The 144,179-nt window shown below is 42.4% G+C and overlaps 4 protein-coding genes across 12 annotated transcripts; 2 read left to right on the top strand and 2 right to left on the bottom strand.

Moving 5' to 3' along the window:
* Positions 1 to 988: 988 nt before the first annotated feature.
* LOC133413893 (zinc finger and BTB domain-containing protein 7C) lies at positions 989 to 16,321 on the top strand. Its single transcript, XM_061698807.1, has 4 exons — positions 989 to 1,313; positions 10,188 to 10,847; positions 11,887 to 12,557; positions 14,597 to 16,321. Exons 2-4 carry the CDS (start codon positions 10,197 to 10,199, stop codon positions 15,096 to 15,098), a joined length of 1,824 nt encoding a protein of 607 aa, XP_061554791.1. The 5' UTR covers positions 989 to 1,313; positions 10,188 to 10,196; the 3' UTR covers positions 15,099 to 16,321.
* A 17,874-nt stretch (positions 16,322 to 34,195) lies between these two features.
* Positions 34,196 to 35,680, top strand: LOC133413912 (sphingosine 1-phosphate receptor 3). Its single transcript, XM_061698841.1, has 2 exons — positions 34,196 to 34,335; positions 34,488 to 35,680. Exons 1-2 carry the CDS (start codon positions 34,278 to 34,280, stop codon positions 35,678 to 35,680), a joined length of 1,251 nt encoding a protein of 416 aa, XP_061554825.1. The 5' UTR covers positions 34,196 to 34,277.
* Positions 35,681 to 41,417: 5,737 nt separating this feature from the next.
* On the bottom strand, positions 41,418 to 56,719 carry shc3 (SHC (Src homology 2 domain containing) transforming protein 3). Of its 2 annotated transcripts, none has more exons than XM_061699418.1 (12): positions 55,691 to 56,719; positions 52,828 to 52,898; positions 51,499 to 51,562; positions 49,805 to 49,924; positions 47,762 to 47,815; positions 47,643 to 47,694; positions 47,434 to 47,563; positions 47,175 to 47,331; positions 47,004 to 47,097; positions 43,563 to 43,748; positions 42,786 to 43,096; positions 41,418 to 42,546 (listed from the first exon to the last, which is right to left on the bottom strand). In XM_061699418.1, the coding sequence occupies exons 1-12, from the start codon at positions 56,234 to 56,236 to the stop codon at positions 42,418 to 42,420; spliced, it is 1,914 nt and encodes a 637-aa protein (XP_061555402.1). In that variant the 5' UTR covers positions 56,237 to 56,719; the 3' UTR covers positions 41,418 to 42,417. The 2 variants fall into 2 exon arrangements, with proteins under 2 accessions (XP_061555402.1, XP_061555404.1); XM_061699420.1 differs by having other exon boundaries at positions 42,786 to 43,093.
* A 5,597-nt stretch (positions 56,720 to 62,316) lies between these two features.
* sema4d (sema domain, immunoglobulin domain (Ig), transmembrane domain (TM) and short cytoplasmic domain, (semaphorin) 4D) lies at positions 62,317 to 136,567 on the bottom strand. Of its 8 annotated transcripts, XM_061698782.1 has the most exons (19): positions 136,449 to 136,567; positions 120,456 to 120,570; positions 85,888 to 86,021; positions 81,554 to 81,699; positions 80,907 to 80,969; positions 79,461 to 79,559; positions 75,229 to 75,322; positions 75,017 to 75,133; positions 74,187 to 74,338; positions 73,928 to 74,103; positions 72,684 to 72,840; positions 71,188 to 71,410; positions 70,921 to 71,033; positions 70,625 to 70,797; positions 70,466 to 70,512; positions 69,344 to 69,679; positions 64,342 to 64,554; positions 64,174 to 64,265; positions 62,317 to 62,634 (listed from the first exon to the last, which is right to left on the bottom strand). In XM_061698782.1, the coding sequence occupies exons 2-19, from the start codon at positions 120,491 to 120,493 to the stop codon at positions 62,614 to 62,616; spliced, it is 2,394 nt and encodes a 797-aa protein (XP_061554766.1). In that variant the 5' UTR covers positions 120,494 to 120,570; positions 136,449 to 136,567; the 3' UTR covers positions 62,317 to 62,613. The 8 variants fall into 8 exon arrangements, 7 of the variants coding, with proteins under 7 accessions (XP_061554766.1, XP_061554763.1, XP_061554764.1 ...); XM_061698779.1 differs by lacking the exons at positions 62,317 to 62,634; positions 64,174 to 64,265; positions 64,342 to 64,554 and adding exons at positions 108,558 to 108,780; positions 109,512 to 109,570 and having other exon boundaries at positions 65,779 to 69,679; XM_061698780.1 differs by lacking the exons at positions 62,317 to 62,634; positions 64,174 to 64,265; positions 64,342 to 64,554 and adding exons at positions 108,558 to 108,721; positions 109,512 to 109,570 and having other exon boundaries at positions 65,779 to 69,679.
* Between the last annotated feature and the right edge of the window lie 7,612 nt (positions 136,568 to 144,179).

The following is a 144,179-nucleotide window of genomic DNA, read 5'->3' as shown; positions in this document are numbered from 1 at the left end:
AAGTTATCAATGTCCTTTTATCATCGTCCCTGTCGTACTGTCTTGCGTGTTTTTGTTTGCACATTAAGGACAAAAGTCCTGTTTTTGTTTTCATTTTTCATTTCAAAAAAAGACTACTCAAGCAATAGGTTTTTTCTCGTTTTTGAGATTGTAGGGTGAAAGCTCCCGCTGGCTCTTAGAGTTATAGCTGGCTAGCAACAGACTAAAAAAAAAAAAAAAAAAAAAAAATGAACTCGTGAGGAAACGGTGACTTTAGTTCAAAATTTGGAATTATGAACTACGAACTGAACTGGTTCATTTTTTTGGGACAGTGAATTGAACCTTAAATTAGTTCGCGTAGAAAATGAACTTTCCCAACTTTGTTTTTGACCATCTGCTGAACTGCTGCTTGCTGTGAACTTCACAGCCAGCAAATAAAATTAAAAAAAATCATAAAATCACAGCAGCTCATATCGATATCATATCATATCTATCTATCAGCTCACCATGTCGGGTCACTCGTCAGTCAATGACCAAAATAAAGATAAAAAAATATGATGAAAACATTTTCACTGAACAAAAATGCCATCGATCTTGCACGTGTAACATCGTCATAAAACGTCGAACAAAGTAGTCTTAAATTACAATTGTGAGTCCCTCTCTGTGCTGTCTGACATCCCAGTAGAAAAGGCTAAATAGTTTTCCCGAATCAATCTCTCCTCCTTTTTTCCTGTTCCTCCCCCAGCCCCTCTCTCTTCGGCCGCCTCCCTCCGTTTCCCCAAACAACCCCTCGGAGTTCCTTTGCCCCCGGTCCCCTCGAACACGACTAAAAATTCATTTTTGTCTGACCTAAATCAGAGGGTGTCTGCGCCATGGGGCTTATTACACGGTGCACATACACTTGTGTTGTGGAGGAGGATGGGGTATTATTATCTTGCAGCTACCCACCCTGCTATAAAAACTAGCGGTGCGACATCTCCGCAGCGCAGTGCTGCTGCTCGGCCCTCCCCTCCCTTTCCTCTCCCCGACACTCCTTTCACACACTCTCAGAAACACACACACACACACACACACACACACACAACCTGAGTCTCCCGCTCGCCTTCACACACTCTTAACATACTCACTCACAGACCCGACAACCTGCACTACTCAGCTGCTTCGCATTGGATTCTTTTTTTGTTGTTGATGTTGTTTTTTCGACATTTTTATGAATGGGAATGATTGGTTGAAAGACTGATTGATTGACAGTCAAAAAGCGGGGAAATGCTGAGAGGTCACGCGAGGACCATCAGAGGTTCACAGTAGTCAGGACTGGACAAAAGACAACTGAGGTAGGTGATGGAGCGCAAAACTTTGTGTATGTGTGTTTTTTCCCCAGTGTGTTTGTGTGATAGTGTGAACAAGTGTGTTAAAGAACACACGTGCGGCATGTGCATTATGTTTTTAGTTACAGTAAGTCCATGCTGCCTCGACAGGAGGCAAAGATGTGCATGAGTTGGCTTTAATGTTGTTATTTTTATTTTCCTCAATCTTTGTTTACTTCGACACATCTATTATTACATCCATTTCAAAACTTGGTTCAAATTATTTGGGTATTGGTTATTGTTGTTGTTATCTTATGCTGTGAAAAGAATAGTTTTCTGTCACCAAACTACATTGGAAATGACATCATTTCAGCTCTATATTCTATCTGCACTATGCTTGATGATCATTTAAATCAAAGTTAAATATTGAAAAGGATTTCAAGTGGCACGCTAAGTGATTGTTGACGTTCTTACGTAGTGGACTTACAGCATCTAATGACTGGTGTTACTTTAATATCTGTTTATGGGCTGCTTCTGTTTGACACACAGTTATTATTAGCATTATTATTTAAGAAGAAAGAAAATGCCTGCCTGCATTGAAGTAACTTAATTATTATTATTTTTTACACCTGTCCCTAATTTCACCAGAATATTGTGACTTTGTCTCAAGCCAGAAAAGGCATTTTAGACCCCCCCCCCCCCAAAAAAAAAAACTAGTTTAATCCAATTTTGTGTTTTATCCTGGGTGATGTAGACAAATGTGCCAAAATACATACAAGTGAAGCTCCACTCCCATTAAACAGTAAACTAAGGCGTGAGCTTCCACTTTTAAGCGGAACCGGACTGTGACTGACAGCAATTTGTACATAATTGGAGTGTCATGTGTGCACAGATGACATCCACAGCAGCTCAAATGTTCTTTTAATAAGGTGGGGCGACGAACGGGGCGTCACGACCGTTTTGTTTGGCCTCTCGCCGTCAACGTTTTGCATCGTAATGAATGATTTCCTGCGCTGGCCTGAAAGCGTTTTCGTCATTTCGCTTGGGACGCGTGCGGATGATTTTGCGGGGCCCGGCTGCCCAGTGTTAGGACCTCGTGGTGGTGACGAGGAGGGAGTGAAAGAAGAAGAGGGGGAGGTGACACACAGGTGCATGTGAGGGGGTCGCTTTAATAAATTTGATAGACTGTCACCGAGCTCATTCCAGAGTCAAAAACTCTCAATAACAAAATTAGTTCAGATTTTGCTTGGCTTAATTAGCACAGCGTATGTATAATAACGTTTGACTACCTGTCGACTCTTCCAGTTCTTTATCTTCTATGTGTGGCAGGGGAGCCCACATTTGAGCCCTTTTAGGTAGCCATAGAAACGGCATAGTAAGTGTGACTGGGGTATAATAATCTATTAATGAATCATTCTTAAAATTAGGCAAATAATTAAAAAAAAAAACACATTTTAAAAAAAGGACATAGGGGCACTAAGAACAGTGCCCCATGAATTCTGCCTAGCAACATGTGGCCACGATAACCAATGGTACATCGCTATAGGGGGGGGAAGAATCAGAGCAATTCACTTAAATTACTACGTTCCATTATGTATTTTCGATTTAATACAGAGTTGGGATTACGTCATGAAGTTACAGTATGTGTACGCATTAAGCCAGTGATTTCCAACCTGTACGGAGCCAAGGCACATATTTTACAGTTGAAAAATCTCACGGCACACCAGCGAACAAATATGTCACAAAGTGGATGCATTCATCACTGTATGTACTTCCCGCCATCTAATAGAAGAGCATTTATTTGTTCTCTCTGTGACTACGCCCCACTGGCATAAATAGATGACCAAAGATACATTATTTCTTGTGAATACAATTTTTGGGAGCAATTAAGTAACATTTAATCATTTATGAAAAGCGCTCACGGCACACTGGTTGGGAATCACTGCGTTAAGCAACAAGAGGCCACACAAATAAATCTTTGTTACAATATTCATGTTACACTTAATCTGGAGAAGCGATTAAATGTGTCTAATATTGTAGGAACGTCCTTGAGTTTGTAACTTCCTGCTCGCCATCTGGCATTCAAACAGCCTGGCGTGTGTGACGGGTTCATAATTTTTGTGGGGGGCGTTGATGATTGAGCCCTTTGAATTCTGCCTAGCGACACGAGGCCGCACAAACACCTGTGGCATCACCGGGGGAAAAGAATCCGAGCAAATGTTGTTCACCTACGCTATAATATGCATTTTATATTGAATACACAGTAGCGATTAAAAAAATGTGAGTTGGGCAGTTAAGGTTTGGAACGGTCTGTAGATGCCACTGGATGGTGGCAAAGCACTTTTTTCTTCGGCAAGGCTACCACCTGACTAAACTAAGCACCTCCGCTCACTTCAACATACGTCCTTGGCCCCAAGATACCACATGGTCCCAAAGCAATACTTTAATATTAGACATGACAACAAAAACAGAGAATAGATGAGTTTTTCAGTGAATAAGAGAAACACGAAAAAGTCAGCGAACAGGGAGATTGGTAAATGTGTGTTGTTCACAGTATGTGTCATCATCCTTAAAGTAGCGTTTTGTGTAACTCTCTGTCTGCCGTCTGTCATTTGAGCAGCTTGGTGGGCGTGGCTTGCAGACTAGATTTTTTTTTTTTCCAGGGCAGTTATGATTGAGCCCTATGAATTCGGCCGAGCAACAAGCGGCTGCTCAGACGTCGCCAGGAAAGCGAATCGGAGCAAATTCTCTTCATCTATATACCAATAAGCCTTTTATATTTAATCCGGAGTGGCGACTAAATAAGGCGAGTCGCCGCCCTGGTGGCCGAAGGCATAACCAGGGCGTTTGGCTGAAGAAATGTCGTTGACGGTGGGGAAGCCACAGCCACCACGCCAACCCTCCCCACCCTATGTCTATGTGGCACATCCTCCTTAGATCCTCTCCACGTTGTAATTAGGGGCTGGCCACTGCGAGCCAGAGCAGACGTACAGTGGAAGCACGCGTCCCGTCATTCCACGACTGGGGCGTTGAGCGGGCGGGGGTACTTTGAGGATGGACTCAGAGCACACAAAATGACAGAGGGTTGCGCCTCCCAGTTGGGCTTTTTATTGTTTGCCTTGGCGGGGGCCTCGCAGGGAGGGGCCCCTCCTCTGCTGTTTGTGCAACCTGTTAGGGAACTTTTCACAGGACCTTTCACCCACGCTTTCACTATTAATGGGGGCAGACGCACGTGCTCTACTGTTGAACAAAGTCAACGGTTGTGTTGTCTCCTCTGGGGGGAGGGGGTGGGGGGCAATCATTTCATCTGCACTGAGCTGATGTACACGCCACCATAACATGCTTGTTATCAATACGTGAGGTTTGTTTTTGTGCTTACATCACAGCACAATTATTTGTTTTATTTATTTGCATTTTTATTCTATTTATGTCTTAGTAAATTAGTATATTTGTGTGATTCATTTGTCGGTAGTAGTAGATTTGATTTATTTATTACTCAGATTAGTTGTTTATATTTACTAAAAATGTTTACTTACTTTATGTGATAGTTTTATTTATTTATGTATTTGTTTTGTACTTATTTTTAAAACACTTATTTATTGAATTGAATTTATTTAGATTTTATTATTTTAGTTTTTCTTACTCAGTCTTTTATTTGTGGGCGGCACGGTGGGCGACTGGTTAGCACACCTGTCTCACATTTCTGAGGACCAGGGTTCAAATCCGGCCTCGCCTATGTTGAGTTTGCAAGTTCTCCCTGTTCCTGGGTGGGTTTTCTCCGGGCATTCCGGTTTCCTCCCACATTCCAAAAACATGCACGGAAGGTTAATTGAAGACTCTAAATTACCCGTAGGTTTGAATATGAGTGTGAATGGTTGTTTGTTTATATGTGCCCTGCAATTGGCTGGCGACCAGTTCAGGGTGTACCCCGCCTCTCGCCCAGAGTCACCTGGGATAGTCTCCAGCACGCCCACGACCCTAGTAAGGATAAGCGGAATGGAAAATGGATGGATGGATGGATTTTATTTGTGTTTTTTTTTTATTGTTTAATTCAATGATTTAGTGGTACACGGGCTCACTCTAGTGATATGTGAAAGAATCACTGAATTAAACACAAATTAAAAAAAAAAACATTTAAAACATGCGATACAGTCAAACATTAAAATTAACCCAGTTGTAGCTGTGCCTAGTCTGTTGGTTTTTTTTAATCCAATATAAGTACTTTTTTACTTGTCTTGTACAGTACATTTTTAACTTTATGTAAAATAACTTAAGTACAGTTCAGTTGTATTGAACTTTTTAGAACAGTAAATAAATCAGCATTTAATCTCGAAGCACTATTTATAAACATTTACTTTTTTCTTTATTTTTCTTTTGTGTGAAATACATTTTAATTGAATCATTAATAAAAAAAAATGTCCCGTGTTTAAGTGCAGTGTTACTGTTGTGTGCATAATGTTACACTGGCTTACAATAATTTTTCAAAATAAAACTACTGCCTTGTTTTTGATGAACACGTAGGCTTACTACTTTACCGTATTTTAATGCAGGTCATAATGGTGGTACTTGGATAGCTAAACATTTTTTAAGGTGGTGCTTGGTGTAAAAAGTTTGAGAATCACTGATTTCATTTTTTAACCTATTTCACAATCTATTTTAACAGATTATTTATTATTTGTATTATTATGTATGGAGTCTTTAATTTTATTTTTGGGAGCTATTTTTTATACTTTTTATTTCATTTTATGTATGTGTTTTAGTTTAATTTTATGTATTTCATTAAGAAGATTGTATTTATTTTAATATATAATTTTCCTTACTTTATTTGCATTTGGGACAATTAATGAATGAAATCCTTTTTACCCTTTAAAGGTAACTTTCTGGAAAAAGTATGATATTAAGTTGTTATATGAAGACTGATGATGATGCCTCATGAGCAGCACTATATCATTTTCCACTTTTCCATTATTATCGTCACCTTTCCGCACTGATTGGTTGAGGAAAAATCACATGGTTCTACTTCTAGCGCCTTGAGTTTTTGTCACCAAATGTGGTCCCTTGCTCCAAATCTCAAAGTGCATATAGTCAAGGTGTGTTACCTGAGTCAACAGTTGACGTAATAAATCGATCAAAGTGTCTCGTCACTGGACAGTTGCTCTTCAGTTGCACTTTTTCCCACGGGGTGTTTGCACAGGCCTGAGGGCTTGTATCCGGTTGAGCCACATCCTCTACGGACCTGTAAATCACTCGATCAATGGCGTCAACATAGCAACCGTTCCCTAGCGACAAGACAATAAACTAAGACTGAGGTGTGTGGTTGCAGGTGAACTAGGGGATTCTTTAATTACTTTGATTACACCTAATAGGAGATAATGGAAATAATCTGGTTCAGGGTCAAATTGTCACCACGTCCTAAAACCTTTTGAAGTGGACTTTTTAAAATTCTTAACTGTCATCCAAGTGTTGAGATGAGTTATCAACATCTCTGTTCTATGTTCTGATATATTTAATCGGGACTGATGTGAAGTCCAGAGCAACATAACATGGTTATTTAATAATAATAATTATTATTATTATTATTATTATTTGAAGAGAGGGCTGTTATCTTGGGCTAAAGTGATGCAATGCTCCGTAATCCACTGATAGCAGGTCAGGAAACGCTCCGACTTCGCTGTTATCTTAATCCACGAGTCACAAAAATCAGAAACGGGGAAACCCACACCTCGTTGACCTGGTAGCAGAATCCCCAACAACCACGGAGAAAGGAACAGGAAAACGTGATAAGGCAGACCTCTCACTGTGTCGTGTTGTAGCGTCTCACGTGCATGATTGTCGGACACTGACACAAATTGCATCATTAACACGGCCTTAAATAGGGAGGTGTAGCTGACTGGCGTCTAATAGAAGGTGATTGGCTGACACATTGGTTGTCTAGTAGAATGTGATTGACTGACATGGCAGACTGACAGAAGAAATAGCAGACTGCGACAGTTTTATTTATTTATTCATTTGTTTGCTTGTTTTACTTAAACATCTTACTTTATAGTTTTATTATTGTGGTACTTTGTATTTACTCAGATATTAAAATTTTTATGTTATACTTTTATCCATCCATCCATCTTCTACACCGCTTATCCTCACAAGGGTCGCGGGCGTGCTGGAGCCTATCCCATATATCTTCGGGCGAGAGGTGGGGCACCCCCTGAACTGGTCGCCAGCCAATCACGGGGGACATAAGCAACCATTCGCACTCACATTCACACCTATGGACAATTTAGAGTTGTTTTATCTTTATTTAAAAATGGATAATATATATTTTTTACTTAGTCGATATTTATTAGATTATTTTCCAATACAAATAATCTGTTATGCGCTGCAACTGTCGCCTCCTAAAACCTTTATGACTATGCAGGCAATTTGAGTTTTATTCGAACTGTCAGTGCACATGTAAAAATGTTATAATCCATCCATCCATCCATTTTCCAAACCGCTTATCCTCACTAGGGTCGCGGGCGTGCTGGAGCCTATCCCAGCTATCTTCGGGCGAGAGGTGCGATACACCCGGAAACGGTTTCCAGCCAATTGCAGCGCGCAAATTATATCATTTTTATTCATATTAAGACTTTGACTTTAATGATGAAGGCGAAACGGGAAGGTAATTTGTGACTCCTGTCATAAAAGTGTTAAAAGTCTTTAACTACTATAAAAAAAAAAAAAAACATTTTAAAACATGACAAGAAGTGATGCTGGAGTCTAACTGCTTTAAACTGCTTTAGTCTACTCTTAGCTTAACACCACGTGGTAAGTTAAAGTTAAAGAAAACCAAAACAATCGATCCCTTGATGCTCACGAGGCATGCTAACATCTTTGTGAAGTCTTGGGTGGCATTTTACCGGATTTTTCTGCATAAACTCTAACTCCACTGCCAATCAACAAGCTGGGAGCGGGACTTGGAAACACCTTACGAGTTGCAGAAAAAGTGCCGAGCGAGCGGTTCGAGACAGGATGTTAATATCTTGACAACAATCTGACCTCTTCTGTGGCTCTCCTGTTGCCGCATGCTAATTAAATGGGTCATCTTACTCTTTCAAGTCATGAAAACAATCAATGATTATGCTAATGGTTATGATTTGTCCTTTTTTTATATAATTATTTCCCCATGCAAATCAGTGAAGAAAGTAATGACGATATAATGAGGGAAAAAAATATTGATTGTACCATTAACTACATTTTAGAATACAATTATAATTGTTTACTTTTTTATTTATGGGTTGTATTGTCTAGTGTAATTTAACAATGTTACAATGCTTATTAAAATAACAACAGAGAAATGTACACGTAAGGTCCACCCACACAAATTCTAATAAGACCCATTACAGCATTATTAATGTTTATTATTAGTGGTTGTTTATGATGATGTTTAATTATTAACATGTTATGTTTATTATTAGAGGTTGTGTCATATATATTAAGAGCTATTCCTAATTTGACTCTCTCTACAGTTCTACAGTGTGTGTAATGATGTGCCACGGATAAACATGTTTGTATACTCTGACAGTGTCAGTCAAACGCAAACTCTTATGTGAAAGGCAGAATGGGATTGCGCAGGAGTCAATAAGAGAATGTTCATAAGTAGTAGTATAAGTTCAGAAGTATTTCGACGGAAACGTGAGAGCGTGTTGAGTCTTTAGCGCACTAACCGCTGCGTCTTTCATTTAGCGTGTTCTCAAATATGCGCTGTCAAATACTGTAATCAAAAAGCCTCAAGTGTATTTTTACAAAATAGCGGTTGTTGAATGACCATGTTTGTTGTTGTTCTTGTAAAATGACCATATAGTTGTTCTTCTCTCATTTTTATACGTTCTTTCATCTCAGTTGAACTCCTAAATGGACATTTACAAAAAAAAAAGAATGAACTCTTTTTGGGAAAGGAACCATATTCTATCATACAGTATGTATAATACAAAGATGTGTTGTGTGAAAAGTCATAATAAAACATATAATGATGATAATTAAACACCATGACATAGCTCACCAAAGAAATGGTACAATTGTATAATAATCAAAACTAAATGCAATTTCTGCAGAAATGGGAAAATCTCACTTTGTATTCAGGTGCTATTTCTAATGACAAGAGACAAAAAGCTAACACGCTATCAGTTGGTGTACAGCAAGACAACAACCTGAATAGAGAAAGCACTAAGGTCGATTGAAAAGAGTGTTATATCTGTCTTTGCTTTCAGGTACTATTTCTAAGGAGAAAATATAAAATGTTAACATACTAGCAATTATTATACAACATATAGCAAGAAAACACACAGTTTTATATCTTGCTTTGTAGTCCAGGACACTGCTAAATTTCTGAGAAATGCTAAAATGCTAACACGTACGCAGTTGGTATGTCAAACTATGGTAAGAAAGTATTGCTGTCGATTGCATTACATTCAGGTACAATTTCTAATTTCTAATGAAGAATGCTAAAATGGTAACATTGCGAGAAAGTACAGAGGGGGGTTCAAATGAGTTTTTCATCTTTCCCTGCAGTTACGCACTATTGTATTTCTAATGAGAAATACTAAAATGCCAACATGCTAGCAGTAATATATATCAAGAATGTAATGTGCATAAGCTTTTCATCTGGCCTTGTATTCAGGTACTTTTTCTAATGGCAAATGCTAACAAGCCAGGAATTATGTTAAGTTTTAATAGTAATAGTAGCTGAACTATTTCTATTGGGAAATGATCAAATGCCCACATGCTGGTGTTTTGTATGCTGAGTAGAGAAATGGGTCTACGCCTTTCCTTCATTCAGATACATTTTTGAATAAGAATGGATCAAATGTTGACATCGATCGACATGGATAATAAGCTAACGTTGCTTTCTATTGGTCCCTACCCAAGGAGCGGAGGATGGTCCACCACAGAGAGGAAGACCGCATCGGGATCCCGTTCCCCAATCACAGCAGCGATGTCCTGTGCAGCCTTAACGAGCAGCGTCGCAACGGCCTCCTCTGCGACGTGGTCCTCGTTGTACGAGATCAGGAATACCGCAGCCACCGCTCGGTGTTGGCCGCCTGCAGCCACTACTTCAAGAAGCTCTTTACCGTGGCCAACGGCGAGGATGGAGGCCACCACCACGCTGCTGCCCCCACGCCCTCCGCAGCCATCTACGAAATTGACTTTGTGGCCCCGGAATCGCTCACAGCCATCCTGGAGTTTGCTTACACCTCCACACTGACAGTGACGCCGTCCAATGTCAGTGAGATCCTGAACGCGGCGCAGATGCTGGAGATACCCTGCATCATCAAAGTGTGCCTGGAGATCATGGACAGCGGTGAGGGAGGAGGGGGAGGGTCTGAAGGGAGGGAGGAAGAGGAAGTAGAGGAAGATGAGGAAGAAGAAGAAGAGGAAGATGAAGAAGGGTCGAGGAACGATGATCAGGAGGAGGACGACGACAGGTCGTCGGAGAGCAGGGGGGAGCCTCTGGGGATGGACGAGTCACCGCCGCCCAGCACCTCAACCTACCAGGAGCGGTCGCCTGACATCATGCGTGGAAAGCAGGTAGACCACAACCAGGGCTCCGATTGACAATTCCCCCTGTGTCTAAAGCTAAGCTTACAGTTTGTTAATAATAAAAAACTGAGCAGAGAACGCACTAAGGCCATTACATCTTGCCTTGTATTCTGGGACTATTTTATTTCTAATGAGAAATGATAAAAACATGCATTAATTGGAGACTCTAAAATGCCCGTAGGTGTGACTGCGTGCGAAAGATTGTTTGTTTGTGTGAGCCCTGCGATTGGCTGGCAACCAGTTCAGGGTGTACCCCGCCTCCTGCCCGATGATAGCTGGGATAGGCTCCAGCACACCGCGACCCTAGTGAGGAGAAGTAGATTCAGAAAATGGATGGATGGATGGATGGAAGATGCTAACATGCTAGCAGCCGGCATGCTAACATATAATAAGATAGAAACATGGGTAGACAAAGCACTAAAATTTGAAAAAGGTACTATCTCAACTGATAAATTATAAAATGCTAACATCCTAGAAGTTGGTAAGATAACATATTGCAGGATTGCAGCCTAAGGTCAACTGATAAGTTTTACATCTTGCGCTGTCGTCAGGTCCTAATTCTAATGAGACTTGATCAAATGCTAACATGCTAACAGTTTGGTATGCTAACAAAAAGCAAGATAGCAAGATGACAAGAGAATGTGATGAGGCTGATCAATAGGAATTGATAAAATGCTAACATACTAGCAGTTTGTACATTAAACCATAGCAACATTGCGACCTAAGAAGACAAAATGCTTAGGACGATTCATATGTTTTACATCTTGCGCTGCAGTTAGATCCTCTTTCCAAAGAAAATTGATCAAATGCTGAAGGACCAACAGTTCGGTACGCTAACATTTCATAGCATGACAAGAGAAAGCACTAAGGCCAATTGATACAGTTAGATTTACATCTCGCTTTAAATTAGCGCACTATTTCAATGAGGTTTGAATGAAATGCTCACATGCTGACATATTGCTATCATATTGCTTGAATTACATTCCCTCTGTGTTGAATGCTAAGATAGCGGTTTGTTTTGTTGCAGGAGAGTCTGGAGAACCGCGCCCTGAAGGACTTCTCCATCGAGTCTCTTCTCCAGGACGGCTTGTACCCCCGCATGTCTGCTCTGGACAGGAAGGCAAGCTTCTCCCCCCTGCTGCCGAGCTTCTACCCCTCCATGTGGGCTGCCGACTTCCCGGCATTTCCCCAACGCTTCCTGGAACCCGGCCTACATCAGCACCCTCGCACAGGCGCCGGCTCCCCACGGGTCCCCACCACCTACCCGACGCCGGACGCCCCCCCGCCCGGACCCCTCGATCTGGTAGTGAAGCGGGAGATCATCAAAGAGGAAATGAAAGAGGAAGTCCTGCCTGGTTTGCTCCACGGCAACTTCCTGAAGGAGTTCGTCAACTCTGGGCTCTGCAGTGCCATGGGCTCCACCGGGCCCGTGCCACCCTCAGGCCACGCCCTGGGTGCGGTCAAAGACGAGGCCGACTTCCGCTCATACCTGAGCTTCCTGAACTCTACGTCTCACCTAGGGGCTCTCTTCCCTCCCTGGCAGCTGGAGGAGGAGAGGAAGATGAAGCCCAAGTCTTCGCAGCAGTGCCCCATCTGTAACAAGATCATCCAGGGAGCTGGGAAACTACCGCGACACATGAGGACCCACACGGGGGAGAAACCCTACATGTGCACCATCTGTGAGGTGCGCTTCACCAGGTGAGTGGAGCACTACTCCTTCCACATTTTAGGCTTTGTAGGGCAGTGTGTGATACAGGCTGGCCCCATTACAGGTGGGTATCTTTCACACAAAACGAGATACGAGAAAAAGCCAAGCTTTTTTGTGCCAGCTTTGATGGACAGCGTGAAAGAGGCTTCTGATACTACCTTGGATGCCGGGAAATTGCCTGGTCGTTTCCCTTTCCCTGTTGGTACCTTTCAAACAGAATCAGAATTATCTTTATTTGCCAAGTATGTCCAAAAAAAACCACACACAAGGAATCTGTCTCCGGTAGTTGGGAAAAAGCTATTCTTTGTCAGCCAGCTCTGACGAAGAGTGTGATAGGGGCTACACTACCTCAGATACTGGGAAATTGCTGGGTTTACCGATTACCAGCACCGGCTCAGTGAAAAACGTGTCCTTTGCTTTGCCACGGATGGATGGAAAGCCTCATCTGGTGCCACTACACTACCAGGGAGTCCCTCCTTGAACATTAACTGGACAATTCGCAGTCGCCCAATCAATGGAAAGTACCATATCCATGGTACCATGGGTTAGGCTGGGTGCCTGACAACAGGGTGCCCAAAAAATGTTGGTACCCTTTTCAACGATTCACAATAAATTGTGTACCATATCAAACACAATCGAAGCCCACTGCTTTGTTTTGTCAAAGGGCAGGAAGGGTTAATGGAAAATGAAGCACTCACTTTTCATCTAACCCACCCTTCTAAGGATCAAGAAGAAAAGTGCGGAAAACCCCTTCTGTTAATTTATCTGCGGTGATGTGGCACCCACTCACAGCTTAGGCACACTTTCCACCAGCAAAACCCAATTTGACATTCTACACTCTCATCATTATTGTACATTGCATATCTACGTTAAAAGTACTGCTTCTCCACCCTTGACTCGAAAATTAGCACGGATGGTATCAAAATAATCGTAAGAATCTTCATCATACAATTTTTTTTGGGGGGGGGGGGTACCAAAAATAGCAGTCTAAAGACAACAGAGAATAGTAAATTCCGTGTGACAACTCAGGTCAATCCCATTATTTATTGGAACATTCACACATAACAATGACACAGGGAAAGTGCCATGTTTTTTTCACACCAGCTTTGAAGGCAGTGTGAAAGGAGATTCTGAGACTACCTCCAAAGCTTGGTCACACCATTCCGTGTTGGTATCTTTCATATCTTCCATAAGAACAACACAGGAAAAAATGTCTTTTTTGCGCCACTTTTGACAGCCCATGTGAAAGGGGTTTACTGAGACACCTGCTGGGTCACCCCTAATCGGCGTTGGTAGCTTTTGTCTTAGATGACAGTGTTCTGATACTGCCCGAGATGATGGGCATTTGCTGGGATGCCTGCATTTAACTTTGACACACACACACACAAAAAGTGAGACAGGGAAAAAATGGCTCACAATTTCTGGGTTGCCTTCATAGCCCCCATTCCATGGAGATACATTCTTCTTTGCTTTTTCCAGTCAGTTTTGATGGACAGTGTGAAGGGAGCATCTGACATTACCTCTTGAAACTACTTAGATTACCTACGAAAAAATTGCTGGGTGAAATGTTGACGCCATTCACACAGAATGATATGGAAAAAAGCCATGCTTCTTTTTTTTTTTTTTTTTTAGCCAGCTTTGACGGGCAGTGTGAAAGGGGCTTCTTAAGACTACCTCCACACGGAACAAAGAATGGGGGAAAACACCAGCTTAGACTTTGGCTTTCTGATACATCAGATGCCGGGAAAATGCAGGGTTGGGACCTTTTGTACTGAATAGCATGGGGGGGAAACATACTTTTTGACGAGTAGTGTAAAAGAGACTTCTGATACTACCTCAGATGCCAGGAAATTTCCAGGTTGCCCTTTGTGCTCTCATTCCATGTTGCTACCTTTCACACAGAATGAGTTTACCCTTCCAAAGCATACTAAACTATATCTGTGTCTCAAGCATACTGCCATTTCTTAGGCTGATCTTTTTTAAAAAAAAAACAACAACAACAAAAAAAACACTGTGTGTTTCCTTGAAGACAGGACAAGCTGAAGATCCACATGAGGAAGCACACAGGCGAGCGGCCGTACATCTGCCTGCACTGCAATTCCAAGTTTGTGCACAACTATGACCTGAAGAACCACCTGCGCATCCACACGGGCGTGCGGCCCTACCAGTGCGAGCACTGCTACAAGAGTTTCACACGCTCCGACCACCTGCACCGCCACCTCAAGAGGCAGAGCTGCCGGGTCTCCCGCCCACGTCGGGGCCGCAAGCCGGCCGCCTGGCGGTCTGTGCCCACCCCCAGCTACATGTGCCCGCCAAACACCGTCTCCGCCGCAGGGGTTTTGGAGGGGAACGGGTTCAAGTCATACCAGGACGGGGAGGAGAAGGATGGGGCGGAGCGGCAGCGAGGGGTGTTCGCCTTCTCCTTGGCGGGGGACGACGTGCTGGCCCGCTCGCCCTTTTACTCGGCCGCCTCAGACCCCTGGACCGTCAGACTGGAGCGGGCCCCGCCCATCCCGGAGACGGCCACATGAACATCAAGTGCACCTAGAGACACAAAAAGAAATCAGTGAACTTCCTAACATTTTTTGTTCTATTTTTATGGCAAAATATCAATAAATCCACATCATATCCATTCATGTCACATTTGAGAAGCATTGTGAATGTGTACACGCACTTAGGAAGAAGTTGTCATTGGAAATGATGAAAATATGTTGAGTGTATGCGCACAGTGTATGCGCGGTTAGCATGTCTGCCTTGGGTTCGGGATTTGAAACTTGGCTTCAGCCTTCCTGTGTGGAGTCTGCATGTTCTTCCCATGATTGCTGTGTTTTTTCCCACCAGTACTGCAGATTCCTCGTACAATCTAAAAACATGCATGTTAGGTTATTGAAGACTCTAAATTGCGCTTAGGTGTGAATGTGAATGTGCGTGTAGATGGTGGTTTGGCTACGTCTCTAGGTGTCCGGCGATTGGCTGGCGACCAGTCTTGGGTGTACCCCACCCCTCGCCCAAAGTCAGTTGGGATGGGCTCCAGTGCACCCGCGACCCTAATAAGGATCGGCTGTATTGAAAACAGAAAGATGGATGTTTTAAAACTAACGGACAGTTTCTTAGCATAAGACGCCCTTAAAGGGCAGCGCCGTGTTCATGTTCAGGAAAGAAAAAGTTATTTGTGACAAAGATGAATGTAACATAATTTATTACTTTGTACAAATCAGGACTAACGGCAAAATGACACACACAATAAACAATTGAAGTTGACTAAATGAGCACAACCCTCCTTCCGCTGCACTATTGTATATAGCACATTCTAACAGGCTAGGAAAGGTTCCAAAGACTTTGATGCTCAATAAATGAGACATACTGTAAGTCAATGCTTTGTAAATAAAACGTCATGTGTCTCCAGAAGGACTCTTCTCAATCACCTTTATTTGACTTGAAATGGGCGCTGGAAAAAAAAAAAAAAGAAAGAAAAAAAATACCTTTGTTGTGCTATTTATGTGTATTTAAATGAATGAGCCTTGGCTATATTTTGCAAAATGTTTTATAAAGACATGACATGTTGAACCTGGTGTGAGGGCTTTATTTCAAGAAATTTCACACAATGAATATTATACATACAATGCCAAATTTTATTCCCTACTTTTTTAAATGGAGGACTTAAATACTGATTATGATCCACATTGTTCATATATTATATGAGCTACGTAGAACTAGAATGGGCTAACTCAATTTTGGTCATTTTGAAGTGCAGAACTGAATGGAGAGAAGGCCCATCTCTCACGTCGGTACAGTCCATTATTGCAGTCAGCATTTCTTTAACTTGGCTTCAAATTAGTAGAATTAAAACATCATCATTAAATAATGTTTTGTGAAATATTGATAGATTTGACAGATGTTTGGACTATTAATATCTACCACTATTGTGCAATTTTTTTCTGGCATCCATGAAACTCAAATTACGCTCCTGCGTAATTACAAAAACAGATTTAACCATTTGCGTTACAAAGCATTCAAATAATACATCATTCTTTTACTGGTATATTTCTACACTACTACTATTAATAATAATATTAATAATAATAATAATAATAATAACAACAATAGTACTCAGACTAACAATAACACAACATTAATAATAAACCTGGAACATTTTAAATTATAAAAATAATATGATTATTATTCAGTTTTACCTACGAACTAATTTAATTATTAGATCCAAGTTTCACTGATACATTACTGATCTATTAGTTGACTTATATCATGTATTTGGTCTTATCACACATGATTGTGTTTGACAAATTCTCGACTCCCGCTCATGTGTGCTCGTTCTCCCATCTAGCGGAAGAAATGTGAAACTGCAACGAAGCCAGCCATAAAACATCCATCCATCCATCCATCCATCCATTTTCTGAGCCGCTTCTCCTCATTAGGGTCGCAGACGTGCTGGGGCCTATCCCAGCTATCATCGGGCAGGAGGCGGGGTACACCCTGAACTGGTTGCCAGCCAATCGCAGGGCACATACAAACAAACAAACAACCATTCCTACTCACATTCACATTCACATTCACATTCACATTCACATTGTCAATCAACCTAGCATGCATGTTTTTGGGATGTGGGAGGAAACCGGAGAAAACCCACGCAGGCCCGAGGAGAACATGCAAACTCCACACAGGCGGGGCCGGGGATTGAACCCGGGTCCTCAGAACTGTGAGGCAGACGCCAGCCATAAAACAAATAAAATAATTTGAAAATGAATCGATAAATCTCATCATAGACGTGTTTTCATATTGTTTATGTATTATGGGGCACGGTGAACGACTGGTTAGCACATCTGCCTCACAGTTCAAAGGTCGTGGGTTCAAATCCGACCATAGGACGCGGTACAGAAATGGATGGATGGATGGATGGATGGAACCCTTTTGCACACACGTCCCATTTAAGGAGTACTTTGGCCTTTGGGTGGTGCTAGAGAGTTTCAATGGCCCCTTTGCTGACTTTATGCTCGAGTGTTTGATTCTGTTCGAAACTTGCTGTTGTACTGTTGTTACTGTTTTTCTAGGGAGGCCTTTTGTTTCGAATCTGTTTCCGCTGGGCTGGAGACCCTTGGAGTGTGTCAAACTTGAAGCACATTGTTCTCTTCCACTTCCTACAAGGATGTGCCATTGTGCATCAACATAACAGGCAACACAATTTCATGGACGCATTCATTTCCAATACAGTACAGCAAAGATGTCACCGATGGAGTTTTTGGTGCCAAAATGAAATATAAAGCCCATAATTAATTTCATCATGAAATACAATCGTTAATAGAGTGATAAATAACAGTAGTGAAGTAATTGATTGATTAAGTTCAATTTAATTATGAAATATTGCATTCCACAATGCAATGAAAGGATGGGCATTAAAACGAATTATTTTAGTGACTTCCTTTATATTTTAATGACCCATTTAGTGCTACCATACATGGCCATGTGCACACTAAATACTGTATTTGTAAACATACTTTGTATGATATATATGTCTAGCTACAAAAGGAGGCCATTATTAAGTTCCTTACACTAATGGCCCACATAGGCCTCATTTTTGGGCTCAATTATTGTTAATAAAGTAACAACCAGAATACTATGGAGTCCTTTCTTCCTGAAAGTGTACTTTTTCTTTCATAAACACAAACACCGGCATGAACCATAATCGCTCCCAGTAAAACTAAAGCACATTGTTAAAAATAGTGCACAATAAAAATGTAGACTGCTCAATTAATGTGTTATCCTCTGGCATTGTGTCGCTTAGCAACTACCCAAGACAAACTCCACACACCCTTTCAGGCCAGGAAATGAAATCACTGATGAAGAAATGTTATGTATATACTACGTAATGTGGATAGGATTCAAATGACATTTCGTAGAATTGTTTTCTTTATGTTACATTGGGTCGCGACGATACATAGATGAGTTTTCTACCTTAGGAAGAGGGAAAAGAGGTTTTATTAAAAATAAAATACCTATAAAATGGCATTAAATAAATGAAAGGCTATTAAATGAAGACAAACTTCTTTAAATACTAATTCCATCAACGGAATTAAAAAAAGTTGTTCAATGTCATTAAATAAATGCAAATTCCGCTAAATAAGAATCGTCATTAGTAAATACAAAATGTCATTAAATCAAAATAAAGTTTGACTAAATAAATACAAATTCCAGAAAATAATAAGAAAATCATTACATACAAAATCATACATTATAAAAATGCAGTTGTTCATATCATGTATAAGCGTTTTGCCCCTTTAAGTGACGCCTGTTACGCTCTGCAGTTGAGTAAATAATCAGTGCTACAGGAAGGTTCAGTATCCAGCGTATTTATAAACACTATATAATTGCATATACAGCTGTAGCTTTATTTACAAGTGACACGAGTTTACGAGTTTTTTGTTGAGATACTTTTGCTTTGACTTGCGAGCAAACATTTGAGATACAAGTGCTCGATCATGGCAGCGAACTCAACTCAAGTCCCTTCAAAACAAGCTGCGTTTGGCAGTTGTCAACAATCCGTCAAAAAAGAGGCTGAAAGCTGTTTATTGCCTCCTTCAGTTGGTTTACAATCAATCTAAAAATCAAACAAAAATCATACGTGTATTTAAAACAACGTCATACAGCAACCGCCTCGGATAGTCACCTAGCTTAATGCTAACACACAATGCAAAACGCCAAAGACGGGCTAACGGACAGCATTGATGTGGCGGACCAGTTGTTTCATAATGCTTTAAGCAACAAATACTTGAATGCAAACTGTACAGCAACAGATGTCGAGGGACAATATAACGGGGGTGCACATAGTAATAAATAGTTATAATAATAAAAGGGCACCAGATTCAAGTGTATTGCCGTATTTGTATACCAAACATTATGCTTTTTTGGGGGGGAGGAGCAGAGTCGTAGGCAGGACTCGAGTAGTGTTGTCGTTCACAAACAAACCTTTTGAGTGAACCTACTGAATGGAATCACTTCATGCACTGATTCGTTTCTTAGTTCGGTTGAGCTCAGCCGTGAGCGGCAGCACTCCAGTAACGGCGGGTCACGGGGGCTGGCTGTCAGTAGTGGACATTCAACGAGCTACGCACTTGATCGCACAACCTAAATAGCTATCACACAGCTGTTTTCTGGGTTATTTTCCTGAGCGTTATACAGCAATGCTGCTGGCATAAAACTACAAATGCCTCTTAACTGTGCCCGATATCCCTACCCAAGTATTTTAACAGTTTGGAGTGTTTGTTCATTCGCAGCTCTTAATTAGTTTTTTTTCTCTATTCATGTTTTGAGTGCCAAATTTTCGAATTTAACTTTGGAATTCATTCAAAATATTTAACATCATTTTAATATGTTGTCAGTTTCTCTTTCGGAAGTTTTGCAATTGTGCCAAACCTTTGAAAATAGGATAAAGCTTAAGAAAGTTTGAAACTCAGATTCCACAAAATGGTCACACCTAAACTCTTAACCCCTTTTGACTTAGTAATAAGAAGTTAGCCAGAAATTGATGCATTTTCACTGGTTTTAAATATTCATAACTTTCTCAATATTTATCACGGGAAAAAGTATCACTTGAAACTACATTAAAATAATCTGTCTGATAATGCTAGTCTCGTGTGAATCATCCATCCATCCATCCATCCATTTTCCATACCGCTTACCCTCAAGCGCGTTGCGTCCGTGCTGGAGTCTATCCCAGCTATCTTCGAGCGAGAGGTGGTCTACACCCTGAACTGGTCGCCAACCAGTCGCAGGGCACACATAGACAAACAACCATTCGCGCACACACCGTGCCACCTCATGTGAATCAATTAATCTTGGGAAAAAAATTAAAAAATTACACACATACCTACTTGAGGAGGAAAGTTTGTTTTTTTTGGTCTTTTATGAACCTTGTATTCATCATATGTTGTAATGTAAAATATGTGTATTATTTAAATATGTAACTATATCGCATTTTACAGTTTGCTGTATATGTATTTATTAGTTTTTATTGTATTTATTTGTATATGTTTGTATTTTGCTTTGTAGGTCGGCTTTGCAATTGAGAACCCGACGGCCACTCAATAGGCTTAATGTCAGACCCTGGTCAAATTTTGTTGTCAGAATTAACACTGCTGTATATGAGTTATAGAGAGACCAATAACGTTAAATAAGACGATGTAACACGTGCAATCAAGCTGGTTGACGTCGTTCGGTGGCACCAGACAATCACTGAGCTATATGTCTGTCTATCGTTTGTGTGCGTGCATGCTTGCGTGTGTGTGCATACAGTCACAGTCATGAAGTATGTATGTATAGTGTTTGGGAGAAGGGCATGTACACTTCTTGGCTGCTAAAGGTTAAAAAGTCATGCTTTTTTAATTTTTTTTAGGGGGGGACAAAATATGAGGAACAGCCGTCATAAACCTTTTATGCGCGATCATTTCCAGCTCATCATCGTCCTCCTCCTTGTGTTTTAATCATGTTACAATGGTTTCCAGCTCACTTAAAACTGCATCTGAGTAATTTCCTGGCTAACTGACGAGCACCTTTATTGATTACAAAGCAAACGGGAAGAGAACGGATTGTGTTTCAGTCAGTCAGCTCTGAGCCATGACAACACTAAAAAAATACATTGAATAGAATTTAATTTTAGTTTTTTTTTTTTAATCAACTCGCTCGCTAAAGTGCACAGATACGCCCTCAAATTTAAAGGGAGCCCATTGAAATCGTCATTTGTAATAACATGAGATTAAAGCACCATCAAGGAATAGTTTTTGTTGTTGTTGTTGTTGTTTTTATTTAATTTTTTTAAATTTATTATAGCTGCCAAGTTCCACCTCTGTTGAGAAGTGCAATTAATGACACTGCTGTGTTAAATAGTAATGGCCAGTTGTAGACGTGCAATTTTTTTTTTCGAACAACAGAAGCCAACTTAAGCTATGAACACGAACGGAATTCCCCTGCATTATAACATATGTTTGAAGTAAACAATCTCTGATCCTTTTAGTTTGGCTGTACAAGCACAGCGCACAACTTTGAATAGCGACATTAGCATTGAACCTTGCACTAACACAAGAGTTGAAACACTAAATAATATACGAATTGACCATTATGTGGACACCACTGCGTTAACCTAGTAATGGAGTGGTATACATGCATTTTCTAAGCATTAAAGACAATGTCAGAAGCTAAAGATACTAAGCTAATGAGCGATCATGCTAAGGGCCAACAGGACTTATTCAACCCATAAAATGATTTATTTTAAGTAAACATCAGTGCACACAATTCTGAATAGTGACATCAGCGTCAATGCTAGCACTGCTAACACGCCACTAGAGTTGCTGAGCATTTTAAACTAACTCTTCGCTACTGTGTTACAAATTAACCGGCTGTGGTAAACAGGAATTCTTAGCACTAGCTACATGGTCAGAAACAAAATATGAAGCCACACGCTAGAATGTGCTAGTTTTAACACTAGCATCAATACTAGCACTGCTAACACAACACGATAGTGGTTCACAGTTGAAAACTAATTGAGTTTAAACCTCTACGTTGAAAACAGTCGTACAGTGGACAGTAGTAAACGTGCAGTTTATTAGCATTAAAAACATGGTCAAAAGCTCAAGAAGCTAAGCTGAGCGTTCATGCTAAATACTAAAAGAACTTGTTTGTGTCTTGTCTTTGAAACAAACATTGTCTGATCATTTTAGAGTATAAAAGAGAAGTGCACAACCCAAGTAATTAACTCGGACGCCGCAATGTTAAATACAAATTGATCGTAGTCGATTTCATTCAATTTGGATTTTCTAAGCATTAAAGACAGATAAGCTATTGAGGCTCAGCTTAGCGACATGCTCAATACTAATAGAACATATTCGTCCTCCAACATCTTTTCTTTTAAATAAACATAATGGACTTTACTATGGTAAAAATAAATATACGCGGAATGGTGGTAAAACATGGTCAGATGCCGAAGGTTCTAAGCTAATAAATGCTCATCCCAAACGCTAACAGAAATGATTTGTTGTGTCTATGAAACAAACATTGTCTGATTATTTTAGCTCTGAATAGCATTGAAGCTAGGGCTGCTTATTATCATATTGTGTGGTTGTAGTAGAATAAATAAACCGTTCAAGTGGAAGTTAAGGAGCCGCCATCGTTTCAACGAGCTGTGCGTAACCTTTGACCTGCCCTTGGGCCTGCGTCTGCCACCGTGTTAAAGACGAGTGGCGGCGACGACTTTACGTCAATACGACCAGCACTAATGGGTATAAAGGAGAAATGCATGGAGGCATGGAAATAAGTGCGCTCACACACACGCGCGCGCGGGGCATCTGCAGTTGCACTCAAGCAAAAGAAAAGCAAACTACTCTGAGCTAATGCGATTGATCAGCTCAAGACTTCCCGTGACCTCACTTTGTTGTAGTGCAATTATATACATACTGTACACAAACATACAGTACTGTATATACAGTCTGTATATGCAGTGTTGTATGTGAAGGACTCGTTCATATTTTGGGCGATCGCGAACTGAGCTTAGTTCATTTCTGCCTGATGAACGTTTTTGAGAACGTGTTCATTCTGGCGTAAATAAAACAAAACGGTTTTTTTTGCATGAAAATAAGTGTAGGGTTTTGCTCGGGACTTACAGGACAGAACCTGTCTGAACACACTATATACGAGCCTTCATATGTTGTGGATGAACGCCATATTTGGCAACCGCCATTCATGTTTACATTCAGCAGCAGCATTTACATCACGGCAGCCTGTGTGCGCGAGGTGCGTTCAGGGACGCTGCATACATGGGAGCACATGCGTTCTTTGGTTGTTTTGCAATGTCATTGTAAAAACTGATAACTAGGAAAATTATTATTTGTATCAGAATGCTTTAGTCACAACACTGAGATCACACGGTCATAATATGGAATTTATTTTATTTTTTAATATAAGAATAGATGAGATAAAACATTTTGTCAATGTCAGAGCCGCAAGGAATGCAGAGTTATCAATGTCTTTTCACCATTGTTCCTGTCATACTGTGTTTTTGTTTGCACATTAAGGGCAAAAGTCCTGTTTTTGTTTTAATTCCTCATTAAAAAAAAAAAAAAAAAGAATATATTTTTTTAAAAAAGACTTCAAGCTACAGGTTTTTTCTCATTTATTTGAGATTGTAGGGTTAAAGCTGCAGCTGGCTACTCGTGTGGACTGAATGGGTGGAAACAGTGAGGAAATGAAATGCCAATATTTTGAGGATAATAACCATCACCAACATTCATTCATTTTCTGAGCCGCTTCTCCTCACTAGGGTCGCGGGCGTGCTGGAGCCTATCCCAGCTGTCATCGGGCAGGAGGCGGGGTACACCCTGAACTGGTTGCCAGCCAATCGCAGGGCACATAGGAACAAACAACCATTCGCACTCACAGTCATGCCTACGGGCAATTTAGAGTCTCCAATTAATGCATGTTTTTGGGATGTGGGAGGAAACCGGAGTGCCCGGAGAAAACCCACGCAGGCACGGGGAGAACATGCAAACTCCACACAGGCGGGGCCGGGGATTGAACCCGGGTCCTCAGAACTGTGAGGCTGACGCTCTAACCAGTCGGCCGCCGTGCCGCCCCATCACCAACATATTGGAAAAAAAGAAGAACTATCAAATAGTTCATTTTTGGAAAGATGAACTCAGTTCACAATTTTGAAGTATGAACGATGAACTGAACGACTTCATTTGTGGAACGGTGAACTGAACTTTGAACTAGTTTGCATAGAAAAAGAATTTTCCCAACACTTTGTATACGAATACAAAATTCAACTGTTTATACTGATGACTATTTCATTGTTTTCCAAGTGTGCATTATCAGGCATTGAATCTGAATATTTCATCTGAATGACAAATTGCCTTTTCAAAGGACTGTTTTGTTAGAAAACTTTCACCAAAACACAAATGCCGTGAATCATTTGAAAGACGCCATAACCGCAGTAAACATTCAAAAAAAAAAAAAAACATACACGCCAGCTGCATCGAGTCAAGACTCTTGTGTAATTACATTAATCTTCTGATGAAAAACTTTCCTCTCCACTGGTTTCATCTTACTTTCATACTAAGTCCTCTGCAAGTTTTTTGACACACTAAGTAGCAAAAGAGAATGAAGGGTTTTCAGGCAGTGTGAAAGGGGTTTTACACGCAAGCACCCTCCTGCCTCTGTTATGACTTCGATACTATACCTCAGAAGCCGGAAAATGTCGGGTCGACTTCGCCCTTTTCATCTATGTGCCGTTGACGCAGTACAGTTGGATGGAGAAAAAGCAAAAAAAAATAATAATAATAATAATAAAAACCCACCTTTTACAGGCAGTGTGAAAGAGGCTTTACGCATAGGCTGTATCCTGCCTCTGTCAAGGCTCTGATACTACCTCAGATACCAGAAAGTGTTGGGTTGACGCCCCTTATTCTGTATGGGTGCTGTACATATAAAACAGCGACACTGGAAAAATCCCAGCTTTTGCAAACGATGTGAAAGGGGTTTTACACATAAGCAACATCCTGCGTCTATCACGGCTTTGATACTACCTTAGAAGCCGGAACGTAACAGGCCAACTTCCCCCCGTTCCATGTATTGTTTATATATGACAGTGACAATGAAAAAGACGGGGGGAAAAATACCAGCTTTTACTGCACGTGTGCAATGTAAAAAACAGACACTACCAAAAAAATTGGTGAGTCGCCTTTGTTCTCCCATTTCACACCGATACTGCTTATAAGGAACAATAACATGGAACGGAGGAAGAAATTGCCAGCCAGCTTTTACAGGCAGTGTGAAAGGGGCTTTACACACACACTGAGCGCACTAACATGAACTAGCAGCTGAAGAACTCGTACGCCTTCCCCGCATACGAGGGGCCGCCGCTGCCATAGCCCAAAATACAATAACCGCAAAGCCAAAGAGCAAAGGAGGGGACTGCCCGCCTCACTCACTCATTGGGGGACCGCCGCACAAAAAAATGTCGAGGGTGAAATTAAAGGCACGCTCTCGGGGAGTAATTGCACATGAAGGTGCCCACTGCCCCCTTAGATGTCACGCTTTCACTCTAATGACGGGTTAAACCAGGCCGACCTCCCCTAACTTACCCTCTTAAACTACTTCTGGACAAACGCAATATACGAAGCGCTTACTGCACTAAAGACGCAGGACCTTAGCTCCTTCTTGCCCGGTCATGGTCACGTTGCACTGTTGCATTAGAATCAATTATGGATGTCTTCATAATACTTATTACTCATCTCTCTCTCTCTCTCTCTCTCTCTCTCTCTATATATATATATATATATATATATATATATATATATATATATATATATATATATATATATATATATATATATATATATATATACACACACACACACACACACACACACATAGTATATACTGTATGTGGGCATGTGCTTTTATATGGCATTTTAATAATTCATATCCAAGTGTATGTTCATGCCTGTGAGGTGAGCGCCAAGAATTTTTCATGCCCGCTGCCTCGTCCCGTCCGTTGCAAGTAAATATTGATTGAATTTCAATGTGAAAATATTAGCTCATTTTCGCACAGCCACGTGAAGAGGAAGCTATAAAGTGCAAACAATCTAGTTCAGCCCCCATTTGTTCCAATATTCTATTTCCTCATCAGAAAAAAATTATAAATATACAATATAAAAATCGCCCACCCTCTACCAGGGGCCTGGGAGCATAACAGTTCTGTGCAGGTTCTTAGCTGTTGCCAGAATTGCGCTCTTCAGGACGGAGATGTCGGATGTTGTTCCTGGTATCCCCTGGAGCCATCCCCCAACCCGGGGGTTACTGCCCCCAGTGCCCCGATCGCTACAGGTACCACTATTGCCTTCGCCATCCTCATTTTCTCTAGTTCTTTCTTAAGTCCTTGGTATTGCTCCAGTTTTTCTTGTTCCTTTTTCCAGATGTTGCTATAACTCGGGATTGCTACATCTATCACGACCGCTGTTTCTGATGTTTACCCATTACCATTATTTCAGGCTGGTTGGCCATCACCGGTTTGCCAGTCTGGATCTGGAAGTCCCACAAGATCTTGGCCTGGTTGTTCTCAACCACGTTTGGTGATGTCTGCCTCTTGATTCTGGGCCCTCCATGTATGCCTTGCCTGCGAGCATCTTCCACCCTGCTGTGATGTGCTGCACTGGGTCTAGGGCTTCTTTGCACAGCCTGCACCTGGGGTCGTGACTGATGTGGTAGACCCCGGCCAGTATTTTTAGGGACGGTTCTTGTGCTGCCTTTTAGTACAGCCTTTCCCAGCCACCGGTATGCTTTGTCGATGTTGCTGGTGGTACGTGCCAGGATTGTCTTTCCATGACAGTTCACCTGGCTCCTGCTTCTTAGCTCAGTGGGTAACGCCAATGTTTTTGGACACATGGTACTCCAGTTCAAATCCCTGTCAGGGCAAACATCCAAGTGGGTTCTTAGGTAAGAGCCTTCACGATGGATGAACACAAAACCCATTCAATGCCTACTGTTTAGAACTGCCTCAACAGCTCCTGTGGAAGGTCATGCTTCCTTATAAGCCCCAGGAAGTACCTCTTCTGCTAGATCTTTTTGAGGATGGAGTTGATGTTGGTCTCCCACTTCAGGTCGTGAAGGTCTGCCGATACGCAGACTCATCACTGTCTTTAATGAGGCCGATGACTGTGGTGCAAACTTCAGAGTTTGACAGCTGGGAGTGTTGAGGTGCAGTCATTCGTGTAGAGAGAGAAGAGAAGCAGAGAGGACTCACCCTTGGGGGGGGGGTCCCGGAGCTGATGGTGCGTGTGAATGAGGTGGTGTACCCCAGCCTCACCTGCTGTGTCCTGCCTGTCAGGAAGCTGTAAATCCATTGGCAGTTGCCTACGACACGCTGAGCTGGAGAAGCTTGGAGGAGAGGAGTTCGGTGATGATGGTGCTGAACGCAGAGCTGAAGTCCACGAACAGGATCCTCACGTAGGTCCCCACGCCCTCCAGGTGTTCCAGAATGAAGTGCAGTCACATGTTGACTGCGTTATTCACAGACCGCTTTGCTCGATAGACAAACTGCAGGGGGTCCAGCGGGGGACTTGTGACGTTCTTGAGGTGGTCCAGCACGAGGTGTTCAAAGGACTTCATGACCACACTTGTCAGGGCGACAGGCCAGCAGTCATTCAGACCCGAGATTGCAGGTTTTTTGAGGGACTGGGATGATGGTGGAGCGTTTGAGGCAAGATGGGACTTCACACAGTTCCAAAAGATCTATTGGAAATCTGTGTGAAAACTGGAGCAAACTGGTCTGTGCAGACTTACAAGCAAGACGGGGACACCCTGTCTGGGCCTGTCACACACATGTGGTATCTCCTTCAAGCTCAAGTCTTCTACCAGAGGCCTGGGGGCTGTTCCTAGTATTGTGCTCTTCTGGACGGAGATGTCAGATGTTGTTCGTGGTATCTGCTGGAGCTTACTTACACTGTAAGTTCAGGAACTTCAGCAGCTTTTGCTGTTGCCTTACCGTGTCATGAACACACACCCATGACAGACCAAGAATTTGTAAGTCTTGCAGTATCTCGGTAAGGAAACAGCAAAGGTTACAATGATTTGCTGTAAAGGTTTTTGCAGTTAGGTGTTTAAGTGAAATTTATGATTTGTTGGATTTGTTCTTTGAAGACAGTGATTTTGTGTGCAACTGATCCATAAGACAGACAGCTGCGCATAAACACACAGACAGTCATGTCTGCAGGTTGCAGCATACAACAATTCTATATCTTTTTGATGCTGAAATAAAATTGTACTATATTTAACTTTGAATGCACACTGATAATTATCCCAATCTAATAACGTAATCCAATCAATATTATTATTTTGTCTGAACGTTGAGTTGCACAATTCTACGATTTTGAGCAGCCTCCTTTTCTTCTTTTTTTTCCCCAATGGAATCTATTTTGTTATCAGTAGCTTTTCCCGTTCAGGTCTCTAGGCCTCATTCTCACTACTTCATAAAAACAAAACAAAACTCTTGCTCTACAATAATCACAGCGTTACACTAGTTGAGTTTTCCACCACTTATTTTCCCCTGCAGCAACAGCTCACAACGCATTGCTTAAGTAGTAACACGCACACAGATACATACAGTAGCCACAACGGACAACAGATCTTCCTGTAATCAGTCAAACAACTCACTTTCACCGAACACTTTGCCAAGATTCCATCATTTGTCTCTCAAACGTCCCACACGGACATAAACATACACGCACCAACGCATCAGTAATCGGCAGACCGCACAGTCACTCACACCAACTCCTTATTGTGCACGAGTTGAACACATCTTGGCAGTCAAATAGTCTTACGTCTTCAGTCTCAAATACCTCAAATTGTGTCATCATTTTAATTGCTGTAAATCACTTGGTGTTATATTTTAAAATGATTAAAGGTGCTATATAAATACCTTTTCTTCGATCATTTGACAGTATTTCAAACAAACATCGTTTCAAACAAAACTCACTCCCGGGGTCCCCTGGATCGGCGATCAATCCTAGGATCCCTCTTCTGACACCAACTGTTTTGGCAAATCTTTTTCTGACAGAATAAGTGAGGAAGCCATCTTGTCTTTGTGGGGTTTTATTACAAAAAAAGAAAGAAAAGCCTTTGCAAAGAGAGGAAAAGGTACAAGTCTTACGAGTTGTCACCCCTTACTGAAGTCCAGACAAAAATCCCCTTTCTTATATCGAAGTGAGAGCGACAGAGAAAGAAAACAAAACAAAACAATTATCTTTGTCCAGCCGCAACAAGTATTACGCACACAGAGCTAGTACTCATAACATAACATAACAATAAAGCACGTGAAGGTTGTCTAAAACGAACAGAAGTCATATTTGAGATAATAAACAGATTTTCCAACACATATGTCCCTTTTTATTTTTTAAAATCTACTTTGACCTTTTTCTTTTATTTGCTTACTTTTACTGTTTTTTCTTGTACTGTCGTTGCTGTGATGCTGTTGGAACAGAACATTCATTTCCCAAGGGATTCATCAATGAATCTCACTTTCTCTCTCTCTCTCTTTATCTATGCTTTGAATTTGGAAAAAAAAAGTCACATTTTATTTTTCCGGTTACAAAGGGTTTGGTGAGTGCATGCACTGCATGAAACTTGCAGGGTTCAGTACCTCCGACAAGGTTAAGAACCACTGCTATAGTAAGATGACCATTTTTAAAGCAGTTACTTGAGGATCATTAAAGTGATACGGTGACAATTCAAACCTTGACACAGAGCAGAAAGTGGAGGACATCGTTTTTTTTGCTTCTAAAACAGAATTAACTTTTATTCCCATTTATTATTTATGATTAAAAGTTTCTCAGGCTAATACAGAGATGCTGATGCATGCTTTTATCTCCTGTCGTTTCGACTATTGCAATGCCCTGCTCACTCATCTCTAATCTACAGCTCCTGCAGAACTCAGCTGCTCGTGTCCAGATGAAGACCAGAAAGAAAGGACATATTACACCGGTTTTAAGATCACTACATCGGCTCCCTGTGTGTTTTAGGATCAATTTGAAGGTTCTTTTACTACTTTTTAAATGTCTTAACGGTCTTGGGCCATCGTATCTATCCAATATGCTTTTATCATATCACCTTGTAATTATGCCAATGGCTACAACGAAAACTTCCGGCGAGGCTGCATTCAGCCACTATGACCCGTGCCTTTGGAACAGCCTGCCATAGGACATCAGGACCGCAGAGTCCGTTGGTGTTTTTACAAGGAGGCTCAAGACTCACCTCTTTGGTTTAGCTTTTAACTGATTTCTTAATTATTTCTTAGGTTTATTTATTACTTATCATCAATATGCGCTGTGTGCGTGTGTACGTGCGGGTTTGCGTGTTCTTCTGGGTGTGTTTTGCGTGGGGGTGTCAGGGGTGAGTATACTTTTTGTATGATGTACTTCTTCTGTCGGTTTTAATTTCTGTAAAGCACTTTGTGTTGCATTTTAATGTATGAAAAGTGCTATATGAATTGATTTCATTTGATTTTGAAATGTTCTGAGTATTTTAGTCGTAAATAGTTTATTTGTGTCTTTGCAAATATGGAAAAGCTCAATATAAGAGTAATTTATGAGTAGTAGTGGTAGTTGTAGTAAATGTCACCCACACTTTTCACAATAGCGTTGCGGGCCGTGACAAAGGTTATTTTTTGTATTTCCTGCAGGCTGCTAAAAATGAACGACGGGCCACAAATGGCCCTTGGATGGTAGTTTGGACATCCGTGTTTTAGATCAAGACAACAAACCTTGTGAGATTTGCTTATAGTTTGACGTGAAAGATTTTTTTTTTTTTTTACCGAAGTTGAATTGTACAACTTCAGGAGCATCAGAAAAACAATTGAGTTGCCTCTTGCATGTTGTTAAGCACCGTTTTGCAGAGCAGTTCCTTAAACAGCGTCGGCTGTGCAGTGTGGTCGTGCAACTCAAATAAACTCCAACACACACAATATCAAGTTCTGGCTGCAGCTGAGCAGTGGAAAAGTCCGGGAATGGTTTTCCCAGCTGTGAGGTCGCGGCAAACCGAGGCCGAGCCAGGCCGCGCTCCTCTCATAATGAGGGGGTTGCGGCTCGAAGGGCGACATCAAATGGCGTTAGCGTTAGCTGGGAATTAAACGTGCGAGACAGACAGCGACAGTCCAAGCTGCGACGGTCTAATTGCTGACGACGATGACAAGGCCAATCGCAAGATGCCAGCACTTTCGTGAGGGTGGTCCCATCGGGAGGGGGGGGGGGGGGGGGGGGGGGGGGTATAAAAAGAGCCCTCCACCCGTCTTCTTTTTCTGCGGTAGTCTATGAATACACACAACCACATATTATGGCTTCCTTCTGGATGATGGTTTCATTCTTGGACCGTCGCTGATGTAAATGCAGATGCACGCGCTACATGGCTTGTTTCTTTTTTTTCTGAAAAGGACTAGATTTTTTTCCCCAATCGTGTCTGTTAATTTCGCTCCATGATGGCTCCCAGATTTGCTCTCCGAAAGCCGCTTGCTTGCTCATTCCCAGTGACTCCGCAACAATTCTAATGCAGCACACAAACATTCCTCTGGGTTCATAACCACATTCAAGTATTTCATGATTGGCTCCCACATGAGGAAAAACTGGGCTTTGTTTTGGTAAACTTTCACACTGCTGGAACATGACGCTGAACGAGAAAAGTCAGCAGACCTCCACCAAGGCCAAACGTCAAAATGGAGGTTTGCTAATGTTTTTGTTAAGTAGCAGCTTTACAGATGCCACGTCTGCTCTGCAGTCCATGTGACACATGGTGGTGTGGGTCACACTGTATTGGAATTTATTTGAGGGATGGCGTAAATATAATGCTAATATGACGAAGACATTTTTTTTTTTTAAGTTACTAAGATTAGCAAAATACTTTTCAGCATTTTCCTGCATTCATATATCATTACTGTACAGTATGCTTTTTTTGTTTGTTTGTTTCTGGACTTGGTTGGTTAAACATTTCAAAATGTTACTTAGGCAAAGTATTTTTTTAAATAATGCATTCATGTATTTTTTTTTTAATTTCCTGCAATTATTTGGAAATTTGCTAAAGCAAATAAATATTTTTTCCTTTTATATATTTATACATTTAGGTTTTTGTGTACGCTGGGATTTGGCTGATTAAAAATTTAGCAAAAGGGACCAAATCTATTGTTTTAAAAATATATATTTGTCTATATTGTTATGTATGTATAATTATAATTATTTATTTCCTGTAGGGTTGTTTTAAAAACTGTTTGTGAGTGTGTGTGTGTGTGTGTGTGTGTGTGTGTGTGTGTGTGTGTGTGTGTGTGTGTGTGTGTGTGTGCGTGTGTGCGTGCGTGTGCGTGTGTGCGCGTGCGGGTGTCCATTTTGTATTTTTTTTTAAGTCCTTTAGATGGTTGTTTTAAATTTCTGGATTTGATTTAAAATGAATGACTATTTTCAATTGTTGCTTCTCTCTACATCACATAATCCTAATCATATTTATCATCATCAACTGTGGTCCTTCCCATCCTTCCTGGACATGAGGTCAGAACAGGAGGACCGGAAACAAAGGACGAGCTCATCCCTACACTCCCTTTTCTCAAAATGTCTCCCCTTGTAGGACGCTATGATGGCAGTAGGCGTGTGACTAGGAGGTCATCTTTGTTACAGATCATCCCAAGCAAAAAATAAACAAAAATAACATTGTGGAGCACAGAGAAAAAGTAAAAAAATCAATATGTTGGTACCTCTTCTTGTTGGCCAGAGGACCGTCCATCCAATCGTGAAGAAACAACTGCGGCGACAGAACAAAAAGAAAGTGTCACGCAATCTTAAAATACAGTTAAACAACCATCATTGGAGTATTGTTACACACATTAAGGCTCATGGGTGGACAGCTTCGATTTAACCTTCCGTTGCTAATTTATGTTTGATGGTCACTCATCTTACTTCAACTCGTGTATGAGCTCCTTGTGTTTGTTTGTCCCGACTGCCTCTTGACCCTCCGCAGGATGGACGGATTGAAAAAGATGGATGGACGACTGTGTAGTTCAATGATGATAGATGGACGGATGGGTGGATAGGTGGCTGGTAGGATTTATGATAAATAGTAGGTAATGATGGACGATAAATGATAAGTCATGAATGGGTGATGGACGGATGGCTTGGGGTATGATGAATGTTTGATGGCGAAGAAACAACTGGTAATTGAGTGGAACAATAGATGATGATTAAGTGGTAATGATGGGTGATTACAAAATGATGAGTAAACAGATGAGTAAAAATGATTAATGAATGGATGATGACAAATCAGCAATAATTTGAGATAACAAATTAGTAAGGATGGATGGATTGTGGGTAGGCAATGATGGATGGATGGATGGAGCTGTGGTTAGATGATGAATAGGTAATGATTGAATGATGAAAAACTGGCAATGGATGGATGATACATGCATAGGTAAAAAAAATAGGTCACGACGAATTGATTATGAAGCGGTAATGATGCACGTATGGTGGAATTTAGACTTGATGGACAGAGAGATCTGCAGTTGGATGATAATATGTAATGGATGGATGATCGAAAATGATGGATGGATGCACAGAGATGTGATTGGAAGATACGTAGTAGTTAATGGATGGATGCTAACTAAAAATACTGACGGAGCAGCGAATGGATTAAGTTGGTGGATGGATAACGACTAATGGGCACTTGGGGTACATGTGGATGAATGAATGGATGAATAATGAATGAGGGATGAGCGATGGATATGTGACACCTGAATAGATGGATGGGCAGATGCGTCGATTCCGTAGTTGGATGGACGATCCATGCATTAACAGAAAATGTTATATATTGCATAAAAGAACATGCAATAGATGGTAGCTAGTGTGAGAATAAATTGTATATACAAGATGAATGAAAACAAACCTGAATATATATGCACTGCTGGCTTAAAAGGAGGAGGGAGGAGAGAAGTGGGGGGATGAGGAAGGGAGGGCCGAGGGAAGAAGGGCTGTGACTTCCAGCCCGCCGACGTCAACGCTCGAGTTTGGAGGAGGAAAAAAAAACAAGGCTGATGATGGTGTGCGCCGCGCGGAGCGAGAAGGGCTCAGGGAAGTTTGTCTACGAGGACTTTTGACTTGCAGGAATCCAAGCGGAACTAAAACTCAATGACATGTTTGCACTTCATAGCTGGATCGACTGAAGCCTCAAAAGTCCTTCTGGTAAGTCCACTCGACTACTTCTGTGTTTTTCATTGACACTCCTCTGCGGCCATATGCCAAACCTTCAAAGCTTTCTGTACGCATTGAGCAAACAGGAAGTGGACAAATGCATTTGAGTGGAAGCATCACTTCTCCTGGCGTGTCCTCCCCACAGAGGAACCAGCAGCAGACCGCGGAACTCCTCTGACTCCAAAATGATCGATCCTCACATCTACCTGCACTATAACTACACGGGCAAGCTGGACCACCGGCCCAGCGTGGGCGCCGGTGCCGGAACGGGCACCCCAGACACTAAGACCCTCGTGTTCCTGGTGGTGTGCGGCTTCATCGTGCTGGAGAACCTGACGGTGCTAGTGGCCATCTGGCGGAACCACCGCTTCCACAACCGCATGTACTTCTTCATCGGCAACCTGGCGGTGTGCGACATGCTGGCCGGCGTGGCCTACCTGGTCAACCTGCTCCTATCCGGCGACAGGACCCTGCACCTGTCGCCCGCTCTTTGGTTCATGCGCGAAGGCAGCATGTTTGTTGCACTGGGCGCTTCCATCTTCAGCCTCCTGGCCATCGCCATCGAGCGCCACCTGACCATGATCAAAATGAGGCCATACGACGCCAACAAGAACTACAGGGTCTTCCTCCTCATCGGCATGTGCTGGTTAGTCGCCATCTCCTTCGGGGCACTTCCCATCCTGGGATGGAACTGCCTGGGCGACCTCTCCGACTGCTCCACCGTGCTGCCGTTGTACTCCAAGAAGTACGTGGCCTTCTGCATCACAGTCTTCATGGCGCTGCTCCTGGCCATGTCGGTGCTGTACGCCCGCATCTACGTCCTGGTCAAGTCCAGCAGCCGCAAGGTGAGCAAGAACAGCAACTCGGAGCACGCCTTGTCCCTGCTGCGCACCGTCATCATCGTGGTGGGCATCTTCATCGCCTGCTGGACGCCCATCTTCGTGCTGCTCCTGGTGGACGTGGCGTGCGAGCAGCGCCGCTGCTGCCCCGTCCTTTACAAGGCCGACTGGTTCATCGGGTTGGCCGTGCTCAACTCGGCCATGAACCCTGTCATATACACGCTGGCCAGCCGCGAGATGAGACGGGCCTTCCTGGGCTTGGCGTGCTGTCTTTGCTACCGGGGCAAAGCGTCGGCAGCGGGCAGCGGGAACAGGCGGTGTCTGGAGGCCAGTCGCAGCCGGAGCAAGTCTTGGAGCAGCCAGAACAACCACAACCAGCAGGGCAGCAGGCAGGCGGGGCCCGATGTCGAGGCCGACTCCGGACTCGGGAAGGTGTCAGTGGTTGCGGGGCGGAGCGGTGCCGATGCTGAGAACTTCCTGCAGAGCGACGGGACCGAATGAGAGGCAAGACCAGGGCGGTCCTCACAGCGCCGGACCCAGATTTGACTCACATCGAGCGACTACAACATACAATTCCTTGAAAGACGACACGACTGTGAGTCACAGCCTGTCCAAATTGAGATAAGAACTGGGACCATTGGGAACTGGCCCTTTTCTAAGTCCAGAACTGGTTCTGGCGCATTCAGATTGAGTTCCAGAAAAGTGGCTGCTGTGTAAATGGACTGATATAGATCTAACCTGACTGATATAACCTAACTTGTCATTGCAAGTCATCAAAACGTAGGGGGGGGATGCATGCAATCAGATCAGACAGAACATCGGATAACATAGGATCCAAATCGGGCCTTAGTCTTTGTGGATAAAACCAGGTATGAAACGTCAATATGACTGCAGCGGAAAGGGGATTGATCAGATATATCCGGTCATTGCGAGTCTTGGAAAAGTAAGGGGAAAAGCGCACGTAAAGCATTTGGAACCCAATCACCGTGAAACCGTTCCGAATCATACGAATCAGGGGGCGGAAGATAGAAATCAGTTCTGAATTGAAAGTGACTGCAGTGTAAACATATCAGATATAGCCTATTATTGCAAGTCATCAAAGAGTGGAAAGAAAAAGAAAAACAAACAATCAGATAACCTCGGATAAGAAGCAGGTCTGGATCACCCAGACATGAATCTGGTGTGACTTAAGTGTCAAAACATCGACTGTACTTTGTCATTGCAAATCATTAAAACGTGGGAAGAATAAAACCCATAGAATCTGATGACGGTCAGATCCAAACCAGGCCCGGAACATACAGTATAATGTTAATATAAAAAATCAGACACGAGTCGGGAGTGACTGTAGCGTAAACGTACACATCGGATGCAGACTTTGATTGGGAATCAACTACAGAGCAGGAGGAGAAAGAACAAACATGAAATCCCCCGGCACACAATCAAGTTCATACCTGATATTGGACATTGGATAAAGCGTATCATTGCAAAAATTGGATAACTGAGGATCAGAATCAGGCCTCAGATCTGAACGATTTCAAACGAAAGATATGAGTGTCATTTATTATAAGCGACTGAAGTGCAAAGGCAAAGACGAAATGCACCCTGTCGTGTTGAGTCAACGAATCGAGTCAACGGGGATCATGCACGGAATCAGATATTCTCGCATCCCAATCACGCTTTAACTGAATGTGGATTGAATTTGGCTACGAAGGAAAAACTGCAGTGTACACCGGCAGATGAAGTTGTTGCCGGATGATGTCGTTTTTGGTTCTGTCTCGACATTTCCGTTTCACAGGTTGGTTCGGGACTGCGGTGAAGAGTAGTGTCCCGTGGATGGGTCATTTAAAAGTAGAAGAGGACAAAAAACGGACCCCGGTACTAAATGGGAACCGAGCATTAAGCAGTACAGTGTAGATGCTGTCTTGCATCGATAAGAACTTAAAGAACCGAACCGCTGTCAGTATGGTTCCCTAATCGTAGTCCTGATGTAGCGTTATTGTCCTGACTGTTTGAGGCAATCACAGTTTATTTATTATACTCGTTATGCACTAATTAAGATTTTGCATATCTCAACAGGCTCATGCTTGAATGCACTATGGGAAACCATGACTATTGGTGCGAGGGTCCCACCTGCTGGTTGTTAAAGTAACTAAATAGTCTTCAATACTGCACATTTCTGTAGATAACTTTAAAAAAAATTAAAAAAGGAAAAAAATATATATTTTTAAATTAAAATTGAAAATAAAAAACATTTTGAGTAACAACTCTAAAAGCATAAAGCTACACTTTGTTAGGGGCATGTGATTGTTTTGTTTTTTTACGTGCACGTGAAGCGTAAACAGTGGCCATTACCTCATGTGGCCAGCAGAGGCCACAAATGGTCCCTGTGATGAGGGCCCGCCCAAATCTTCTCTGAGGAACATGCTCTTCAAAATCAACTTCACTTCACTTACAATGTGCTCATGCAGACTTTTTCTGTCAAAAAAAAAAAAATCATAATTCCCGATTTAGAGTTTTAATGCACTTAGCAAAACAAAAACAAAAAACAGACACAATGAAAATAAAATATTACAACTTTAAGAAAGTACAATGCAATATTTACGCATTAATAAACGCGCAACGACATTAAAATGGGACAATAAAATCAATAAAACAATTAGTGTATAACAAAACAATGTTTCAAATAAAACGGAATCACCAAATTCAAAATAATTCATTTAAATAGGATAAATAAAAGAAAAAATCTAAATGAAATGGAATGGATGAAAATCCAAATGTGAGGATAATTCAAAAAAGAAAGTATGTGAAAATCTAAAATTTAAAGTAAATGAAAATACAGGAGAGGTTGCACTTATTGTATACGAAAACTGTGAATAGCATAATTTAAAATATAATAAAAGGGTAAATTAAATGGCACAGGGATTGTTAAAAAAATAAAAATAGAAACAAAAATCTGTTAACAAAAAAAGAATTAATGAAAAGGAAATACATATTTTCAAACCGAACACAATCTGGATGGCTAGCTTGAGTATTCGTTTTCTTTTTTATATATACTGTAGTAGAAAGCAGAGGTACTACACATTCACGGTTTTATTGCCAACAGTCATACAGAATAATGTCAAACCAGTACAACCAAAAGATTAAATCTGTAAACATCTAGACTTTTTGTTTTTATGACCTTGTTTCTCTCACTTTCTCCATTTACTGTACCAAAAATAGCGACCACTTGTGTGATTCAAGTCGTATAGTGTGGGGTAAAATAAATAGAATTGACACTACTTGTATATAATAATGACAATAATAATAATAATAATAATAATAATAATAACAAGAGAGGGAGCGAGGGTGGCGTCGAGCAGCAACACACAGCAGGGCCAAAACACAAACTCCGCACGTGGAGAACAGGCATGCTCCATATTGAACATCACCTATTGCACTTTGAAGGGGGAGGAGGGAAAGGAGACATCCAGTACGTTGTACAAAGAAAAGGCACATTTTCATCAACAGAAGCCCCACTAAAGAAACATGCATTCTCCCATTGTTTACCTTTAGTTTTTTTTTTTTTTACTTATTTCTTTCTCATATCATCGCTGTCCATTTCAAGAAAACTTTTGTTTTTGTTTGTTTGTTTGTTTTTTAGAACCTGATTAAGTCATTTCTTATATATAAAAAAAAAAATCGTCTAACGTAGAACTTAACATGGATACTTAAAAATAATAAATAAATACATTTTTTCTATCCTTTTCCTTGTCTTTCAAACAGAACTGAACTGAAAGCTCAGGAAAAAAGGGGGGGGGGTTAATATATATATATATATATATATATATATATATATATATATACACACACACACACACAATAGATTAAAAAAAAAAAAGTCGACACACCCCTGTTCAAATGACAGTTTTTTTTTTTGTTTTTTTTAAAGAGACCATGAAGTATTTCCAAACTTTTTCCACTCTTCATGTGGCCTATAACGTGTCTTTTTTCAGAGGGAAAGGGCAAATAATTCATGTGGTTGCACACCCTCTTATAACTCCAACATGGCCGGCCGGGTTCACAATGAACCACATTCAAACTCATGTTAAAATGGACTCGGCACATACCTGCCACCATTTCAAGTGCCTCCGATTAAGCCCAAAGAAATTTCTGCTGTTCTAGTAGGCTTTTCACGACATTGCGCTAACACTGACTGGTATTTGGAACTGTAAATCATTCCCCCCACCTTGACGAAGGCCGCGGGTTCATCTTTAAAAAATAAAACAATAAAAACTCCCCTAAGCATGGTGCTTCCTCCAACGTGCTTCACTGCAGCTACGGTGTTCCTTTGGTGATCAGCAGGTTTGTGTTTGTGCCAAATATACGTTTTAAAATTGTGGTAAAAATATTCAACCCTGGTTTTTACTGGACCATAACATATTTTCCCACGTTTGGGAGAATTTCTGAACACAGCCGCATCCCAGTTATAAGAGGGTGTGCACACTTCTGACGCCACATTACACCAGTTGTTTATTTATATTTACTGCATTTGTGTATTTTTACCTCCTCTCACAAAAATATATTTTGTACAGGGTATAGGTCACGTTAATGGTGGAAGTTTTTAAATTATCTTGGTCTCGTTTTTTATATCACAAAAACCTAGCGTTTGAACAGGGGTATGTAAACATTTTATATCGAGTGTATATTGTTATTACTGACCATATACTAATTTATGGAGATCCACCTGTATGTTTGTCTTTTCTTTTTCAATTAAAACAACTTGTTTAACATACTACTGACAAATAAAAATTTAAAATTACAACATATTAAAAAAAATATGAAAAAAGCAAAGTGCCCAACTTTAACTATACCCCAACCCAAAATTCCGACGCTGCAGATTGTATGCTGCAGATTGTATCCAGAAGGTTTTCCAACATGAGTCAATTCTGTTGAATGGATGTGTTATGTGGCAAACCCGTACTGGACATTCCCCCTTGCAGCAAAACTACAGGCATTACATTGCATTAGTCTCATCAAAACCCATTGAAAGGCATGCTGATTTTGGTTCAACTGCACTCGAACGCACCCCCATCCATGTGCTATCAACAACGGAGTAAGAAATAATCATGTTTTTGCTACTATCGTGAGGAAATGAGGCTAAATTCTAGTAGAAAGTCTGTGCTGACTCCTAGAGGAGGGCCTGCTTCTTCTTCTTCTGTCTCTTTGGTGAGAAAGCAAATGACGTCTCATTCATCGCTGTGATTGTGCTATTCACACGTGGTAGTCGGAATAACTAAATTGGGTTCAAAACAATGTGATCAAAGCCCCCCCGAAACAATCACTGACACCTACTAAAGAACTCAAATCGTGCAAATCAAAGTGGGATTATTTTACAGTGTTAGCACACACAAGACTCGCCGCTGGATTAAGGGCATCGACGTATTGATTTCTGAAGTCTGAGAATAAAGTGGAAATATTGTGACAAAGTCCCAAAAAAAATGTCCTTTTGTTAGCCTTAAGGAGAAATTTTACAAGAAAAATATCTAATTCCCTCACTAAAAAGTTGTCCATATTATTAGAATAAAGTTGTAATTTCACGAGACTAAAGGCATAATATTATGAGGGGAAAAATAAGTGAGAATGTTTCAAGAATAGTCATCATACTGCGTGTGTCGGGAGCATATGTATATTCTAAGATTTTTAACTTTTATGTTACATCATATTGCGGGAACAATAAATCAATTTTACAAGAAACAACATAACTTGATGTCATGACTGCAACTGTAAAGTAACATGACTATATTGGTTTAACATTAAAGAAATAAAGTCTTACTCGAAAATCATTTGTAAAAGAAACTAAATGTGTAAACTTTTGTTACCGATAATTACCTCACAAAAAAAAATGGTTGGCAAGAGAATAAATGTGCAGTCTGTAAAAAACAATACACGCTTTTCAAGAATAGTCATAAGATTGAGAAGATCATGTAATTTTGCCCCCCACCCCACACACACAAATAATCATTCTAAGTCATAATATTGCAAGAATAAAGTCATAATATTATGACTACATTCTCATAAATTTAAAGAAGTCTTAAGAATAAATACGTAAAGCTAATAGTTGCTGGGCTCATTTTTGTAACAGTAGGACTTCTCTTTATAGTCATAACATTTCGATTTTTTTTTTCTGGCCGTATTAAGCCTTCATTTTTCTAACATTTCAACTTCCACCCCCCCCCCCCCCCCCCCCTTTAAACCTCACTGAAAAGAAAAAAACAATATTCTGAGTCAAAAGTCATAGAGCTAGGATACAGTGGAAATAAGAAAAATAAATCAATAAATAAGGTCCGAATTTTAGGAGAATTTTTTTTAGCTTCAAACAAAATTGTAATATTACCTAAATAAAATACAGTTCCTTACAAAAAAAATTGTCATTTAATAATAATAATAAAAAAAAAAAAATTAATTATATTATAGCGAGAATAGGATTTTTATGAGGAAAGGGGTGAATATTTTTAAATACATAATGTTGCATTAATAAAGTCATACCATTGACTTTGTAATATTCAAGAAAAAGAATAAAAGAATAAAAGAATAAGCGTTTAGTTTGTAATGTAACTTTTTTATAGTCAAAACACAGACTTATTTTTCTGAAAATGGAATGATTTTACAAAGGCTGGTAATATTACAACTGTTTTCTCTTTTTAAAAACATATGTTTGTCTTTTCAACGTGGCCATTCCTCCTTTGTCGCAAGGTAACAATTTGAAAATAACAATCTTTAAGCCACGGAGAGCACGATAAAGGATGCGCGCGAGCATTCCGACTACGACAAAGCGACATTTTCCCTCCTTTATAAACAACTTTTGTGTTTGGGGCTCTGGCATTTTTTTGTATAGCAGTAGAAATGTAGAAATTGTGCTTGACAGACAAAAAGGAATATTTGTAGCTTTCATACTCTAAAATACTCTGGTCCACACCTCGTCGAGGCTTGATTTGTCGAAACTACAAGAACGTATTATCGTTTTGAAACATCAAATCAAGATATCATGTGTGTCCTACAAGTCTTCACAAAAATATAGCATTTCAGTCATCACGATAAAATAACAGTTCTATTATAAATGTTACTTTTTTCCCCAGGCGGTATCGACTTGGTTTTTTTTCAGCAGCTTCCCTCACGCTTCAAGTTTGTGAGATGGCAGGTAGGAAAGTTCGGAGCTTCCAGTTTCCTTGTGGGGCGCGGCGGGCGCGGCGGGCGGCGCGTCACTGCTTCCATACGACCGGCTGCAGCAGACACAGTTCACTCCCGGCTGAAACGATCGGCAGGTTGTTGTCGCGGTGGTGGCCGATCATGTGGCTAATGCTGTCGAACACGTGATCTTTCGTCCGAACCTTGGGGGGGAAATAAGAGAGAGTTTAGTTTTTGGGGGAAGGCTGCACGGCAGCGAGTGGTTCGCATGTCTGCCCTGTGATTGGCTGGTGACCAGTCCAGGGTGTACCCAACACCTCTTGCCCAAAGTCAGCCGGTATAGGCACCAGCTTACCTACAAACCTAATGAAGACGAGCGCTATCGAAAATGGACGGATGGGTCTTTTTGTTGTTGTTGTTGTTGTTGTTGTGGGAGCCTTACCGTGCCCTCGGGGTCCACCAACAACAGGTGCTTGGCCATCCCGTTGTGCATGCCGGTCAGCACGTACGAGCCCGGGTTGGTGGCGCTCTTGCGCACCAGGAAGTCACCGTCGTCGTTCAGCAGCTTTTCCGCATCGCGCCGGCTCATCTTGCCGCGGTACCACGCCTGGCCTTCCAGCTCCTCCTGTGCCCGGAAGGCGATGGAGCGGGCCAGAAGCGGACTGGAGTTGTCCACTGACGTGGCCTTGTGCAGGGCTGATATTTGTGAAGGCGCTTGTGGCTGCGACTGGATGGCGTCCTCGAAGGGTTCTGCTCCATATTCATTAAAGGACACTTATTCATACATTTTTCCAACAATTAAAACAATGTTCAGGTGTCTTAAAGCGTGTATATGATGGAAAATCTACTTGCAATAATAGTAACACAGTGGTACCTTGACTTACGAGTGCCGCAAATAATGATTTTTTTTTGGGTTTGTTTTGTTACAAGCCGTCGCTTCGTCCATTTCGTTTTGCTTTGTGTTGCCAAAATTTGAGGTATGAGCAAGTTTCACATACGTCGGCGTTCGAGTGACTCGAACATGAACAAAATGGCGGATCTTCGCCCAGCCCGGCTGCCAGTGGCATGCTTCCAGACAATGACATAAGCACCTCACAAAAACAGATTTGGTTGTGTAATTTTACACTTGATGGCTGATGGACACCCAAATGTGTAAACAAAGCAATACAAGAGTCCCTTTCCCATAACGCGAGCCTTTCAAGCACCATGAAGGACTTACTCATGTCAAACAGATCTGTCTGAGGGTTTTCCCCGGCCGCGGCCGCCATGCCCTTAGCCATTTGCTCCGCCTCAGCCTGCAGCGCCGCCAGCACCTGCTCGTCGATCTGCTGGGTGTTCATGTACGTGGGCATCTCGCCTGCTTTTGTCGCCGGACCTTTGCTCTCACGGCTTATATCCAAGGACCCTGGAGAGAAACAGGCATAGCAACAGTAAGTGTACAAAGGCATGGCTGAGATGACCACAAAGTGGCCCACTGGGCATCTTCCAATTGGAACCTCCTACTTGAAGTTGGTGTTTTGTTTTTTGATGTTGCCAGCGGCCACCAGTGTTGAGAAAAAGTTCATTTTCGAGGCGAACTAGTTCACCGTTCCAAAAATGAACTACTTCAGATTATAGTTCATAATTCAAAAATGAACTAGTGCATAATTATTTTTTTGTTTTTTCCCCCCTCAATCTGTAGCTGACGGGCTTTTACCCTCAAAATACTGGCAACTCGTTTTCCCTTTGCTGCCACCCATTCAGTCCACACTCGTAGCCAGCTGCAGCTTTCACCCTACAATCTCAAAAACAAGGAAAAACCTGTTGCTTGAATGGTCTTTTTGAAAATGAGGAATTAAAACAAAAACGGGGCTTTTGTCCTTAATGTGTAGAACAAAAACACGCAACGCAGTGTGACAGAAACGATGGTGAAAGGACATTACCTTTGCATTACTTGCAGCTCTGGCTGACTATATAACGAAATATTTGATCTATTCTCATATTACAAAACAAAGTCCATATTATCACAGCGTGATCGTACAGAGTTTTAACTAAAGCATTCTGACACAAATAATAATTTCCCTAGTAATACATTTGTACAATTATGTACTGTATTATACTGAGCCCCAGACATACAAAAAAAAGAAAATACTAATTTGTGCGTACGAACTACTTCTACGAAGTAATTGTTCGTGCGCGTGAAGTAGTTACTGCGTGCGCAGGAAGAAGCCGTGACTTTGTACTGGACTGGACGGTAACCGAATCGAGCGCACTTTTACGGACTTGTTACAAACGACGCACCCGAAACTGCGAGACACATGCGATGACTTCAGGGTACGTTTATTTTCAGAATCAGAATCACAATCATCTATATTTGCCAAGTATGTCCAAAAAAAAACACACAAGGAATTTGTCTCCGATCTAGTCAATATCTTACTATTCTACAGTTAGGCAGTTATTTGATTGGGCCTACGTTTGCTACTTTGTTCCAGCGAGTAGTAGACTACTCTTTATGTGTTTGTCGGAACTGCGACCCTGCCTCGACTTTCAACTTCGAAATATGGTGCGCTCGTTTTCAATACCCTCCTGTCCAGTATGGACTTTGTGCACACCCTGTAACTATTTCGTGAGCACAAACAACTACTTCGTACGTATAGAATAACTGTTTCGTGCGCACAAAGTGGCAGTTCGTGCGCAAAAAGTAGTACTCCGTGCGCACGAAATAGTGTGCCCCCCGCCCCCCCTCCTCATGTCATGTCTGGGGCTCCGTAGTATTACAAAAGAACCACCAAAGAACACATTCACTCCAATTTACGCAGTGTCCCTGAACGCATCTCGCGTTCTCACGCAGCTGTGACGTGCCTGCCGTAAAAGGCGGCCGTGGCCGCACTGAATCGGTTTGACATAGGAAGGCTCGTATATAGTGTGGTCAGACGTGATTTGTCCCGGAAGTCCCCACCAAAACCTGGGACTTTGAATGAAGATGAACTTTCGTTCGAAAAACATTCACAGAGACCAGAATGAGCGCCTTCTCAATCATGTTCCTTCAGCAGAAACGAACTAAGTTCAATTCACGTTCGCCCAAAATGTGATTGAACTTGTTGATTGAACGCATTCAGGTACAACACGGGTTGCCACCACAGAAAAATGGGTGCAAAAAAATATATACATACAAATTAAAAATACAACCATAACCATGGAACCGTAAATTAAACTTACAGAGTCTGTGTCTACAATATGAGCAAGGAATAAAATATGAATACACATACTTACACAAATTAATTTTACCAAGCAGATGCTAATGTGAAGGCACTTATTATACATACACACACTTTCAGCTCTACCTATAAAATGATAGATGAGTATCACTCTGTAAACATGTTCTTGTTCCAATCCTGAAAGTGATTTGTTTTACTGTAAAGTATACCGTATTTCTCCTTTAAATAATATGAAACTGGAAATCTTTCAGTCTTTTTTCCATTTCTTCATTAAATCCCTATTTTGTATAGAACACATTAAACTGAATAAAAGATGAATCAAACATAAAATGTGGTCAAAGAAATACCATTCAAAATATATGGTTGTACAGCAACTTGTCAAGGAATGCAGTAAAGTGCAAAGAATTAAAATAAATACAACACCGTGCTGCAAGTAACATTCATGTTGTCACCTACCATTTTAACTGAGTTTTGGGAACACAAGTGAGGCATCTCAGAATCAGAATCAGAATCATCTTGTTCTAAAGGCCCCGGTTAACCCGCACCTTATGTGTCTGAACACTAAGGGGCACCACGTAAAAGCAGTACATTGAAAAGAGACGGGGAAGAAATAAGAGATGAAGAAGAATGGAGAGGCATGTGGAATGGATACTGCACAGATAGAAACAATAGATAGCTAAGACACGCCCCTTTGAGCTACGCTAGGCGCAAAGTGTCAGCGCATTTCATGTTTGTGGATGGCATGAAACCAAAATAATACAAATGCCTGCACATTGTGCCGCGTACGGTTGCACACAACGCCATACAATCCCAACAAGGGAATTTGATATAACCTTTCATAGGTAAGAATATTTTTGGGCCCTTTTCTGTATAGTGCATACTTTGATGTTTAAAATATTTTTGTCAACATCAAAGTATGTTCTATTTATAGATAACAGGTGAAATTAGTAAGTTATGATTGATCTAAAATGTACATGCATTGCCTCTGATGCGAGCGTTGCCCCCACCAATGTGGCTGCCACGTACGCACATCACTTAGCCGGGCTGCTTCAGTGCGCTGGCGTATCGACTATTCCGTTCATATCCGTGGAATACTGCATACAAGTAGATAAAAGGATGCCATGTTCACTCTGTGTGCTGAGCTGTAAATAAAGTGAATACAAAAATAAATACAAGACTGACTCTTGAGAACACCACGCTGACTGAACCCGACTGTCCGAAAGCAGGTAGCCCAGACAGCAACCGCCGCCCGACCCGAACAAACCGTGACAACGCGAGTGGGTCACCCAGCTTACGTGTATACTGAATGTTCTGTATTAAACGCCAACATTTCAGAATGAAAAAGGGACGAAGATACAAGCACACTCATCCTGAACAAGCTGCACATTTAGTTCTTTTGAGTTAGAACGCGTTGGGTAAAAATTAGCAGAAAAATAAAACGTGGCAAAATAAGATTTTCTTACCTTGTTGTATGAAAATGGACTTTCTCTCCTCTGTCCAGTTTTCTCCACAATGTCGCCCTTGGTAATAGTTCTGATCCGCAGAGTTTGAGCTCCCCTAAAGACAGACCATCTGCATTTTAGTATGCATGCAACTGTTGGCCCATAACTGCGGTATCGCGGTACACAATGCACCTGGCTTCCATCTGAGGGCGCATTCTGATTGGACAGCCGCGTGTCGATGAAGCCTCCAGGTGGCGGCACCTTCCCGGGGATGTTGTTGTAGTACGGATGCTCCGTGGACTCTTCCTCCTCCTCCTCCGTCCACGGCAACTCCTCCACGTTGAACACCCTGCACGCAAGTGCACACTAGTATCAATCCGTATTGTGCTCAATTAAATTATCTCTTAGTTAAAGCGTGGTACACACACGAACACACAATTAAAGCACTCACCTGTCGTGCGTGGAGGAAGGCTTGCTGGAAGGACACTGCAGGTACTGCTGGAAGCGAAGGTCGAAGGCCTGGCCAATGGTGCTGATGACGTCCTGGGCCATCGCGTCCGAGCACTCCAGGATGTGGCAGGCTGACGAGAGACATACAAACAAAAATGTTATGAATTTCGCATTGTCAGCAAGTGTTAAAAGCCTCAAAAGTCAAAATACCTCTTCTGTTAACAGGATCCTTTGCCACATAGGCCACAAAGTCAGTGGTGTCCTGAAACACGCAATAATTGTGAGGTCTATTCTAAGAATCAATGCATATTAATGTATGAAATACTTACAGGGTCTCCACCGGATGCGAAGGAGATGGACTGCATGTGATGGTTGGCTATGATCTGCATAGTAAAACAAGGCAGTTGATATAGACCCTTTTGATAATGTTTGTAAACAAAAGGCACCAGGGTACTTCTGGGGGGGGGGGGCAGAACACGAGGGACTACAGCAGACCTGAACTGAAAACGATGACAAAAACGTGTTTGGGGTTGCGCCAACGGATATTCCACAAAAGGATTGGATGAATTTTGATTTGGTTTTTTTCCGCCTTTAAAAAAACAGGAAAAAAGAATCCAGCAGAACCTGTGGGGGAGGAGGTAAATCGGGTGAATATCATAAATAGCTCTACAGAGAAGCTCGCAAGACTGAAGATGTTGCGGTCACTTCTAAAAGGGACAGACTGGGACCTAAACCTCCATCATCAGGTTTTTTTAGAAGGCATTTTCTCAAAAGGTACTCTTATGTTTAAAATGTCTTTGAGTCATTTAGCACATCAAAAATGGATAGCCTGCGAGTAGACGACGTGCACTTTCAATTTTACCAGCAAGAGGGCATTCTGTACCATTAATCCAAGCAACAGAAAAGTGAACTAGCCAGTCCCTTAATGATCACGTTGTCTATGTCTATACTTGTTGAAATGTAAATTACGGCCGGCGTTAAGTCTCTTTTCGAAGGAACTCACCTCGCATAACATCAACCGTCACTTCATACCATACAAACTACAACAATAAAAAAAAAAAAAGAAGGCTAAAATCATCATTTCAGCCATTTAAAATGTTTTTCCCACTTTGCCTTGGCCAAGACAATACTTGAGCTTTTGCCCCCCGGAGGCACGTGTTACGTCACACTTAAAAGGTCTATGAAGTCACATGTATACAAGGCAGCCGGCCATATTGGTAAGGGTAAGGCCGTCAAAAAACCAGCCAGGTTTCTTGGTTTTTTTTTTTCCTTCTTCACTTTGGCACCATCTGTTGGCAGTAAGAGAGTATAATTTTCAAAAGGAGGAACGTCCAGAGACGATGTCGTGCCGTATCGAAAGTTGGGTGGTCGCCGGGACGCTTTTACTACCTCTGCAATGCACAAAAGCATGCTGTTGCTTTGTTCATTTTTAAAAACAGTTTTCTATGAAACATTGGGAGAAGAACCCAATGTTTTTTTTCCTGTCCACTATTTACTGTTGCAGTTTATCACTTGTATTGGGGAACGTGGTGCCAGCAGATCCAGCAGATGGCACTGTGTTGAAAAAAGCTCACGGTGTGGCAGTTGCTCACCCACTTTTCAAGGTGCATTACTGCCACCTACGGGACCGCAGTGGAACCATGTCGTTCGGCATGTCATCAATTTCCAATCAGATGAGTCACGAGGTCGTTGTTAAGCCCGTTAGGACTTGGCAGAGGTCTCCACACCACAAGACTGCACCATTTTAGCATCTTAACTAAAAAGCCCAATACCCTTTCAGTTTTCTCAGTTTTTTCCTGTTCAAACAAGCAAATTGGGTGATGGTGGAAGCAACTGCGAAAGACCAGCTGCATTGAACACCTCGCAGGAACAAGTAACGCCCATATTTACATCGCCACGATAAGATGATTCACACTATCAAAAGAATGCAGGCAGCAAGAAAACGGGGCGCTGCAGAAAAGTGGAAACTCTGGAGTATAATACTGCTGTGCACAGAGCTAACAGGCTAAGGGAAATTTTGGCATGCATTTCATTTTTGTAATTTCACTAAATAAAGTCATTTTATTCATTAACTAATTTGATTGGGTTTTTTTTTGGGTGTAATCTCTATAGTGTGCTGTTTTACTCTGCATTGCCATAACCCTTTAATTCATTTAAAAAAATAATAAAATCTTATTTTGAGTACATTATACTCAAATCTGGTTGACCAAGGAGAGGCCAGCAATGGTTGACATCAGTCATGTGGCTCAGTGCGCTCAGAACCCCAATTGACAAGGTACTACAAGTAGAAATAGTACCTGCTTTTGTCAATGGAAAAGCGATTTAAGAGGCATAATCATGTCATCCAATGCAGTTGTTGTTTGCCACCTTACCTGTTTGCAGTCCGGCGTCATAAGGTTGAGGCTACTGGTGGAGATGTTTAGGTTGATGGACATGCCGGCAAACTGCAGATTGCTCTTCCCCAGGATGTTGGACAGAGCTTTGGATGGTGGCTGACATACAATAAGGATTCAATTAGAACACATTCATAGTGTGTTAAATCCCATTAGAGCAGTGTTCCCCAACCTTTATTGCGCCAATGCACAAATTATACATGAGAAAAAACTAAATCAAATCTCACTTGTTCTGTCAGACGGAAATTTTCAATAAATATCCATCAGAATACAAAGAACCACAGTGGCAGCTTAAAAACTCCACCGTGGCACAGTAAAACTGTTCCGACATAAGAGGGGTACAGATCCTCCTTGCCGCTTGACCTAACAGCCGACCAGAAAACACAAAAAAAAGGAAAAGAAAAAAAAAAAATCTCACGGCGCACCACCAAACAAAAATATCAGAAAACCTGAATACACGGCTTAATTATGTACTGTCTGTCATCAAGTGGAATAGCATTTAATTGTTCTGTCTCAACACACTGCTGGCATAGACCGTTGAACAAAGAGACATTATTAGTAGTATTGAAATCTATTTCAAACTAATTAAGTGCAATCGCATAATTTGCCACGGAACAACGATGATCTCTCAACACAATTGTGCCAAAGCACACTGATTAGGGAATCAGTGCAACCATTAGAGCACTCGTACAAAAAACACTTCCAAAGGCAGACACACACGCTGCGGCTAAAAATGGACAACTATGAAGTGTTGTTTATTTATATGGATGAATAGACGGCAGGATAAAATTAGCCAAAAGCAATCCAGACAATTCTGATAGCAGATGACCTCATTTGTTTTTCTTCTCGTCCACAACCCAAATAATATGAACTAATGATAAATAACATGAGAGAGAGCAACCAGTGTGCATTTTGTGTACACGCTGACATTTGAATGATCACTACAGAGTGCAGGCTGATGCTTCGCATCACAGCCGGCGCAGATAGTGTGTGCTGTATGAGTCACTGAGCAGCCGTGTGCAATGAATGCAGCGTGGGATGAAGCGTGCCATGCCCCCACACTCACACGCACGCACAGGCACACACACACACACACACACGCGCGCACACACACACACGCACACACACACACAGACACGCTGCTGTGTGTCGCTCATCATTTCTCTGATCTCGTTATCAGGAAGTGTTATCCGTCGTTCTCCAGCCAGGAAGGATGAGAGGAAGATGGTGAGTGGGGGCCATGATGCTATAAATAGACTCTAAATGAATATCTTATGATGGTATTTTTTTGCCAACATTTATATGCACGGAGGACTACCTCCCATTCTCACGGCCTCCGGTCTCACCTTCCACGGGGTCTTACTTTTTGCCTTTCTTACTGCCTTCTGTTCTTTTCACTTCTTTCCTTCCCCGCTCCTCTTCCTCACTGCCTTCCACAAATCTCCCATTTTGCCTGTCTCGCTTTCTGCCTTCCACACTCACTTCATGCCTCTCTCCCCATGTCGTTCCTGCCTTCTGCCTCTTCTTCACTGCCTCCCTTTTTGCCTTCCACACTGTCACGTCTTGCCTTCCGCTGTCTACAGTGTTCTTCATCGCTCTCCTCATCCCCCCCCCCCAAGGCCTCCTCCTCACCGCTGAGCCCGCCCTTGCTGTCCTTCCGCCCGCCTACGTACCTTTCGCTTCCGCAGAGCTGCTTTGGTCCCCGGAACAGCCTCACAAACAAAGCTGATGGCCTCCCTGGAGAAATGGACAGACAACAGAAGACAATGGTATCAATATGTGAACGCTAATAATACTATTAATAATAATCATAATGATAATCAAAATGTAGACTCTGGAAAACAATGGCAACAATGTTGTTAAAAGCCACTAAGTGGTTATAGGGACAGAGAGTATAATTTAAATGTTTGCAAGCAGTTGATACAACATTCTAGAAACAAGAGAGACGACAAGTGTGCAGCCTTGCCGGCTGACAACGCAAGTGAAGCAGAACAGTGAACACGACGCAAAGCGAGTTGCTGTCAGCTCGTCGTTCAATAGTTTTCATAGATAAATTGAGCCTCGCGCAACACCATATGCATGGAAACCAAAGTGCGGACTCGTCGGACCGCAGAACACTTTTCCACTTTGCACCAGTCCATCTTAGATGAGCTCGGGCCCCGAGAAGCCGCCGGCGTTTCTGGGTGTTGTTGATAAATGGCTCTTGCTTTGCATAGTAGAGTATCAAGTTGCACTGACAGATGTAGCGCCAAAGTGTATTTACTGACATTGGTTTTCTGAAGTGTTCCTGAGCCCATGTGGTGATATCCTTTACACATTGGTGTCGGTTTTTGATGCAGCGCATTCAACGTTGGTTTTCGACAGTGATTGTGATTTCTCCAGATTCTCTGTACCTTTTGATACTGTTATGGACCGTAGATGATGAAATCCCTAAATTCCTTGCAATTGTACGTTGAGGAACATTGTCGTAAAACTGTTCAACTATTTTCTCACACACTTGTTCACAAAGAGGTGAACCGCGCCCAATCTTTGCTTGTGAATAACTGAGCAATTCAGGGAAGCTCCTATTATACCCAATCATGGCACCCACCTGTTCCCAATTAGCCTGTTCACCTGTGGGATGTTCCAAACAGGTGTTTGATGAGCATTCCTCAACTTTCGCAGTCTTTTTTGCCACCTGTCCCAGCTTTCAGTTCATGATTATTTGCTAAAAACAATCAAGTTTATCACTTTGAACATTAAATATCTTGTCTTTGTAATGTATTCAATTCAATATCGGTTGAACATGATTTGCAAATCATTGTATTCTGTTTTTATTTATGTTTTACACAACGCCCCGACTTCATTGGAATCGGGGTTGTAATTGCGACCGGATTGGAGTAGACATGCTGAGATTGGGGGCTGGTTCGTGGTTCTGTCGTTGTTGAGGCCTCATAAATGTACAGCCAGGTGTACTTAACAGCAGGTTAAGGCGAAGTTAGAAAATGAAAACATGGACTTACCTTGTTATTTGTGATCGTGTAGTGAAATCTAAAGATCTCATTGATCGCAGCACTTCAATGCAACCCAGATACTGAAAGAATGAAGAAGAAAAAAAAAAATTGTAAAACTTCAACATCAACAAATTCGGCAAGGCTAGTGAGTTAGTTGCATTGCTTTTTCTTTGGCTATTTGGCAAGTATGATCATTATCACCTCCATCCTTAAATCCCTGCACTGGCTCCCTGACAATGTAATCACATAAATGATTGATTACATTGTCTCCCTCCTCACCTACCTATGCATTTACAGACATGCCCCTCTGTACTTAAAGGAAATCCTCCCCCCCCCCCCCCCCCCCCTAGATTCCCTCAGACACCCTCCGTTTTGCAGCCACAAATGCCCACCAAGCCCCCAGAAACCAGCTCCGAAGGATGCGTGATCAGGCAGTCCTCTACAGCTCCGAGGCTGTAGAACGCCCTCCCGGACTACAAATGCTTTTAAAAGTGGTTTCAAAACACATATTTTTAACAAAGCATTTTGTTATGTGTGTTTTTAGTTTCTCCTTTAATTACTCATCATTTCTGATCATTTTAGAATTGTACTTAATTTTCTTTATCCGTTTGCTGTTTTGAATTTGTTGTCGTAGCCCTTTGAGATCTACATAATGTATGTAAAATGCAATACAAATATTCTATTATTATCAATATTAGTACTACTTATTTGTTTGAAATTTCTGATTTTCATACAAATGTTTGCTGTAATTATGACTTGACTACTGCGTCAGTGATTACGCTACCGCCGGAGGAACAAAACTGAGGAAACCCCGGATTCCAGAAATTGGAGCAGCCTCAAAAAGCGACAAGATTTTAGAGGTTCCACTGTATTTTGTAGTGAACACAACCAACGATCGAGAGACAAAGTTGGAAAACACAATCTTCGGTAGATTGAATTCTGCGGTGTTACTACGCCTCATGAGATCCCCCTGTAATCCTCTTCATTAGCAGCCACCTACTCATACAGAGCACAGGCAGGAAACACTTTGTGCTGATGATGGGCGTCGTATTCATCGTCAGGGCTGTAAACGAAACATTTCCTCCGCCCATCACAGCTTAAGTTGGCCGTTATCGTCGCTAAAAGCTCAGGATACAAGACCATTTGGAAACTGGCAGCCAGAGGATGGGTACTCTGTGCGCTTTTCAGCAATTGTCCATTTTGTCAAAAAATACCCCCCCAAATCAAATATTTGTTTTTACAAATGCATTTATATAAAATTCATGTCTTTTTTGTCAATGCTACGGCTATGCATGTGGTATTTTCCTAAGTTTGGGTCTGAATTGGGGTCCTGAGCTGTGAAAGGCTGCCATTAAGGGACTCATTGATGTGCACGTTGTAGATGAGATCAATGTCCATTGGGAGTAATGGCACATGATGGGTGAGGGGGCGACCATGTGCCGCTAATTTGAAGCGACATTGGACTCACAGGGCCTAAAGCCCAAAACGGTAGATGTGTTCATTGACGCTGACTGGCCTTAATGTGGATAATGTGAAACAGCACACAGACACTTTGTGTGACAACTTGTCACTGTTCTGTTATGCTGCCAGACGAGCATTAAATACTTCAATTAAAATACTACAGGAGATACTTCAATTAAAAAAAATAATAAGAATAAAATAAAATATTTCCATTTTCCTTTCACTTCACACACCGGCATAATCAGTCCCAACGGTGACTCATTGCCGGCATCATGACATTCACAGCCCGGCGCCAACGTGTGCTCCTTTCAAATGATGTATGCTTGGCTTTGACATTTTTGTATTTATTTTTTTATTTTGAAACCCCTGCTGCTTAGCTAATACTGCCACGGCCAACGGGGTAATAAAGAGGTCGGTTGCAAAAGCACAAGTAAGGCAAGCGCAAACGTGGTGAAGATATCACCCGCAGATGAACCTCCACAGGAGGGTTTCCTGAAATGTTGTCTGATGGTGTTAGCCAATCAGGTGTACTGGTAATATAGTAGTGCACGTAGCTTTCCCACTCCAGGGCCACAATTCACAAATTGAGCCGGGACAAAACATCAGGATCATGATGTCTTTCGTGCAATACCGTATAATCGACATATCCGAAAAACACACGTATAGTGACGTTAGCCTCACCTCCCAGAATATCAATTATCACGTGTAATCCTATCGTTACTGTATGAATCAATATCTTCTCATGGGTTACTCCGCTCTTCCCATCCCTAGTAGAAACAAGCCTAGGGTCTTTACAGCTGGGATAGGCTCCAACCCTGCGCAAACCTGAAGAGTCATCTGTTGCGATAAAACCCGACAAAATATCAGCTTTGTCATTGAACAATAATTTGGCTTTTTGTTGTAAATCACATAAAAGCCCCCCAAAAATTTTAATTGGACAATATTTTTCCTCTCAGTTTCAGTATCATGTCCGACCCCCCAACATTGCTGTATCGTGATACCGGTATTATCAGAATAAATATCGTATCATGTGTTATTGTGCCATTCCCGCCCCTACCGATAATCAGTTCAGGGTCTCGGGTCAACTGGCATAGCCTCCGGCACCATGCAAACTAGAGCGGGACTGGCAGTACAGAGAATGGATGGATGAACGCTTGTCTGTCTCAATGTGCGAGACGACTGGCGACCACTCCAGGTCGTAGTTGGCCTTTCGCCTCAAAGTCAGCAGCTAAACAGGCTTGTGGGTGTAGAAAATGGTTGGATGGGACTAGTGTGACTGGTTGTCTGTCGCTACGTGTGCCCTAAAATTGCATGGTGACCACTTATGGGTGTAGATGCCCAAAGAAAGCTCCTGAACATAACCGTGGATGTAGAAAAATGGATGGATGGGTGACCAACATTCACCACCTACCTTAACGATGTATGTCACTCCTGGGCCAGAGATCTTCTCACTGGAGTGCAGCCACCCTCTGAAGGGTTTGCCCACCGGTCCGCCACAGCCGGGGTTCCAGTCCTCCCCGCCGGGTGGAAGCTCATCCAGCCTGCTCTTCTTGTTCACGTATGCAACAGGCTCCAGCGTCGAGAGGCAGGCCGCCGCCGCCCCTGCGGTCGCCGCTCCGGGGCTCAACCCCGAACCCCCGCCGCCCTGCAGCCTGGCCACTGCTAGGTCCTTGACTGCAGATGGCAGACCTTTAATGCCAAGCAGGCTGCCTGAATTGCTGAACTTCAGGTTGGACACCTTGTTGATAAGGGTGCACAGGGGCGTACCACCATCGTCGGCAGCGGCGGAAGCGCCGGCGGCATTGGAGGCGGCCGAGGGCTGGACGTCGGCCGGGGGAGCGTAAGGCGTCTCGGGGCTGGCTGACACCTTGGGGTTCATGGACAGGCCGTGGACGATGTCATCGACAGACGTCACCGACTCATTCCTGAAGCGGTTGTATTTAGTGCGGTGCAGCATACCCTTCGCCTCTGCTCTCTCGCGGCGCCTCAAGCGACACGCACCACCCGGCTCCTTGCCGCGATGATTACCCTCTCCTGTAACATGGCAGCAGCAGGCGTGGCGGCGGTGGCAGCAAACGCCTCGTAGCAATCACAATCCACCTCTCTCAATTCCTGAACGGTAAAATATGGCGCTTCAATCCAGCCAGGAGAGAAAAACACACTGGAAATCCATGGAAATGAAGCAGAGGAGGATGGAGAGGTCGCTGTTGTGGTTTCCAGTGGTGATGCTTCAGCTGCTGCTGCTGCTTACAACGACAACGATGATGATGATGATTTCTAGCCAGGCAAAAACAAGCAAAAATCTACAAATGGCGTTGAAGGTGATGGCAACAGAATGGAACTGGCTGCTGCCTTCCTTCCTAGCTGCTGCCGGCTCAGAGCTGGAGCATGACTCACTGGTGTGAGAAAACCTTCTCAACAAAAGGCTTGCTGAACACTGCAAATCACTTCCTGTTGGAGGGAGGGAGGGAGGGAGGGAGGGAGGGAAAAAATAATTCCCACGAAAAGTAAGTAAAATCCCACAGCTGTTTAAAGTGTTTGATTTTATATTACATAAATGTAGTGGTAGTCGATTGAATAATTTGTTTTACTTGAAAAAATATATATTTTTAATGGCATAAAGAGAGGTAGCTTGATCATCGATCGGTAATTGTTTGACTTTATTCCCAAACGATTTGTTTGATATATTATGAAATTTTGTATTTTAAAAAAAAAATATATTCTTATGAGGTGATAGGTGAAGTTAATCTGCGTTGTAGCTATTTAAAATACTCGCTTCAGATCATGCAAAATACAGTTCAAAGAACATCATTCAACTAAACTGTATTTGTCAGCCATTTTAAAACAAAAAAACAGTAAATATAAAGCACTAAAATCAAATGTGAAATTAAGCACTAGGATCTTAAACGAGGCCACTCCAGCGATGAGGACGATACAACCCAAATAAACCCGCCATGGACGTCATCTTCCTCAGGCGAGGATGAGTCAATGAAGAAGAAAAAAGCGCAAAGGTCTTCTTAAGAGCGGCGCCGCTGATGATGAAGCATCTGCGGTCGCCGTGGCAGCAGGTAAGAAAGCGCAGCCCCCCCCCCCCCTCCAAACACACGCACACACCATTCATGTAAAAATGTCCTCTAGCTTTCTAGAACAGGAGCGAGCGACACTCATTCATGAGCAGCTTCCTCTCTCCCTCACTCTGCTGCATTTCGCACTGCAGTCTAGAAGGGGGGGGGGGGATAATCTGCCTTCTCACCTCAGAAACAAAGCAAAAACAAATTTGATCAAAAACAAATTTGATCGCACAAAAGGAGAGGTCTGGGAGAGACAAAAGTCAATGTTTATAGTCCTGGCTGTGGATGACATAGCAGTCTGGCATACCAACGTTTCTGTGAATGGAAGCAAGGCCACTCCGCTGTGCCGCCGCCGCCGCCGCTATTGCAAGGCAATCCCTCGGGATGGCGTGCTCCCGTCCAATGAGCGGCCGGCTGGATGACTCATTCAGGGAAGGCTTGCAGGATAGTGGAAGAGACCATTCCCTGGCAGTGCAGGTAAGAACCTTCTCTTTATTCACTATAAAAATAAATAAACAAGTATTAACAAAAACAAGGGGGGGAAAAAATCTGATTACATTTAATCATTTTAAAAGATTTGTAAAAATAGAGAAAAACATCCAAGTGTAAGCATTCCCTTCTCCCTTCCACAATGCTCCTGCCTATAACCATTATTATTAGCTCACTGTTTTCAATTCCATATTCAAGAGAACATTTAATTAAAACATCTACATTGCGTGCGGGAACATGTGCTGTTGTGGATTGTTATAATCTAAAAAATTATAATTGGTCCGCATATCCGGCAGTAAGTCGGACTCGTTTCTGGTGAGGGTTGGACTCCGCCAAGGCTGCCCTTTGTCACCGATTCTGTTCATAACTTTTATGGACAGAATTTCTAGGCACAGCCGACGCGTAGAGGGGGTCCGGTTTGGTGGCCTCAGTATTGCATCTCTGCTTTTTGCAGATGATGTGGTTCTGTTGGCTTCATCAAGCCGTGACCTCCAACTCTCACTGGAGCGGTTCGCAGCCGAGTATGAAGCGGCCGGGATGAGAATCAGCACCTCCAAATCTGAGACCACGGTCCTCAGTCGGAAAAGGGTGGCGTGCCCTCTCCGGGTCGGGGATGAGATCCTGCCCCAAGTGGAGGAGTTCAAGTATCTTGGGGTCTTGTTCACGAGTGAGGGAAGAATGGAACGGGAGATCGACAGACGGATCGGTGCAGCGTCTGCAGTGATGCGGACTTTGTATCGGTCCGTTGTGGTAAAGAATGAGCTAAGCCGAAAGGCGAAGCTCTCGATTTACGGGTCGATCTACGTTCCTACCCTCACCCATGGTCACGAGCTGTGGGTCGTGACCGAAAGAACAAGATCCCGGATACAAGCGGCCGAAATGAGTTTCCTCCGCAGGGTGTCCTGGCTCTCCCTTAGAGATAGCGTGAGAGCCTCGGTCATCCGCGAGGGGCTCAGAGTAGAGCCGCTGCTCCTCCACATCGAGAGGAGCCAGATGAGGTGACTCGGGCATCTGGTTCGGATGCCTCCCGGACGCCTCCCTTGTGAGGTGTTCCGGGCACGTCCCGCCGGGAGGAGACCCCGGGGACGACCCAGGACACGCTGGAGAGACTACGTCTTTCGGCTGGCCTGGGAACGCCTCGGGTTCCCCCCGGAAGAGCTGGATGAAGTGGCTGGGGAGAGGGAAGTCTGGGCTTCCCTGCTAAAGCTACTGCCCCCGTGACCCGACCTCGGATAAGCTGTAGAAAATGGATGGATGGATGTTTGAAAAATAAAACATTCTAGACTTTTCATTTTGACGTCGTAGGGCCGAATCGTTGGTCGTGGATTATGTCACACTAAACACAATAAGTTTTGTTGTTCCCGACAAAATATGTCAAGCCCGATCTGGGAAATAGCAAATCGGGCCAATATCGTGGCTAAAAGCCTTTAATCTGATCTCGTCATAGCATGTTTGACTTTTTGGATATCTTCCGTGTCGTGCGACATATCAACGACAACTCTCCGACAGCGCACCTTGACGTTGACCAATAGGATTGCGTATAGTGACCGGCGCGTCGCCTCCCTTGCCTGCGGTTGTCAACATTTATTCACACTCACAAATCAATGCTTACCGACGCTTTAGAGCACGACTTGACAGAAAGTCGCATGTTTACATACAAACGTTAGTGCTATCACGAGCTTGCTAGGCTACATTCCATTTTGTTGCCTGCTTGCGAGCAACATCACATTAAAAGTAAGTGAACATACCTCAAGCAACCCTTGAATGGACAGCTCAAAACATGCTTCTTCAAAAACCTTTTTTCAACCGCTTTTTGTTCTTTTTCCCTCCCAACATTCCCACGGCAATCCATTGTTTTGACAGTCTTCCCGATGACGTGAGAAAAGGTTCTACTCTGACAATGTTTAAATCCAGGCTGAAAAGGCTTCTGTTCAGCTATGCACATTAAAAGTGAAAGTGTTCCATCTAATCTGCACTCTTCTCTTTAACTTTATTATAATTGGTGATTATGTTTTATTTATTGTTCTAATTGGAATTGCCTTGTCATTTTTCATGTGAATGGTTAAATGAGTGGCTTCACGCAAGTGCCATTCATTTGCACTCTGGTCGTGGAGGGGTGAACGGCTCCTGTACTGAAGGGAGTCTCAGACAAAGCATGGGCTGGTGTCAGATTCCGACAGTACAAAACCGTGGGTAAATAAACAGAGGTTTCACAGTATAACACTATTGTAATTACAGCTCGAAATTTTATTTTTAAATGTTGAGAGAAATGAAAATGTTCACATTGAACGCACGCCATAGGTACCTTAGTAAAGGTTATAAAAAAAATAATAATAATAATAAAAAAAATAAAAAAAACATTTGTAATTTTCAAACTAAAACAACATTTTAGAACAGCAGTCAAAGTCTTTCTCTGTTCTTCTCCGCTTTGTGAAGTAACATGAGAGTGGAAACAAATTGATGTTAGCCATGCTAGTTAGCCGCCTCGGGAGCAAGTCTATCGTATTTATTTCACCAATGCTACGTTAACTCTCGTAGCTAGTTGCAAACGTTTAATTCAAGGCATCGTTATAGTAATATATACAATCCATATATTACTATACAAAGTTATAGTAATATATACAATCCACATTGTTATAAAATAAATGTGAAGAAATAATAAAAAACCCTTATCGCTAAATAACATCTAAGACTGCAGTTTTTTGGGTTTTTTTTTTTTTAAAGCCAATGGCTCCATTCAAAGATAAATTGCAGGAATTTAATGGCGATAGAGACTTTAAAAAGAAGAACTTTTAACAACCTCTAGCGGAATGTTAATGAACAAACCAAAAGCAGGAGAAAAATTACATGTACAAGAGCACAAATAATTAGCTTGGTCGTCTGATCAATAATACATGTACTGTAAAACCAGAAATATACCTACTTACTAATTGAATAAATTATACACAGTGCCAATAAATATATTTATTTACTGGCATATACTAAAGTCTGTGTCCAAATCGGAGAACAGTATTAAATATGATTAAATGTGCTAACATGTATGTATGAATGGATAAAATATTCCACTCCAAGGGCACATTATGTAAATGTAGCTTTTACAAGAATATAAAATAGATGCATTTTACGTTATAAAAGAATATTGATTGAATATGTAATTATTATGACAGCACTGTTATTTTAAAAAGTTATGCCACCATTTTAACACAAACTGGTTAACATGGTTTACTCTGGAAAAAGTAGTAGAATAGAGTAGAATTATTTGGCATTTATCAAATGATCCCCCTTGTGTCGTGCCCGGTCCTCACCTGTTTTCTCATGACACGAAGCAGCCATGGGTCAATTCCGGACATGTTACATCAATTATCCAATCATAACACTAAACCAAAAGTAATTTCAAAAGTCTGAATAAATAGCCTACATTTTAATGGATACTATATTTAAATTCAATTTTGAAAAAGCAGAGTAGCTTTAAATTAGTTTGAAAGGCTCAACTGAAGTCGCGTGACCTTTGAATAGGAATTTAAAAGTGGAACGGTCACTAAAATACATGTACAATATCGTAGGAAGGAAAGCAAAAAGTAGTTTGAAGCAAAGAAATCAAGGCAGCACTGTGCTCCAGTGGTTAGCACATCTATATCACAGTTCTAAGGTTGGAGGTTCGAATCTGGTCTCTGGCCTTCCTGTGTGGCATTTGGTTTTGTGGGCTTTCTTTAGGCAAAAACATGTATGTTGGCTTCACTGAGGACTAAATCATCCTTAAGTGTGAATGCGAGCATGCATAGTAGTTTGTCTATATGTGCCCTGCGTTTTGGCTGGCGAGTCGCAATCAGTCCAGCATGTGCCCCGCCTCTTGGCCGAAGGCAGTTGTGGTAGGCTCCATCTCACCTGCGACTCTAGTGAGGATAAGCAGTGTAGAAGATGGATGGAAGGATGGATGGATGGATGGAAGGCAGCAAGCATGCAAAAATAAAAAGCAGGTCTGGGGTGGAAGGAAGGAAATTAGAAAGGGAGGCAGAAATGCAGGTTTAAGTGACAGAAAGATGGAAGGATGCAGGGATGTTAAAAAAGATGGTGTGACAGAAGGAATGATGGAAGGCAGAAAAGTGTAAGGATGCAAGAATAAAAAAGCAATTCTGTGGGAAGGAAGTAGGTCAGGAAGGAAAAGATGCCAGGAAAAAGAAAACTGAAAATGTAATAAAATTAAAATGTATAAGTCTCCCTACTGTTTCCCCAATCTGTAGATTCTATTTAATAAAAAATAAACTAGTATTTCGTAGGTGTTGTTCTATACCTGGAAACAAGAGGGCGCCAGAGCAGCGTTATACAGAAATCCTCGTAGCAGAGGGGGGAAAAAAAAAAAAAAAAAAAAAAAAAAAAGGTACCAAGTATCACAAATGCAAATTGTCTTTATTCCCGCATCCAATTCACATGAATATGTTGCAGAAATGAGACCAATAAAAGGGAAAAGGAATCGGGTAACAATTTTGGATTAAATTGCCACGTTTGAATGCTGCTGTAAAACTGTAAACTAGCGTCTTGTCAATGCAGTATTTGCATACAGAAATCACCACGCAAGCTCCCAAGAGCTTCATATCCTCCATGTTTGTAGTCCTGGTGCGTCCCGCAAAAAGACTCCTGTGATTGGGATGTCCTGGCTTTCTCCCCCCACCAACCCCTCCCCGCCCTCCTAAAAAAAGAAAAAAAACAAGAAAAAGAGGTACAGGTTCCTCCACCTCCAATTGTGAAGTGACACTTTGTGGCGTTTTGGCAGCGCTCAGTGGCCATCACAGCTTTCCTGTGGCGTGGATAAAGAAGAGGTAAATGAGCGGGCTCAAAACAAGAAATGCATGGCAATAGATCATCACAATGCATCCCTCCAGGGCTCCTCCAAATCCTTTTTGCATGCTGAGCATTGCAGCTTTTCCGCTAAACTGTATCAGATAGACTTGCGGGAAAATGCTAAAATCATGCTGCATTGAATGAATCACATTAGTGAGACACGCTAACAAACAACAGAAGAGAACAAAGGGCTACTGTATTGACATTTCAGCATTCGGTGACAGATTGTATCCAAGAGGAGACTAAGGGCTCCTGAAGGAACGTGGCAACTGGAGCATAATTTGGCAGCATCCAGACCGAATGTCCCCTGTATTTATATTTCGGCAGAAGGTCTCAGAGTTAATCCAAGTAGAAACTAAGGCCCACTGGAGCAAAATGGATATTTAGTGTAGCATAATACTGCAGCATCCGGAGCTAAGGTAATATTAGAATACGTGCTGATTTTTGTCATTTTGAGACAAGCATCTTCAAATGTTATGATGATGCGGGTCTCCTGTACTTACTTCTCGGCATAAGGAACCAGATTTTATTAATGGGGAGACTAAGGGCTGCTGCAACAAAGTGAGGACTGTGTAACATAATACTGCAGCTTTCAGAGCTAAGGGCTCCCGTATTTACTTCTTGGCATAAGAAAGTAGATCTATTCCAACGGGAGACAAAGGCTGCAGGAAAGTTGAGCATGAGATATAATAATGTAGCATCCAGAGCTCTTGTGTATTTGCTTTTCAGCATAAAGAGATTTTTTTCCCCCAAGAGGGCTGCTGCAGCAATGTGCGTATGAACTTAACACAGCAGCATCCAGAGCTAAAGCACAGTTGTCTTTTTTAGACGTCTCCTCAAAAATGATAAAGATAGTAGGTCTTCTGTATTTACTTCTCATGATAAAGAGCCAGATTTTATTCTAGAGGGCTATTGCAGCTACATGGAGATTATGGAGTAGATAAGATATTGCTGGCATGTGCCTTCATTTTTGTCATGTCTAGACAGTCAGAAGTTGCGAAGACTTGGTTCGCCTGTATTTACTTGGCGGGATAAGGAGTCCGAATTTATTCAAGGAGGAGACTTAGGGCTGCTGCAGCAAAGTACAAACTGTTTATTTTTGTCATTTCTGGACATGCATCCTTAGACATTGCGAGGATGCTGTGTATAAGGAGACAGATTTTATCCGAGAGGGCTGCTGCAGCAACATGGAGACTGTGGAGCATAATAATGCATCATCCGGAGCAAAGGTGCAGTTATCGTTTGAAAACGTGTATCCTAAAAAGTTACGAGGATGCGGTTCTCCTGTATTTAGTTTTTGGCAAAAGGAGCAAGATTTTACCCAAGAGGAGATGCTGGAGCAAAGTGGAGGCTGTGGGGCATAATACTGCAGTTCCTCCTCAAGCTAATTAGTCCAGTAAGGTTAGTACTATAGATGCTTAGAAAACGTAGTAATGACTGATGCAGTTAAAGGGGCCGGTTAAGTGGCAGGTTAGAAAAAGACACTTGCACCTACCCAGGACTTCTCCCATCTTTTTAGCAGCTGCTCATGCTGCGTGAGCGCACTCCTCCATTGGTTCAAATCCCTGGACGGAGTGCTCTCCTCATCTGTTGAACAATCAACAATCTCATCACAGCAGCCGTGACACAAAAGGATCGGAAGCTCCCCTCAGGCTAAAGGTACCTCCGACTGTGAGGCGGAGGTCCACCTGTGACACGTCTCTCCCCGCACCAGCCTGGGCCACGCAGCTGTAACGGGCGTCCCGGAGCAATGGCCCCGCCCGCAGCCGGCTGCTAACTAGTACCGTGTTCCCGGCCAGCGGGAGGCGGTACTCTGTTATGGGCATGTCCACGCTGTGCCCGTTTTTGAGCCAGTCAATGTGGATGTCGCTAGGACCTGAGGGACACAAGGGGGCTTTTCATGTGGACTCCAAAACTACCTTGCTTTTTTAATACATCATTTCCCGCATATTTGTGACGAGTGGTGACCTGGATAATCTTAAAGATGATTTAATATTCTTGCAATAAGGACCAAAAACTATGCAGCAAAAGTAGCACAGAGGTCTTTTTTCAAAAATACTTCTCTGAGCTTCTCATTTTAAAATGTTTTAGTGGGATAAGTGTGGTTAGGGGAGGCAGGGCGAAGAGTTAAAAAACAAAAAACAAACTAACGATTACATACAATTATTTTATTTTATTCTCTAGTCTGTGCTTTAAATACATTTTCTTAGTGAATCCAATAATGTTTCAAAGTTTAATGATTTCATCATCAAAATTGCTGACTGCATATATTTACTGTTCAAATATGGTTGAGACAGGAAGTGGGGTAGCAAGCAGCCAGTCTCACCTCAGATTGTGCAATCCCTCACAAACAAGCAGAGATGGCACAAAGCAACAGCACCACCTATTGGTTTAATTACTGTACAACAACAGAGGAGGCTATTGGCAAGTGTCTCTACATCTCCAACATGTTTTCAGACACTTGTAATATACATTCTGATTTTTCAGTCAGTCATCCAATACTATTAGTCATACCATATTATCTTTACAAAACAAATATGGACTATGCTCTCTCTGACGACCATTGTCTTCTGCCATCCCAGAAAGGTGTGCCCATCTGTATTCGTCAGCCTCTTATTTGATCAAACAGGAACAACCACAAACCTACTCAACAGTCTAATCAGTCATTAGTCAATATTTAGCAAGTCTGCAAATGTGAGACATACAGTTACATAAGGATGTAGAGAAATTAATTTATGATTGTAGGGGTTGCAACGATATACCCAAGTTAAGATTCGATTTCTGACCCACAGTTTGATCCTGCATGCCTTAATTTGTTTTATGAATAAATAACTACTATTTTTATTTCTATGTACAGTATTAATATAGTTTCGAAAATAATTTACATTATAATTAGAATATCTATCCATGCATCCATCCATTTTCCGTACCGGTTATACTCACTCCGGTACTGACGTAATAGCAAATGGTAGCTTGTACGTATAGAACAACACTGGGCTGTGTAGTGTTCTCTGTGGCACACCAAAAGCTTGTCACCTAATCTGTTGTTATACTCACCAGCCAAGAAACAAAAAGCAAACAAGCCAGCATAAGACACATTTGACACCTTTTATTTCACCTCCTTACCTATCTACTGAACAACTTTTTCATTACAAGCCATTTATTTACGTTTCTTTCCCCATATATACAAATATCTTTACAGGCACAAAAACGGCCCAGTTGGCATAGTTGGGATGCAACACAGTGAGTCTACCATAGGAAAAAAAACAAGTGCACCACTTCATTGACATTCAAAGTCGGAATGTCAGCTTCTTCTCCTAGTGCCGCCACATTCAAAAGTTAGAGCTCAGAGAAAAGGCCACAATGTTAGTCAGGCCATGCAAAGGGAATCCAGCTAAGAATGACGAGCAGGGTTAAAAGTGTTTTTTTTTGGGCAGGTGGGATCACTCACCCAGGGCCAGACAGAAGAGCAGGAAGCCCTCGTGGGTCTGAAGCCCCCACGCCTGATCCTTCAGCAAAGGGGGCAACAGCCTCACCTCCGCCTGGCCAGCCTCCACACAAGGCTTCGTGGAGGAAGAGGAGGAAGTGAAAGTAGAGGAAGGGAAGACAGATGAAGAGGCTGCGAAGAAGGAAGGTGGTGATGGGAAAAGGGCGGAAAAGGAAAATTGAGGAACACAGAAAACAAAAGAGACGTGCGCAAGAGACCAAATGGATGCTGGTAAAATAGCAATAAAGGGGAAAAACACGAACAAATTCACCTTAAATATCTCAGTCCTGCAAATAGTGGCCGCTTTTTTGTTACATTAAATATATGTCAAATGACAGCGGAGTTTAATTTACATCTCAAGGGATCCGTGGATCATAAACACCATGAAAAACTCCATATACTGTAACTTATCAGTAGATCATTTTAAATACTGCGCAGGGAACACATTTACATTTTGAAGTAAGACTCCACAAGTAACAGTTGGTTAGCAACAGACTGCAAAGCTTGGCAATCAGTGAACTTTTAGAAAGTCTTCTCTATAAAATATAATTATTACAGGCAAACTCCCCCAAAAAACATATACATAACTTATAGGATATAGTTTATGTCAGACTCAGTATGTGCTGCTTTTTTGGTTACCAACATAGATCAGTTCCTGCGTCTAAAATAGCGTCTATGAACTGAGAATCAGACTGACTTACCTTTATTTTAGTTTTTGTTCTATTTTAAACAGAGCGATTTTCAGTAATTGAGGGAAGTGTTTGTCTCATAGGGGAAGGGCCACTATTTGAGGAAATTTGAGGCTTAATTATAAAAAAAGTTTCAGATTGTGGATAGAGAGTGGATGGATGATTCAGAACAAGTGATATCAGTGAAGGAACAACAATATGGCAGAAAAATTAATATGTTCCTTTCAAAACACAGAGTGGTTTGATTTGACCAACACATTTCCATTCAATTAACCTTCAGATCCCCCCCCATCCCACACATTATGTACTCCACAGAATAAACCCGAGCTACAAAATGCTAGGCAAAACCTTCCCTGAGAATTGTTGTCCAACTCCATTGGCCCAGAATGCAGACTAAAAAACAAAAAAAATGATGACTTACTCAGCCTGTACAGAGAAAAGTGAGCCCAATTTGGAAGACATCCACTTAACTTACCAATTTGGTAAACAACGTTTCCAATTTGGAATTTAGGAATGAGCTTTTCTTGCTGGACTTAAGATAAAGCGGGGTACACACAAACCGATAATTGGCACAAATTTGAGCCTTTTTACCTCTCTTACAATCAGTCAGCAAAGGCCTGATAATCAAATGTCTCTGAAAGATTATCCTGAGTGATTACCCTGTAGTGGGGCGTGTGTTAAGAGTGATCTTTCCTCCCGATCGCTTGGAACAGCTCACGACAACCGACAATGGGAAATGTTAAACCGGTTAAATATTTAAAAATCACAAATCATTAAGCCACTGGCACTGCTTGTGACATCAAATGGAACGATAGCCAATTATAGCTGTTGGCGGACACAAACCGAGGAGGAATTTGTTGTGCTTAGTGTTTGTATAAGGTGTTTTACGAGGCATTCATCAGAATAAAAATGAAAAAGAGAAGAATTTGCAATCGCAAAGTAGTTACCAAATGAGAACATTTAACTCAGCTTTTTCAATGTTTTTCCTTCTACTACCGTGGAAGGCACATCTGACTCTCACAGGTCAGTCTTGGTACTATGACAGACGTCTGGTTAGAGGAGACTGGCGATGTTGTTGTATGTGGTGTGCTGGGGTCATCTGGAGTTCACAACACGCAAGAGCACCAAGTACACGCATGGTACATTTTTTCATGTCATGTCGGGCTCTGTCACATTGAAATTGAGTTAAGCTGTACAAAAAAAAAAAAAAAAATCGGTGTGTGTTTACTCGGGGCGCAAAATTCCTGGAATTTTTAAATGTGTTTACTTTCCATGGGAATTAATGGGAATAAACCATGAATGTACAAAAGTGAAGGTTGGCTCTTAATAGGTAACTTGAATAGTTTATATATAGAAACAGAAAATATATTTAGCATAATTGTGACTAAAATGACCAGTGTACCTTGACTTGAGGTTTCCATTTATGAAACATTGCTTGGTCTTTTTTTTTTTTTTTTTTTCCACTTTGTGTTGTGAGCCAAATTCTGAGTTATGAGGCAATTTCAGATATGCCACTCTGTGAGTGAGATGAAAAAATTGAGCAGCTAAAGTACTGTAATGCAATCGCATGTGGGCAAGGAGAGCTACAGTATGTATTTTGCTTGGATGGACTGCTTATGGCATATATTGTTTTATTAATGCTTGTATGTTACCTTATCCATTAAATAACCCTCAATTCCTAGTTAATTTCCATCCATTTCAGTGGAAAGTTTGCATTTTGGAATATTTCCCAAATTCCCCATCTTAAATTCCGATGGGAACTCCTAGAAATGTTCCACCCCTTCGCAACCCTCATGTATACCCCGCTTAAGAGGGCACAGCAGCCTCCTGAACATAAAAAGCGAAAAGACAACTTGTGCAGAAAGAGTGCCGCCTTCCATTTTGTCTCTAGCAATAAGGCTCGTCGGCATCAGCGAACTGGATGGACTGGGAGTCGCAGTCTACGTCGAAGGGCTTCTGTGGACACGGGCTTTCGTCAGCAAAGACATGCGAGGGCACGCGCCCGTTGCCGCACTCGGGTTCTGTCTCGTAGCCGGTATCGCGCAAGGCGCGCAGGTTCTGACTGCTGTTCTGCACAGGCTGCACCGTTGCGGCAACTTTGTCCGACACGACCGACGCCTCAATGAGGCCCGCTTCGCAGGCGCTGTACTCGGGCCGGGCGGCGTCGCTCTTCTTGTGTGTGCCCAACAGGGCCGCCCGCAGACGCAGGCACGGGGCCGGGAGATACTGCATGTAGCAGTTGTACGCCACGGCGGCCAGGAAGAGCAGGAAGAAGAGCAGGAAGAAGAAGAGGAGGGCTGTGCCGTTGCTGCGCTGCAAGTACTCCGCCTCTGGGGTGGCGCTCTCTGGGGGCATAGGGTGCTCGGGCGGCTGCTCGGTGCTGCCGCTTGGGGTTAGTGACGAACGTGGCGAGGATGTGAGCTGCACGGCGGCGGTGAAATTGGGCGGGGCGAGGGCTGATGTTAGCGCTCCGTCTGCCTCAACTTTACCTTCCATGCTGTGCGTGATCTCCCGGCTCTGGAGGGTAGTGGCGGCATCCGGGACGTCCAGAGTCAAGACGAATCCCGCCAGGAGGCGAGTGAAGTTCTTCCCGCTGGCGAACTCCACGGACCAGCACTCGTAGTGGGCCTGGTCCTCGGCGGCCACACTGTAGATGAGCAGGCCGTTCTCTCGGATGAAGTGAAAGTGCGAGGCCTCGGTGAGGAGCGAGCCATTGGATCTCCACATCACCTGCGCCGTGTTGGAGCGTACCAGGCACGGGAGCTCGGCGGAGCTCCCAGGCTTCACCGAAACACGCTTGTAGTCCTTCAGGGGCACAATGGGGGCTACATGGCCAAAGAGAAAGCGATAGTACTTCACCACACCATAGTCACCATACTGCTCGGAGGGGAATTTAACCCCTCTTTTCATGTTCATTTTAGGTTTGTTTCTTTTAGTCAATAAGGGCCACTCCATTTTGACTCGAACACATGATAAATCAATTCCACAGAAAACAATTGTTCAACAGCTATTTAGTTAATTCTAAATATGACTTTTTTCCCTTAAAAATTCTGAGAATATTTTTTAATGTTTTAATAAAAAGATTACAACTATTGTATGACTTCTTGTAACTGACCTTTTAATCAAACCAAATATCACTATTATTCTAAATTTACTGCTAATTAAAAACTAAAAACATATGACTTTATTTTTGTAACTTTAGGACTTTTTAGTACAAAAGTACTAAGTAGTACTTTTAATCTAAAATTGTTCACTATTATGTAAAAACGACCACTTTTGCAATTTTAAGCTTTTTCTGCAAATATTCGGACTTTTAAGACTATGACTATTATATATGTAGAATCCCCCCCAATTTTAGTACCCTACACAAAATGTTTTGTTTTATATGACTACACGCTTTTATTAAAAAGCTTTATTCTCATACTATATTATTTCCTGAATAAACCAACTTTATTCTCATCACTCTTCTAGACAGCCCCCATAATTTTACATTGTTTTTCCTTCTCCAGACCACAAACTAGTACCCAATGGCTTCAAGACATTATTAATCAACAACCCACATAATTCTTCACAATCCAGCAATGGACTTTTTGTCTTTTATGGTACCTTACCTGTAGGACATTTGTCTGCATCACCACTTAGGCTCTGAATTAGCTTCCTGGAGGACAAACAAATGTTATTGTTATTAAAACAATCAGCGCAAATGTTGAAATGACAGAGTACAGCACAGTTGAGAGCTATCGTCAAAGTGGATGTCATCGTTGAATCACCAGAGCTGCTGACTGGGCGTGTCGGAGATCTTGACGCAGCGAGCACTGTGAGGGTCCCAGGCACAGTATGGGTCTCGGGCAAGTATGCAGTCATCACACGACTGGTAGCTGCCACAGAAGGCCGTGGGCGACTGAACCACACCCGAGTCCGAACCGGCGTACAGGGATCGCGTCTATGGGGGAGGAGAGGAGGATTTATATACTCAGATGCATAGAGAACCCATTTTTTTCCCTTGACGTGAAAAGGTGGCATCTATATTCGGGGGAAGGTGTTTAATCTACGACACAATACTGACCTTGGAGGACAGCACCAAGTTCTTAATGGGCTCGGAGTTCTTCAGGAGCTGGATTTCCTCAACCATGTGGACCTCTCCTGTCAGGACCACCGATTTATGCAGGACCCCCTTATCTAAAGTGGTGGTATAGTGGTTAGCATGTCTGCCTCACAATCTGGGTTTGAATCTCCTGTGTAGAGTTTGGATGTTCTCCCCGTGCTAGCGTAGATGAATGATGACAGCTAGAAATGCATTACCTATGAACTGTAACTGTTTCGTGTTTCGTACCCGTTCCAGTGAAAATTACATCGTGGATGCTCCCGTCAAGGGCGCGGACCCGCTCCACGACCACCTGTGTGTAGTTGATATCCTTGGTGATGAGGCGGGGCCTGTTCCCGATGGGCAGGACGGGGTCCTCCAACAGGGGGTGGTCCTTGACGAACTGCAGCGTCTTGTCGGGGAGGTGCAGCGAGCTGCTGATGTTCTGTTGCCGCATGCGGCTGTTGATACACTGGCAGAGCACAGAGATGTTTTAAAATCAGGGAGAATTATTATGGAAAATTGACTTATTTATTGTATATTAATAGTTGCGTATGTATAGACTTGATTTAGGAAGATGGTACCAACACAAAGTTACAAACTTGTTGGTGCATTGTGAGGAAAATAAAGTGACGTTAGAAGGAGAAGGTGAGGGGAAAACTACTAAGAGTTTCAATCTTTCTCACAATGACACCAAATGCGTTTATATGTAGGGATGAGGAGTGGGTTTTTGCATATTCCTTGATATTTTAGTTTTTATCCCTGTAATACAGTTTGTGCTGCATTTTTAATGTATGAAAAGTGCTATGTAAATACATTTTATTTGATTTGAATGTGCATAACCAACATCAGCAAAAGCCAGATGCTCTTGCCAGTTGTGTGAGCACTGCTGTCAGTGTAAGCTAAGAAGGATGCATTAAAGATGAAGTGGAGAGTGACATCTTCATCATGAAGACGGGAGTGTTAAAGTGGTTGCAATAACCTTTTAAAAACTACTAAACGATTAATGTTCTTATCAATTACAAAGTGTTGAGATGGCGGAGATGATAATCAAGTAGGATTTTAAGGACTACCTCAGAAAATGGGAAAATATTCTCAAAGTCAAACTTTATAGTTGATGAAAAACATATTCAAATCCTTTATAGTGCACGGGTGAAAGAAGAAGCTACAAGGCTTAGGGTTCCACCCTCAGTCATCATGGTAACGAAAGTGGGACTCGCCACTGGCCAAGCAGGAGATGGAGCGGGGTTTAGAGTCACTCACTTGCATAAGACTGGGCCTGCCTCTAGAAGTGGGGCTAATTTCAGTGAGACAAGTAACAGAGTGTACTATTCTTGAACATTGGGGTATTTCGACAAAAGCATGTCACAGACATGTTATTAAAGGTGCTTACCAACATTTTATAGTTTTTAAGATGTGATATTGGCTCTATGGTGCCTCAGTAAATATGTGAATTATGTGTTTGTCTATATGTGCTCTGCAATTAGATGGTGACCAGTTCAGGGTGTACCCCTGCCTTTCGCCCAGAGTCCGCTGAGATAGGCGCCAGCACGCCCGCGACCCTAGTGACAATAAGCGGTACAGAAAATGGATGGATGAATTAAAATCGATGGATGGATACTAAGTGCATGTTAGAGATTCACTCTATGGAGGTCTAAACAGGCAAAATATGGGACCTTTAAGACAACTGGGAACCGTTTTAAATTGTGTTTGTAAAAACAGAAATAGCTGATGTGTGAACTTACTGCTCCAGGACGTGGCGAGGGACTAACACCATTGTAGCGGACCCACTTAGTGTGGGACTGCTCCACGGTGGCCTTCTGCATGTACTTGCCCTTGGAGAAGACCTCATCCACAGCAGACATGTTGTAAGCACACACTGCCGACAGACCAACGTTTCCCCTTTGGAGACAAGATGGAGGCTAAAATTGTACCACAACATCACGCAATATACACTGCAAAAACATTTTTAAAAGGAATGTTATAAGGAATATATTATTTGATTCATGCAAAATCATCTGCTCATAGAACACAAATTTTACTTGGCAAGGTTTCTAAAAACAAATAAATGAAGCTAGCCTAAAAAACGCTGATGTCTAAAAACTAGTACTAAATACCATCTAAACCTACAGAATTATGGTACATATTTAGAGCTACATTTTCTCATAACTAGTAATAAAATCTAAATATCAGATTTTTAATGGAAATAAAATGCTTGAACCAGGTGAAACGCTCTAACACAAAAAGTGCCTGGTGAGAAGAACTATCTTGCCAGACAAAAAACAAACATATTTTGCCATGATTTGAGATATTTAATGTTGGTTGGAGTCCAGATTTTACATTATACAGTGGAAGCTCCAAAAGTGGTGAAATCAACTGCAAACACACAGTTTGCTAAGCAGACGCTAACGTATATAGCATATAGCTGAACATATGATACCTAAGGACTAGCATGGAAGCTTTTCCTGTTTTGCCTCCGCTATGTAATCATATGCCAAGTGGTTCTACGTACTTTATTTCTGTTTGATTTATTGTTTTCCACACTTAATTTTGACTGAATGTTAAAATGCTTATTAGACCATTGCCTGTATAGTCATTCAGTTTTATGACCAATTAATTCACTTTACATGATTTTCTGAACTAGTGGTAAGGTTCCCTGCCTCACAATCGAGTTATTTTTTGTTGAAATCTCACGTGTCGTTTGAATGTTCTCACCATGCTCGTGTGGTTTTTCTCTGCATACTCCTGCTTCCTCCCACGTACCAAAAACATGGATAATAAATTGTCCATATGTGTGCGTGTGCATGTGAATGTTTGTTTGTCTATGTGCTCTGCGATTGACTGGAGACCAGTCCAGGGTGTACCCTGCCTCTCGCTCAGAGTCTGGTGGTATAGACCTCAGCTGGCCCACGACCATATTGTGGATAAGTGCTATAGAAAATGGATGGATGGATGATTTGCAATGGCAATAACAACAAGCATAACTGACCACTGGGAGGTGAAGGCCCCGTAGATGACCGTGTCCTTCAAGCGCGTGCCCTTCAGGATGAAGACGTCGTGCACCACGTTGAAGACAAAGTTGAGTTCGGGCATGGAGCACACCAGCTTGGCTTTCAGGAAGGACGTCCACTTCTTCTGCAGCGTCCTCTGTCCTCCCTGGTCGCCCTGTGACGAGGAAGAACGGCGGAGATAAGATCGTTAGATTAAGGGGATGGCGACAACAAGGCTGTGAAGAATGATGTGCCCACCTTACAAACACGTGCCACCCTTGGAATGAGTAGATTGCCGAAGAACTCGTACTCCACGGATACCTCTGTGAAGAAGTAGTAGATTTTGTCGTCCTCACCATCTACAGGGTTCTCCCCTTCCCTGATCACGTCGGCGAAAACAAAACTGGGCTCTGTGGAGGACAGGACGTGAAGTGTGCTTATAGAAACAGTACTGTTACATGGACTGTCCCAGACACCTGAAATACATAAACTTGCCAACCCTGCTCCCCGAATATATCAAAATGTGTGCCTCACTAAACAAACATCACATGAGTACAACACCTCAGCTCAACAAGAGTCAAAGGATCAACTCTGGGAATGGGATTTATTTTGTCTTCTATTTGGTCCAAATATATGGAGCGGCCTCAACACTGTTAAAAGAGTATACTCCTATTTTCTTTTTTATGTTTTTAATCAAGATAAATGGTATTATATGAAAACAATAAAATGTAACGAAATAAACTGGTTTTATATAAAGTGTAATTAAGTCAAAACACACACCCCCACACTCACACAGAGCAGTATTTGTGTGTTAACGTGTGCTTTTATAAGGGAAGGAAACCCACAATTATTGGGGGGGAAGAAAACGTATGTGCAACCAAAACTATCAAAACTATTCCTGTTAATAATAATGGAATAATGTGTCAATCATCAATAATTCATCAGTCGTCAGGGTACGGACATACATACATATACATACATATAATATGTACATACATACATATATATGTACATATGTATGTATATACATATATAAATAAATCGTGACAGTTCATCATTTGAGGTTCCACTGTTTTCCGGTGACTCACCATTGAGCCATGATGTGGAATACTCTGTCCTCAGCAGGTACGAAGATGGAGAGTATCTAGAAATAATGGGCTCACTACCCAAGAAGTTATAAGCAGTCCCAGAGTACAGCTCTCCATCTGATGAAAAAAAAATATTAAAAGGCATCTCAATTCCTGTGGGATGATTATAACTTATGAAAAGTTATTTTAATGTAGAAATGGCTGTAACTCACCAACCATGACAGTGGTGAAGCTTTGCGAGGGATCGAAGGAGCACTTCCCTCTGCCGTCTTCTGCTCGACCCTCTAACGAAAAGTCAGCCAAAGTCTGTAAAAAACAATTTCAAGATGCGTCAAAAGCCTAATTTTTGGGGTTCATGCCTACAACCTCTACCAACTACTTTTAACGAGGATGACCAAAACATTTTGTTAATGAGTATGGGAACACCCAACATGTATTTGGCCTACAAAGAATAAGACCGAATAGAATAAAGAAACACTATTTATGAAAAAATAGAAACAAAATAAATAAATACAAAATACGTAAAACAATCCAATCATAACTTTAAAAAAACAGTAATGATAATAAAGACAAAATTAAAGCCACAAGCTGTGATGAACAGACTCTCCCACCTCCTTTTTCATTGCAAAGCCGCTGAAGGATCAAACTTTGACTCCATGCGACGTCCTCATTAGAGTGTGTATGTGCAAAAGGTTGGCAATGTAGATTCGCCAATTGTTTTGTTTCCTTGCCTCCAACTGAGGCTAATTTGGGCAAATTCCCTATTTGGAGTTTCATGCGTCCTGTTATGATAGACACGTCCACACAATTTTGTGTCAATTGGTATAACTCGCGTTTTTTTTTTTTTTTTCTGTGTGACAATTGAGGGGTGGTGTTGGGGAACCCTCAAATACATACATTTTCATTAGGACATATGCGCTAGCAAAAATTGGTGTGCTTTCAGGCATATTGCAGCCCCCCCAAAAGAATCAGACTCAGAATCATCTTTATTTTGCCAAGTATGTCCAAAAAACACGAGGAATTTGTCTCTGGCAGTTGGAACCGCTCTAGTACGACAACAAACAGTCAATTGACAGAGAACATTTTTGAGACATAAAGACATTGAGAAAAACTGAGAAATAAAAGGATGCTAGTAATCTGGTAAAAATCCTTTTTTTTTAAACAATTGTGCAAAACGATGCAGAGTCCTCTAGCAATTAGAGCAGTTTGAATGACTAACATAGCAATAGTCCGGTGCAATGACCATTGTGCAAAGGGCGCCGAGACTTCAAGGAATGTATGCAGTTTAAAGTGAATAGTAGTGCGATAATCTGGGACAATGTCGATTGTGCAAATGTTGCAGATACTCACTCCTCAGTCAGTGTGCAAATGGGGCAGGTGCTACTCTGGCATGAGTGGACAGTATTTGTCAACAACAGATATGCAAATAGTGCAGCATGGCGAGACTACTACAGTGAGTGCACGGGTAATGTATAATTGGCCCGACAGAAATGTGACAACAAACTCAAGACAAAAAAATTGGCAGCATGTTGCAATTAGCTGTTTAAGAAGTTGATGGCAAGAGGGAAGAAGCTGTTGGAATGTCTCCTAGTTTTAGTTTGCATTGTTAGGTAGCGCCTACCTGAGGGAAGGAGCTGGAAGAGCTGGTGACCATGATGTGGAGGGTCCAAAAGGATTTTGCACGCTCTTGTCGTAGTTCTGGGAGTGTGCAAGTTCTCAAGGGTGGGTAGGGGGGTACCGTCAGTCTTTTCATCAGTTTTGATTGTCCGTTGCAGTCGGAGTTTGTCCTTTTTTGTAGCAACACCAAACCAGACTGTGATGGAAGAAGACAGGACTGATTCGATGACCGCTGTGTAGAACTGCCTCAACAGCTCCTGTGGCAGGCCGTGCTTCCTCAGAAGCCGCAGGAAGTACATCCTCTGCTGGGCCTTTTTGAGGATGGAGTTGATGTTGATCGCCCACTTCAGGTCCTGCGAGACTGTAATTCCCAGGAACTTGAAGGTCTCGACGGTTGACACAAATCAGCTGGAAAGCGTGAGGGGCAGCTGTGGCGAAGGATGCCTCCTCAAGTCCACCATCATCTCTACAGTCAGGGTGTTCAGCTCCAGGTTGTGTCGGGCGCACCACAGCGCCACCCGCTCCACTTCCTGTTGATATGCAGACTCGTCACAGTCTTTGATGAGGCCGATGACTGTGGTGTCATCTCCAAACTTCAGGAGTTTGAAAGCCGGGTGCGTTGAGGTGCAGTCGTTCGTGTAGAGAGAGAAGAGCAGCGGAGAGAGGACACAACCTTGGGGAGCCCCAGTGCTGACGATGCGTGTGGATGAGGTGGCCTCCCCCAGCCTCACCTGCTGTGTCCTGCCTGTCAGAAAGCTGTAAATCCACTGGCAGATGGCAGGTGAGACGCTGAGCTGGAGAAGCTTGGAGGAAAGGAGTTCGGGGATGATGGTGTTGAACGCAGAGCTTAAGTTCACAAACGGGATCCTCGCGTAGGTCCCCGCGCTGTCGAGGTGTTCTTGGATGAAGTGCACGCTCTTGAGGTGGTCCAGCACGAGGCGTTCAAAGGACTTCATGACCACAGATGTCAAGGCGACAGGCCTGTAGTCATTCAGACCCGAGATTGCAGGTTTCCTGGGGATTGGGATGATGGTGGAGCATTTGAAACAGGATGGTACTTCGCACAGTTCCAGAGATCTATTGAAGATCTGTGTGAAGACTGGAGCGAGCTGATCCGTGCAGACTTTGAGGCAGGATGGGGACACAAAGTCTGGGCCTGCCACTTTGTTAATCTTTTGTTGTTTGAAGATGCGTCTCACATCCTGTTTGGGGAATGTTCAACGCAGAAGTCAGAGGTGTGATGGTGGTCGGTGGTGCGGCTGGGTGGGTGTGGGGTGTGAAAGTGTCATTTTCAAATCTGCAGTAGAAGCTGTTTAAGTCGTTGGCTAGTCTACTATTGTTCTCAGCTTGGGGGGGGGGGGATCGTCGCTTGTAATTGGTTAGCGATTGTAATGCATGCCAGACTGATTTAGAGTCGTTAGCGCTAAACTGTTTTTCCAACTTTGCTGCATAGTTTCTCTTTGCAATGTTAATTTCTTTAGTCAGCTGGTTTCTAATGCGATTATACAGGGCCATGTCCCCACTTCGATATTCGTCCTCCTTAGCCTGGCGAAGTTGCTCAAGTTTGGCAGTGAACCACGGCTTGTTGTTATTGAATGTGCGAAATGACTGTTGGTACACATCTTCACAGAAACTGATATAGGATGTGACAGTGTCCATATATTCATCCAGGCTTCCATCTGAATTTTCAAAGACACTCCGGTCTGTGCAGTCTTTGAAGTTCTGTCTTTGCTTAATTTGTACACTTTTTCACTGTGTTCACTGTAGGCTTCGCGCATTTAAGTTCTTGCCTGTATGTTGGTATTAAGTGAATTAAGCAGTGATCAGATGAGCCCAGTGCTGCACGAGGTATGTCACGGTATGCGTTATTTAGCGTAGTGTAGCAGTGGTCTAAAATGTTATTTTCCCTGGTAGGACAGTCAATGTGCTGTTTGTATTTACGGAGTTTGTGGTTGAGTTTAGCTTTGTTAAAGTCCCCGAGAATCATGAGGGATGAGTCCGGGTGTTTTTTTTTCAATTTCGTTTACTTGTTCAGCGAGGGTTAGCAGTGCAGCGTTCGTGTTAGCTTGAGGCGGAATGTAGACACCGGCGAGAATGAAAGATGCAAACTCGAGGTGAGAAAATGGCTTACAGTTCAAAAACAGCGATTCTAAATGCGGGCTGCAGTGTGCGCTGAGCTCCGTGACGTCCGTACACCATTTTTCGTTGCTACAGAAGCATAACCCGCCGCCTTTTGTTTTCCCCATTAACTCGATGACGCGGTCTGCCCGGTGAAGATTGAAGCCGGGAAGTATGGCGGCGCCATCGGGGACAGCCTCACAGAGCCAAGTCTCCGTAAAGCACAGGGCGGCGGAACATCCAAAGTCTTTATTGGCCTTGATCAGAAGATGAAGCTTGTCCATTTTGTTGGGTAGGGTGCGTAGATTCGTGAGGTGGATCGACGGAAATGCCTATCTGTATCCTCTCTCTCGCTTCACTTGGATGCCGGCTCGCTTCCCTCTGTGGCGTCGTCTTTGCATCCATGCCCCAAAAACCGCAGTCACTGCTCCGGTGACCAACTCGGGGAAAAAAACTGAGCAGATTTTCGAAAGTTGGTGAAAGAAAGTCCGGGGTATACTCCTTGATGTTTAGCAAGTCTCCCCTTGTGTAAGTGAGTCGTGTAATGTCTCCAAAGACGAACGAAAAACACAAAAACATAAACAATACCAGAGAGCGCGTAACCGAGGCTTCCACGAGTAGGCGCCATCGTGATTAATCTAATTATCATCTAAGGTGAGTAATTCATCAGAAGAATATAGCTATAGTAAAAATGTAGTAACCAACTCACCAAATAATCACACTGCGGTTGAAAGGCATGTGTCCCACAGACGTAGAGCCGCTGGTCGTCGACCACCTGCAGCACTCGAATGTAGTTCAGACAGTCGCTCTGTACACCAACAGAGACCAGTCGATTGAAATACTTTGCATATTGTTGTCGGTACAGTGGTATTTTAACTTTCAAGTTTATTTCGATCCCTATTCAAGCTCGTGATTCAATTTACTCGTGTATCACATCTTCCCCATTGAAATGAATTGAAATACCATAACTCCGTTCTAGCCACCCCCAAAATACACCACCATTGTTTAGTTTTTAATTTAAAATAAAAACTATTGTATAAAGACATAACAAAACATAAAAGAGAATATAAAGAAATAGAATGGTTGAATACAGTGTAATTAGCGTACATTGGGCCAAACAACAACAATTGTGTGCGTGAAGCTGTCTTCTCTTTTCCTATGTTCATGGTAATACACACGTGGACAAAATTGGTACCACTCTGTTAATGAAAGAAAAACCCACAGACCTCACAGAAATAATATGAATCTAACAAAAGTAATAATAAATAAAAACAATTTGAAAATTAACCAATGAAAATCAGACATTGCTTTTGAATTGTGGTTCAACAAAATTATTTTTAAAAACAATTGTGTTCACGTGTGTATATTGGTACTTTCCACTGTAATGCAGTTTCTAATTGACTTCCGTTAAATTGTATCAGTCAAGAATTGAATCCTCCTTTGCTCGCTCCTTATGAAGTCGCTGCTAGCCTCTCCAGTTTAGCAGTACAACACTGGAAAACAACCATCCAGGGTTTACTGATACCAAACAACCAATGGACCCTCACTAAACTTTAAACCTGTTCAACGACCTGACTTATCCAATGCTGTGCTCTCCGAGGGGAGCCCCCGCGTGCAAGTACTCGTGCCCGATCAACTAAAAGACACCTCCGCCACAATTGCTAACGGTACTTGTACACTGAATTGAAGCAACAACTGGGGCAAACCAATTTGTTTCACTTCTCTCTAGCGGAGGCGTATTTGAAGCTCACCGATAAATTAATTTTGGCTTGCAAAACACACACACACAAGAAATCGATCAAGTGATGGGTCATAAATTTAAAAACTTCGATGGTAGGGCATCCGCAAGTACGGTTGGGCATCGTTTGAATTTGAGCGATTCCGGTCCCAATTCCGTTTCCTTATTTCGATTCCAAACGATTCTCAATTCAGATTCTTTTAGGGGGCTGGGTCAAACAACATATGTTGCCGCTTCTTCATTGGTTTTCGCCATTTCTTCTTCAGGGCCGGCGGACTAGGCATTGAAACTGGGAACAGAAATCTTTAAATTTGAACGATCCCGGGAGAACCGGAACGTCACTCCCAGTTCCAACCTGTTCTCGATACCCTACGCGCAAGTCAAGGCAACACAATATAAAACAGAATTGTCTCTCACCTCCTTTGATTTTCCTTTGAGTGTGCACATGTCTATGGGGGTCTCGCCAACTTGCCACAGAACCTTGAACAGAGCATTCACAATTAACTTGTGTTTCTTATTTTTAATACTGATACATTTCCTTTAGGCTTTACACGATCAGGATTTTTGGGGCGCGTTTGAGTTGACAAGATAAAGCCCAGTGATGGTAAAAGATGGCTAGTGGTGGTATCGGAACACAAGATTTTATTGCGATAGTCTGACATTGTGCAATCGTGAAAGACTAGACATAGTGCAATCATGAAAGACCAAATTTGTCTTGTAGTCTAATCCATGCATTACGTGTTGTCTGTCTCGGACGTGTTGTCTGTCCCACACCGCCGACGCTTTTTTTTTTTTTTTTTTTTTAAATAACTCTATTGGTGGTCAGATATTTACAGTACTATGTCAAAAGACATGCGACAAAGCTAAAAATAAACTAGCTTTTAAAATAGCTTTTGGATTCAAATACACTGTACACGATGGCGACGCGGAGTAAATGTCTTTTGCTGAGCCGATCAATGACGTCATTGATTGAATCGGCGAATTATTAAAGCCGATCAATGCTAATTATCGGCCGATACCGATCAAGGCGATCAGATCGGTATAAAGTCTAATTTCCTTCATACCTTGTTGTTTCGGACAGTCACATTCTTCTTGCTCAGCTCAAAGATGGCCTCCCGGGCGCCCACATAGAGCACGTCCCGTTCGTCGCTAAGCAGTAGCGTGGAGTAGTTGAAGATGCCCGGCTCTGAGAACTCCAACAGCTCCAAATCTGATAACAGCGACCACAAAATTGCAATGAAGAACAATTGTGTTTTGCTTTTTCTTTGGCTGTTTGTGTTTTACCACCTCAGAAGAATGGCAAAGTGGAAAATGCCTGTCAATTTTCTCATTCATCCAGTTAATTTCATTCTCAGGGCATTCAATCGATCGCAACTGGACTGTTCTGTTTGTCTTGGAAGATGTTTGGCCTTTCATCCGAGCAGGCTTCATCAGTTCATGCAACAAGTCTAGTACAGCACTAGACTGTTTTTTGTTTTTGGTGTGGATACCCAAGTATTTATGCTCCAAGTTGGAGGCACGCCCCAATCTCCAAATGGTATCATTCTTTTGGGATGCAAAATGGCAGTCCTTAAGATTTTTTTGCAGGTCACTTTCCGTCAACAAGAGTCATTTGGTGGAAACTCCCTCATTAATATTCCAGTGAGCTGTAAAAGGTTGTGGTGCTGCCTCACAGCCACAAGAGGCAGTGTTTTTGTTTATTATTTGTTGGAGGCAGAATTATTGAGTCTCTTTCCAGGCTACTCAGTACAGTATGGCCAAGTCCTTTTACGACAGCCAGTGCGAAGGTTTCACTTTAGATGAGTTCTAATACGGTTTGAAAAATATATCCTAGCAGGTCAAAGGTGTGTATTGCACTGTACTGTTCCTCCTCGCTTGTCAGGAATCAGGCCCTTTTCTCTGAAGACACATCCAACACAATGGACAGACGGCATAAAAATAGCTTTTCTCTAAGCAGGAAACACAAAAAATGGCAGTCTGACAAGTCTCTGACCAACATATCACAATGAGAAAAGATCAAGCATATGTTTTCTTTGTCAGTGCCAGACCGTCGTCGTGGTCTTGCTGCCAACATCGGGTTTCAAGAAGATAAACAGTCATTTCCAGGGAATTACACACGGAACCATAAATTAAAACATGATGATGTAGGGCGGATGCCGAGAAGGGCTACTATGCTCACTGTTCAACTGCTTCACACTTCAACTGACTTCCATTGTGTTTTTTCAAGACATTGAGGCTGACGAACCACGACCAGACTCTGCTTGGTCATGAAAATATGAAAAGTCACACCCATACGCACAATCACACAGTGTGGAGCACTTGTTTGACTCCTGATGGTGCCCGCATTCTCCAACCCGTACGATGTGATGTATGCAAGTCTTGGTTTTGGCATTAATGTCCAGGTGGCATTAGTCATCCCAGGTGCGACCGGGTTCAGGTTGCGGCTGCCATGACATAAACAGCCACCACTCTGACATAAAATAGCCTCACTGAATGACTGTGTGAAAGAGTGTTGGCATTAATGCAAAGGAAGAATCTTTACAGTCAACCTATTCTATTTGGACTGTAGTGTGTTGACTTCTCTACATATGCACTATAAAGGCTAAAAATAGTGTTAATAGTTCATGAATCTGCATTTTGTTTATAGACTATGTATGACTCGAGTTTCAATTTAGATCAGCAAAGGAGTTTCTACAGGGGAAAACTTTACAGAACAATCTTAATGTTGAGTCTTTTTTCCATTATAAAAAAGGAACTTCTGACTTTTTTGTTTTGTAAATAAATGAACTGAACCGAATCATTTTATGAAACGATTCGTTCTTTTATCTTGGCCGCCACCCGCCGCGAGGCGAGCGAGTCACCTAGGAGCAGAAACAGAACGGTTGAAGTGTTCTGTCACTCACTTATGAATCTTCGGCGAATGACCAATGAGCAGCCAGCGTGCAGGCAGGGGCGGGACTTCATTAACCATACTGCCATGTGATTTGCGTTTCGCCAGCGTTGTCACTCACTTCGGTGAATGACCAATGAGCAGCCAGCGTCAGGCAGCGCCGTGCAGGCGGGGGAGGGACTTAAGTGAACTGAGTGATTCGTTCAGTGAACTAGTGTACCGGTGTACTGAGGAACTGAAGAGTGATTCATTCAGTGAACTGGTGTACTGAAGAGTGATTTGTTCGTTGAACTTCGTTCGCCATCCGCTAAGGAGCGATGTAGTAGTACGATGAGTGATTCGTTTGCGCAAGGAACGACGTACTACGCAGTGAACGTACTCATGAGTGCTTTTAACCGCAACTCCTGATGTCCTCGCGGGGATAACTTTCACTATCAGCCGTTTCTTCAAGCTAACAGCTAATTTTGAGTCTGTCAAGCACATGAAAACATCCATCCATTTTCTGAGCCGCTTCTCCTCACTAGGGTCGCGGGCGTGCTGGAGCCTATCCCAGCTATCATCGGGTAGGAGGCGGGGTACACCCTGAACTGGTTGCCAGCCAATCGCAGGGCACATATAAACAAACAACCATTCGCACTCACATTCACACCTACGGGCAATTTAGGGTCTCCAATTCATGCATGTTTTTGGGATGTGGGAGGAAACCGGAGTGCCCGGAGAAAACCCACGCAGGCATGGGGAGAACATGCAAACTCCACACAGACGGGACCGGGGATTGAACCCCGGTCCTCACAACTGTGAGGCTGATGCTCTAACCAGTCGGCCACCGTGCCGCCCACATGAAAACAAGCACACATATATAAAATAAATGTAAATTAATAATAAATGTATATACGTACACATATTCCCTCTGTGTCTCTAGTGTGATTATTAAAGGCTTTATTATTTAATAATAATAATACATTAAACTTATATTGTGCTTCTCTACACTCAAAGAGACTTTCTACTAATCAGATGACAATAACAGTAAGGTGAGTGAGCTGGAAGCCCGGTGGCGGATGCCCCCCCCCCCCCCCCCCCCCCCTCCTCCAACTCTCTTTTTAATAATCTCCCCGCCTTTCCTACTTTACAATACATGACAACAACAACGCATAGTCCTTGAGTGAATGTGAACTTCAGGGATGTATCATTAACTGAATGAGGAAGCACTTGAATGATTTTATGATTCGGTGAATGAATCTTTTGATCGAATCTTTTTAAATAACTGATTCGAACGATTCAGTACACTCAAAAGAACTGCCGTGCCCATCACTACGTTGTGGTGAAGAAGGAGCTAAGCTGAAAGGCGAAGGTCTCAATTTACCAGTCGATCTACGTTCCTACCCTCAACTATGGTCGTGACCGAAAGAACAAGATCCCGGATACAAGCGGACGAAATGAGTTTCTTCCGCAGGGTGTTCGGGCTCTCCCTTAGAGATAGAGTGAGAAGCTCAGTCATACGCGAGGGGCTCAGAGTAGAGCTGCTGCTCCTCCACATTGAGAGGAGCCAGATGAGGTGGCTTGGGCATCTGATTATGATGCCTCCCTGGAGAGATGTTCCGGGCATGTCCCACTGGGAGGAAACCCCGGGTACGACCCAGGACACGCTGGAGAGACTATTACGCCTCGGGATCCCCCCGGAAGAGCTGGATGAAGTGGCTAGGGAGAGGGAAGTCTGGGCTTCCCTGCTAAAGCTACTGCCCCCGCGACCTGACCTCGGATAAGCAGAAGAAAATGGATGGATGGAAGTCATCATATTAAGAGACTAAAAGAAAAAGGTTGCAATATGAAAATAAATTACCAATTTTACAAGAATAAAATCATAAAGTTAAGAGAATAGTCAGAACATTTACAAAATAAAGTTGGAATATTACAAGAAACAAAATGCAATATTAGTGTAAAAAGATGTAGTTTAACAAGTGAAATGTCTTCATGGTATACAAGTAAAAAGTCAACAAATTTTTATTTGTATCCATTATGTGAATAAAGTCAGAACATCATGAGCAAAAACTGAAATCAGTGTCGAAGATCTTCGTTGCACAAGAATAAAGTTGAAAAGTTGAGGTTTTTTTTTTTTTTTTAAAAACTGAGAACACAAACAAGAACATTACAAAAATGACTGCTGTTTTTTCATACAGCCCCGCTATTGGTAGGAGGAGGAGTTATCAAAAGGTTTTGGGTGCCCACAAACAGTGACAATTTATTATTAGTTTTTTTTTTTTTTAACTCCAGGACGTCGTTTACATTCTTGACATCGATTGGCTGTCACGTTCTTTTTCGGTGTAGACCTAATAGCTACGTGGATGTGACTTTCCAAAAGGATTACTGAAAAAATTACTGAAATGTTTTCTTTCCCTGACAAATGCTACACTGCCGCAACGTCCCATATGAAATAGTTTTTTTGTATTTTTAAAGTTCCTGCTAATATACAAATGGCAAGTGGGATAAGTGTATAAAAAGGGAACTCACCTTGGTGTCTCCAGGAAGTTCGAGGCACAGCATGGGGTCCATGGGTGGACACCTCCAGGAGCAGTCCCAGGAACACACCCAGCATGCCAAACCCCATGTTGGACTCCGACAACTTTGGAACTGTGAAGTTTCCTCTGCAAGACACAGTGGCAAAAATGAGGCAAACACCGCCTTGAGCCAAAATATATTTCACAATTTAGAGTAGATGAAGTAAAAGGAGGAAGACTTCCTCGCAGGCCTATCTTCTCATGCAGCGCTGACCAAAAATGGGAAGGGCACACACACCCACTTCTCTCATCGCGAAACGTGGTATGACTAATTTAACGTTATGTTATTTGTCACATGCAGTTGGAGAAATTCAGTGCAAATGTTAAAGGGACACTGGCCAAACATGAATGGCTTGATTGGTAGTAATTAATTACTTCAACTGTTTATGCTTGCTGCACATTATTTCCTTTCTTCTTAGTCTATTTATGTTTTACTTTTATATTTTTTATTATTACCACCATTGTTTCATGTTGGACCATCAGACCGATAACAATTCCTAGTTGTGAATGTACTTTTGAATGACAATGGAAATAAAACCGATTCTGATAAGACTACAGAAGTGAACATAAGCTGCAGCTCAGGACCACGAGCGCACACACACACACACACACACACACACACACACATATATATATATATATATATATATATATATATATATATATATATACACATACACACACACACACAGACACACACACACAAAAGAAATCGATCAAGCGACGGGGTCATAATTTGTAATTTTTTATGATAATCTGTCAATTTTCAGAAAGCTGCATTACTATGTGGGGGGGGGGGGGGAGTCTAAATGTTATGAGAAAGTTGTGATTGTACAACAATAATAATAATTCAAACTAATTAAGTGAAAATGAAAGACAGTAACATGTCTGACGCTATGTAATGGTCATTATTTAACACATGACAGCAAATACAAGTTGGTTGTTTGAGGTCATCTGAAAATATAATAAAGTGTGGGTGGACTTTAAAGATTAAGCAGAAATATTAAAACAAAGCACTAAATCTGTTCTCAATCTCACTTGTGCCACATGCACAGCGAAGGTCAACTTTGCATTGCAGTGGCTGCACATAGAACTTAAATTTTCAGGTCAAGTTTTACGACAGTGCGACGTGGAGGAACGCAACTACAGCTAGAAGGACATTTTTTTTTCTCAATGATTGACTTAATTCGATTCAAAGTACTTCCACTTTCTTAATTCCAATCTTGTGACGGGACAGCTGCATAACTTGAGTTTTGTCAGTTCATGCTACATGCTAGCAGAGCTTACTTTTTCACACTGTTTGTGGCTCTCGTGTTCACATGAGTGCGTATCAACAAATAATATTGTGAATAACATGTACTTCTTCACAAAGTGAGGGTTAAGTGATACGGAGAAAAGCCAGTTATTCTTGTTTTTCCACAACACCCTCAAAAGATACCTTCAGCAAATGGTTGAGTCAGCCACATGAAAGTAGCAATAACAGGTTACTTTGTATCGTGAGAAGAGGACGCGCAGGTTTAAGGCAGGGACTGGTAAAAAAAAAAAACTTTTTAGCAGTGCAGTTAGAAAAGTTAATTGTATAGATGTCAACACGATCCCCAGCAAACACGTCTTAAAAGCAATATGCATGCCAGGGGAGGGGTTGGCAATTTCACTTTGTAACATACGAATGGTCATTTAAATACCCTTTCATCACGTGTACTGTTAGGCACCGTATCAGTACAGGAAATGTCGCACGAGGGCTGTGCTGTACAATACCCTTTCACAATATTTTGGGTGACTGCTAGTTTCTACAAAAAAGGTAAAAGATCATCATTGCTAAACTCCCTAAAAATATAGTGATATCATTTTGAAGCCATAGCCACCTCCCTTTTAACAGACAAACATTTTCAGTGCTTAGTACATCTGAATGGTTTATCAGTTTATTTTTGAAAGGGGACAATGCAATTCCATAAAACACATGACGTACACATGGTTAAAAAAAGCCAGAATTAGCTAGAAGGCTAAATGGTAAAGGTATTTTCATCAAAAACTTGTTTCAGGATACAAAACTTGGAAACAACATGAGGGTGAGATTGTTGAACCTGAAAATCAATAAAAACCATGACAATTTGACCATTTATCTTTGTACAAATGTTTGCGTTCTCTGGCTCTTAAAAGTTATTATGTTTTTGACATTTGTTTACAGACCAATGTTGAAATGGTCTGTTGTTTACAAACAAATGTTTGTGTTTTCAGGCATTTTCGACACACCAGAACAATTCTTGACTGAAAATGGATAAAAATGACATGTTGGCTGTTTGTCTGCAAATGTTAGCATTTTCAGGCTCCAAAACAAATTGTATGTCAAACAAAGGAGTGAACTGAAATTGATGAAAACAGTTTGTTTGTTTGATGAAAATTGCCGTTTGGATAAAAATGCAAACGTTGCAATTATTTCCCCGCCCCATACGCTTGTTATGTGAGACTTTGTATTGGAACAATCGAGAACAAATCCATTTTCTCCAGTGACCCAAAACGATCACGGAAGCCAAATCAAAATATAGGTTAGTCATTACTTTTAATAACTAGCGTGTTGATGGTGGGAGTATACATAATCATTTCTGTTGGGAAAGGGGAGAGGGTGTTTTTTTTTTTATTGATTATTGATTCTCTAGTAAATGAGAACAAATTGCCTGGGGTGTTTGAACGTCCCAAACATTGGGATCACCAACCAAACTTGGCAGTTTCAGGCAGAAACTCTGTTATAAGGGGAGGTAAAGGGGGGTTGCTCCAACTACACAAGGACCAATTGTTTACTCAAGATGGCTTTCACTCACTCCACTGCCAGCCAACCCCCCACCCCGCACGCACCTCCATCCCTACACATCAAGACTGCAGACTAGAAAACAATGAACAGAGGCAGGACCCGGCAAAGTTCGCCTTAGCAGTGAGTTTACAGATCGCATTAGTTAGTAATCATCCTATAAAATCATCGATCTGAAAGAAGAGTGAAAACAAAGCTAAATGCTAAATTATAAACTTTCTCCTGTCTGTGAACTCCGAACCAGTTGTAGCTAGCGCTCTGCATGTGCCCCATTTAGGTCAGGGCTTAACAAAAGCCTTAAAAGCCTATTGGAGGGCTTGGTGGGTTACAGTAGCAGAAAGAGCAAAACTGGCAGCCACCCTGCTCCCGCTGACAGATTTAGAGGAGCTGCCATACCGGGCCTAGATATTCAAGACTGTTACCATGCTGGCAGGCCTCTTTGAGGCCTTTGTGTTGCCTTCTCAGCTCCTTAAGCTTCACAAGGAAGCAGACACCCGCTCTGGGCCGCGGGGTTCCCAGTACTGTGCTGGTGACCGAGCACCGATGTTGGGTGGATGCCCACTTGGGGCAGAGAGGGTCGAGGAAGGAGCGCTTGCCTATCTGCTCACACAACAACCTTGGCTGTACAATTTAGGATTTCCCGGGAAGAAGTTACAACTATACGCCACAATAAGCGATTAACTCCAAAGTAATGTCAACGTTTAATGGAACGAGGTTGGGTAACATTTAATCATTAGGTCCATTGTGCATTCCTATACAGAAGTGCAGAAAAGACAAGTACGATGGTTGGTTGTTATTTTTCGACCAAGTGGTGAAGTTGGTACATGTCAGCTTCATTAAGGAGACATGCATTTTATACACAATTTTTAAAAGTTTGCATGTGTCTTAAAATGTGACATACTTTGGTCAAAATACACCAAGGATCACAAAATATAGTACGGTTTACACTAGGTGTGGACACACCTGTGTTGAAAGGACACATTTGCTTTTTAAAATGGACGGATGGGCCAGCTAATTTGATGCACAAAAAAATAGTGTACGGAAATATTTTTAATAAAATAATTCACTCATTTTTAATGTTATTTATAATTATGGTTGATTAACCAATTATTTAATAAAATATAAAATTGTTTATTTTACTAATATTTGTATTATTTAATTACAATAAATAAATCAATTAAATACGAATTAACTCAATTATTCTAATTAACCACTAAATTCCTGTGACAAATATTACAACACTCCTGATAATGAAAAAGGTGGATTAAAGAACTGAGCAGGACATACTGTAAATATAAACTTTAATGAGGACACAATAGGTCCATGGAAGATATTACAACAATAAGGTGGAACCTTGATAAAATGGGTCGTCGGGACAGAAAAATGTGTCCAAAAATATTTTCCATTTGTCACTTAAACTGCTGTTTAACAAGACGTTTTCTTGTGTGATTTGCACATATCTTACATGGTTCAAACTTTTTTTTTTTTTAATTTGTATTCTTTTTGTGTGACAGTGTTGTCTCAAAAATCAGTTGTCGTCTCCCACAATAGTAGATGGTGTCTTCCCACACTTCGAATGAAATGCAGACAAGACTCTGGGCATCCGGAGAGCAGAGTGGCAAAGGCGGGTCGACAGAATTGCACATTCACCGGCTGCCAACCTCTCAGAGCTTTCGCTGGCTCGTGCATCAACATCAATGACACAGAGATGAACTACTTATTCCTCTTCCTCATGACAACAGACTGCAAATCATTTTATTCCCACACAGGGAGGAAGCTTTTTTGGATCACAAAACAGTCTTTTCAGTGTAACATCCATCCATCCATCCATTTTCTACCGCTTATCCGGGTCGGGTCGCGGAGGCAGTAGCTTTAGCAGGGACGCCCAGACTTCCCTCTCCCCAGCCACTTCATCCAGCTCTTCCGGGGGGAACCCGAGGCGTTCCCAGGCCAGCCGATGGACGTAGTCTCTCCAGCGTGTCCTGGGTCGTCCCCGGAGTCTCCTCCCGGAGGGACGTGCTCGGAACACCTCACCAGGGAGGCGTCCGGGAGGCACCCGAATCAGATGCCCCAGCCACCTCATATGGCTCCTCTCAATGCGGAGGAGCAGCGGCTCTACTCTGAGATCCTCCCGGATGACCGAGCTTCTCACCCTATCTCTAAGGGAGAGCCCGGACACCCTGCGGAGGAAACAAATTTCGGCCGCTTGTATCCGGGATCTTGTTCTTTCGGTCACGACCCACAGCTCATGACCATAGGTGAGGGTAGGAACGAAGCTCGACCGGTAAATTGAGAGCTTCGCCTTTCGTCTTAGCTCCTTCTTTACCACAACGGACCGATACAAAGTCCGCATCACTGCAGATGCTGCACCGATCCGTCTGTCGATCTCCCGTTCCATTCTTCCCTCACTCGTGAACAAGACCCCAAGATACTTGAACTCCTCCACTTGGGGCAGGATCTCATCCCCGACCTGGAGAGGTCATGCCACCCTTTTCCATGGTCTCAGATTTGGAGGTGCTGATTCTCATCCCAGCCACTTCACACTTGGCTGCGAACTGCTCCAGTGAGACTTGGAGCTCACGGCTTGATGAAGCCAACAGAACCACATCATCAGCAAAAAGCAGAGATGCAATACTGAGGCCACCAAACCGGACCCCCTCTACGCCTTGGCTGCGCCTAGAAATTCTGTCCATAAAAGTTATGAACAGAATCGGCGACAAAGGGCAGCCTTGGTGGAGTCCAACCCTCACCGGGAACGAGTCCGACTTACTGCCGGATATGCCGACCAAACTCTGACTCCGGTCGTACAGGGACCGAACAGCCCGTATCAGGGGGTTTGGTACCCCATACTCCTGAAGCACCCTCTACAGGACTCCCCGAGGGACACGGTCGAACGCCTTCTCCAAGTCCACAAAACACATGTAGACTGGTTGGGTGAACTCCCATGCACCCTCGAGGACCCTGCCGAGGGTGTAGAGCTGGTCCACTGTTCCACGGCCAGGACGAAAACCACACTGCTCCTCCTGAATCTGAGATTCGACTTCCCGACGGACGCTCCTCTCCAGCACCCCTGAATAGACCTTACCAGGGAGGCTGAGCAGTGTGATCCCCCTGTAGTTGGAACACACCCTCCGGTCCCCCTCCTTAAAAAGGGGGACCACCCCCCCAGTCTGCCAATCCAGAGGCACTGTCCCCGATGTCCACCCGATGTTGCAGAGGCGTGTCAACCAGGACACCCCCACAACATCCAGAGCCTTTAGGAACTCCGGGCGAATCTCATTCACCCCCGGGGCCCTGCCACCGAGGAGCTTTTTAACTACCTCGGTGACCTCAAACCCAGAGATAGGAGAGCCCGCCTCAGAGAACCCACACTCTGCTTCCTCATGGGAAGGCGTGTCGGTGGAATTGAGGAGGTCTTCGAAGTATTCTCCCCACCGACTCACAACGTCCAGAGTCGAGGTCAGCAGCGCCCCATCCCAACTATACACAGTGTTGGTGGTGCACTGCTTTCCTCTCCTGAGATGTCGGATGGTGGACCAGAATTTCCTCGAAGCCGTCCGGAAGTCTTTCTCCATGGCCTCACCGAACTCCTCCCATACCCGAGTTTTTGCTTCAGCTACCACCAGAGCTGCATTCCGCTTGGCCAGCCGGTACCCATCAGCTGCCTCAGGAGTCCCACAGGCCAAAAAGGCCCAATAGGACTCCTTCAGCTTGACGGCATCCCTCACCGTTGGTGTCCACCAACGGGTTCGGGGATTGCCGCCACGACAGGCACCGACCACCTTACGGCCGCCTCAGCAATGGAGGCGTGGAACATGGTCCACTCAGACTCGATGTCCCCAGCCTCCCCCGGAACATGAGCAAAGTTCTGTTGGAGGTGGGAGTTGAAACTCCTTCTGAAAGGGATTTCTGCCAGACGTTCCCAGCAGACCCTCACAATACGTTTGGGCCTGCCACGTCGGACCCGCATCTTCCCCCACCATCGGAGCCAACTCACCACCAGGTGGTGATCAGTTGACATCTGCGCCCCTCTCTTCACCAAAGTGTCCAAGACATGCGGCCACAAGTCCGATGACACGACCACAAAGTCGATCATCGAACTGCGACCTAGGGTGTCCTGGTGCCATGTGCACGTGTGGACACCCTTATGCTTGAACATGGTGTTCGTTATGGGCAATCCGTGACGAGCACAGAAGTCCAATAACAGAACACCGCTCGGGTTCTGATCGGGGGGGCCGTTCCTCCCAATCACGCCCTTCCAGGTCTCACTGTCATTGCCCACGTGAGAATTGAAGTCCCCCAACAGAACAATGGAGTCCCCAGCGGGAGCGCTCTCCAGCACCCCCTCCAAGGACTCCAAAAAGGGTGGGTACTCTCAACTGCTGTTTGGTGCATAGGCACAAACAACAGTCAGGACCCGTCCCCCCCACCCGAAGGCGGAGGGAGGCTACCCTCTAGTCCACTGGGGTGAACCCCAACGTATAAGCGCCGAGCCGGGGGGCAATAAGTATACCCACACCTGCTCGGCGACTCTCACCGTGGACAACTCCACAGTGGAAGAGAGTCCAACCCCTCTCGAGGGAGAGCCCAAGCTGTGTGTGGAGGCAGGTCCGACTATATCTAGTCGGAACTTCTCGACCTCACACACCAGCTCAGGCTCCTTCCCTGCCAGAGAGATGACATTCCTGTCACGTACGTGGTTAAGGCGAGGGCGAGTAACGCAAGGTGAGAACATGGTGGACCCAATTGCAGGGAAGCAGGGAGGCAAGGCAGGAGTGCGGGAGTCTCAAAATAATATTTAATCTTAGAAAAGGGAAAACTGAACAAAGTCCCACAACAGATACCACTCAAATCAAAGTAGCAAAGAAACACTCGAATATCTAAAACTGGAAACAAACTATGACCTGTGAGTAAGACGTGGAATAGAAACGGAAAATGACACCTGACAATGACATACCACAATGACAAAGACAACTGACGACTATGACATGGCAGAGACATGTGACAACGACAATGAACCGACAAGAACTGAAAGAAACCAGGGAACTAAATACAAACAGATAGACGAGACAACGAGGAACACCTGGACAAGACACGAGTGGCTGGAGAGAGCTGATTGGTCGACACAAAGCAGACGAGAACAGGTGGACACAACAACTTAATGAGCACACGACAAACATGGAACACAGGAAAACATGGAACAAAACTAAACACAACCCAAACCAAAACACAGACCATGACAGTACCCCCCCTCTAAAGGAACGGATCCCAGACGTTCCCCAAACAACAACCAAAAAGTCACCAACCCAGGGTGGGCGGAAGGGGGCCTGGAGGAGGGTACAGAGTCCACCCCTCAGGTCAGTCTGGTGGCCATCCAGGCCACCCAGGGTGAGGTGCTTGGCTGAGCGGTTCAGGAGGTCGTCCAGGACGCCAAGCACCAGGGTCTTTACAGGGCCATTCAGGTGGACGGCCACGGTGCCGAAGCCAATGGTAATGCAGGGGCCAGGCAATAGGGTTGGGTGGCGGCCGCTGGACGAATGCCGCCAGAGCGAGGACGGGTGACGGCCGCTGGGCGAGCGCCGCCGGAGCGAGGACGGGTGGCGGCCGCTGGGCGAGCGCCGCCGGAGCGAGGACGGGTGGCGGCCGCTGGACGAGAGCCGCCGGAGCGAGGACGGGTGGCGGCCGCTGGACGAGCGCCGCCGGAGCGAGGACGGGTGGCGGCCGCTGGACGAGCGCCGCCGGAGCGAGGACGGGTGGCGGCCGCTGGACGAGCGCCGCCGGAGCGAGGACGGGTGGCGGCCGCTGGACGAGCGCCGCCGGAGCGAGGTACGGGTGGCGGCCGCTGGACGAGCGCCGCCGTAGCGGGGTCGGGTGGCGGCCGCTGGACGAGAGCCGCCGTAGCGAGGGTCGGGTGGCGGCCGCTGGACGAGCGCCGCCGGAGCGAGGACGGGTGGCGGCCGCTGGACGAGCGACGCCGGAGCGAGGGACGGGTGGCGGCCGCTGGACGAGAGCCGCCGGAGCGGGGTCGGGTGGCGGCCGCTGGACGAGAGCCGCCGGAGCGGGGTCGGGTGGCGGCCGCTGGACGAGAGCCGCCGGAGCGGGGTCGGGTGGCGGCCGCTGGACGAGAGCCTGCCGGAGCGGGGTCGGGTGGCGGCCGCTGGACGAGAGCCGCCGGAGCGGGGACGGGTGGCGGCCGCTGGACGAGAGCCGCCGGAGCGGGGACGGGTGGCGGCCGCTGGACGAGCGCCGCCGGAGCGGGGACGGGTGGCGGCCGCTGGACGAGCGCCGCCGGAGCGGGGACGGGTGGCGGCCGCTGGACGAGCGCCGCCGGAGCGGGAGCCTGCCGCAGCTGCCGAGGAGCAGGAACGGGAGCCTGCCGCAGCTGCCGAGGAGCAGGAACGGGAGCCTGCCGCAGCTGCCGAGGAGCAGGAACGGGAGCCTGCCGCAGCTGCCGAGGAGCAGGAACGGGAGCCTGCCGCAGCTGCCGAGGAGCAGGAACGGGAGCCTGCCGCAGCTGCCGAGGAGCAGGAACGGGAGCCTGCCGCAGCTGCCGAGGAGCAGGAACGGGGCCTGCAGTCGCTTCCTCAGCCTGCCGCCATTGAGGTTTGGGAGTAGAGGGTACGGGAGTGGAAGAGTGCACAAGGTCTCGGGAAGGTAAACTAGGAAAAATGGCTGGTACAGAACATGGTGGCTTGGGGGCAGGTTTGACTGGACGTGACTTAAGTGGAGCCGTGGAACAACGTGTGGGAACAGGTGAAAAATTAAGTGACTTGTGAACAGGGAAAAAACGAGGGGGCAAAATTTGACCTTTACTTGGGCGCCTCCGTTGGCCACCACGCGGCGGTCCCGGGTAGATGGCCAAACGGGTGCCCAAGAAAAGGTCAGAGGGAAAGGTTTTGGACTCACTGGGGTTGGAAATGGGGAGACGTGACAAAAACTGACGTGGAAGGGATAAACTATGGAAGGAACCAGAAAAATCTAAGTCTGTGTCAGAGTCAGAATCAGACAGAAGGTTAACTAAATCGGGGCCATCTTCACAATCAGAAAAATCAGAATCTAAAGAAACATGTGGATGTAAAATAGTAGGGCATGGTGAATAACTAGGACAAGTGGGGGGACCCGATGAAAAGGACAGAAAAGACTGAACGATTGGGCTTACTGGAGGAGGGTAGGTATGGATGGCAGGCTGAGGACGGTGGGAGGCAGTTTGGTGGTGTCCAGGGTGACGCCATCTTCTTCCCGCTGGGTCCTGTTCTGGTCGGTTCATTCTGTCACGTACGTCGTTAAGGCGAGGGCGAGTAACGCAAGGTGAGAACATGGTGGACCCAATTGCAGGGAAGCAGGGAGGCAAGGCAGGAGTGCGGGAGTCTCAAAATAATATTTAATCTTAGAAAAGGGAAAACTGAACAAAGTCCCACAACAGATACCACTCAAATCAAAGTAGCAAAGAAACACTCGAATATCTAAAACTGGAAACAAACTATGACCTGTGAGTAAGACGTGGAATAGAAACGGAAAATGACACCTGACAATGACATACCACAATGACAAAGACAACTGACGACTATGACATGGCAGAGACATGTGACAACGACAATGAACCGACAAGAACTGAAAGAAACCAGGGAACTAAATACAAACAGATAGACGAGACAACGAGGAACACCTGGACAAGACACGAGTGGCTGGAGAGAGCTGATTGGTCGACACAAAGCAGACGAGAACAGGTGGACACAACAACTTAATGAGCACACGACAAACATGGAACACAGGAAAACATGGAACAAAACTAAACACAACCCAAACCAAAACACAGACCATGACAATTCCACGTCCCGAGAGCCAGCTTCTGTAGCCGGGGATCGGATCGCCAAGGTCCCCCGCCTTCGGCCACCGCCCAGCTCACACTGCACCCGACCCCTATTATTATATTAAATACCCTAACAGCATTGGAATTATGAAAAAAAAATGCTTTCTAAAATTACTTTAGTCATAAACAGACTCATGCTGGGGAGTTTTAAAAAATGTTTTGATTTGATTTATTTTCTTGTCGTAAATATTGTTTTTACCGTAGCATGTTGGCAAAAGTCCAAAAATTAAAATATATTTTACATGTACATAACCAAAATATTACGGCTCTCGAGAACAGTTGATCAGAATCATCTTTATTTGCCAAGTATGTCCAAAAAACACACAAGGAATTTGTCTCCGGTAGTACGACAAGACAGTCAATTGACAGAGAACACTTTTGAGACATAAAGACATTGACAAAAAACAGTCACTGAGCAATAAAGGGTTGCTAGTTCTCTGGTAATGCCGGTGCATTTTTCTTTTTCTTTTTTTTTTTTTTTTTTGGACAATTGTGCAAAAAGATGCAGAGTCCTCTAGCACTTAGAGCAGTTTGAAAACCTAATAATTGAGAACATAGCCGAGCCCAATCTAAGGGGTTAAATCGAAGTCAGTAAAACTGCTGTTGCATTAGGGGTGGGTAAAAATATTGATTCATGAATGCATTGCAATTCTTCCCCCCGCAATTCAAAACCGATTCAGCAAATCCTCTGAATCGATTCATCTCCTGGCCGGTGGGAGGGGATTTGCATGTGATTGCTGTTCTATTAATGGAAATCGCACTGACCAAGCTTCAACAACAATGGCGACTAAGATAGCATCGTGCCAGCCGCAGTGTAAAGTGAGCGACTTCTAGTTTTAAATGTGATGTTTGGGCTCACTTTGGATTCCCTTATAACTCCGGAACACAGGAAACGGACAAAAGACACTCAAACCACGATATGCAATACCAACACGAAAACACGTTAGAAATCGCCGTCCTGAAGCTGTACACTAAGTTAAGACAACGATTTTGGGGTTGTTGAAGTCTACAGAAGGAGTAGGACTTACATGTGATGGTTGGACTTGCAGAGCATCTGAGCCCTATATTCGTAAATAATGTCACTTCTCATTTCATTTCTAACGAGTACGAATTAATGTCAAATGTTCTGCAGACGAGAGCCACACATGGAGCAAAACAGCGAACTTGTTGAGAGAGGCAACAAATGAATGGGGTTTGACAAAAGAAAGTACTGTCAATTGTCACAATCCCACAAACATGCTACTCAACTAGGTATTACTGAAAAACCCTGCCAATAATATTAGTAACCCTAATAAATTAAGAAATATTTTGTCAAGTAAACATGCACTTTACTTTTTCAATACAGAGCTGTCACTAGGTGTTGACTTTGGTACTCCAAATGTACAAATAAGTGATATTGTGCGCCTTCTTTTAATTACAATTTCCAAGAGGAAATAAACATTAGGTTTACATGCACTTTACATTTACAGTTTGTATAAACAACTCATGTTTTTTTTTTTTTTTACTTTTGTACTCCATGTGCACAAATAAATTACATGCAAATTTGTATTTTCAGATGTTTTACTGCTTAAGAAATGTGACGTGACATTCAAAATTTTTACATGGCATCAAAAATATTTCAAAATTGTCAAAATTTACTCTTATTTGTGTATTTCTACTTCTTACTGAATTGATATTGACGGATTTAAATCAATGTCAATTTGAATCGAAATACAACGCTAAGAGATATCGAACCGGATTGCAACCTAAAGAATCGAAGTCAAATCAAATTATGAGGTTCTTAACAATGCACAGCCCTATGCTGCATTAAAAGCGTTTATTTATTTATTTATTGATTTTAATCTCACACATAGTCTAGCATCTTTTAGTTAATATTCTTCTATGTACTTTGACGAAACAGATGGATTGCCAATCTCAAATCCAACAATTTTATGAGCAGGATTTGAAAGATCAGCAGTGAATCACACGGCTTTCCTCGCTTCATCTGACTGCAGGGGGGCTCGGCAAAATGCAATCCTTATTTTTTTGGACTCCTCAGATTATACCCGTCCAGCTCCCTAAATTCACCTTCATGAACCAGATGTTTCATCGGTTAGGCGAGGACTGTACAATGAAAGTGAGCAAGAAGGAGAGCAGTCACTGGAAACGAAATACTGAGGTGGGGAACAGTTTTAGGGATTAAATGTGAGTTTGGCTATAATTATGTCAGTGGATGTGATACTGTAAACTAAAGGCCGGGGGGCGGTGGACCACATAGACCAAGAGCCTTAAAACAAATACAGGCGGCTTTCGGGTTCCCTGCAGCATGATGAACTGATTCTGTCAGTCCAGCTAAGGCTTTAACAATCTCTCTGTCTCGGCTTAACCAGCATTACAACTCCAGCTGGCAATCATTCATTCCTATGATTATTGCGTTCCATTTCAGCATGGTGGCTACAGGTGGATAAGTGCAGGTTTTGGGTGTTTCAAGAGCTGCTTCGTCCTAATTACTTATGGAAAAGTGCAATTTATGTGTAGCTTGTAAAAAGATCTAAATGCACTCCTAAATGCACCAGCGTGACCTCCGGTGGATGGCTAGCAGCTGAGCGATGACACAGCAGTCCAGATGCATTATCCACTGAAACCCCACCAGGTGACAGATGGACAACTGGATGATTACATGATTAGATACAGTCATATGCCTCAAAGCTTGTAAAATATGTCTTAAATGTCAGACAAATTTTAGACTGCCACATCACTTCACTAAACATTTCAATCAGCATCAACGGATTAATTTACCCCGTTTGTTTGGCCTTTTGTGGAATTATGAGACTTCCGGTATCGGACCTGGTATTGACGATGTGAACTACTGGTTAGCACATCTGCCTCAAAGTTCTGAGGTTTTCGGCTCAAATTTCAGTTCCGGCTTTTCTGTGTGAAGTCACCAGCTTTTTCCGGCATTCCAAAACAGGCACATCAGGTTAATTGAAGACTCTAAATTATCCATACTGTAAGTGTGAATGTGAGTGTGGGTGGTTGGCGACCAGTCCCTTGTCACACCCAAATTCACCTGGGATAGGCTCCAACTCATTTGCGAGTGTGACAAGACAGAGGACAAGGGCTATAGAAAATGGATGGATGGTTATTGGTAAGGCAGCGTGGCGGTCCAGACAGTAGTTAGCACTGCTGTCTCACGGTTGAAAGGTTCTGGGTTTGAACCTTTGCTCAGGTCTTCCTGTGCATGGGTTTTGTCAGGGTACTCTAGTTTCCTCAAACATTCCAAAATCATCCATGTTATCTTAACTGAAGACTCCAATTTGTTCACTGGTGTGAATGGTGGTTTGTCTACATGTGCCCATCACTGGCTGGTGACCAGTCAAGGGTGTACCTCACCATTCGTTCTACGCAATATGGGAAAGGCTCCAGCTCACTCATGACCGTAAAGGGGATCTTGCACACTGAGTGAAGACCTAAACTGCAATGTTAACTTCTAACTAGGGTTGCACGGTATATTAGTACTAGAAAAGCACAGTGACACCATGCCGTCAAAAATAAAACAATACTATGTTTCTTCAGTACCAGTACTTTGGTGTAGTTTGACAGATAGCAAACAGTTCTCCATAAAGAGAGTAAGTGTGCTAGATTAAAGCTGTTTATTAGTCACTCCGGTAAAATTTGTACAGTATTTGTAGCGTATAATGTTTTACCTTACTGATTGGTTTATCTTATACTTGTGGAACGGCGTTAAAGAATGAGATGTCTTAACGCTCCTCGTTTAACATTAAGATTAGGGTTGGGCATCGTTTGAATTTGAGCGATTCCGGTTCCTTATTTCGATTCCAAACAATTCTCGATTCTGATTCTTTTAGGGGGCTGGGTCAAAAAAGTTTGCATGGTTTAAATAAAGGGTGTCCAAATTATGAACATCAATTTTCTTAGCAGCCCGCAGCATAGACTAAAATGAACATTTGACTCAAGGTTATTTATAACCAGTATCAATATCAAACCTCTGAACTTAAAGGCAATGTGTGTGGAACTAACCCAATTGACTTAATATCCATCAATTAATGTTTCAGCTAAAAGTTAAATATAGCATTGTTAAAATAGTTGTTTGGGATAGGGTTAGTGTGCAAGTTTTAACTTGCCTTCCTGTTTTAAGCTTGTAGCCTTTTATTTTGTAGGGTACGCACCGGAACCCAGCATTTTGGCACGAAAAAGGAACTTCCCACAGCATTTTTGGAAATGACTGGATGGATGGATGGAACCAAATGCTATAAAATGCTGATTTCTTTCCTTACCTTGAGGCACAAGGTTTGTGTTTGTGATACAGTGAGACAACATTTATGTGAATTTTCTCGCAATTCATCGTGATGTAAAGTTGCTACGGTGTAGTTTTAGCCCAATGTTAAGCTCCCAAATCACCCCCACATTGGCGCTTTCGTTGGTTTGAAGACTAAAATAATAATAATCATAATAATAAAATACATCAGTGCAAAAGTGCAACCAACCGTTTACCTTGTTAGCTGTCTCAATGTTTGCGTAGACGTATTTTGTTTCAATCACTGAGCTTCACCGAAGCTCCATGCGGTGTAGGCTGAGGCTCAGAGCGCCTCAGACACCGTGAAAGCCTCCTTTGCACAATATAATCTTATTCCAAGTGTTGCACTGAGGCGACTGGTCATTCATTTTAACAAACTTCTTTCGCCGCCGCCGCCATTGGGCACAAGCACATCATCGTGCGCGTTCTTATTCGTTGGTTTACGCTGCTTCTTCGTTGTTTTTTGCCACTTGTTCTTTGCGGCTGGAGGACTAGGCATCAAAACTGGGAACCGACATTTTTACATTTGGACGGTTCCGGGAGAACCGGAAAGTTATTCCCGTTTCCAATCGGTTCTCGATTCTCAATACCCAAACCTAATTAAGATTAGGAGTGTTTCATAGTTTTTAAACATGCTACAGTGTTTGTGTGGCATTTTTACTGTACTTTCTCTGACTGTAAAGTGTGCCTTAGTGGTGCAGGACTCTCTGATGAGAGTGATTTTTGGGACAAGGAGCACCGAATGACGATGTATACTTTGACGTTAGCTTCTTAGACCAGCAAACATTACTTTGGTTCCAAAGGTAGGTGTATTACATGTTATTTTTTTCATTACGTTAATAGTGTTTTTAACTTATCTATATTACTGTGGCTGACTTCTGGTAAACCCCTAACGTTACTTAATACATTGCCAGACTCTGCTTTTGTTTGTTTTACCAGCGTCATGGAACAGATTCCGCTCAACCCTCGAGGTACATTCTTAAAATCCACGCCTTTCCTCAAGGATCAAGGGAACCAAAATCAAATTATTCCTGGTTATATTAAAAAGTGTGGCAGAACGATCAATGACTTACCAAAAAAGGATAAGAGCTTGTGTGAAGGAAACACTATACAGGGGATGTAAAATGAAAGTCCTCCTATATAATTACTAGCTGTAGGGCCATGGCGAAGCGAACATGTCAACCTTAAGTGGCCACAGCAAAGGCAAATGAGGGGTCAGGTCCTGCAAAGGGTATATTTAGTATGCCGAAGGCAAGCTTTTTTTTGAAAAAAACAACACACCCTTTCCTTTAGTCACGTGGTTGTGGAGGATCTGAAAAACCTTGGGGAGTGAACATTAGGGCGAATGATGTGAGCGGTGAGGATTTCAATAATGTGTTGCCACCCTTTCACAACACAAAGTTCTTCTGTAGTTATTGCTCTAAATAAAAAGTAAAGTTTTAATTTTAATTAGCATCTGCAAAATGTGCACAACAAGCTAGCGGAGATACTGATGTTAGCGGTCTACATCATTACTCAGTGCTGCTTCTTGTCAAAGAGCACAGATGGATGGACTCAAATGCACAGCGGCAGTCCCAGACAAACCAAGTTAGAGTCAATACCGGCTCCAGGAGAGGGTCCTCTTGAGACAAGAGTGTAAGTCCTATGTCCAAACCCTAAACACACAACCCTAACACAGCTGCTTTGGGGAGTTCTGTCAAATGTCGCCACACATCAAATTACAGACCCTTTCCAAAAAATTAGAACATCATGGAAAAGTTTATTTAATTCCATAATTTTATTCCATCCATCCATCTATTTTCTGAGCCGCTTTTCCTCACTAGGGTCGCGGGTGTGCTGGAGCCTTTCCCAGCTAACATCGGGCAGGATGCGGGGTACACCCTGAACTGGTTGCCAGCCAATCGCAGTAATTCTATTCAAAAGATTATAGATTCAGGGCCCACAATTTAAACTATTTTAAGTATTCATTTGTTTTTTACATAATTTAGGCTTCAAGCTCATAAAATCCAGGAAATCAGGAATTTAAAAAATGTGAATACCAAGTATTGAAGATTAAGGTATTTGTTAATTAATTTGTTAAAAAAATCTGAATCATCTTTATTTTGCCAAGTACGTCCAAAAAAAACACAAGGAATTTGTCTCCGTTAGTTGGAGCTGCTCTAGTACGACAACAGACAGTCAATTGACAGAGAATACTTTTGAGACATAAATACATTGAGAAAAACAGTCGCTGAGCAATAAAAGGTTGCTAGTAATCTGGTAATGCTGGTACAATTATTTTTATTTTTTTTGACAATTGTGCAAAAAGATGCGGTCCTCTAGCAAATTACCCCTGAAGTTAAGCGCTTTATTTGAACACTAATAATACTTTTTTTATTTACTTGCTCTTATTTTGAAATTCACAATGCTACCTTTATTTAGTAAATGAGAAAACACACGCGGCACGGTGGACGACTGGTGAGAGCGTCAGCCTCACAGTTCTGAGGACCCGGGTTCAATCCCCGGCCCCGTCTGTGTGGAGTTTGCATGTTCTCCCTGTGCCTGCGTGGGTTTTCTCCGGGCACTCCGGTTTCCTCCCACATCCCAAAAAACATGCATTAATTGGAGACTCTAAATTGCCCATAGGCATGACTGTGAGTGCGAATGGTCTATGTGCCCTGCGATTGGCTGGCAACCAGTTCGGGGTGTACCCCGCCTCCTGCCCGATGACAGCTGGGATAGGCTCCAGCACGCCTGCGACCCTAGTGAGGAGATGCAGCTCAGAAAATGGTGGTGGTGGTGGAGAAAACACACCGTTGTGCTCATATGTTTGATTACCCAGGCAGAATTTGTAAGATCTGTACAATTCTTTCAAGAAAACATGAAGGGCTAGGCGAAACACCTTTAACTTGATTTTAATGGGATTAAAATTAAACTGTTAAAAAATTAATGATGGTTGTTGTTCAGTCATCACTCGTATTTAAAAAACAACAACAATATTTCACAAATTCTACCTCGGTATGTAAACTTATGAGCACAACTACATAGATGCAGTCATACGTACGTACCCCTGTCATATTGGAATGAAAGTGTAGGCTACAGCTTTTTCATAACATCTCGGTGGCGGCATATTAGAATGAAAGTGTACACCTTTCTCATAACCTCTAGGTGGCGGTGACATCTGAATGAAAGTGTACAGCTTTTTCATAACCTCTAGATGGCGGCATACATTTATAAAAATGTGAGGTTTTTTCCCTCCCATTTTCCCCTATACCTATGTATAGTGCACACTATTGACTTTTGACATTTTTTGGGGGAGGGGGTGGGGGTGGCACATTATACATGAGAAATTACGGTAGTTCAGTTCATAGTTCATGATTAAAAATTTTGAACTAAGTTCACCGGTCCAAAAACAAACTAGTTCATTGTTTGTTTTTTGTTTTTTCCAGTATGTTGCTGACAGGCTATTAACCTCAAAACACTGGGCTATTAACCTCAAAATACATTTCATTTCTCCACTGTTGCTACCTATTTAGTCCACACTAATACCCTGTTGCAGCTTTCACCCTAAAATCTAAAAGAAAAAGAGGAAAAACCTGCTGCCTGAATGTTTTTTTTTTAATTTGCTTATTTATTTTTAAATGGGGAATTAAAACAAAAACACGACTTTTGTCCTTAATGTGCAACAAAAACACGCAACACAGTAGGACAAGAACCTTTGCATTCCCCACAGCTCTAGCTGACTATATTAAAGCAATTTATCTATGCTCATATTACAAAATAAAATAAATTCCATATGACCACTGTGTGATCGAACAGTGTTTTAACTAAAGCATTCTGATACAAATAATTTTTCGACTCATCCATTTCTACAATTATGTACTGTATTACAAATGAACATATTCACTCCCATTTATGCACTCCCTGAACGCACTTCACGCAGCTGCCGCGTGCCAGCCTAGTTTCATTCTGAAGAGCGAAGTAGGAAATGCAGCAGGACACATTCTTTCTATTAGGGTGTCCAAACAGGCCACTTTTAATATTACAGTTAATTTACTGTGTATTCCAGAACACCAAACATCGCAACTGACCCTGCGATGTGACTATTGTGCACACGTAAATCACGACGACGATGCTCAAACAAAATATCGTGCAGCCCTACTGGAGTGGTATGCAGACATCTGACGTCTCAAAATCTGTCACATTTCCCCGAAAGGTTTGCGTGCCTTAGAGGCTGTATAATATATAAATATATATTTTAAATGACAAATCAAGCAAATGCACCTACACTGGGTGTGTGTGATAAACAATGAAAGGAATGACTATAGCCAGGTCACAAGGAAACTGCCATTCACAGACGAGTCGATGTCGTTTTACTTGAGGCTACTATAACGAGCAGCGAGGCCTCCGGGGCACATTATACCAGCCTATTTTGGGAAGCCGTGAAAGCCTCACGGTCGCAAGTGTGTTAATGGTAGTCCGATCTGTGGTTATGTTTTGTTTTCTAAGAAGTCCAGGGCAAGTGACTACACTCACTGAGGTTCAAGAACCATTTAGTTTTTTATTGAGTCCTCCAAGTTTCATGCTAAATCTGTACTAATCAGTGTTTTCTTCGATACTTGTGGGTTTAATGGTTGGGGGCTTTTGATAGCAGCTCCTCTGACGTTCTGTATTCAGGATTGTACGGAAGAGAAGAGCAAAGGCTCGTGTGGACTGTATCGGGGGTGGCGAGGGGCCCGCCCACCCCCATATTAAATAACACACATCCTATCAACACTGAATATATTTTCCAGACGTTCATGAACAAAAGTCACTATATTACTTACACAAGAGTAAATAGTCTTGTTAGAAGTTTGACAAAAAGTGATGAGAAAAACAATGCCATATTATCATGAGAATAATGGTAATATTCCAATAAAAACGAATCACATTACCAGAATAAAAGATCATATTGCAAGAGAAAGCAAATCAAATTGAGAGTAATCATTTTTACTATAAAACGTCTTAATATTACAAAAAAAAAAAAATTTAAATGGAAAACAAAATGTAATGTTATGGGGTGGAAATTTGTATTTTTACAAGAATAAAGTTGTAATATTTAAAGAAAAAAATTCTAATGATATTCCAAGATACAGTTTAAAGTTTAAAGTAAGATACTATGCAAAAAATGTTATAAAGAGAATTATTATTATTATTTTTTTTAAACAATGTTACTCAATTAATTCCTATGTCTAAATTGCCCGTAGGTGTAAATGTGAGCGCGAATGGTTGTTTGTTTGTATGTGCCCTGCGATTGGCTGGCAACCAGTTCAGGGTGTACACCGCCTCCTGCCCGATGATAGCTGGGATAGGCTCCAGCGTGCTGGCGACCCTTGTGAGGAGAAGCGGCTCAGAAAATGGATGGATGGACGGATGGATGTTTTTGGAATTGCATGACGAGCTGTATCAAATGCTCTCATAGGCCATTTACGCCACTGTTGTAGTGCACAATTAATCCTTCAAATCAACTCTCTCAATCAGTCACTTGAAAGAGGAGCAAAAATCTCTACATGATCCTACATTTCATCTTCTCTGCTGTCCGTTGGCACTCATTTCCCTCCCTTTTCGTTCTCTCAACAGTCTTCAGCGGGCACCAATTTCACGGTGGTAAATTCTCACCCTGCATGGACAAATACTTCCTTTTGGTGTAGTGTGTGAAAATTTATGGCATCAACCCCAAAGGCTGCCACAGTACCAAGAGGGTGTCCTCCTGAATTTGGCAAGCCCACAGTTTAAACAGCCACAACAAATACACACTTCCTTCACAAAGCACAGGGGGATAAACAACACAAAGATGAGCAAGCCAGCTGGATTCACACGATCTGTTGATAGTTAAGGTAATTGCAGAGGATTTAGAACATACAAAAGGTAAAGTAAGGAGCAGTGAATCAGGGAGAGGAACCGAAGGAGTAATGGTGGCAAACATTTTATTGGTAGTACTTGAAGAAGCATCAATTCATTCCCTAAAACCATGTCTCTCTTAATGAGATGCTACACAAAAAGAGGACTTAAAGATGATGTGATTCACTTTGTGTCTCATGTATCTCGGGTAACGTCAGCTTGGTTTCCACCAAGCAGTTTCCAGTGGAAAGGGTCTCAAGACATTGGACCCAAACCGTCCCATTCTTCAGGACCCCTTCATTATAGTGTCAGTCTCAGAAGTATGCTTGTGAAGGGTGGAGCTAGACACCCTGCTGTCCGTTGATTTGTTTGACAGAAAGTGAACCCCCGCTGTACCTTCGATTTTCAAGCGATCATTTATGGGTTTTTACTTATTACAGGAAAGTCCAACTTTAGAGTTGCACACTTTCAGTGTAGTAGTAGGACGTAGTGCCGGAACATGGCAGGCAGCACTGCGCTCTACCGGATGTACTGTAGATCCAGCATAATTCAGAGCAAGAAGAGGCAAAGAAGGTCCCCTACTAAGCTGCAGTAATATTTGTTGTTCCCACAAAGCTGAGATAATGTCTTCTCGTATTGTTGTGTGCTCTATTGCTGCTCTGTGGGTTAATGTTTGAATGTTGTAATGTTTGAAGGTTTATAACTACTGTACAATCTATGCTTATTTCCGTTAACCCATCTGTGACATTTCCTATTTCGTTAGCATTAATCTAATGGAGGTTTGGCAGACAGAAATGATGTGGTTTTGTTGTACATTTGTGTTTAAATATACAATTATTTCTCAATTATTAATTATCTTGTTTTATATGTCAGTTTTACAGTACACTGTACTTCGACTGGGAGTGACAAAAAGCTTAAAGCTAATTTGGAGAACTGTGCTGGGCATTTTTGTTTCCTCAAAGTAACGAAAGTCAGCCAGTGTAAAAGTGTTTTAACATACAACCACCATATAACTTTTGATACTACCTCAGAAGATGGAATCATTCTCAGATCAATTTCTTCCCCCCATTGCATGTCCGTGTTGTTTATACAGAATATTGATTCGGGAAAACAACCACATAGAATAATCGGACTTGGAAACCGCTTTACATTGTGGGTTGTGGTGGCCATTTTGGGGGCTACCGAGAAGGTAAACAAAGGCAGGCTGTGCACTGCAACCGCTGTGCATTTTTCATGAGTGAAAAAAAATGTTAAAATGCAAGAAATAGATGGTATTTTACATGGAAAACCTAGACTGGGAAGCCAGAGACCGATACCTGGCAAAAAGAATGCACAATATAAATGGTTTGGATCCATATGAAATTCAGAATATAGAGTAGAGCAGCGACCTGGACCTACTGCCTCCGTTGTGTGCATCTTGTTTGCGTACCTTGTGTGTGGTGTGAGTGCCCACACTTCGTAACAGTCTAACAATTATAAATTGTTAGCATCTCATGTGCAGTTTACTAACCAGTGGGTGCACCACCTTAACATGATGAAGATGCTGCGCGAACAATGCCAACACATCATTTGGACGAAGGCACGTGGAGCTAAACTATGCATGTGTGTTTGCTTTTTAACCATCTGTTTGAAAAGTTCATCTAAGGTATATATGCATATATTAATCCAGCTACAATGAATCATTCTGATATAAAGATGTCAAATAACGCCAGCTGTCAGATAACACATCCCACATTCTTTGTTGCATGTAATAAACAACAGGATGCATATGTTATTTATGTCTTTACTTACCGTAATGAAAATGTCAGGACCACACGCTCATCCTTGTCGTGATATTGTCGGTTGGATTTTTTTTTTTTTCCATCCAACAGGTTGACTCAAAGCCATCCAACATCTCTTTCTGAGCTCTCAAACTACTACGCTTACATCTTGCTTGCTGCCGCCAAGCAGGGAACCTGTAAAAACGTAGTCCGTTGTCGATTTTTTTTCCCCTTTGCGATCATCTGACGAGGTGCTACACCATGCAAAACAGCAACATCACACCATACTTAAATAAGAAAGACAAAATACGAAGTTAGCAGTAGGGCAATACCGCGACATCTTCAGTTGTAAACAAGCGATCGTAGCTCAACGTGTGACGACACGTGTTTCAAACCCAATCCACCTTTTTCAGGAAATGTAAAAGGGTTTTTACACCCAGGTGCAGTCCTATTTCTGATATGAACTCAGAAGCTGGAAAAGTGCCAGTTCGCCTTTCACAATGTTTCTCTCAGCAATGGGATTTCAGTCATGGTCAATCTTAATGAATTCGGCAAGACGTAGTCGCTCAATCATGCCTGTCGTGTCTCTCGGAAAAGATTTTGGAAAATGGTTAAAAGAAAGTGTACAGACAAAGAGGAAAGTATTTATGTGGAAGTTTACAAAAAGCAGGCAGCTGTGCACACAAACATCAGCTTGTTTCCAAGAGGACTCGTGGATCAGATGACAACCAATCAAAAACCACCAAAGGAAAAAGTGGGATGACATCAAAGTGGCCAGGTGTGGTCATGCAAAAGGGAGTAAAAACAAACAAAACAAAAAAACAAGGGGATTACAGGAGCTGGGGAGGAGTAAAGGGCAGGCAGGCAGGGGATGGTCGGGCAAGCACGCAGCATTCGTGTTGGAGCGTGCAAGAACACAAGCAGCTCGGTCACTGTCTGCAGAGCACAGAAAAAATAATGGGGAGTGAGGAGTAAAGTTTCTGACCTGTGGCTCCTTACAAGATGTGACGCTCTTCCACTGGGGAGAATTATAAAATCCTCAAGCTAGGCAGAGGAGGCAAGAAGAGAGAGATCAGACAGGACATTTATGAAGAGTGCGTGTGTTCACGCGCACCTTTAAGGACAAGGAGTAGGGCTGGGCGATATGGCAGAAAAAATGGTCACAATTATTTTTTTTCATATCGTCCGATCTCAACTATTATCACTGTTTTTTTTTTATATTGTTTTTAAACTTTTTTTAAACTGCAGTTTGAATGCATATGTACTAAAACGGAGTACGTCAACATTTTAATAACGTGTATTCAGTAAATTAAAGAAAAATTAAAAACATGAAAATACTATTTTTGATATGATAAAATATAAAAATAATCAATATTAAAATATTTTTTTACAGCAAATGTAGGGAAATATAAAATAACATGGTGAACCAGTTTACAGTCTTGACCAGTATTTTTGCAGGTATGCAAGACCCCAAATAAACAATTTGCTCTACTCAGGGATAATGAAGATGCCTTGCCAACTTGCAAACATAAGTGGAGCAGGACAATGTCGACTCTGATTGGCTGTTGTTACACATAGTTTTAAAATCTCAAAGTGTCTTTTTTAAGGATAATTGATTTTGGAACTTTTAGGTTAAACATTTAAGAATTCACTGAATGGAGGTCTCGTGCAATATGCTCACATGACACGTCAGGATTTTTGTTTTTGTTATAAATGGTTTGGTTGAGGGCGGCACGGTGGACGACTGCTTAGCACATCTGCCTTACAGTCCTAAGGACCCGGGTTCAAATCTGGCCTCTCCTGTGTGGACTTTGCATGTTCTCCCCGTGCCTGCATGGGTTTTCTCCGGGTACTCTGGTTTCCTCCCACATTACAAAAACATGCATGGTAGGTTAATTGAAGACTCTATGTAAATGTGAATGGTTGTTTGTTTATATGTGCCCTGCGATTGGCCGGTGACCAGTTCAGGGTGTGCCCCGCATCTCGCTCGAAGATAGCTGGGATAGGCTCCAGCACGCCCACTACCCTGTTGAGGATAAGCGGTATGGAAAATGGATGGATGGTTTGGTTGAACTCAGAACTTAATTGAACTTGAGGCTCTACACCAGTTCATTAGGGTTCAAGACAGCATGATTTCCAGGATTTTACTTGTTAGCATGCATCATTGGAAATCAATATCTCGCCACAGCAAATCAGTGAGCTTGAGAATTCCATAGTTTTGGTGACTGTTGATAAGGAGACTCAGAAATTTGAAGGCTGGCCGGGCCTGTGTTCACAGCTCTTTCCAGTCTGCTCCATCAGCCTCAATCCCTGAGCCAGAAGAAAACCCTCATAGCAGCACCTTCTTCTTGCACAAATATACCATCTTTTGTTCCCACAGGCCAAAGTGGGACTACATATTTGCCCTTTTCACTGTTCTGTTTGCGCCTTTGGCTCCATTTCCACTGGTGTATCATTAATCTCGGAAACAGAAAAACAAACAAAAGTTGGCAGGCAAAGGTGAACAAAGAACTGAATTCAGGTCATAAGAAAACAAATATGCCATTTTACAAGGATGTGTGCAATAATATCAAACGATATTACCAGTGTACTGCCATTTGTCTCAGGTGAAACTAGTGCTGGGCAATATGGACTAAATTTGATAATTGTTTTTCCTCAATGGCGATATTCAATATGATTATATATTTACTGTATTAAAGTTTATAAATGTATAAAACCGGACCAGACCAAATTGATTCACATGAATCAGAGGGTTTATTTAACAATTCTAAATATATTGGCACGGTGAGTGACTGGTTAGAGCATCTGCCTCACAGTTCTGAAGACCGGGGTTCAATCCCCGGCCCTGTCTGTGTGGAGTTTGCATGTTCTCCCCGTGCCTGCGTGCGTTTTCTCCGGGCACTCCGGTTTCCTCCCACATCCCAAAAACATGCATGGTAGGTTAATTAAAGACTCTAAATATACAAATCTGGAAATGATTAAATGATTATGGAAAGAGAAGAAGAAATGTGATGTCATGTGGAACGACTACAATGCGGTGACTGATCTGTAAATAAAGCGAGTAAAAAAATAAATACAAGACCGATTCTTGAGAATGCCACACTGTGCAAACCCTACTGTCCGAAGCAGTTAGCTCAGACAGCGACGGCCGGCCCATTGTCAAACTATTGGGGTGATCCCTCACGCAACAAAGCTAGCTAGTAGCTGCTAAAGCAAACGTAAACAAAACCCTGTGAACACTTTCCATTTCGTCCATGATCGACAAACTACCATCTTGTTATTTTCCCGCCCCGTTCACGGAGCGAACAAAAAAACACAAGCGCTTCAATTGCCACCACAATCGCTACACGGCATTGTTTTGTTTACGTTACAGGAGCGGTACGGAGTTGTGGCTCTCTTTAACGTGATACATGCGTTGCACTCGATAACATGCTTCAGCTTTCGGTGATTTTGTATGGATAAGCCTGTATTCGTCGTAACATCTTTTAATACATGATTTGCAGACTATAGTTGTTTCCAAATAATAGACGTGTCCTTTTCTTGGGACTATTTATAGCTCGTTAGTCGCTAGCAACTTCTCCTCCATGTTGGCGAAAGTCTCGAGGAGTCGCGAAAAGTATAGAAAATAAAATCAATTCTCTTTTTTTTTTTATATATAGCATGAATAAAATATCGATCGAATCGCGCTTCTTGATATATCGTCCAGCACTACTTGAAACTGGAATTTAAAACAAAATATTAGAAATGCAGCACTACACAACAATGTAGAATGATCACATGTCACATTGCACAACATTGAGGAGGGAATCGCATGGCAGAATCTACTGGAACGCTACTCTTTGTTAAAGTCCCCGTCGCTATGTAGCGCAAGATCATTAATACCGTGCAGGCAATTTCAGCCTGTCTGAGCTTATTGGTGAATATTCAAAACCTGCAGTGTTTCCCCTACATAGGCTTTACTTGGGCCGGCTGTCCAAGTATATGGACAGCCGCCTGAGAAGATAAAACATGGGGGGGGGTGCGAGCAGTCAAATGTTACGGAACGTCCGTATTTTGGTATGGAAATCACTGAAAGCTGTCTTGTTCGGAACAATCAGTAGTTACGGCCGGTAACTACTGATTGTACCAGATAATGGGAAAAAAAATCCAGCGTCCGGCATTAACAGTCAGTACAGTGGTGTGTCGGGCCACCATGACGCCTCAGACGCTGGCCAGTACATATTTCATAAATGAATCAGATAAAACCACTATATTGTTAGAGGGAAAAAACGGTGCATCCACATTGAACAATCGCCCAACCTTGCTTCACGCTGTTTGTGTAATAACGGGAATGCTTGGTGCACGCCATTTTTTTATGCCACCCAGGCAAGTGAGCCACAGAGGAGAAAATTCTCTTTGTATCAGGTGTCAACGCATTATAAATTACTAACCATCGCCTCCATGGTAGCGAACACTTCTTACAAGTATTGTTATCACCAGAGGAGGACGAGAAGTAATTAACAGGGAAGACGTAAAAGCCATGCTAATTGCTAAGATATCGTGAATGGACTCACTAAATACTGAAGCAAGTGATTTGGCGATACAGTACACTTGTCACAGAGGTCTGGCTAGAAACGCATTTTTCCAGAGAGTAACCAACTTTGAACAACAAAATAAAAGTTAAATTAATCCGTGTTTGGAAATATAGATATAAAATAATACACAGCCACACAAGGATGCCGTCTGAACCGGAAATGAATTAGTACGTCACTGTACAGGTCACTTGAGAACGGGGAGCATATAAGAAGGTTAAACGTATATTAATAGGATTTTTTTTGTTTCGTTTTTTGTTTGTCCTGTTCGGCTGTTAGGTCAAGCAGAATGGAAAATCTGTATCCCTTTTATACCGAAACAGTTTTAATTTGTCACAGTGGAATTTTTAAGCTTCCGCTGTGGTATTATAATTAAGGTTTATTGAGAATCAGGCTTGATCAGTCGAACAGAACAAAGTTTCTAGAAGGAAGAAATAAACAAAGACAAAAGACAAAGCACTAATTGTAAACAGAATGAGTGAAGTAAATCATTCCATTATCTACAACAATGAAACGTTAAATATGAGTGTTGCATGGGGCTGTAGTGCTACACCCTGTGAGGGAAGGACAGGACAAGATAGAACAGGACAAGGACAGGAGAAGAAGCATGCACGACCAGGGCCGTGAACCCGCCTGCACAACTGAAGTGTGGTGGCATTAATTATGTAAATTATAAAACTGTACAAGACGAGAATATAATTGAGGGAATAAACAAGCAATTTGGATATTCATGAGTTATTTGTTGCAGTAAGGGCAGTGTCTGTGGATACATGCAAGTGAATTGATACTGTTTTACATTCACAAAGACTGACAGAAGTGTCCTGTAATTGCTGTGGCCGCACCGCGGCGGCTGAAGACCACACCCAATCAATCGAGGGGCGGGATCACGCCCAGTGGTCCACCCGAGAGCAGCCCGACGGACGGGACAGGTCCCACACCGAGACAACCGGCCACCCAGCGGGGGCTGCAGGGACCCAGGTACCAGCCGGCACCGCCCCAGCACCCACGGAACATGGGCGAGTCACCATTATTAGTAAATATCTGTAACAATAAATAAGTTTAGTTCATAAACCTTTGTTTGATTATTTTGAATGCGCTGATCAAACACCACAGCGCCACCCTCCACTGCACTGCCCACCATCACAAGTAAAGTCTCAACCTAGGGGAAACCCTGAAAACTTGTCAGCCAATCAGAAGGGGTTCCCCAAGTAGCAGACAAAATGAAAGGGTCGAGGAGATATGTTGAGAAATAATGAACTTATAGTAGTTTGTAATCTAATTTGAAGGTGTTTTTGACCATATTTTCTATATGGGAATATATTTTTATATATTTTTTTTCTATATTTTTCCTGACACTAAAAACCTCAATTTCTCTGGAACCTAAGATCCAATTTTCTAAATTCTTTGTGGGTTGTACTCAGGGTGATGTGGCCATTGCAACCAGACTCATTTTGACAGACTGTCATTGTTAGGAAATCTTGTCAAGTTGCGACTTTAATTAGTTCAAGAGACTAAGAGTTAATACGCTTTGGTAGGCACAGTGTTTTGCAATGAAGTTCCAATGGGATTTATGGGCGGACCGTAGTAGTGCCAAACACAGTAAAAAGGTAGAGATGGGCATAATTTATTTATTAAGAATTTTTCCAATTATTCAGAGTAAATGATGTCTTTAAAGCAAGTGAAAATTGAGTGCAGAGCTTGGCTACAAGCAGCAGAGGTCCTGTTGATATATGGCTTATGAAAGTGAATGAATTGTGAAGGGAGAATTTTAAGAATAGGGTTTACTGAACTTTCTACCGTATCCTGAATTCAATTTGGGTAAATAACATATCAGCAATAGAATTATATATTGATTCCTATATATAAATGTATTTAACAAGCGATCAAGGTCAGCTAGCTCACAAGATATCCCACGCAGTGCTTCAGTGTGCACTCCAGACTTCACTCCATTGTTAATCCCCACACAAAGAAGCCAAACACGGATGCAAGCGAGCACAAACAAACCATACAACACGTCCCTGCCTCCTGCTCTCCTCTGACAGCTTCGATTGAGATGAGCGAGATGATGACATTGGTGCGAGATTGATGAGCTTCAGGTCAAAGGCTACAACCCCTTTGACATGGTTAGGAAGCGCTAAGACTGTTACCCGCTCCGCTCCCACAAAACCCGCTGACAGCTGATGCAGACGTTTTTCCTGTGTGACTCAGAGAACGCCACCCCTTCAAATGCCTATATCATGGCCCGGGTGCCAGCCCTTTGGTGACACAGAGGTCCAGAGAGGGCACTGAGAGGAAGCGCGGATGTCACAGGCGTGGAGTTGAATGAGGACTCTTCAGACTCAAAACTAATTAATCAAATGGGTCCCACTCCAGAAAGTCAGTGAGTAGGAAACATACTGACAGATGACAAACTAAGGTCACATCAGTTTGACACAGACTTCCCACAAGGGACAATGACGCTCCCAGTTAAGAAGCAGTCAAGAGTCCACTTCATTTTAATCAGACACCTTGAGATTGCATCGTTTCTTTGTTTTCGTGATTCTTAGACTGAATTAAAATCATTTTGAGGGCTTTCCCAAAAACAAAAACTCAATTTTATTAATGACAAATCCGGCAAGACGTAAAAGATGAACTAGAAAAGCCTGAAACATGGCATCTGGGGCATTTCCAACCCAAATTATCTAGCAAACCCGATAAAAGGACATCAAATATAAATATATATATATTTTTTTTTAATTGATGGCATGTGACCTTTAATAACTTGACTCCTGAAGATCTTTTAAATTATGCTCACACACATTAAGTCCTCTGTCTGATGCACCAACAAAGTTTCATTGGGCATGGTGGTGCGGGGACCCATTTATCAATGCTCTTAGCTTTAATGCAAATTAATGATGTTATAAAGCTCCTGAAAAAGCTTTAGATCTGATTTTGTTGAAGGCAGGTGTTTGTGGTGAAGCAGGTTCCGATGTTATTTAAAACGTAATTGTCTCCAGCGTTTAGATTGCAAACAGCAACCAACTGTTGAGCATCTTTGCCGAAACACAGCTCCAAACAAGACATCTGTTGCCAATTAATATGGTTTCAGCCGTGGCAATTTCCAATCAAACAAAAAAAAGGGGTATTTCCTTTGGGAATTTTATAGATCACTTTACTTTCAAATGAATACAGATACAGTGGAGGATCAGAACTCATAACTTCAACTCTAAAAAAGATCAATTCGATTTTTGTTATTTCTCATGGGGAATATTTATCGGAAAGCTGCACAAAATCTAAGGTTGTTGAATGGATTGCATTCCTAGGGTCAATTGTGGTTGCATCGCTGGCTTCACAAAAAAACAACAACATGGGGGATCTTGACTCATGTAGAAAACAAAGCACATGGCTATACAGTGGACTGAGATTCCCTGCAACCATGTGATCATTCCAGGAAAAGTCACCCTACCACCCCCACCCATAAATTTTCACATTAGCCTTTCTGCAATCCACTCCCTCAATCTATAAACATCTGCAATCCCTGACACTGCTGTCAGTGGGCATCACTGAAGGTGGGGGAGGGAAACTAAACGATAGGAACATATAGGTTTGTGTCATAAGAAGAAAAAAATGAGCAGGCAGATTCTCCTAGTGCAAAAAACAACAAGGGACCAGTTGCAAAAGGGAAACACAATAATACTGTGTTAGGGAACAACAGATTTTTGCCATCTTTATTTTGTTTTCACATTCTTCCCAAAACACCACCATACAGTTGGAGTCAATTTTTCAAAATGTACAAAGTGGAAAAACTCGTTTTCCAGAACCACTTGATATAGTGTTCAACAGTGATGCTGGGTCAAACTCCGATTTGACTATCAAAACAAAATTACCCCTTGAGATCAATTATTTTTGGAATAATTCGTTCCAGAGTCCAAACTGTTACCATCGTAAAACCTTTATTAGCGGAATGGGCAATGTTTTAAATTACATTTTAACAATATTAATTCACAGGCTGTGGCGTGTCCCTGTGAAACTGTGTGGCAACTTGAGCGCACATTAAATGAGAGTGAACGAGAAATGATTGACACGGTCTTCGGTCACACCTCATGTCTCTACAGTCTCTGAGTGGCTATTCTTGTTGCGCCATGACCAGTTGTAAAATAATAAGATTCAATATTCTTTTAAAATAAAATAGAATGGGGGCGAAGAGAGAATATTTTTTTCAAAAGATCATTTTAATAATATAATATCTGATCGTACAGTCAGTTTTAATGTATATGACAGAAAGTGTTTCTTTTTTTAACTGCAAACCCTACCTTTAAGGGATATTTTTCCAGAAAGCTTTAAGGTTTGACTGTATTGATCATCATCGTTCATCTCATCATCTTTAAGAATCATCCATCTGTCCTAATCATCCACTACAAGCTAAAGAACTTGTTGTAAGAGTGGATGAAATTCCTGTTCAGTGAAATCCTGCTTGGGTAGGGAGGTGGGGGGGTTGCATTAAAGAGGATTACAGAGGAAAATCTAACTTTTCAAACTTTCCTCATCCCAAAAGCCTCCCAATATAGCTGGAACCCAAGATTTAACGCTAGTGGATATGTGAAAACCGCACAGAATACAAGTGTTCAAAACAGGCAAATATGAGCGAGCCCAACTCTGTTTATGAGGTTGAAAAGGGGCTCCCAAGACAGGCCAGTTCGTATCTGGGAATACCGAATGGAATGTTTCCATCCAAAAGGAATGTGGACCGATATCTCACACTTAACAAATGTTTGTTTCAAGGAAATAAGGGGACATTTGTTTGCGTGTTTTGTGTGAATTGGAAAGCAAATAATTAGCATCTTTTTCTTTCATTTGTATGAATGTTAAGTAGTCACATGTTGTGAAGAGGGGCTTTGTTCCCTATCGGCGGGGGGGACTCCAATGTTTTCCCCTAACTTCCTTTAGCCGTAACATTTATCATTCTTTGCAAGTGAACAATCATACGACAACACGGACAAGCAACGGACGAGCAGCGGGCGCACAACAAAAAAGAGCCCCTCCCCCTCCTTTTTGATACTTCTGGTTGCCCAGATACCTTTCATCTTAGTCGGGCAGCTCATCAATAACAGCATCGCTTACTCCTAAACTTCCACTTCATATTGACGAATTCTAGCGAAGCCTGAATGAAATGCTGCTTGCTTTTATTTTAAAATGTAAATGTTTGCCTTTGGCTTTACAAAATTCATCTTTAAAGATTATTAAACTCAATTAAAAACAACAATATATCGTCACTGTCCGATCACAACCTTGCAAGTAAGTCCATTTTGACATTTTTAGTTTAACTTTTGAACATATTTGTACATACGGTAAAACTATTGAAAACGTTTCAACGCTGTGTTTTTAAATCGGTCACTAGAAACTATCTGTCAAAAGGTACTTCTGCTTCAGATGCTTTTGAAGACATGCAGGGACTCTGCATCAACAAGACAAGAACTGGTCGCTGTTATTTTGTTTCAATGAACCAAGTTCAAACAATCTCGGATAATAAACGTGATGTTTTTAAATTGGTCACTTGAACTGTCCTTCAAAAGATTTGCAAAGACTATCGTCAAAACAAGCAGTGGTTATCATCGCTTTGACTTCATAAGCCAAATCAAGACAATCTTGGACATGAACGTGGTGTTTTATTCTTATTCTATAACCTCCTAATAAACCAAGTTCCAACAACGTTGCATAATGAAGCTGATCGTTTTAAATTGGTCACTCAAACTGTCCCTCAAAACATGTACTTCCACTTCAGCCACACTTGCAGATGAATAAAAACTGCATCGTCAAGACAAGAATCGGTCATCCTTATCTTGTTTTAATAAACAAAGATAACCTTGAGTAAATAACGAAGTTTAAATCTAATGTCTGATTGATGCTTCTGGGTCCAACTCATTCATTCATTTTCCGAAACGCTTATCCTCAATAGGGTTGCAGGCTTGCTGGAGCCTATCTCAGCTATCTTCGGGCGAGAGGCGGGGTACACCCTGAACTGGTCAGCAAGCAATCGCAGGGCACATAAACAAACAACAATTCGCACTCACATTCAGACCTGCAGGCAATTTAGAGTCTTTAATTAACCTACCGTGCATGTTTTGTAAATGTGGGAGGAAACCAGAGTACCCGGAGAAAACCAACGCAGGCACGGGGAAAACATGCAAACTCCACACAGGCAAGGCCGGATTTGAACCCAGGTCCTCAGAACTGTGAGGCAGATGTGCTAACCAGTCGTCCACCTTGCCGAGGAGTCAAATTCAGATAGCTAAATAAAACAAAGTTAGGATTACCGGTATGTTGATTTAAATGTAGAATACCAATGTGCTATTTATTGACATGAGAGATTTTAGAACTATGTGGATTTTCCCTTGTTACCCATCGTTACAAGCTGATCAGAACATGACAGAAGGAGAGAAAGTTGACAAATGACTCAACCCAATCATCTTCAGAAGAGATAACATTTACACAGCATTCAGAAATATACACACAAAAAAATAAAAAAACCTGAACACATTTTAAAACAAACAGGCAACACACGGTGACAGTTTTAAAAAGATAGATTTGCATTTTTGGTAAGAGTCGTTTGGGATGCATTTTGTGGTTGCATGTTCTTCCCGCAAGTGAGGGATTACATGCAAAATCCCTACAGCAGGGCCTGACTCGAGATTCGAAACACAAACCTCACAGTTATGTAGCAGGCATGCCAACCACGAGGGCACCATGCTGCCTCCTTTAAGTTCACATTGTGAGAAACAGGTTGACTTGGTGTTCCTGAGGCCGCCTCATAATAGGGGCAGCCTTGTTGTCTGCGAAGATCCCTATCAGGTGACCGGCCTCTGCCACTTATTATATTTATTATGAGCGCTGACGACAGATTGTGATTGTTTACAGCGCCCGAATTCTCCAACTCCACGTGAAAATTTAGTTTTTTTGTTTTTTTTTAAAGAGGGCATTACAAAATAACATTGTAACAAGGCCTTCAGCTTGCCGTTTTGTCAGCAGCAACAAGAAATGCAAATCAGCCTCCGTGCAAATGTCATACAAATTCGGGGGGGGGGGGGCCAAAAAGTCTTTAAAGCCCTCCCGCCCTCTCACCCCACCCCCACACAACCATAAACACTTATTCCTCTGTGTTATGAACTCCCTCACCCCAAGTACCCCTCTGGTGGTTCACTTGAACACTCAAACAACACTTGCCAGAGAGAGAAGAGGACGAAGAAGAAGAGTGAGTGGAGTGTTATTGCTTGAGACGCAGCAGCAACACTGCATGGACGTCTTACTTTCACACTGAATAAACAAGCCAGGGAGATTACAACTCGACACTTGCATGAGGAGGACACATACACACCACTTACTTATCGGTCATGGCGTCAGCTAGCGTGTAGTGGTTCATTAAAACGTCTGTTCACTTCTCCCCTTGCACGGTTAAAACAGGTTGAAGATGAAGCCTGCAACTCTCAGAACACCAATCTGCCAAGAAAAAAAAAGCAGAAAAAAAGTACCGTAAGTTGAGATCAAGAATTGTCTTAACAAGCTTAAAATTCCAAACAAATTCCATCCACTGTGATTCTTCATATACAGTATACAAAATGACAATCAGGCTGGGGGACGAGTTCAAACTTAGCAGACATGCTTCAGTGGCTCACAATTGCCCTAACGAGACCTGCTCTCTCCGAGACGAGTTCTGTGGGATACTGTTACCATGGAGACCGAAGCAACCCCCCGCCCAGCCAGACAGCTAGCCAAACAGAGAGTCGTAACCCTTGAGGTAGAGAACAAGCAGTATGATTGCTTTCAAAGAATGCACGGGGCAAATGCTGACCAAAAATAAATTTAAAACAAAATGTGATGTAATGATGTCACCAACATTGCTGTCTGTTTTATTCAGTAGCAATTAAAAAATATTTTACAGCCAAGTGCTGCATCGAAACCAAAACAAAAACACCTCGTGTTAGCCAGCAACCGTACCAGAAATCACTGCTTAGGTGCTGTTTTACTGTTTATACTTATACATTTACTGTATATACTTGTGTACTTAATTGCTCAAAAAATATATATTTAAAATAAATAATGTATCTTTGTTCCTCTATTTATGCCACTGAGGCATAGTGACAGACAGAACAAATGCGTGGTCTTCTATTAGATGCCAGGAAGTAAATGCAGTAATTAAAGTATCCACTTTTTGTGACATTTTTGTTTGTTGGTGTGCCGTGAGATTTTTCAATTGTAAAATATGTTCCTTGGCTCCATAAAGGTTGGAAATCACTGCTCTAGTCAGATCGTGTATTCTAATCAGTCAGGTCAAACAAACATTACATGAGAGAAATAATGGGTGCTAACTTACTGTAATTAAATTACTTTATTTTTAATTAAATTATTTCACCCACACCGAAACTTTAGATCATGATTCGACAGAAAGGCGGCATGTTTACGTCCAACCGTTCGTGGTACCACTAGCTTGCCAGGCTAGATAACATATTATTGCCTGCTTGTGAGCCGTATCGTATTAAAAGTATGTGAACATATATCAAAGCAAGCCTTAAAGGAACGTCCTCTCCTGTCCTGAGCACCGGTGACCACCAACACACGTTTTTCCCCATTTTGTCCTTATAATACAGTCGGCGCAATCCACTCTTGTTGTCGTCACCACGGTAACGAGTGTATCCGGACGGAGTTCAGTTGACAAGATAAAGCCCAATGATCGTAAAAAATGGGATGCGGTGGTATCGGAATACAAGATTTTATTTCAGTAGTCTGACAGTGCAATCGTGAAAAAGCAAATTTGTCCTATTGTTAGATGCGGGCATTACGTGTTGTCTGTCTCAGAAATGTTGTCTGTTCCACACCGCCGACGTTTTTTTTTTTTTTTTTTTTTAAATAACTATTGGCCGTCAGATATTTCCAATACTACGTCAAAAGACATGTGACAAGCCTAAAAATAAACAAAAAATTCAAATATACTGTGCACGCGGCGACGCGGAGTAAATGTCTTTTGCGGAGCCGATCATTGATCAGATCGGCAAATTATGACAAAGCCGATCAGCATAAAATGCTTAATATCGGCCGATACCGATCAGCCCAATAAAATTGGTGTAAAGCCTTATATATGATATATTAGACTTTACACCGATTTTATCAATTTTATTTTTATAAGGCTTTACACGATCAGGATTTTTGGGGCCGATCACCGATCGGCAAGTTTAAAAAAAACGAAAACCGACGGGGGCGGCACGGAGGCCGACTGGTTAGAGCGTCAGCCTCACAGTTCTGAGGACCGGGGTTCAATCCCCGGCCCCGCCTGTGTGGAGTTTGCATGTTCTCCCCGTGCCTGCGTGGGTTTTCTCCGGGCACTCTGGTTTCCTCCCACATCCCAAAAACATGCATTAATTGAAGACTCTAAATTGCCCCGTAGTTAGGAGAAGTGGCTCAGAAAATGGATGGATGGATAACCAACGGGAGACACAGCCCAAGCCTCAATGGACACAGCCCAAGCCTCAATGGATGACATCGTTGACAAGAAATGCCCGAAAATGTATCAGTGTGGAGTCATTTTGGTTTTGTAAATTCTGACAAGAAACAGAATCACATGCACACACACCCATCCGAAAACAATAAATTAGTTTCGTGAAAGACATTCTACCAGTAAACACAGTTGAAAATAACAGATTCAAGTGGATGATTAAATTAATGGACCCTTGTTCCCAACTCCCTTGGTTTAAATTGGAATTGGAAAACTTGAAAGCTTTTGCATGGTTTGATTATACATGTTTATGAATATATAAATGATTTATTTGTCTTACACAGTTGTATAATGTTCCATGTCATGTTCAGCTGTTGATAGAAAATAAATATTTAAATCAAAAGGTTAAGCGTAACAGGGAACATTTAAGGTAGAGAAAAATGATTAGTTTCATATCGTGATATAGCCTATATCAATATTGACTAATATGAAAAAATATATATTGTGATAGGATCCCCCCCCCCCCCATATCGTCCAACCCTATCTGTGCATTGTTGGAATGACAAGGCTAAATTAATATTTTCATTTTGTAATGGATGTATTATTATAGTTATTCAAACTCACACTTTAATAATTTGTTGCAAATCATTTGCAGACAAATACAGCCTGACGTCTGGAACGCACAGACATCCCCAAACATCCCTGGTGATGCTCTGCCAGGCCTCTAGTTCTACTGTAGTTCTTCTTCGGTTCCTGCTTGTTCTTGGGGCATTTTCCCTTCAGTTTTGTCTTCAGCAAGTGTAATGCATGCTCAATCGGATTCAGGTCAGGTGACTGACTTGATGATTTTCTAACATTCCACTTCTTTGCCTTAAAATGTTCTTTGGTTGCTTTCGCAGTATGCTTTGGGTCATATTCCATCTGTTCTGTGACGCACCGTCCAACAGGTTCTGAAGCATTTGGCTGAATATGAGCTGATTATATTGCCTGAAACACTTAAGAAATAGACATACCTGCTGCTCTTGCCAGCAGTCACAACAATAAATACAAGGAAAACACAGATTCTACTGGCAGCCATACATCCCCACCTGGCCATGGAACAGCTGAGCAACAAATTGTCCCATTACTTTTTGGTCCCTTATTTAATCAATTTATTTATTCATTCATCCCTGTTCGGCTGCTAGGTCAAGGAGAAAGGAGGCTATACAGCTGAAGTGTGGTGGGAGTGGCTATGTAAATTCTAAACATCTATTGAAACATAGCGCAAGTGAGGGTATACCCAGGAAGTTCGCATAGTTGTGAGTTATTTAACGCAGTGACTGAGTAGCCCTGCACCAAGCGAATAAGTCACAGAGGTGAGTATCTGCGGACACATGCATGTGAATTGACTCCGTCTCGCATGTGCAAGAGGTGTCCTATAATAGCTGCGCCTGCACTGCGCGGCTATTGCACCCCACCCAAACCACTAAAAAGTGTGAGGGACATATACAAACTGTTGTAATTCCTACAAAGTTCATGTGAATACCCTAAAATTAAAGCTGAAAGTCTGCAGTTAAAGCATGTTGTTTGTTCAATTTCAAATCAATTGTGGTGGTGTTTAGAGCCAAAAAGATGAGAATTGTGTCGATGGACCAATATTTATGGACCTGGCTATGCACTACATGTCTAATGCAAAGTTCTGGTGTCCAATGGAGTTACAGTAATCATTATAAAACCCTTTATCACTGGTTGTTTATGTACACACTTAACAGTACATGCAAGAGAAGATAAAGAATCTCATTATGTTACAAATTGTCATAAAGTGGATTTATGAGGTTACTGGAAGAAGATATTTTAATGTGATGCATCCTGTACCTGACAGGATAATCGGGCATTAGCTCTTCATCTTATCTGCCTTTAAGGGATTAAAATAGCCACATTGGATTCCTAGATTAATACTATTTTATGTGTTAGCGCGCTGCAGTAACACAAATTGTGACCTGCCAAAGAGGGATTTCTGTCCCTGTAAGGAGATAAGCGTTTTTACATTTTTCAAGCACTGGACACTAAAGAGTAGATTTTTTTTTTTAGTCATGTTTTACAACATTCTGTTAAATGGACAGTAAATACATAATCCAAAACAGATTACCCAAACTAAAAAGGTTTTTCTTCTGGTCAATAATGGCTATGGCTGGACGGACAGTACGAGGGGCCCCACCCAAGACCATCAGCCCTTACAAAAGGCTGTCTCTGCAACGGTCTATAAATCATGCAAAAATGTTGTGTCTGCTCTGATGTTCCGTTGCATTTGATGCTGATGCTTTTAGACAAGGAACAGCTCTTTAACCTGACATTCAATGACTTTTATTAGTTCCAAAGCTTTAGTTCCAAATCCTCTGGTCTCTCAACCTGATGTTTTTACGAGGAAAACGTAAACACACACTGATGATTACCTCCAGAGAAACTCCACTTCCGACACTGAGACATACAGTACATTGACCATATTTTTCTTTGTTGCTAAAAAGGTCAGGCCACACCGGCGCGATATAGATGACGTGTTGCAGGCTACACAGAAAAGAAAAACTCAAAATACTGACACAAACCACAATGGGTTTGAAGGTGGTGTTTAAAAGGTCATGTGCACTGACCACAAATGTGAACCTTAAAGGTCCCATATTTTGGCTATTTAGACCATCCATAGAGTAACTCTCTAACTTAGACTTAGTATAAAAATGTCAATTTCATTTTTTATTTTTATTTTTTAAAACACCTTGGTTTTGTCATACGAGTGTCCAGAAAAGGACCCTCTGACAGCTAATGTTTGACACAGTTTTATATCAGGTTTGTCCATATTTGGCTAAGACCGCCCCCTTTTCTCTGATTGGTTGCCTCCAAGTAGACGACCCATTTGTGAGTGCACACGTGTTTGTTATGTAGACAACGCTGGCTCGGGAGCAGAGAGGTCGGCGTACAGATGTGTGAAAAAGTGTTTGCCCCCGTCTTGATTTCTTATTTACTGTCTGAATTTATATACTTTTATTTACTTATTTACTGAACTGGTCGCCAGGGCACACTTTTAACAAACAACCATTCGCACTCACATTCACACCTACGGGCAATTTAGATTCACCAATTAACCTACCACGCATGTTTTTGGGATGTTGGGGGAAACCGGAATACCCGGAGAAAACCCACGCAGGCATGAGGAGAACATGCAAACTCCACACGGGCGAGGCCGGATTAGAACCCGGGTCCTCAGAACTGTGAGGCAGATGTGCTAACTAGTCGTCCACTGTGCCGCCAATATTTGTCATTTTAATGTTTTTATTACATCAACCTTGTAATGGTGGATACAGTTGCAGCCTGAATCAAAGCACCAGTATCTGAGATTTCAACGTTACATCATCAAAAATATCTGTGTCTATGGATTAATTCACCTCTGCCAATTCTGTTTTAAACCCTAGTAACAAAAAACAACACAAAAAAGTATTAAAGCAGATTAATCAGATCTCAAACATCAAAATTAAAACTCAGCACTCTATTTACAAAAAAAAAATAACTTTGTTGATAGACTGAATTGGATATTTTATGTACGGACAATAGTTTTGGTTTCCATTTTGTGCAATGTACATCTTGTACGCTTACAAGAAGTAAATGCAATTATCTTCTCTCTTGCATGCTATTTATATTACGTATTTATATTTCCTATATCCACAATTGCTGTTGAAACGGTGCAAATTTCCCCATTGTGGGAGTAATAAACGTTATCTTATATAATACAAATATACTTTTAACCTGCCCATGTTCTGAAGTGATGTGTGCAGTGACGTACTAATTAATTTAACCATGAATTCTGCTGTCTACAAAGCAATCCTGAAGGAGAATGTCCGGTCATCTGTTTGTGACTTTAAGCTAAAACAAACTTGGGTTCTGCAGCAGGACAATGATTCAAAACAGACCAGCAAGTCCACCTCTGAATGGCTGAAGACTTTGGAGTGGGCTAGACAAAGTTCTGATCTGAATCCTATTGAGATGCTGTGGCATGACCTTAAAAAGGCAGTTCATTCTCGAAAACCCTCCAATGTGACTGAATTACAACAATTCTGAGTGGGCTGAAATTCCTCCACAGCGCTGTAAGAGACTCATTGTAAGTTATCGCAAACGCTTGATTACAGTTGTTGCTGCTAAGGGTGGCCCAACTAGTTATTAGGTTTAGGTATTTTGCGTTTACTTGTGTTGTCTTTGACTAATATTTAAATTTGCTTAATGATGGGAAACATTTAAGTGTGACAAACATGCAAAAAACATTTGAAATCAAGAAGTGGGCAAACACTTTTTCACACCACTGTAGATAAGTTCTAGAAATTCGAATGACCTGATTTCAGGCCACTCGGCAGAAAAGCGTCTGGAACTCAGGAATGTGTGGACGATTTTAATTCATATTTCACGTTTACCATAGAGAGAATATTGCATCCCAAATACTAGAAAAAGTTGGTTTGGCAAAATACAGGACCTTTAAAAGACAGCACCACACTGAGCCAAATATGGTCATCGATAACATCTTTGATACTAACTACTTAACCTACTGCAGATATCACCCACAAGTTTCAAGCTATTTACAAAAAATATAAAATGGAGGGGACCGTTGACCCTCTGAGCACGTTTATGATAAAAAAATTTTTTTTAAAAAAACACACAAATTTCAATACAACCGACTTACAGCTAGAAATGTAGGGTCCCAGACAACCACAATGGAGATCATGAATGATACAACATTATGTAAACATACCCCCCCAATTATATTTTGCTCATAAAAGGTAGCAACAGTCTGAGAAAAATGTCACAATGTTGAGAAAATAGTTGTATGTTTTGAAAAAAAATCGATTAATTCATTGCGAAGAATTAAGTCAATTGTGTGTAAATCAATAATCGCATCGTGTAGCAATTGAGACAAAATTGAGTGAATGACAGTGCTGTTGATTCACTCAACGAGTTTGTGGTCTAAAGAAGACCAAAAATATGTCAGCTACAGAAAGTTGGCCATCCATCCAATGGTAGAACTCTTGCAGGCAAGATTACCATGTTCAATACAACACTGGTGTGGAGACAGAAGTTCAGAACATTCCGTTCCTACCATCCCTTTAAAAAAGTACATATTGAAAACATATCACCGAATCGATTAAGTTGTCAATCAAGGAAACATGCTTATTCCTGGTTCACATGGCTGACCTTAGTGCAGCTAGCATCCTAGCCTATCAACCTGCAGTGACCCAAACAGGATTAGGAGTACTGAACATTTTTAAAAAATGTGGAGTACACAGAAAATGTCAAATAACTACCGATCCAAGTTGGTGATTTTTAGAAGGAAATGACTATCCAGAAGCTCCAATCTTACCACATCGAATCAGCCATTAGTCACCGATGAGGTTACCCCTCCCACACAACAAAAAGTCCTACACATTCCCAGAAAGTGCAATCCACCACAATACTGAATAATTCACCTCGCAGGGGGAAGTAAAAAAATAGCACGCAAGCAAGTCTCCAGAGCATAAAATGTGATTTCTGACGCAATAACACCACGACAGTCTTACCATGAGAAGTGCGGGGAAAGATTCTGCAGGTGGAGAGATTTTTCTGCTCGGTCACATTGGTGCATGACAGAGGATGGAAATGGAACAATTTTGATCTGCCACCTCCTCCCACACCACTCTCCGTCGTCTGCCATGTAAAAAGGGCGGGTAGGGACGACGCTCATCTGCTACTGTGCAAGAGTGGTCTCGTCTCTGGAAAACCTCGATGCAGCCAATCGACTCGAGGAAGAGGAGGAGGAGGAACCAAGTGAGGGACGGGGGAGGGGGCATATGGGAGTGTGTCTATTGTGACGGGGTCGCTTTCTTTTCTCCTTGAGTACTCAAACGACAGCGCAGGGGCCTGCCGTTTAACAGTTTGGCCAGTTTTTAGTTAGGGAACTAGCAGTGCGTTGTGTTTTTTCATTTGATTTTTTTACATTTATGACCTAGAAGTGTTTTTCTAGAGTTAGGATATAAGATATAAGAATATGATATCAAGCTGCATTTTAGAGCTGGCAATATTCTCAAAGTTCAAACTCCTCAATTTAAGTTGGCTATATTCAAGCTTTAAAAGGAAAAAGGCTTCAGACTGATCTCTGTCTAGTACTCGAGGGCTGAAGTCAGGGATATCTGCATTTAGGGTTAATTCATCATTTCCCTCTAATGCAGGAATGAGTGGACACAACACACCGATCGTTGTATATCCGTGAATCTACCATTTTTAATCATTGACGTCCTGTACAACATGCACACAGTCGATCAGTCAGTCAGTCAGCCAGCGGCTGCCTTGCCGTCTGAACTTGGAGGGGTGAACTTCTCCCAATCTAACTGCATCTGTGAGGGAGTCAGTCTTCAACAACAATGTAAAAGCTTTGTTTGTTTGTTTTTTTACACTCACTTTTTTATCACGCTGCACTATTTGCATACTGTTGTTGATTACCACTGGCCATGTGTTAGAGAACTCTGTACCATTTGCACAAACGTCACTGTACCAGATAATTGCCCCATTAGTCACTTTAAACTGCTTGAAATTGCTTGAGGACTGCATCATTTTCACAATTGCCATGATTTCAGTATCACCACACTAGTGGTACACTTTGATTCCTCAATGACTCTCCACATGTGTTTTTTATGTCCAAAATTTATATGTCGTCATAGGGGCTGTTTGTTGTTATACTAAAATGGCTCCAACTACCTTAGGAGACAAATTCCTTATGTGTCTTGTAACATAACATACTGTGTCTTGTAACATACTTGGCCAACAAAGCGGATTGGAAAAAGAGTTGCACACTACACAACACATTACACTAAATATGGTATTAATGATCATTTAAATGGTAATACTAACGATTTTAAAATGCTATGGTTTAAATAATACTAAACCGTTTCAGGAAGAACATTAAAATTTGCCACCTGTAAAAGTCAATGTTACCATGCATTCAGATGGAAGTAAGACAGAGATAGGAGGAGGAACACGACAACAACAACAAACAGAATGTACTGTATGCGGACCGCCTTCCTGCTGCCATTCCCTTTCAGCGCCGTGCCCTCGGAAACACTAAATGCTGGGAACCTTTATTTATATTAAAAAAAAAAAAAAAAAAAAAAAAAAAAAGCCATGTTGGCTGTCAGCGGCAATGCATCGGAAACTGTACTGCACACAGTCATGTCGTGAGCGAGGCCTGGGAATCTTTAGTCTCTGATTGCACTTCCAAAGCACTAGCCTGTGAAAACAACTGTTTTTAGATACTAAGGTATGATTTGTGGTAAAAATTGGGGGAATTTGAAGGTCTGAACTCCTGTTTACAAAGGCGTTGTGGGATAGCGAAGATGAGTGTGGATGTAGAGCTCAACTTCCCACAGCTGTCACCATGTTGTTCAAACTGCCTCAGTCAAGAGTCGTGTTAAGTTAGTTTAGTGTGAATGTGCATGTGAATGGTGACTTTCTGTTACTTTTTCGGATGTGAAAATTTCAATGGTTGTTTGTCAATATGTGCCCTGCGATTGACAGGCAACCAGTCCAGGTCTACCCCACCGATCACCCAAAGGGCTACAACTCACCCATGACCCTGAGGAGAAGCGATATAGAAAATAGACGGATGCTTCAATAAACACTTTTGTCCTATTTGACATGCTTAAGCTTAATTGTATTCCCAGTGACTTTAGTGATATTAAGAAAAACATGGAAAATGGCAAGAAATCAGTCCTTAAATTAAACTCTTACGAGCTATTTTTGTTGTCATCATTATATTTTTCCCCCCAAAAATGAATCTTTAGTTGTAGCCTAATAGGTACTGAAAATGAACAAGAAACTGAAGAAACAAGGACGGTGCAGCAATTTTTTTTCCATGACTGTATGAGCTGAGCTATTGGTCAAGCCCTTTTACACTGCCAGTAGAAGCCGCCATTTTTTTCCACCACTGGCTGTCTTTCCATTCTGTATAAATTGCACCAAAATATGGGTGAGATAAAGTAGAACCAGCAATTTTCAGCCATCTGAGGTGGGATCAGAGCCGTAAGAAAGGTGGGATGGTGCCTGTGTGTAAATATATTTCTCAATACTCTATATAAAAAATTGTCACTGTCCAACAACTATTTTATATGCCACACCAGCCATAAAATAATCTGAATGCTGTTGTGGTAATATCCCACTTTTGATGAGTTTTCTGTAAAAAGGACATTTCGATAGGAGCCAGGTTTTCTGTTACAGCTATGATGCATTAACTTGGTAGGATCTCCATGTGAAAGAGGTTTCAGTCTTCTTCAAATACATCCTTGTTATCAATTTATTCTGAAGCTTGATTCATGGTTTGCTAAAACATCTTTGGAATGCAGTAATGCATTACCCATGGACAGTAACACACGCACGCATGCACACACACACACACACACACACACACACACACACACACACACACCAAATGCCTTTCCAGGCATGTCTGCTTGTGCTATGGAGGCAGATGTTGCCCCTCCCTGCCAATAGCAAATGATTGCAGCCTGGGGGTAGCAAGAAGTATTGCATTGCTGTGGCTGCAGAGTATTAGGTAGGGAGTGGATCCAAATGTCTGCTGTGTTGAGACAACACAGCACTGCACACCTCAATATCAGAGGACCAGAGGTTGCCCCCTGACCCAACCATCCGGAGCTAGAACAATGAGGGTGGGTGCAAGTCGTACGTCAAACTCCTCACGTTGGAAAACCCTGGTGGAGATTAAATCCAAGTCCAGATGTTTAGCGACTAATGGGCTGTTTGAGTGAAAGCAGATAAAAATTGTCGTTTTAGTCCATTCCTTTGCAAATCTGTTTGGAGCCTGGGAGCTTGAAAGCAACATTAGAAAATTGGAAATTTTTGAAAAATGTGTGAAAACAAAGGTCTCTTGGTCCTACACAGCCCACAAGAGCATTCAACTTGAATTTTTAAAACCCCCCAAAAAGTGGGGATGTACCACTAACAAGCATTTTTGGGCGTCCTGCTCGGACTCCAACGTGGTGCCAACTGCACATAACATGATCATTTCGATCAGAATAATCACCCAACCCTAATATCAAGCTTGAACAGGTTGTGCAAAATGAGCTATTGTCTTCCATATGGGAAAACCTTTGAAAAAACAAAACAAAAGTGTCGTTTTTACTCTGTCATTGTCGTGTAAACGTGCCATGAGAGTAACAGCCTTGCTAATGAGATGGGGGCAGGGGGACCAATGATTTGGGGGTCTCCACGTCAAATGTTGGGGTTACTGTTTTATATACTGACTATGTTGACTCGGGGTTGTTAACAAAAGGCATTAATAAAATGTTGCTTTACTCTCTAACTTCTTTAGTTTTCAGTATAGATCAGGGGTGTCAAAAAAATTTTTGTCGAAAAAAAAAGCCGAATCACCTCATCATATTATTACATCAAAAATGTATAAACTAGTTTTGGAATCAGAAATCAAGGGTAATGGGTTTTTCAACTATTGTTCATATTTGGTAACACAAAAATGCTTGCAATATCTCAATGTTATTTACGAAATATGACAATTTGAAATCACATGATTTGCCTTTCGCGGGCCACATAAAATCATGTGACGGGCCGGATCTGGCCCCCGGGCCTTGAGTTTGACACCTGTGGTATTGATGCTTTAAAACTGGCTATTTGTTTATTTTTGTAATTATAAAAAAATGTGATAATAATCAAGATCAGACAATATGAAAAAATTTATAGTGATCAGTTTTCACCAGATCGCCCAACCCTCACACCAAGTGTTACTGCAGGGCACATACAAACAAACAACCATTCGCACTCACAGTCACGGGCAATTTAGAGTCACCAATTAATGCATGTTTTTTGGGATGTGGGAGGAAACCGGAGAACCCGGAGGAAACCCACGCAGGCACGGGGAGAACATGCAAAATCCACACAGGCGCGGCCGGGATTTGAACCCCGGTCCTCAGAACCGTGAGCCAGATGTGCTAACCAGTCTTTCACCGTGCCACTCTCAGAGAGTAATAATCAAAACAAAACAAAATTTAAGAGACAGATGTTTATATCAGACAACTAGCTTGTAGAGGTTTTAATTGTTCTGCTTACATTTACATTTATGAGTTTTGGAAATATTGCAGTTAAGATAAGCAATAACACGCAAGGTGACACTGGAATCTTCTGCCAAAGTTAACTAAATGCATATGAGGAAAACCTCACAGTGTCTTTTAATTGTTTTAATTGATGAGCTAATAATTGTTTTATGTTTACAACGCTGGAGTCTTACCACTGCCATGCCACAAATTGAGTTTTGGAGTGAATTCTTTTTTGACATCCTTTGTTGGGGCCAACCCTTCTTTTGGAATAAGTGTCACCAAAAAAAGTTAAAATATATATATATATATATATATATATATATATATATATATATTAATCTAAAGTAAAAAGCTAACCGACTCTATTTAATACTTATGATGCACCAAAATTGTGTGCTGTTTTGATGGTAGCATAAAACGTGGCGAGCCTGCAGTCTTGTACATTATATTGTAAAAAAATTAATTGGGGAAAAAAAAACTGCGTGTCTACATTGAACAGTCACCAATCCTCACTGCTTTCCGCTGTTCTGGAACTAAGGAGGAATGCTTGTTGCACGCTATTATGCACCACCCCAGCTCCCAATGATGCCGACCCAAGACAAACGTTTGCTTCACGTCCAATGTCAACTCAGCATGAGCCACTAATCATCGCCTCCATGGCAGCGAAAAAGCTACACTTCTGACAAGTATCATCACGAAGGGCGGACGAGGACTAATTAACAGGGAAAAGATGGGGATTTGGAAGTTATCGTGACATGAAGTCACAAAACAACAAAATAAGTGATTGGGTTCTACAGTACACTTGTCACATAGGTCTGGCTGGAAGTTCATTATAGTGGCGATTAGCCAATGAAAAGCAAAACAGCAAGCAAATTAATAAGTCTCTACTGTATGTAGGAAAATACTGTAATACACGATGTTAGACAGCCACACAGGGACGGAAAACCGTGAAAGAATAAGTAGGTCACCGCTGTTACGTCACTTGAGAAAATGGGCAGATATATTTAAAAGTACATTAATATAATATTTATAATATAACCTTTATTACACCCAAAATGGGGAAATTTGTATCTTATCATCAGCAATTGTGGATACAAGGAAATACAAAAATGGCATCCAAGAGAAGATATTTGGCTGCAAATGCATCTGCCATTACAGGGTTAATTCAATAAATATATTAAATATTGAAGCCATCATTTACTAATTACAATTTTAATGATTATGTTGTGCAAATGAAAAGTGTTTGTATCCTATTACATAATATAATGCAATAACTCTCCCATGGTAATGTTCGTGACATGAATTAATTTTAAAAATACAGAAATTCAGAAGACCTTTTCTGGAATCGAATTTCTATAGGTTGGCAGCGCTGCCTTCATAGCCATAAATGCAATTTTACTAACAATTGGCAGGTTTTATTTATTTTAATTAATGTAAAGCGTTTTGTGTTGCATTTTTTGGATGAAAAGCGCTGAGAAATAAAGTTTGATTGATTTATTAATAGTTTCTTTTGGTGTTTTGGCTTTCAGTTTTCAGCCTTGGGTTCCTCATCTTCGGATTTCAGTTTCAGTCAAGACTTTTCAGTTTGCTGCATCACTATTTATTACTGTGAGATCCTATAACCTCATACGTGGCAGCGGTTCAAACTCCCAGATTTAGAGGCATAGTCTTTCCCACTATTTTTGCTGCATTCTGAATTGTACAATCTCAGGGTATTGACACTCTTCAGTATTTTTTAAAACAAGCAAGTCTGTCACCTAATTAGTTTTAGCTACATGAAACAAAACTGTTAAGGGGGTGGGGAAATCAGTGCCTGAAGCACAAATAGAAGCAATATGCCACTCACTGGCATTTCACAACCTTTCAAAAAGACGCGATGAAAAACTCACAACACACAAACACAACCTCTAACCCAAGGCAAAGTCAGCGAAAGCAGCATAACCGTCTCAACTGCCAGGCCAGCTGTTTAATGATTTGTCTGCTGGTGAAAGAGCACACAGATGATTCTGAGTGGCCCGGATGTCACTTGGCAAGATGGGCAGTCCATCATATTGACAAGGCCTGACTGACCGCCCTGTGCCAGATGCGGTGCAGGCAAAAACCAGTGGAAATCAATTTAATGGTGTGGAAGAATGACAAACGAGGGCCTACAAGGAAAGCGATGTCATGGCTTGGCTGAAATCTTAGTCAAGAGGACTCTAGGGGATGCAGTGCTCCAGGCAGCCAGGCTCGAGGAGAAAAGGTGGGGCCAAAGTGGGCTTGTATGACCCCCAAAACTGGCCCCCCCCCCCCCCCCCCCCCCCCCCATCCCTTCATAGTCCACACAGCTGCAAACACAGGCAGGTGAAACAATTAGGGCCTCAGGCTGACCAGCTGCATTGCACTCAACAAACTACACCACACCCCTGCTCTTTTGCAGACTTTAAGCGATCGTTTCTATTGGGTTTTTAGGGGTACGTCAATCTGATGCTCAATCAATCAGAGAGCAGTGTTCAGAGAGGCAGAGCACGCTCCTTTTTCTATCAATTTCCGAACGAGCGTGTTAGCCATTAGCAGGGGTACGTCAGTGCGTCCGTCATATGGAATGTGCCAGTTCTGCCGGTAAAACATCTCGCCGGCTGCTCTGTCTCCTCAGTCAGAGCAGCGGGAGTGCGCTCCAGCACTCCAAGAGTGTGGTACTCTGAAGAACCAAACAGCACAGTCCAACAATGCTCTGAGTATCCGAACGTTCCGGAGTGCAGAGAGCGGGCTCGGAGTTCATTTCCGAACGTACCCTGAGAGCGTCAGATTGAATATCCAAACGTACCCTTGGATTCCCACTGAAACATGATTGGCTCCTGCGTCACGGCAAGGGCAGGCTACCCCTCATCCACATGAACTATCAGCATCGGGGGGACCTCCCAATGACCTGTGGGGGGCCAGAATGGCTTTTTTTGGGGGGGTGTCCAGAATGTCTGATGGTTAAGATGATTTATTAATTATATATTCACATGAAGTGACACTTTAACATACTTTGTAGAATTGTGTTCTTTATAGTGGCTGTTTTTATGTTGTTTGAGGCGGACTTAGCTTAGAATTTCATTTCAAATAATAAATGCAACCATCTCACAAAGAATTCTTGCTTAACTTCCCCTTGCAAAATGACAACTTCAATCTTTATTGTGATATTTTTCTATCATACGATTACTACTGTTTTCTCAGAATTTTTTTTAAATTATTAGGATATATAATTATTGAAATAATACAAATTAAGTATAAAAACAATGTGACTTTTCTTGGAAAATAAGAGGTCTCTGAACAAATACACCCCCCCCCCCAAAATAAATTTATTTCCCCTCAAAATATAATGATTTTTTGGGGGGGGGGAAATACTATTTTTCTTAAAATAAATGTTGACTTATTTTTTTCTTTTTAATCTGGCCTTTTTTCCCCATACTCCCAGGGTGCAGTAAATGGTCCGCGTGCTATATTTTCCCTAGGCGTAACTCTTTTATTTTTAACAGTCCAGACTGCGCACTTTTGACTTGGAAACGATGCAACCAAGTGTTTTCTAACTCCGAAAGAAGGAGCTGGCTCCGGAAAAGTGATAACAATAACAACTAGTCTACTGTTCTCTCCTCCGTAGGGGAGCAACAAGTGCAGGCAGGCTTCAAGTGCACAACTGTGCCGAGACACAGCAGCGGCACCAAACAGAGGCTAGCTAGCGAGCTAGCACGGGACGAGGGGGTTGGGGGAGATAGAAATAAATAGAATAAAGTGAATTTCAATTAACTTAAACTCACCGAGGAACGCTTGTTTTCCCCCCTGCTTTCTTCGTCGACCCGGTGCGGGGAGGAAGAAACGGCGTGACAAAGTTGGGTGAGTATGTGGCTCTCAGCGGATCCGCATGATGGCTGCAGCCAGATTGATTCTAAAAAGTGTGACGCTGCGGGCCGACTTTCCGAGCGACTCTCATAAGGGGGGGGGCGGGAGCAGGGACTCCACCAGCCGACCACAAACTTTTCTTTCATATTTATTTCACAGTCAAATTCCTTTAAATTTACAAATTTCATTCCTGCGTCCAGGATCCATCCATCCGTTTTCTGTACTGCTTATCCTCACGCGGGTCGCGGGCGTGCTGGAGCCTATCTCAGCAATCTTCGGGCGAGAGGCGGGGTACACCCTGGACTGGTCGCCAGCCAATCGCAGGTTCACATACAAACAAACAACCATTCGCACTCACATTCACACTTACTGGCAATTTAGAGTCTTCAATCAACCTACCATGCACGTTTTTGGGATGCAAGAGGATACCGGTCTACCAGGAGAAAACCCAGGCAGGCATAGGGAGAACATGCAAACTCCACACAGGCGGGGCCGGGATTTGAACCCCGGTCCTCAGAACTGTGAGGCAGATGTGCTAACCAGTCGCCCACCATGACGCCCACATTTATTTTGTTTTATTTTATAAGATTCATTTAATTTTTGATTTTGGAGTCAAAGGCGACCAATAAATTCGGAATGGGCACCTCCAATGACCTCTGTTGTAAACCGCCATCACACAGCCTTCATAATTCATGCTAAACCAATCAAATAATGTGGCTTCCAACAATCTGAAATCAGACCCCAGGACATACCCGAAGCCCCCTGGCCTGGAGACTCTAGGTTAGGTGGGGCAAGAGGGTCCAATACGTGGGTCAAAGGTTACACAACATTTTCCTTCAAGGAGTAGTGGAGCGAAACGGAGACAGGATGACTCTTGTGTCACTCAAAGGGCCTTTTCTGTGAGCACCAGGAATACAAAAACATCTCTATAGTAGGGATGGGGGAAAAAAGTCCACCTCTGTGACTCCTTTGTGGCTCGTAAAATAACAAATTATTCAAAATTGGACAGACGCAAATCAACCAACTTCCTGTTCGCTTTCACCATACGGATGAGGAAAAATTAACAGAGGCCATGAGATGTTAGTCACCTTTTTTTCCATTTAGACATGCTATAACAAATGCAGAGTAGGTCACAGTGATGAGTGGTAATGGCCAACGAGGCCTTCTCCTCCATCCATCCATTTTCTTCCGCTTATAGGAGGTCGGGTCACGGTGAAAGAAAGAAGATTAAGCAGGAAACTCCAGACTTCCCTCTCCCCAGCTCTTCCGGGCGGATCCCGAGGCGTTCCCAAGCCGGCTGGGAGATGTAGTCTCTCCGGCGTGTCCTGGGTCGTCCCCGAGGCCTCCTTCCGGTAGGACGTGCCCGGAACACCTCACCAGGGAGGCGTCCGGCGGGCATCCTAATCAGATAACTGAGCCACCTCATCTGGCTCCTTTCGATGGAGAGGAGAAGCCGCTCGACTCTGAGCGCCTCCAGGATGACTGATCTTTTCACCCTATCTCTAAGGGAGAGCCCAGACACCCTGAAGAGGAAACTCATTTCGGCTGCTTGTATCCGCGATCTTGTTCCTCTGACCCACAGCTCGTGACCATAGGTGAGGGTAGGAACGTAGATCGACCGGTAAATGGAGAGCTTTGCCTTTTGGCTCAGCTCTTTCTTCACCACGACAGACCGATACAGAGTACGCATCACTGCAGACACTGCACCGATCAGTCCCTCAGCACCTCGGCCGCGCCTAGAAATCCTGTCCATAAAGGTAATGAACAGAATCAGTGACAAAGGACAGCCTTGGCGGAGTCCAACTCTCACTGGAAACATATTAGACTTATTGCCGGCAATGCGGCCCAAACTCTTGACACAGGTCATACGGAGACCGAACAAAACTTACTAAGGTGTCCAGTACCCCATATTCCCGAAGCCCCCTCCAGAGTACTCCCCGAGGAACACCGTCGAACGCCTTCTCCAAGTCCACAAAGCACATGTAGACTGGTTGAGCGAACTCCCATGCACCTTCGAGGATACTTCTGAGGATGTAGAGATTCCTCCTGAATCTGACAATTGACTTCCAGACAGACCCCCCTCTCCCGAACCCCTGAATAGACCTTACCGGGGAGGCTGAGGAGTGTGATCCCCCTATAGTTGGAACACATCCTGCAGTCCCCCTTCTTAAAAAGGGGGACCACCACCCCGGTTAGCCAATCCAGAGGCACTGTGGCCGATGTCCACATGATGTTGCAGAGGCGTGTCAACCAGGACAGCCCCACAACATCCAGAGCTTTTAGGAACTCCGGGCGGATCTCATCCACCCCCGGGACCTTGCCTCCGAGGACCTTTTTAACCACCTTAGTGACCTCAAACCCAGATGGTACACTTAAAAAATGCTTCCAAGGAGCATCGCAAGCAAAACTACAAATTGTGTACCTTGCTATCGTCCGGCGGTGAGTTGAGGGTTAAAGACAGATGATATAAAACAAATTTGCAAAGCAGCTGACTTTGTCTTCACTCACTCGCTGACGTTCTGCTAAGAGGAAACAGGTGACCGAGGAATGTGCACTGAAGTATCAGTAGCACGCAGATGATTTGTTGCAACTAGAGACAGAGTGCTACTTTTTAAAAGATACAGACGTACAGTTAGTGTGCAAAGGTCTTGGGCCACTGCTTGCTTTGTTGTTTTAACCTTTTTCCACAGCAGTCAGTTAATAAAATATGCAGTATATGTCCAGCCATCCATTTTTTTTTTTTATAACGCTTGTCCTCATTAAGGAGCCTATCAGCTGACTTTGGGCAAGAGGCGGGGTATATCTTGGACTGGTCGCCACTCAATCACAGGGCACATACAGATAAACGAGCATTCACATTCACACCGATAGACAATTTTGAGTTTTCAATTAACCTAATGTGCATGTTTTTGAAATGTGGAAGGATGCCAAAGAAAACCCTACAGAAAATGCAAATTCCACACAGAGCTGAGATTCAAACCTTGATTCTCAGAACTGTAAGGCCAATGTGCTAACTACTAGAACCAGTGTTGGTGAGTAACTAATTACATGTAAAAAGATTACATGTTTCATTCACAAAATGTATGTGCCAGTAATTGTAATATAGTTACCTTACTGGGAGGAAATGTCTAATTAAGTTACAGTTGCTTTTGGAAATTTCCATGATTACAATTTTAGTTAAATTTGAGCTGAGCTCAGATTTTTTTTAATTTCTTTTGACTTCTATCTTTGTTTTTTTTCTCAGATTGTTTTTATTTCATTTGACTTCTATCTTCGTTTTTTTTAACCTGTCCTGTTCAGCTGCATGGCCTTGCAGAATGGTGGATCTGTATGCCTTTGTGCTGGAATTAGCATGCATTTAAGTAATTGTGGGGGTGTATTTTATATGATTTTAAACTGTTTGTGGGTTTTTTTTTTCAATAAGATGGCTGTTTGTTGCAGCTCAGTTGATGAGCTCTGATTCACATGGAGCATAGGATTACCTACGCACATCTGTTTTGCTTTCAAGTGTTTTTTGGATTATACTTATTCCAAAAGAACTACAAAAAGAACTACATACTTAAAAAAGGACTACCAGTTTACTCATTATTCTTAAAGAGCTTGTCTGTCTCTTGTCTACTAAAGGGTTAATAGTTTTCCCTTGACATCTTTAAAGGTAAAACTGACTGGTTTGTGTTTTTTATATCTCAGTTCAAACATTATTTTTACACTTATATGATGTACAGATAAAATTTTACTTTAAAAATCCCCTGTACAGTTAATAAAGGTGACAGTTTGACCCATGAGCATTTCAAAATTCCTGATCGCAGAGGCAGGAAGTCAGAAATAATTCCCCCCGTGCACAATGGATGGAGCGTCATGCTGCAAGGTGTGGATTTACAGTCTAAGTATACGATTTCCATGCCTGAACTCTTCAGACACACCGGTTGGATATATTTAGCGTCTCGAGCTGGTGGTATCCGTGCTCCAAAGGCAGACTGCAATTATTCTCAACCCGGCAAGGGTATGCAGGGGCTGGTCCTACATCAGTCTCGAGAGGACACTGCGTGGTTAAGATTATAACACAAAAGTCACAGGTCACGGCTGACTGTCCTGACTTTATGAATGTTGCAAATGGCAAAAGTCAAGAGCAAAAATATATTAAAATATATTAAGAAAAGTTTTATAATAATAATAATAGTCATAATAATAATAATAATATATCCCAGTGACTTTCAGCTGAGGACTTTTCACAATTGAAAACAGTTGGATGGATAACAATAACATTTGTTCATTCATTTTCCGTACTGCTTATCCTCACTAGGGTCGCTGGAGCTTATCCCAGCTATCTTTGGGCGAGAGGCGGGGTACACCCAGAACTGGTCGCCAGCCGATTGCAGGGCACATATAAACAAACAATCGTTCATACTCACATTCATACCTATGGGTAATTTAGAGTCTTTAATTAACCTACCGTGCATGTTTTTGGGATGTGGGAGGAAACCGGAGTACCCGGAGAAAAGCCACGCAGGCATGGGGAGAACATGCAAACTGGCAGCAGCCTGTAAAATACTGTAAATTACTCCATTATGTTGCTGTATTCTGTAATCTTAGAAAATACAGTATTTCATTGGATATTAAGTGACAGTATGATACTGGACTAATTTAGTATTTTACAGGATCTGTAATTTTTACAATAAGACGTTTTACAGTGTACAGCTCAATTTACACACACTTAAAGGGAGCACCCATAGAGATTCCATTTTATTATCACTCGTGGAGGTAGCATTTCATCATCTCGCTGCTGAATTACACTTGGTCAGTTATTGTAGCGGTGTGTTGTATGACATCACCACACACCAATACCCACTTCACTCCCACGTCGACAACTCAGCTGAACATTTGAGTGTGTGCCAGTTTTTGAAAACTAACCCTGGAAACATTGTTAGCTAACACTAATCTGTTCTAACCCTGCAGCCCCCAGAGACCAAAGTAAATTTCCCCCAAACACATATTGCGATAACATTGACGTATACTGTACATAAACTCATGATAAAGACCACAGAGGACATAAGAGTACATTTTGCAGTTTACCTAACCCTCTCAAAATCAGGAACCATTTTGGCTCTTGACCCTCATCTTGGTAACATTGCCCTATAAAAGGTGTTTCCCACACTTCCTGTGCACTGAAGCAATACAAACATCATTGAATCGTGTCATGATAATGTGCAACCAAGCTCTTCTCATCATCCGAACCTCACCGAGCCTGTTGTTGAGCTCCTCAAATATCATTATAATGAACACTTCCTGTTGAACGGACACAAGATATGTTGACAAAGGGCAATATTTCTGTTCTCACCTGAGGCTCTTCCCTCTCAGATGTACACTGCATATTTCTGGCTCATTATCAGTATTATATCATGTGCTCGTTCTCCAGATGGACCATATAGAGCATCCTGACCAACTGCATCACGGTGTGGTACGGAGCCTGCATCGCATCCTGCCGCAGGTCTATCCATCGCATAGTGAGGGCAGCTGAGAAGATCACCGGAACCTCTCTTCCCTCCCTGCAAGACATTTACAGCAACCGACCCACCCTCACAGCCCTCCGCATAGCGGGGGATGCCACTCATCTGTCACACAGCCTCTTCAGTCTGCTGCCATCAGCCAGGAGACTGCGGAGTCTTCGGGCCAGAAATAGCCGACTCAAAGACAGTTTTATTCATCAGGCGGGCAGGAATCTGAATTTTCTGCCCACTCTGCCCCCTCTACCTGTTCTCTGCCTACCTGAAATCTGAACTTTCCCCACATACTTGCACACACACACACACACACACACCAGACTCAGGGTCGCACCAGCCACTCCAGCGTCATTGGGGTTTTGTCATCTAATTTATATGTCTTGTTTGCTTTGGTTCGCTGACCTTGACTATGTTGCACACGTCACCTGATCTTTGATATTGCACATTCAATTAATACTTTTTATCTGTATATACCATAGTTTTATTGAGCTTTTTATATTGATGTTATTATTTGTACTGTCTTTGTAGCACGGGCCCTTGAGTACCGTAATTTCAAGCCTCTGTATGTGTTACGCATATTGAAGAAGTGACAATAAAAGCACCTTAACCTTGACCTTGAACAATTGAGGTGTTGTGTCACTGTCTAAAACAGATAAATAACCGGATGAGCCAAAACCTTCTCAATTCAATCACAACAGAATTAAGATCATTGTTTTTGGCACTAAAGAAAAGAGGAATGCTGTTAGTAAATACCTGGAGTCAGTATTTATCAAATTAATTACTAAAACAGCCTTTAGCAGCTGAAGAACATATCCAGAGCGAAGGCTTGCATGTGCCAAGCAGACCAGCAGAAGCTCATCCATGCTATTATCTCAAGTAGACTTGACTATTGTAATGGTCTTCTGACAGGACTCCCTAAAAAGAGCAGATATATGTGTTCTGACCAGAACAGATAAGTCAGAACATATTACTCCAATTCTAAAGTCTCTACACTGGCTCCCAGTCAGATTTAGAATACATTTTTAAGTTCTGCTACTGGTCTATAAATCCCGAAATGGTTTAGGTCCTGAATACATGATAGAAATGCTAGAGAGAGATCTAAAGACTAGCGAGAGATCTAAAGACTCAGGTCAAATAGTCAATAGCAAACATGGTGAAGCAGCATTTAGTTCTTATGCTGCACACAAATTGAATAAGTCGCCAACAGAAGTGACGTCAGCCCCAAGTGTGAATGTTTTGAAGTCCAGGTTAAAAAATCTTATTTTTGCTCGTGCTTTTTAAATTATCTTTCTTGCACTGTACGCTGTTTTTATTGTATTTTTATTTTTCTCTGTTTTAAATGTTTTTTGTTTTGTTTTTTAGCAGTTTTTGTTTTCTTTGTCTTTAAAGCACATTAAGTTACCTTGCGTATGAAATGCGATATATAAATGCATTTGCTTTTGCTTTTCTTTGTAGTACCTTTGCTTCTCTTTCTTTCAGAAAGCCCATAATGGTGTCATAATTGGCGGAAATCACAAGGTATTGTTGGGCTTCATGTGACAATGTTGACAGACCAGCACCATCTAGTGGTAAATAACAAATATAAAGCATGTCACGTTAAAGAACCATTTAAAAAAAATCAAAATTGATATCTTGGTTGTGTTGAATGGCTAAATGAGCGAGCACGTGGGGATTAGGTGTTATTTTCCTCACTGGAAATCTACAGTGACTGAGGTAGTTCAAAGGAAAAACAAGAGAAGGCAAGGTAGCAAGCTTTCTCTCATAAGTGGTCGACTGCACTCTCTAGTGGTGGCTTACTTAATTTTTGTTTTCGTTTCCACAATGTCTGAGGAATAGCATTTTTTTCCCTCAAAACTTTATTTCATTAAGCATTTTACATGTTACGTCAAATAATAACGCATTACTTAAATGCATTCTTCTTACTAAACGATATTGGAAGAACAGCGTAATGTAATAATAACAATTATGATTCAAGGAATGTTGTATAGACAAACCTTTTTTATTTTGTCTGGGTTGCAGATATGCGTATAATACGTATTTTTCAATATATCAATATATCTCGGAGTGACCAGGTTGGATATAATTAGAAATGCATGTATATATATATATATATATATATGTTATAAATTTAAAATAATCCAAAAATCC

Source organism: Phycodurus eques, chromosome 15, assembly GCF_024500275.1.
Source record: "Phycodurus eques isolate BA_2022a chromosome 15, UOR_Pequ_1.1, whole genome shotgun sequence".
In the NCBI taxonomy this organism is placed as follows: domain Eukaryota; kingdom Metazoa; phylum Chordata; class Actinopteri; order Syngnathiformes; family Syngnathidae; genus Phycodurus; species Phycodurus eques.
This window is presented reverse-complemented; position numbering and strand designations above follow the sequence as displayed.

Excerpts from the sequence above, each read along its gene's own strand:
- LOC133413893 (XM_061698807.1), top strand. The coding sequence starts at position 10,197 with ATGGTCCACCACAGAGAGGAAGACCGCATCGGGATCCCGTTCCCCAAT. Across the intron at positions 10,848-11,886 it reads ACATCATGCGTGGAAAGCAG|GAGAGTCTGGAGAACCGCGC; the intron begins GTAGACCACAAC and ends GTTTTGTTGCAG. Across the intron at positions 12,558-14,596 it reads TGTGAGGTGCGCTTCACCAG|ACAGGACAAGCTGAAGATCC; the intron begins GTGAGTGGAGCA and ends GTTTCCTTGAAG.
- LOC133413912 (XM_061698841.1), top strand. The coding sequence starts at position 34,278 with ATGACATGTTTGCACTTCATAGCTGGATCGACTGAAGCCTCAAAAGTC. Across the intron at positions 34,336-34,487 it reads CTCAAAAGTCCTTCTGGTAA|GAACCAGCAGCAGACCGCGG; the intron begins GTCCACTCGACT and ends CTCCCCACAGAG.
- shc3 (XM_061699418.1), bottom strand. The coding sequence starts at position 56,236 with ATGCTGCACCGCACTAAATACAACCGCTTCAGGAATGAGTCGGTGACG. Across the intron at positions 47,816-49,804 it reads TGACGCCGGACTGCAAACAG|ATCATAGCCAACCATCACAT; the intron begins GTAAGGTGGCAA and ends TTTACTATGCAG. Across the intron at positions 47,332-47,433 it reads CCTTCCTCCACGCACGACAG|GGTGTTCAACGTGGAGGAGT; the intron begins GTGAGTGCTTTA and ends ACTTGCGTGCAG.
- sema4d (XM_061698776.1), bottom strand. The coding sequence starts at position 120,493 with ATGAACCACTACACGCTAGCTGACGCCATGACCGATAA. Across the intron at positions 81,700-85,887 it reads AACTTCCTGGAGACACCAAG|ATTTGGAGCTGTTGGAGTTC; the intron begins GTGAGTTCCCTT and ends CGCTGTTATCAG. Across the intron at positions 80,970-81,553 it reads TGACTGTCCGAAACAACAAG|GTTCTGTGGCAAGTTGGCGA; the intron begins GTATGAAGGAAA and ends GCTCTGTTCAAG.